Raw genomic sequence first — 144,179 nt, 5'->3', positions numbered from 1 at the left:
CTGGTACAAACCCAGCCTGGAAAGGGGAAACTAGCTTCTTGATGACTGTGGCTAACCTTTTTGCTAGAATTTTAGAGTATGTTTTGATGTCGCTGTTAACCAGCATGATTGCCTATTTAATCCCAATTCCATAGTGGGTTTACCTTTTTTAAGAAAAAACTATAATATTGGCATTTTTCCAGGAGTCTGGGGCAACCAGATCTAATTGTGCTCTGCGGAATACCTCCAACATAAGTGCCGAAAGCTGAGTCTTAAACTTTTTATAAAATTCCCCTGGAATTAAATCGGTGCCCGCAGCTTTCCCTGATGGAATGGAATCTATAGCTTCAGTTACTTCATCTATTGTTATTGGCTCATCTAGGCTGTCTTTCTCCTCAATAGATTACTGGTCCAGAATTTGCCCCCTTAAGTAATCCTCAATTTCTTGGTCCCCAGCCCTGTAATCCTCCGTATATAATCTTTGATAAAAATTCGAAATGCAGCGAGGATAGCATCAGACTTGCTAACCATGCCAACCACAGGATCTCTAATTTCCCTGACCAGGGTTTGAACCGTTTTCTCCCTAGTGCGTATAGCCAGCAAATGACCCACTCTCTCGCTATTCTCGTACACCCTGCTCCTCCAAGCCAAATATTTACCAGCTGACTTTTTGAGAAATATCTCAGTGATGGCAGATCTAGCAATAGTAATCTTTAATTGAGCTGCCTCCGACTCAACCCCTGCAGACAGTACCTCTATCAGCTCATCTTCTGCCTTACCCAAATTCTCATACAAGGTCTGCAACAAGATGTTATCCTTTGTTTGCGCCTCCCAGCCATACCTAGATGTTTCTCCTCTAACCCCTGCCTTTAATGTATCCCATACTGTACCTAAATTGGTACTCCCTAGATTCACTTCTGTAAACCTAGGGATACATTCCTCCAGTTGCTGAAAATACCTCTCTTCACTTAATAGATCCCTATTAAATGTCCACCGTGTCTGTAAGGGTTGGCACCCAATATCTAATTCGATGACCAAAGGGTTGTGGTCTGACATGGCTTTAGGAAATTTGCTTATCATACAGCCTTTTAAGAACTCATGATCCAATCTTGTGTGCACTTGATGTGGTGCAGAAAAATACATAAAACCAGAGTCAAACTCCTTTTGCGACGTCCCTACATCTACTAACCCATGAAGTGACTTAAGTTGGGACAATGATGTAAAAACTTTGGGTTTACGACCTTGATACATTATCCTAAGGGTGATGACCTGGCAGCTCATCTTGATATTCTGATCCCCGCATAAAACAAGAGGGAGAGGCCACCCCACAAGCTCAACCTTCAGCCAATCAAAAAGTACAGGGTCATCCAAGACTGAACCATACACTGAACAGAGAGTAAGTGTTTTGTTATCAAGGCAACGTTGCACAATTGCCCATTTTCCCATTTTATCTATGAGTGAGCGTGGAAAACTGCCCATTCCGTTTCTGGCCAATATCGCCATCCCTTTTGTACGAGTTTCTTCTGTCGTATTAGCAATAAATTGATAACCAGTCATCTCTAAAACCCTTTTCCTGCATCCTTCAATATGCAGCAATTACAAAACATATAACCACATCATACAAAAAATGCAGAACTCAAATACAAGATGTAAATCCTGTGCAACTATTCCTTCCTACCTCCCTTTGGTTTCTGCCTCCCCCTTACCCCCTCCCCATCCCCTTCAAAATGGCAAAAAAGGTCCAAAGACCCTTGCGATGCCTCCTGCATGTTGTCATGCCCCTAGCCACCTCCTACCAAAAAGATCAAGAGTATGAAGAAAAAGAAAAAACCCAAAAAGAAGAAAAAAGGATCAACAACAGCTTATTTGTTATCATTTACGAGTCTCAACCATAGCTCAATTCTTAGAGAGCTCCTGTATGTACTCCTGGGCCTGAACCTCTGACCAAAATGCTCTAGTTGAGCCCTTATATATAATCTTGAGTCTAGCTGGGTTCATTAAAAAAAACTTCACATCCTACGTTCTGGAATGGCGTAATTAACAGACGAAGTCTCCATCTCCTCTCCACCATTGCGTGACTAAATTCGGGCCGACAGAAAAAAGAGTGCCCCGCTGCCACCCTTCTTGTGTCAGGCTTGTCCTTTTCGAACATAGACTGTCGGAAGAGACAATTCCAAAAAATATAGGAATAGCTCTTGGTTTTTCATCTTGTCCTGGCATCTTCTTAAGCATCAAAGGATACCGGTGCACCCTTTGTACCTCTGACTCCCAGTTCCAATGAGCCAGTTCGGGGAAGGCCTCCTTGAGAAGCCTCAGTGTAAAGCCACGAATGTCATCCCCTTCTGCCGTTTCTGCAATCCCAATAGACGAAGATTGTTCCATCACTACCTATTTTCAAAGTCCTCCAGCTTCCTCAGGACATCAGACATCCTGGTCTCATTAGATGTGAAAAGTTTATGCGAGGTTTCCGCACTGGCCTCTAATTGTACAATTCGTTCTTCCAGTGCTGTGGTACTTTCTGAGATTTCTGTACAGGCCTTGTTAACTTTACGCACCGCACCCGGTAGCTTTTTAGCAGCCAGGTGGACCCTCTTGTGTTGCGGACGTGCCTCCGCCTGCATTTGTTTCAGTGTTGCATATATGAACTCCATTGATAGGTGTGAAGCCTGGGCCCTGTGGTATTGCTAGTTTCTACAACGGCTTCTGGATTCTCTGTTTTGTCTCTGAGCTCATCCTCCATTCCTCTCTCAAAACGGGAAGCGGAGTAATCCCATTTCAGCTGGCTTGACTGACTATTATCCGAAGTAAAGCCCTTGTCCTTATCGGACCCCCTGGAGTTCATCTTCTTCATGCGAATTGGGATGCGTTTTGGGTGTCATGCTACATGGGAGGGCTGCCACTATCCTCCTCAGTGAAGTCGTCATCTGTTCTATCCTTACCGTTATTGTTAGATAAATCTGATTCACCTGTCAATGAGTAGAATTTTTCACAGTCAGGTGTCCCTACAAATTTGCCATCTACCTGGGTGATATCTCCTTGACGCCCTTTAGAAGCTGGTGTATGAGAGAGTTCAGCTGAAGTTTGCAAAATGCCATTGTCATCCCCTTGCTGTGGAATGCTCTCATCTCGTAGCATCTTCTCATCTACGCCCTGTAAAGTGGTATCCAAATCATTCCTAGGTGTGAGGACAGGTCCGGCAGCTAAACTGTCTGATTCTTCTTCCCCTGGGAGTGTCTCTCTCAAGATAAGCACCCACCTGAATCTCCTGGCTCTCTGTTGTCGACGAGCAAACCCCAGTCTCCCCGAACCCTCTCCGAGCCACAGAAGTCTAAAGAAACTGTCACTCTGGAAGGCCTAGGGGGAAAGGAGGAATTGGAATGAGAGAGAGAAAGATATTGAGGGGCAGATTTATGATAACTGGCGCATCCCCAGACTTCTGCGATAGGGAATATATGGCAATATCAGAGAGTACTTACAATTCTTGACATTAAACAATGTTCAATAAAATAACTTGAACTTTATCATCATCAATACCTAATTAAACATCTGAATTGCAGGTAAGTTCTCTCTCAGTAGCTTTAAGTTTCTCATCAATTGTATCTCTTTTCTGCTGATTGCTTTCTGCAAAACAAACAAATAAAATAACATCCAAAGGGTTCGATTAGCAATGCAGGGACTGGAAACTACAACAATGACTCTAATAGAAGCTTGTTTTCTTTTGAGAGAATTGTGCTGTACCTAAATAATATTGAACACCGTGTTTTAAAATTCCAAACAAATGTCTTTCTTTGCTTAAATAACTCCTCGGTTTATTCGGAAGTCTTCATTGTAATTATGTCTTCATTATAAGAAGAGAAAATGACTTTGTTATGTTGATTTCAGTTCTTGAGCCTTTAATATGTTCCTTCTTGAATTGTCTTCTTCAAGAATATCTTTTATTAAACCAAAATGCCTTTTTTCACGAATTTCTTTTACTAAATAAAAATGCCTTCATGAAAGCTTAACCAAATATGTACTTACTGATAGATACCTTCTATCGGTTTCAGAGAAGTGTACTTCACCTTTGTCCTTTTTAAGTTTCGCCTGGCGTAGCACTGCGCAGCAGTGCTCGCGCAGGCGAAATCTTATGTTTACCAGTATGGGGCTTTGTCCCGCCTCTCTCTTCCATTGGCTAGCCATGGAATAATGGCATAAATGGAGGCTAGCCATTGGAAGGGAGATCTGTCCGTCATTGTCAGAGCAGATTCGTGGGCGTTCCGGCGATTCTTTCGCTCTCCGCCCCTTTGTGAACGTCATTGCGGCGGTGGGCAGTGTTTTTTTTTTTTTTTAAGGTTTGTTTTGGTCATTTCTCCGAAGATGGCGGCCGGGCAGTAGCATTTTAACTGTATTTCCGTTACTATGTTCTTATATTTTTCTTTCTGCTTGCTGTCTTCGTTCCCTTTCAGTACCTCTTTTTCCCTGGCCCCTTTCTCGTATAAACCAGACGTGCTTGTGTCAGCATTTTAAAAGTTATGATAGCGATGGCTCCCAGACAAGTTTCCCTCCCCGCTCAATTTGCAAGGTGGCAGAAAACACATGATCTCCAGATACAGAAGGGAGTTTTCTGTTCGCGCTTCGCCTTCTGAAGCCTGCACTCTGGTGCAAGAGCAGCCGTGTAAGAAAATCCATACATGCTCAGGAGACACTGCCCCATGCTGGCCTCGCCCAACATGTATGTATGCCCGACGCATGCATGACTGATCTCTGGTATACACAATCCAAAGGATCTCATCCTTGTGCCCGCGCTCATTGTATTTACCATTCTGATTACAGTCCTATGCACATGCTTGTGAGAAGCACGACCTACCATTTGTGGAAATGTGTTTTGAACCTCTCCTGCATGTGACCCGGCGTGTCACAAGGAAGATCGCCTGTGCCTTCCCCTATCAGCATTGTAAATAGTATTTGAATGTTGTACACGTGGTTACTGATAAACCAAGTTGCCCGGTACTATAGTTCAACGGCTCATGCACCTGCGGCACAGTGCGGTATCTGCTGTTGACCGGTTTGAAACAACACAAGCCGAGCCAGCATTTCATCTGCCAGATGCTGAGTATGGATGGCTAAGAGTGGTTTAAATCTGCGCAGAGCTGACCTCAGCCTTTCATCTGTTAGACTTTGAGTACTTTGAGGTTGCTAGTAGTGCGTACTGTGAGGTTGCTGGTAGTGCCACGTTTCCCAGAAGCAGCTAGTCCTTTGTGTTAAGTGCTGGTTGGTTAAAATTCCGATATGCCCAAAAAAGTGGTCCTGTGATGTGGTTTTTCTGTTCCTCCCATCTAAGCTCCGCCCGACCTTTACTTTAAAGGTTTTCCTTTGAGCTGTGCGGATTTCTCTATTTTAGCAGACGTTCGCTCAGATGGTGAAATGCGGTGCCCTAACACTCTGAGTGCAGTAAAGTTGTGCGTCCTCCATGTTTTGAGGGGGTCCCCGGATGTCTTTAGTCTTCGGGCATCGGTTTGCTGGGATCCTGCTGCCTTTGTGTCCGCCACAGGAAACCCCTGAGGGTGGGCCGTTGTCATGGAGACTAATCTGACGAGTGGGACAAAAGTCGAAAGCACATGCTGGGAACTCACGTGAACCCAAGAAGAAGTCACCATGTCAATGTCTATACTTCATGATGGTTGAAATACAAGAAGCGCCCACGCCCGAGGTACCGATGCTTGCTTGCGTTCACTGTAGACACGAGGAGAAAGCGATTGCAAGTGAAGCTAAAAAGCAGAAGATTTAGAGGTGAGAAGTAGGGCAGATGATTCAAAAACATGTCAAGGTATCAAAGAATGAATACTTCGCAAACAATGTGGCGGGGAATCAAAAGTACAGAGAACAGACGCTTGGCACAAAAAAGGCATCAAATCAAAGTGATGAATAATTCCTTCGGAAGTGGCTGAAAGGGACACGTACAAATATATGTAAAGTCTGTCTGAAAATCCACACACACATAGATGGGAAGTCTGTCTGAAAATCCAGTCTTCTGTCCTGTGCGAAGAAAGGAATCCAGGCCGATGGTGGGACGGCCAAACGAGGCACAGAGGCTGTGAACCGTGCCCCAGATTCTAGCCAAAGAGTTTCACAGTTCAGTGTTTTGGGACCTCTGACCTAACCAACTCCCTCGAAGAGGAAAGACTGAAAAACAAGCAAAGGTTTCCTGAAACACACCCACCCTCTGGAAGAGGCCATGCCATGGCCCACAGAAGCAAGCCCTGGGCTCCCTCACACTGTGAGCGGCCTAAGTTTTGCTGAGCACGCATGCACAGTTGCCTTAAACGGAGTGCAACTCAGTCCTAGGACCAGTACGCCACCGAGCCACGCCTTGAGTTGCATATGTTGCCATTGTTGTGCATATTACGTCGGTTTCCAAAAAAATGGATAATAAAAACACCTTCGAACGCTCAAGGCCAGTCCACCTGGTTTTGTCAATCCCTGTTGTACACTGCTTCCTAGTCACAAGACCCTGGAACTGACTGCTCCCAGTCCTGTGCTAATCATCATCTGTGCATCAAGGTTGATCCCGCATTTAAGGCTCGGCCCACCTTAAACTCGCAGAGTTTCACACTGCAGGGTTTTGTGAACTATGACGTAACTTGCAGCCCGGAAAAGGAAACACGTAAAGCATCCAAAGGTTTATCACAAAACATCCACCTGCTGAAAGACGTAGTCAATCGGTCCGGGTCAGACCTGTTGGGTTTTCCACTTTGCGTGCTGGACCCGCTAGTCCTGTATTTAAAATGGACAGCAGAAGTGAATGCCTTAAAGAAACAGGACTGATGTGTTTATCTGTAGAAGTAGGGCCCTTCATAGCGAGGGTTGCGGCAGCCAGGAAGCTGAGGAAGCCTCCTGCAGCTAGAGAAGCAAGAAATCGTCTCCTCCTCCCCCTTGTTTTCATCTCACCTCTATCCCACACAGACCGAGCCCTCCTCCCCCCCGCCCGGGCTCTCTGCCTTTGTCAAGGGTTCCCAGGGCTCACATTACTTTGGGGACCGCTCTTTCCCTCCCTGTCAGCATGGCATTGCCAAGCTGCTGGTGAACCCCCCCTGGCCTCCTCCCTGTGACGGACCCCCGCCCCTGAGTGGCGGGACGCCTGCCAGGCCTCTTGTGTCATCGGCACTGGCATGAATAGCGCCTTTCTTCCGTGCCGGGCTCCCACGGGCGCTGCCAGTGATAACGCGTCTCCAGCTGGAAGCGGGGCCTTTGTCCTGGGACCGTCCGGACACAAGTGTGTGAGGGATACTGGCGCACTGAGCAGGACAACTGCCTCGGCTAAGTGAACCTGGCGTCAGTGTTGTGCAGGCTCCTAGAATCACGTGGCGCACAAACTAACACACATGCAGACCAGCAGGGCACAATACAGGCACACGTGTAGACAAGCAGGGCACCCTACAGACACACAAGCAGGGCACCCTACAGGCAGACAAGCATGGCACCCTGCAGGCAGACAAGCAGGGCACCATACAGGCAGACAAGCAGGGCACCATACAGGCAGACAAGCTGGGCACCATACAGGCAGACAAGCAGGGCACCATACAGGCAGACAAGCAGGGAACCATACAGGCAGACAAGCAGGGCACCATACAGGCAGACCAGCAGGGCACCATACAGGCAGACCAGCAGGGCACCATACAGGTAGACAAGCAGGGCATCATACAGGCAGACAATCAGGGCACCAAACAGACAGACAAGCAGGGCACCATACAGGCAGGGTAGCCTCTGGTGCCACCTCTGCTATATCTTGCTGTGGCTCTGCACAGAAATAATGTCCCTCCTCTGGAGCTTCCAAACCAGCTGCCTCTTTGTCATCTGAAGTCTCTTTGGGAGCTTTGCAAAAAGGGTCAGACTGACGAGTGCATACTGCCTCATCCTGCTCTTACAAAAAGTGCAAACAAAGAAACCTCCTTCTAAAATACGTTGGTGTTACATGTGGCTGGAATATGTTAACACACCTCCCTAGATCATTCACGAAAGGATTGCAGAAGAGGAGCCATTCTGCATGGGGACTAGCTTCCTCCAGAGTCAGCTTTGTCAGTTTAGGGTCAATTGGCATGAGAATGGAACTATGCCTCTTTTGTGGAGATGGCGAAATTTGCATTCTCTAACCGACAGCCCATCGGGCCCACTTGCCAAGAATGTCCAGGTCAATATTAGAACCTCGTTCCTTTGCTTGAAAAGCCATTTCGAAAATTTCTTGAGTTAGCCAAAAAATCTGTTTGTCCTACTAGAACATCCAGCCACAGCAATTCCATTCATAGGATTGTGAGTGAACTTCTTCAAAACAGTTAACATATAAGGATCAACTTCTGGAGTCTCGCGACCATGCTGGCGAGAGAAGGCATTGGACTTTCTGCCCGCAGGCAACTATGTGCTTTCAAAATTCAAACATTTTCTGCAGTCAACCAACAAACATAGTTAGCCCTTTGTTGGTTTCACTTTGCGCCTTAACATATTTACTCTAAGAGTAGCCCTGAAAGGTAGAGGTGGGTACTCTTCTCCAAAAGGAGTCCCCACAAACCTTTTAGCTGCCTTGTGAAAGGCTTGAGGCTACCAATAGCACCATATTAACCGAATACTGTCGATAGTTATCAATTGCCTCCAAAAGGAAGATGAACAGGAGGTCCCAGATGGGGCAAAAAAAATATCAGCCCACAGCACCACCTAAAACTAAGCTGTGCGCAAGGAACACACATGCTAGCAGCTTGTAGGTAACCTGTAAATAAGTCAAAGATAATCCAACTACAAATCTAACTAAATTTGGAAAGTACATAAATACAATAAAAGCACAGCAAGCGGAAGTCTCTTATCTTGACTTTTTGAGCAGCAAAGAAAGACTCAGGCAAGATGGTGGCTTTCCTATTTGGTGACTGTGGTGGATGGTTATTAGTGGACTAGACTGCTTCTATCCTTTATATTCATGGGGTGTGTAGCTGTGTTAATCTTCTTTTCATTGGCTGCTGTTTTTGCTACAGTAAAGACAAGCATTTGCAATGCAATAGGTCTTGCATTAGGAAAGTTTGAGTTCTTGGTATTGTTAATGACAAATGTAGTATTTATGTGTTGGTTTTGAAAATAGCTAAATTAATAGCTTTGTCATTTACAATTCCAATAGTTTTAACTTTCGCAAATGTGACACCTATAGCATTTGTAATGCAATATGTGTTGTCTTTACGTGACTTAGATGTATTGATATTACAAATAACAATGGCTTTTCATTTTTCTTAATAATTAATACTTAAATAAAAGTTCTTGTAATTTATAATGGCAATAGCTTACATTTTTGTAAATAACTTTTGTGAAGATTATGTTCAGTGTATTTTATTCTGACGAAAATCCAAGAACAGAAGTTAAATATTAACATATTTTTGTGACATTTGTATTAAAGCTTGAAACATTGAGAGAACATATTAGAACCAGTTGTTGTTGAATGGTTGAATGATGCTGTGGTGGCGATGGGTGATGTTCTGGTGGCGACGAGTGATGCTGTGGCGTTCAGTGATGCTGTGGTAGCGCATATTGATGTTGTTGTGCCCCTGAGTGATGCTGTGGTGGTGCTGAGTCATGCTGTGGTGATGTGATAGATAGAGTGAGTGCGATAGATAGATAGAGGGAAGGCGATAGATAGAGGGAGGGCGATAGAGGGAGGGCGATCGATAGATAGAGTGAGTGAGTGAGTGCGATAGATAGATAGAGGGAGGGCGATAGAGGGAGGGCGATAGATAGAGTGTCGCTCTGTGTGTGTGGCTCTGTGTATGTGGGTGGCTCTGTGTATGTGTGTGGCTCCCTCTGTGTGTGTGGGTGCAAATGCAATAGGTCTCGCATTTGCGAGAGATTAAGCTATTGGCATTGTAAATGACAATGCCATTTATTTATCTGTTTTCAAAACCAACACATAAATAAAAATGTTGTCATTTACAATGCCAATAGCTATAACTTTTGCAAAGGCGAGACCGTTGCATTGTAAATGCTTGTTTTCTTTGTTTAGGTTTTTGGAGTCAGAGGGATAGCAGCTGAAATCCGATCCCTTCACATAATCTGCTGTCCGGATCACTGCAGGAGGTGCCTGGCTGTGCAGATCGGAGAACGCAGGAAAGGCAGGTCAAAGGGAAAAGCCGCCGAGGATCGAGGGACTGGGACGAATGAAGATACTGGTAAGCGCTGACTCACAGATGATGAGACTAAGCACGTTTCTTGTTGCGCAAGTGACTTAAATACTTTCCAGCACTCGCGCTGCTCTCTTGAACAAGCGCTCGTTTGCCTGAAGAGCTTGTAACACGTTTCCGCTGTTAACACATGGATTAATAATGAACATCTGTTTTAGAGGCAAACGTGTGTTTGTCTTCAGCCTTAACTGAAATACAATTGAGAGGATACATTACAAGCTGCACGTTGGAAGCAGCATAACTCTGTTACATGTTTTATGCGCAGTTATTACATGATGATGTCCTGAATATAATTAACCTCATCAGTATCAAATCATTTAGCCAAAACAGACATGAGATAAAGGAAGTAAATAATGATTTTATTAATCAGATGCCAGAATGATTTGTCCTAAATGAAATACATTCTAAGAAGTTGTAGCACGGGAGGAAACCTTGGGATTCATGACAGTCTCGTTTGTACTAAGAGGGATATTGCTTGACACCCCTCCCGTCAGAGCCGCTGTTTTACAACTGTCACTGTTCAATTTTGAAACAAAATTGCTTTTACCTTTAGATGAGTTCTTCTTTTTTATCAAAGCGCTTGAGAGCCCCCACCCGGCAAACATACCAGGTAATGTTGGCGGTTTGGGTCTAGTAACCCTCTCTCTCATCTGTTCCTTTGTTTTGTTCTCACCCCATTCCTCCTTGGACGGGCCATGCTTATTCAGATCGGCCTGTAGAGTGCTGCATGCTACCAGGCTTAGATTCAGGCTTCTCCTTTCTGTTGCATCACGCTGATTGTGGGATGTCCCTTTGGCCCCCCCAGTCATGCTGGTATCTTTCACCAGCGTTTTCCCTTTCGGCGGCATGCCGGCAGCAGCGGCAACAATGTTACGCTTCACAGCGGTGAACACAGATCCTCCTTTTGCTGAAACAATATATCACCGTCACCCTCTGCACTTCAGGAGCACCTCGCGTCTAGCAACGGGCGCTGCCGACAGAAAGAAGCTTAGAGCCCGCACTGTCAGGGCACCGACCTCCGTCAGTAACCTCATCAGCTTTCCGTCCCGAGCTTCAGGATTAATTAGGTAAGTTATGGCCCGTAAGATCCATAAATTACAACATCCTTCCTCTTCTCAGTCAGTATAGCGAAACTGCAGGGTATGAAAGGCAGCTTCCCGCAAAATTCAGGTAGCCGCCATATTGCCCCCAGCAGGAATTTCTCACAACACACTGATTTTCCAACATCACTATTTTTGGGAAATACTAGCATGCCTCAATACATTTTACTAAAAGATGCTGCAAAAAAATGGCACCTGTCATTTTACATAAGTTTACCAAAATGTTTTTTTCCTTCTTTCATTTTTTAATGTACATTTTATATTCAAAGCAAGAATCATTAATCTTGCTTTCAAGCTTCTCCAAATATTTGCATCTAATCAGAGAGCATTCTGGGAGAGGAGTTTACCTAACAGCTCGGGCGGTCGTCCTCGAATCTAGGGAACTGGGTTCGAGTCTCTGAAACGACGCTGAACATCCTGTGATTCTGGGCAAATCACTTAATCTCCCCGTGCCGAACATTAAAAAATACATAAATAAATGAATGTGTCCTCATGTAACGCAACTGGTGCTATGTAAATCGCTCTGATACCAAATTCGGGTTAAGTTTGCACTATATAAAACTCCATAAAATAAAAATAACATAAATAAATTCTGAGAGCATTATACATAGTCTCATATTGCTAAACTTTGAAACTGTTTATACACATTTGAATACTGAAACCACTGTCAGAAGTGCAGTCAGAACTTACATTTACTTAGAGCGCTCACCCTAATAATAAAGGCTGTCAATTAATGAACCATAAATACAAGTTTGAACAGCATTAGCATATGGACATAAATATTAACCTAACTGCAGGCAGTGCCCTTCCGTGATCCTTAATGTGGTACTGCAAACTGGCAGTCAAAGGGTTTGTGCTGCAGGGAATTGGGCCAACTTGTCCCAAGGACAAAATACACATCAAAACGTGTTGATCTTGGCCCCAAACAATATGTCCTGGCTGTCAGGCTATAGAAATGCCACACCCCTGGACCTAGGATGTTAGGAGCGGGCATCATGAAAGCCAGTATGGGCGGAATTCGCGGTCCGCAAATTTGCGCGAAATTGAATTTGCGATCCGCATAATCCACGTATTCATGCGAGTTTGCGGATTTTTTTTGTTTGCGTGTTCGCAGTGTTTTTTGCGTATTCGCGGGCCGTTTTCAGCGCACTGACCGCAGAGTTACCCATGCGGTCATACATGGGTGCGGCCATCTTGTGCGCATTGCGTATTTCCGTTTCCAGGCGCTATTGGCAAGCTCGCGTTGTGTGCGGCGCGCTATTATGAGTTTGCGCGTGTTTTTGCGTGCTCGTGGCGGAAATATCACGCAAACTTACCCACGCGGTCCTCAATGGGCGCGGCCATCTTGTTTTTCATTCATTGGTATTGTTCTGGGCATGCTTTTCCTATCCTCCCCTAATCTCTGCAACCCTTTGTTTCTTTGAACTTTTTTTTAATCTTTTTTACTCATTATCTATCCCTCTATTTTTCTACATCTATATTTTGTTTTTTTTAACTTTTCGTTACTTTTAAAGCTACTTTTTAAAGCCTCTTTTCTTTTCTTTTCTTTTTCCCTATTTTTTTTTCTTCAGCTGTCCAGGACCATGACAAAGGGAGCCGGGAAGAGTAAGGGGAAGGGTCCTGCACCCCACACCCGGCTCCCATGCGGGTGTTTGAGGGGGGTGCACTGGTGGCCAGGGAGATTTTCACTGCGGTGGAGGTGGCCGCCCTTATATATTTTTTTCTGCGCCACCTCCCTAAGACCGTGGCAGCAGGGGGCAGGCCCGGTCAAGGGTATGGCCTCCGGGAGCGTTGCCAGCGGTGGGCTAAGGTGTTGCGGGCCACGCGGAGGGAGTCGGGGGTCCGGCGCAGCTATGACCAAGCGACGCACCCGTGGGCCGACATCCCCGACCAGGAGCAGGACCTGCTCCCCCTGCTAGGCGTGGAGAACCCTGACCTTGGTGAGTAGCTATTTAATAACTACTTTGTATTCTTCTGCTCTGTGTTATATTGCTAATATATGTTTTTCCTCGAAGAGCAAGAATGCTGCCTATTCGATTACATTTCAGGTAAGATAGTGTTTAAATAGCTTCTGTGATTGCAGGTGCTCGCTTCCTCAGTGGCGTTGCTACTATGCTTACTTGTTTGCAACTTTGTGCTCATTTGGCCTGAATATGTATGAGTGTAGTACTTTACAGAACTGCGTAATGCAAGAAAGACTAGAGACTCAAGTCTAGTCCTTCCTTTGTACTCCTGCTGCCACTAAGAAGAAGAGATAGTGATGGATTGATAGGTTGAGTACATTATGACTTGTTATTAGTAGTAGGAAATTTTTTAGGGCTCTGCAATCATGATGACGGACTGTGTCTGTCACGTCGCGTGCTGCTGAGTGCTGGCAGTCGTAGTAGAACCTTTTTGTTGTTGGTTTAGTTAGTGATTTACATAACTTTCCAAGTAGACGGTCTGCGAATCCAGCAATACTGTACTAGTATTCTCCTAGTTGACCAGATCAGATAGGTCAAAACATGTAGTGCAATTGTTGCTAATTTGCTTCCACAAGATAATTTTAGATTGTGGTCAAAGAAATCAAATATTTCCAAAAAACAATCATCCATGTTTGTGTTTATTTCATGATCATCAGCACCTCCCAGGGGCAAGGCAGCAACATCCCAGACACCTGTGGAACAGAGTGGGCAGGAATGGTCCACTTCAGGCTCTTCTGCTGGCCCCAGTAAGTTGTTATGTTGATAATATAATTATAGTTCCCTAACATTTACAGCTCCTATTCATTCCAAACTGTTTCCTAATTCTATTTTTTACAAAATAGTCTTTGATCTTCTTGTAGACGGTTTCTACTTTCTTATCCTGCCTCTTAACCATCACTCTCTGTGCTACTACTATTTACTATTATTTATGAGTCAGTCTGTGTAGGTAGCTAAGCTTGCCCAGTCGGCAAACAGTGTTAAACAAAACTCTGATCCAGCAATAGCTCTAGAGACACTCAGTGTAGTCCTCTGGGTTCCCCTTGCTGTCTATTCCAGTCTTCTTAATGTTAGTGCTTTGACAATTTCCAACAACAAAATGTCAATGTCCACCAAGAATAAGCTAGTAGTTGGATTTTTGATTTGATAGTAGGACATACCATACCGCTAGTGTTTCAGGGACTATGCTGCACATACAGAAGTATGGACAAGAGAAATAGGACATTGTTGATGATAGGTACAGTTCGACTTTCCACATACCTCAGTCAGAAGTAACTGTGCGGGACTCGGGAGCCCTCACCTTGTTGGAACTTCAAGTCCTCCTGGTGGTGATGAGGAGTAGTTGGTTCAGTCTATAATTATAAAAATGTTGCACGTTAAAGAACAAGCATTCATCAGTTGTGCCAAAAAGAGTTGCATGTTATGGCTAAGCATATGAGTTAACACCCTCCCCAAAACCGTGACTTCTTTTCAGTCCCAATAATTTAAAATTGTTTAACATTTTCTCTTCCATTCCGAGTTGAAGTAGGGGGTGGTGTAAAATATGACATGTTTTTTCTAGGCATCACAACATCGGATGCAGCACTTGCCACCACCAGTGCCGAGGGACAGCAGCCCGGAGGGGTCCACTCAAGCGGCGGATGTGGCGGCGCCACCAGGAGGAGCTGCGGGGGATGGCTCAGCAGCGGCGGACGGTGGTAAATTATTATTATACTCCTTACTTATTGACATTTTAGAGTAGGCTCGCAAAGGAGTGTATGATGTACTGTACAGTAGACAGTACACTACTACAAGTACACGTACTGTTAAGAACAGTTAATGATTTAGAACTATATTTTTTTAGCCAATCACGGAGAAGACAGTCACCCTTGACTTATTAATGGCATTAGCGGTGGTAGTTCTCAAGTAAGAAATTGCCCCTCTATTTGACTTCAAATCAGCTGGGAAACTTTTATCGTGAAGCCAAGTCATATCAGATGAACTTGAGGGATGTGATGAACGAAAAGGGAAAGAACTTAGGGTCAATGGAAGGACGAGCAAGTCGTAACATTTATGACTAAAGAATGATACGTGTTTTTGAATGCAGGCAGAGGCGACTGATAGGAAGGAATCAGATGCATGGCTGCTTGAAACAAGTATGGTTGGAGGAGAAAGAAAAAATGACTGCATGTGTGGGTCAATCAGAAAATTAATGTGTGGTGTGCATTGCAATATATCATTTTGGTGAAACTCAAATGCAAGTCAAGACGGTGGTTTACCAAATAAAATGAAAAGGGTGGTATTTGGTTGTTGAGAAAAAGTAAAGTTGTTACAGTTGAGACATTAAGAAGAATGATAGACGTTTACTTTGGAAGCCTGGATGGTATCTTCTTCCTCATACATAGCAGAGGTGTATGTAGAGCAGACGCTCAGTGCATGAAGAGTGTTACTTTGTTCGAACAGCATGTCCGTGCCAGAGTAGCAAAGCAGGGGAAATCCAAATACTACAATTGTGATTGTTCGGAAACTCTCCCTTTCCCAAAGTAATAGTACAGTAGTTTACTTTGTAAGCACAGCATATATTGTGTATGTATTGTATAGTTGACAATTATATCAAGTCAAGTTCCTTCCTCCGGCAATTATGGTCACACACTCACTCCCTATGTTCATAATTTTCTTTCTGCTGTGTTAATCATGGGTGGACTATAGCTGTTGTTCACTCAATCTATCACAACAAAGCACCTAAAGTCATCCATCATATAAGCAAAGAGATCATGTGATCGGCTGGATACATGATCAGAAATGAATAATCTTCATTTTCCTTTTGTAGCACTGAAGGCCCAGGGGGGGCAGTGCGAAACATAAATTACATTGAGCAGTAGCCCTTGATGTAACCGAGTATGGCCAGTTCCACCCCTATACAAAAGTAAGAGCTCCCCTATCCCCACCTGCATGTACTGCTTAAAGTAATGCATGCAAGTCGGTGTCATCATGGCTTGAGTCTCTTTTTCTTGGTTGCAAGCTGACTGAGGTGGCATTATGCTGGCTACCACAAGTTCACGTACAAGTAATTTCTTTCGCAAAAGTAGAGAAAAAAAGAAGAATACTGGTGTACTCTCTGACTCTCTAACTATGTATTGAGTCCATAGTGCTGCCTGGTAGTATAATTCCTGAAACTCCCACTGTTACAGGCCTACAAAGATGGCGGAAAGATACATGCCAAAATGTTATACTGTGCTTGCAAATTGCTAGTGTTACTGTGAGACAACTTTCTTTTGAATTATTTTGTCTTATTGTTTTAGAGTATTGGTTACATTATTTTTCTTTCTTTCTTCATATAGATGCTCCCAAAAAGCTCACCAGAAGGGAGATGGCTGTCCGGGCCAGGGCCTGGAAGCTGGAGGCCATTCGGGTGGAATATTCCCGGCTGTGGGCTCGGGAACAGGAGGAGGGGGCGTCAACAACCTCCTCCAGCACTGCCCCCGTGTCCACCAGCCAGCAGCCAGCAGCCAGCAGCCTGCAGCACGGCGTTGTGCTCGGACAGCCCCCCGCCGCCGCTCAGCTGCAAGAACACCAGCAGCTGGCCCCCCCAGAGATTGGAAGGCCTAAGCCTAAGAGTGGACTACCTGGAGCGCAAGGTGGACGACCTTGAAAAACAGCTCCGGAACCTCCGCAAGGAGCGGCGGGACCACCTGTCCAGACACCGCCGGAAGTGACTGTGTCCCTGGCCCCTTTTTTAAAGACTGTTGGGGGGTGGGAATCGGGAGTTGGGGATTATTTGGGACTACTGGGCTATTTGAAATAGACAATTGTTTGGGGTAGGGAGGGGTGGGACTAGTTTATTTTTGTTAAGGGAAATATATCATTATTCATTTTACATACTTCAACATAGTGTACGCGTTGATCTTATTTTGTGGGGTTGTTGGTGGGGGTTACGGCACGTTTGGTTTCCTCAAATTTACCAGCATGAATTATCTAAAACGTCCAAAAAGGTTCAAAAGTGCCACTAACAGAGTTAGTGAATTCAATTGGCCTACTAGTACTTTACTAGTACTGCTGTCAGTCTCTCCTCCGAGGCCTAGCCTATTATTCTACCTCCCCAAAATGCTTATCTTACCTATGATGCGTGCGTGAGAATAGAGGTAGGCACAGCGCTGGCTGCATGGCAAATGGTGATTACACCATCCCGGACTGAAATTCCATTGTTGTGGTGTTAGTAGGAGTGGTACCACACTAGCAGTAGCAGCATATGAAAAACAAAGTAAAAAAATGAGACATTGAGTGACCTGAGAGGAGTATTAGAAGGAACAGTAGCCTAAGCAATGCTGAAGATAAGTATGGGGAAAAAAATAATTCTATGGATGATTATGGCTACAACAAGAACAGTGACACAGCAGGAGGATGATGTTGACGATGGATCCAATCTATGGTGGGCATGAAATTCAGAATTTATTTTAAAATACTCATTGTTGTTTTTTTCACCAGAATTACAATATCCTAGGATTCATCTAGCTGACTTAAAATTGATTTGAGGAGGTTGCTTGCACCTTATCCTCCCCAGCAAGTGTGTGGAATTATTGTTGTAATTTACTCACACCTCAATGAAAACCACACAGCCAGGGGGAAGAGGGTTAGGGTTTGAAACTTGGATGGGAATGGGGTTTGTGGGGAAAGTTTTGTGGAGAGAGGAAAAAAAACACAGCATGCACAAACAACAAATGAAGATAAACAAATCTTTGCCTACAAAGCTATCCATAAATCTTTTAAGGGACATAAAGGAAGTGCATGCACTACTGCATGCATGAAGTTGTTTGCTAAATGGATAGGTTACTGAAAAGTAAGTAGTACCTTCTACAATGTACTAACTATGAAGAAACAATGTGACAGTACAGGGCTGCAGTAATTACGCAATTTCACTTGCGTATCTGCCCTCAGAGAGAAGAACCACTGAGAACATTAAATTAGTTTAAAAAATAGCAGACAAAAGTATACAATGGCTGGAGGGATGAATTGAAGCAGAGAGCAAACCAATGCACAGAGTCACACTTATAGAAGTTCAGAGCAATAACATTACTTAAAAGATAAGTAGAAATGAAGATGGATACTGTAACTGTATATTGTTGTAGTTGTCCTGTTGAATTTGGGAAGTTGCATGCATCCAGCCATTCCTCTTTTTCTCGGTACTCCTCCATTCCATCTGATGCTCCGTCGATCAATGTTGGGGAACAGAAGACACTTTGTCCACTGCCTGCCTCGCGGATGCTGAATTGCGGGTCGCTAATTGTAAGCCTGAGTTCATCCTTTTTGCCATTGCACAGGGTAAAAGCCGGCCTGTAATTGTTGATGGAGGTGATATTAAAACACCACAGGAAAAAAAATATAAGGTACGCTGTGTAGTGCACATATAACACTTTCAGTTTCAGAGTTGATAGCATTACAATACATACAAGCATCATTTCGAAAGTGCGTACTCTGAGTCTCCTTTTCAAGGATAAATAAGTGTGGGCGAAATTTGCGGATCTTTCCCCTCAAGCTAGGTGTAAAGTGTAAACTGCGATTTTAGAACAAAATTAGACCTTCCCAGCAGTGCTCCCAGACCCCTCAACCCACCCCCAATCATCTAGAACCCCCCCAAGCAGCCCCCCAAAAACATGCAATACTACTACTAGGCCTAACTTTCAACCGTGCCAAAACGCTCTCTGCAACTAGGGCTAGGCCCAAACCCCCCTTTTCCACCATGGATTTTCTCCAAACCACTTGCATCCAATATTAGTCCTTCCCAGCATTGCCCCCAGACCCCTCAACCCACCCGCAAAAAAGTAGAACATACCCAAACAGGCCAAAAGCAAAAATTGAAAATGTCACACTTAGAAAATTTGAGGCCTACCTCAAAATCACTCCAAAAACACTCTGCAGCTAGGCCCTAACTCCCCTTTCCCACCATGGATTTTCTTCAAACCACTTGCAATCAAAATTAGACCATCCCAGCAGTGCTCCCAGACCCTTCGGACTACCCCCAAAACCTAGAACCCCCCCCAAACAGCCCCCCAAAAACATGCAAGTGAGCAAAAAAGGAAAAACTTTTTCACCATGGATTTTTTCCAAACCACTTGCATCCGATATTAGACCTTCCCAGCATTGCCCCCAGACCCCTCAACCCACCCGCAAAAAAGTAGAACACCCCCAAACAGGCCAAAAGCAAAAATGGAATATGTCACACTTAGAAAATTTGAGGCCTACCTCAAAATCACTCCAAACGCGCTCTGCAGCTAGGCCCTAACTCCCCTTTTCCACCATGGATTTTCTTCAAACCACTTGCAATCAAAATTTGACTTTCCCATCAGTGCTCCCAGACCCCCCTGCCCACCCCCAAAAATCTAGTACCCCCGAAAACAGCCCCCCAAAAACATGCAATACTGCTAGGCCTCAGTTTAAATTGTGCCAAAATGCTGTCTGCAGCTAGGCCCAAACCCCCCTTTTTCACCATGGATTTTTTGCAAACCACCTGCAATCAAAATTAGACTTTCCCAGCAGTGCTCCCAGACCCCCAACCCACCCCCAAAAACCTAGAACCCCCCCAAACAGCCCCCCAAAAACATGCAATACTGCTAGGCCTCAGTTTAAATTGTGCCAAAACGCTGTCTGCAGCAAGGCCCAAACCCCCCTTTTCCACCATGGATTTTCTTCAAACCGCTTGCAATCAAAAGTAGACTTTCCCAGCAGTGCTCCAAGAACCCCCGAACCACCCCCACAAATCTAGAACACCCCCAAACTGCCCCCCAAAAACATGCAATACTGGTATATCCAAATAATGGCAAATTGTTCTGTTCACAAAAAATTGCTGTTTTCAGCTTTCCACTACTTCGATCCTCTTGAAACTTACCTGGACACTTTTTCCAGCAATTCCCAAGAATCTCAGCAAGGCATAACAAAATCGAACCACTGCTCTCTTTGAAGAAATTGAAGAAGAAGAAGAAGAAGAAGGTGTACGACTAGTTTTTACTTTTCACCCAAACATACACGCCCGCAAAACACCAAAAAAGGCCAAAATTCTGCCAATTCTGGACCAAAGAACGCCAAACCCCCCTAAACCCTTGCCAACATCATTATGAACAAGCCTGCATCGGGCCCTGAGCCCGAGACTCAGCGGGAACCCTACCAACTTAAGCCCAAAAACCCTAGTAAATCGCACTGAACCCTAAACCCTAGATATGCTTTGTCTGTCTGTGTCAAAGAGCCTAGGTATGCTACATCAGGATGCTTCACTCAGTGGTGCCTGCCTTGACCGTCTGCATGGCCCTGCCGCAAGCATGGGCCAAAAATCCGTTCCGCTCAAGAATTTGCAAATTTTCGGTAATTTCACGAGATTCGCAAAAAACTAAAAGCAGCAAATTTCGCAAACATAACGAATGTTTGGCCCAAGCTTAAGACAGGGCCATGCAGACGGGTCAAGGCAGGCACCACTGAGTGAAGCAACCTGATGTAGCATACCTAGGCTCTTTGTCAGACAGACAAAGCATATCTAATTGTATGCAGCAAGCCACATAGCCCCAATTTTACATGAACTGCTGTCTGGAGTGGAGTGGACATAACAACAGCAGTACACTGCCTCGCCCTCGACCACTACATACCATGAATAGACAGACATGTAGTTCTGCTGTAGTAGTTGTTGTAGACTGGTTTACCTGTTTGCCACTCACGACTTGGCCATAGTTCTTCCGTAAACCGACGCTGATGATCCATCCATCCCAGTGAGTGACTGTAAAGAAAAAAGATATATTATTTAATCAATCATCATGGTATATTGGCAAGTGAGTCCACTCCAAGGACATTTTGCATATTGGAAAATGCAACATAGTGGCCCATGAAGTTGAAGTACAATTTGAATTAAACAAGGTAAAAAAAAACAGAGTAGTAGACATGAGTTACAATTACTGTGTAAAAGATTAAATAATAACTAAGACAAGACATATGATTCATTTCATGCACAAAAAACAAACAGCAATTGCTTTCATCAGAGCCAGACAGCCATTGCTGTCCACTGCATGCCATCTTCTCATTATTCATTACCTGTTCTACTTTTTGTCCGCATCTTCTTCGGATTGTGAGGGCCCACAGGGCAGCCTCTCCTGTCAATTTCAGAAGTAACTCTGTCAGCAATCAGCAAGCATGTAGTCAGTCAGTAATTTCAGTCCCACTTGAGGGGACTCGTCTATGAAGACAAAGACAAAGTTTCTTTATTCTTCGTAATCCATTCATCTGCCTTGAGGGAAATGGATAGGGGGAGTCTGGAGGAGGAGGATAGAGGAGCATGATTGAGTTGTGAACTTGTGAACCTCAGGAATGCAGACTGTGGCACCTTCAAATCAATAAAGAAAATAAGATGAAGACAGTGCTGCTGATGGACTTGTTGTGATTAGGTGATTAGAGTTTTTTTTGTGGTAAAAGTTGCAAAACAAAGAAAGACACACAGGAATAAAAGTGAATAAGGACGAAAAAAAGGAAGTCATTTTCAGGCCTCAGTGTCAGAGAAGTAGAGCTCGTCCTCAAACTCTATGAATTGAGACAGGAGTAGGTCAGCTAACAGAGAAGAACTTCTGTCACCTAAGTCGGTGTCCTCTTCTTCCTACGTGCATTCACGTACTTTGTAATCTGGTGGTATGAAGTGCTGATTCATCATGATCAGTGTTAACCTCTCCACATTTTTGGGCGAGAGGCGGGTCCTTATTGAAGTTACAATGGCACCAGCAGCACTGAAAACACGTTCAGAAGACATGCTTGCAAGTGGGCAAGACAAATAATTTAGAGCCAGGTTGGTGATCAGTGGCCATAGAGGCCTTTTCCTATACCAATACAGCAATGGGTTCTGATTAAGAAAGACCTCTGTTGGGTCATCCAGATAGGCCTGCACCATCGACAGGTTCTCCACGGTTGTTCCACTTTGCGTACCATCTGTGGCCTTTGCAGCACTGGAATGAGCAAACCCTTGATGAGTTAGCCAATCCGCTTCCGACAATATTATGGCTGGGCCTGGTGCAGGTGAAGATGATGATACGGTTGCTGGTGTCATTAACGGCTGTGAGGGAAAGTGACTCCCTTCGGCCACAGATTCAGAAGTAGAACTTGACGCCGGATGGCCTGCTGATTCAGTTGTACTTCTGCCGCATCCTTGAATTTTTACCCTCTCTTTTTCAAACCGAGTGGCTGACACAGCTAGCCTATGTTTGTACTTTAAAACATCTGCTTCATCAAAAGGAATGAATGCTTTGCTGACCACTGCCTTTTTGTACCATGGATCCAGAATAGTGGCACAAATGTAATGTTGTTCTGTATGTATGTTTTTAAGCCTTTCATTGGCAACTAGGTGGCTTAATAACCTCTCGGCCAACTGATATGCGGCTTGCTTTTCAGCATAATCTCGGAACATTGAAGACACCGCCTTCAGTTGGTGCTCTAGCATGACCAACAGTGGGAAAGCTTTGCCCAAAGAACAGTCCTCCCGGCTGACTTCACGCGTGAAGACCTCAAAAGGACGAAGCATGTCTGTCAGGCTTGCAACTACCTTCAATTCCTCCAACTCTAGCCTCATGTCTTTCATAGTAGAACTCAGTTTATAGACATAATCATTTATCACCCCCCACTGCTCAGACAGATGCTCAAGCATTTAAAAGGTTGAGTTCCAACGTGTTGCCACCTCCTCGATGAGTCCTTTGACTGGCAGTCTACGTTCATGTTGAATGCTCCTCAGCTCCTTCCGGGCCTTAAAAGAATGTCTGAAATGTGTGCAGATTCTTCGGCAGGTGGTCAGTAACTTGCTGACTGTGTTTTCTTTTTTCAAGAAATCTTGCACCACGATGTTAATACTGTGCGCCAAACACTGCACTCTGAAATAGTCACCTTGCTGCATGGCCTTAACTATCTTACTGCCATTATCCGTGGAAACATAACCAACTATGCGATTTCTTGGATGCAGCCATTCATAGACCTTCCTATTAAACTCCTCCAAAAGGTTAGGTGCAATATGAGTTTTCTCCATGACAAACATGGCTACTGTTGCACGTTTCCGACTAGCTTGAAAAATTGTGGCACTGTCAACACCTGCAGATACCTTGTCTCTAACCTCCGCAAAAGAGACCCAGTATGCAGTGATGCACATGTAATCAAGGACTTGGCAACTGGTCCACATGTCTGTTGTCAGGTGGATAGTGTGAACAGCACTCTTCTGCAAAGCTGCCCCAATCACCTCCAGCACATCTTGATGTAGTGCTGGAACCGCAACTCTGGCAAAATAGGACCGACTAGGAACCTTCCATTTAGGGCAGACTGTTGCCACAAATTCTAGAAAACCCACCCCTTCCACGAAAGAAAAAGGGAGAAGGCCCAGCGCTAACAGTTTAGCCAGCTTTGCGTTATACAGACGTGCCGTTGGGTGGTTGCATTCAAATGGCGCCTCTGACCAAAAACATTCTGCTAATGGTGGGTTGGACCGTTTTACATGATGATGATGATGACTTCTTCAAATCAGTTAGGCTCAGTGATGTACTTTTTCGCATTGGTGTCTCTCCCAGACTCTTAGTGTGCCTCATACATGTTGCAGGGGTAGAAGGTGTGGGCGCTACCACTGCAGTGCTGCTGCCAGGGGTACTGGATATACCAGAAAAAATGTCTGTCGCTTCTTGACTTCCTCCCTGCACGATCAGCACCTCGTCATCATCAGATGCAATATCAATGGATACATTTGGATTTGTTTTTCTTTTGGCTTCCTAGATCTTACGTAGGTGCGCCTCCCACTGGATAGTGTGGTGTTTTTTGAGATGACCTCTCTGGCCTGCGGTACTATAGTTGGTACCAAGCTTACCCCGACTAACTAATGTTTTACAAATCGAACAAACGACCATGTTTTCTGCATTTTGGCTAACAGTAAAGAAGTCCCAAACTGGGGACTGGAGATGTCTGCTGGTGGTGGAGGTGCTACTTTGAGTTTCAATGCCAGATGAAGTGGAGGATGGGCGTGGCTGAATTTGTTTCTGTTGTTCACTTACAGCACCACTACTTGAGCTAATGGAGGTCGAGCTGGATGGAGGTCCCTGCTGGCCCTTCTGCCTAAAAAATATGGAAGCTGTATGTCGTGTTGGTGTTGTAGTTAACTGCGTCGGTGGTGGTACTAGTGCCACGCCGCCCACATCCCGCTCAGCAGCCATTCGGGAAAGTGAAAATGTCTGTCTTCTGAATGCCCGCTGGGGCTGGAGTGACTACTGCGATGACTGAGTCGTCGTCAGACTGTTCATCAGCAGCAGAAGACACCACTTCTTGTTCGTCGTTATCACCCATACTGGAAGCCTTGCGGGAACCTTCCTTTTAGGCTTAGATACCTGTGTCGGCTCATGGCGTGCCTCACTCTCAGAGTGCATTGGTGGGTTCCAATCAAGGTCAAGGTCATCAGAATGAAGAGGGCTTGAAGAAGAACTTGTAGTAGTAGTAGTAGCCTTCCTTGACCTTTTTCTTGCTGGGGATCTGGAAGACAATGGATCATCATCAGGAGGAGTGGCTTCCTCGGATGATAACTCCGCTTGAATATCAATTTTCTGATGTGCCCCTACTTCTGGAGGAACAAGCGTTGTAGGCAGTTGTGCCGCTCCATGAACCTCTAGTTACACCTCTCCATGCGCCTCTACTTGCGCCTCATCACTGGTCGATGGTGATTCTGAAACTAAAGTGGCTGCCTCGGCAGCACTCATGGTCTTGGACCTAACTTGGCGTGGTGGCACTGAGCCCAATGAAGCGGAGGTGCTGCTTCCAGCTTGGACCCCGGCGGACACCGCTGCTGCTGCAGGCGTAGTTTTTTTTATCAAAAAAGGTGTCGGTGGGCCCATTAGTCTCCTTGGTAGGTGGTGTCACTTGCTTCTTCTGCTCCTTCTTACTTGCAGTGGCACTGGCAATTTTTTTCGCTGAGGCACTACAACCCCCTTTCTTTGGGCCCATCTTCTTCAGATGGCACAGCAGGCCGCAGTTGCACAAGTTGCAGAGTTGTCTTGTCTGTGGCCACACGTCACGTCACGTGACATTGTGCTGCACACACTGCTGCAGGACTTCTTCCTGGCACTGGTGGTTCTCTTGTGCACCTAAAAGCAATGGAAGCCAGAGGTACATCAGTTAAATACCCCAAAAAGTAAAAAAACACACAAAAATCACCACAATCCAATGCCATCCATGCCCTCAATAATGGGCAAATGGCTAAATGGCCAGGCCCTGCCTTGACCAGGCTTCAAAATGGCTCCCACCCAAATGGCCAGGCCCCAACACCACCACAAAAAGTCAAAAAACACACAAAAATCACCACAATCCAATGCCATCCATGCCCTCAATGAGGTTTAAACTCAAGACACCCCACAGAAAGACTTGGTCCATGCACCACTCACTACCCCTGGGCCTAATGGAAGAAAGCAAGGCAAACTCGGTGCAGGCCTGAGCACATTGCCTGGCTTCAAAATGGGCCCTTGACCCCCATCCACATGGCCAGGCCCTGCCTGGACCAGGCCTCAAAATGGTCCCCACCCACATGGCCAGGCCCCACACCACCCCAAAAAGTCGAGAAACACACACAAATCACCACAATCCAATGCCATCCATGCCCTCAATGATGTTTAAATTCAAGACACCCCACAGAAAGACTTGGTCCATGCACCACTCACTACCCAGGGCCTACTGGCTAGTGTGGCTTTACACGCACCCCAAAATTAAAAATAAAATTCACATGTAACAGTGAGCTATTCAATTCCATGACATAAATGATATTTAAGTTCAACAAAACTCACAGAAACAGTTGTATCATGCACCCATGACTAACCCTGGGTCTACTGCATACTGTGGCTACCCAAAATATACTTTTTTTTAAAGTTGTGAAAAAGTTTAACAATTGTAGTTGCAGCAACTGCAATGCCCCAAGCAAACAACACCAACTTACTTGTAAAATCTCAAATCCAAAAGTAATCCAAAAATGATCCAAACAAAAAGTCCTCAAATACAAATTTCCAGCAGCAGCCACAAAAAGTAATACTTCCAGCTCCAGATCCAAATGAAAAGTGACCAGGACATGAACAAAACACTGGGAGGAGCCTGCTGGACAGGAACAGGAAGTTGGAGACTCTGGGGCATTTCCTTCCCCCTTCCTTCCTGCAGCCAAATGTCAATCTGAGGAGTTATTCTGATCAAAATCATCATTTTCAGAAGATTTATGCTGCCTGCAGTGGATTTCTTGTGCAGAATTGCAATTTTTGCAATTTCGGGAAAGCGAGCTGTTCAAATCTCCCGCCGGAAGTCAGCTGCGCGCCACATCTACGTCTCCGGCATTGTTTACTCCCACAATGCATGATCGCGAGCCCTTATGACGTACTTGCGTTGTCAAACTCTCGCTGTGCAAGATGGCGGGCCGCGATGCCATAATCGCGGTCGAAAAACTCTTGCGTGATCACGCAGCAAGATCCAAAATGGCGCAGGACATGCAAACCGGGAGGAAAAACAACTCGGCGAACTCAGAATCATGGTAAGTCAATGTAGCACGCGCAATATTGTATTTTTCAAGCGCGACCTAGCAAAAAAATCCGCAGCTTGCGAATTTGCGGATTTTTGGACAAATTCACTCGATTCGCGGACCGCAAATTTACCAAAAATCCACAAATTTTGTGAACAAAACGGATTTTACGCCCATGCTTAGAAGCAAGGTATCCTTAGGCTTAAGTTGATGGGCAGGAAGTGGTGAGGATAGAGGGAAGATATCACTGACTTTCAGGGGGTGCAGTGCATACTGTTAACCTTAATTGTGGATTGCTTTTAGTGTGCAAATGCAGGAAACTTATGAAACTTATGAAATTGGAGGAGCAATATCATTTGTAGTTACAACAGCAAATTGTATGTAGGATGGAGGTTAAAGTGTGGGAATTTGTTTGGTTACTTAAGCAGTATATTTGTTTGCCTGTAAATCCATATTGCATGAGATTTAAAAGTATTGTACTGCATTTAATATATTATTATAGATATCACTACTAATAGTCAGTCTTCTTTTTTCTTTCCTCCATTCAGTAACAACAAATAAGAAGAGTCCCTGGATAAAAAGGCCAGCGTCCTCTGTCACCACCACCGCGTCAGAAAGCATTTCCTCTAGTGCCAGTCAGCCATGTATAATTATTTCTTTTCACTTCTTTTCTCCAATTAAAAATCTCATTATAGTAATGCAGTGTCACCTTACACCAGATTGTATTTTTCTTTTTTTGTATTTTCCTTATTGTCCTAAACATTAATTGTATCTACTTTAGCAAATATCTGTACAGCTCACACACCTCCTTGAAGTTCCTATTTATATTTCTTTCTGTTCTGTTTCTACACTCTACTTGCTCCTACTTTCTTTGTTTTTCACTTTTTACCCTTTTTTCTTAGTGTTGCATTATCAACCGCTTCTTTACTCCTTACACCTTTTTCCTCTCCATTCCCTTCTCCTTCCTTTAATTATTGTTTTCCTTGTCCTTTCCTAGCATTCCCACCATTATTAAAACTTATATTATTAAATTCAATGCTTGATTATTTGATTTTTAAAATATAGAAGTACATATTTTTAAGCAATTCTATTCTTTGGCTAGCAATATATTCAGATATTTTAGTTTTTGTTGTTGTTTCTATTACTTGTGAAAGACACTGAAGTTGGCACCGACATTACTAAATAAGTGCCTTGTTTTCTAGACCATGTTGAAGCAAATACTTAAGACGATCATGAGGAGGAGGAGGAGCAAGTGGCTGCCAGGATGAGTGATAAACCATGGTTCCACTCCCTTTTCAATAACTGCTACATTTGTTGATTTTTGTTAAGCTAATTACTTCCTTCCTTCCTCTTTGATAAGCCAGATCCCTAATCCTTTTTAAGTTATCTATTTTCATATCTTTCTGTCTCTGTCTCTCAGCCATTTAAATTCAGGTTAGAAGAACAGATGTGCTCATGTTGCCCTTGTCCAGTGCCCACCCTCTGCTCATAGCATATTTACCACTATCCACCCCATCGCATTCCGGTCGCTTGCCTTCAGGAAGCAATGCCAATTGGAAGGCTGTTAAGATCGCGTCCCAACTGGACGAGATTGGGAAATTGTGCAGCCCCAGAGTATCCTCCCGGGGAAGAGACACTCCTTCCGCTCTACCCCAGTTGAGTATAGAATGTGACCATGTCATTAGGGTGGCGGGTCACTTGATTTCCAGCATCTTGTGATGAGGCATTTAGCCACCACGAAGCCAAGAATCTAGCAGTAGCTCTGTGTTTCTTGTCTCTTTTGAATAAACCCAATATACAGAATCCCGTGAATTAGAAAGATATCTGTCAGTGCATTTGAACAAGTACCACGTCACTCCCTCCCAGTAGTGTTGCAGTTTGGGTCACGACCACAGCATATGTAAAATGTCAGCAACATGATGACTGCATTAGAGGGCAGCACACATCCTGTCTGTGAAAGTATTGATTAATTTTGCCCCAGGGTAAGGTATGCCCTATGTATTATATAATACAGAATTAATCAAAACCTGGCAATGCGGGGGACAAATGTAGGACTCGCCAGGATCATATCCCATTCCCTGGGTGTGCATGGACAATCTAAATCCATTCCCAGCGATTTCACAGGGATGCCAAATTCATTGCAGTCTGAATGCGGCGTTCTTCTGAAAACCACCAAGTAAGATGTCACCTCTCACCCTTGACATGAATGTACTGGAGTGAGATGTGTTTGTAGCTATCGTGTGATATCTCTCCAGTGGCGTTGCAATGTTTCTATCCAAGAGGCGTGACTATAGAAATGACCCAGTGGCATTACCTCCTCCTGTGCCTAAGGTATTGTAAGACATAAGTATACCATCCCGGTAGAGGTCACCTAAGGTATGAATGACCGCTGTATGCCAGGCTGTAAGTTCAGCTGGCAGCATCCTCCTGGTACCTCTAGGTGCAACTAATAATGGAATTGCTGGGGCATATGGCATAATATGGTTGGTGAGGGATAGACAGCAACAGAAGCAATCGTAGGCCACCTGTAATAGCAAAGGGAGAACCTTGAACATCCTGGTGCAGAGGTGAAACAGGTGGAGAGGAGTATCTAATGTATAAGGAGAACCATTCTCTGCTCTGTCCGACAAATGTAGCCCGCTACCCAATGGGTCACCCACTGTACCTGGGATGATAGTAATGTTCTAAACCGGGCACCGCAAATCCTCCCAGTAAATATAGCTTCACTACTGCCACTCTGCTGTGTGATGCGTTCCATATTAAATCTCTGAGCATGCACTCGATTGGACGAAGAAAGGAGGGGGGGGGGCAGGTACAGTGGTATATTAGTAAAATAATTCAAAGGTTGGGGAGCACCACCATTTTGATGAGTGCCACTCTTCCTGCCACTGAAAGAGCAAGTGTTTTCCAGAATGCTATCTGCGATGTCAGAGAGATGAACATCCTTGTAAGGTTGCCATCTAATAGGTTTTGATCAGAATAATAAATCTGGACACCCAGATATCGAAACATAGTCGGCTGCCAAGTATTTGGGACATAACAAACAATGAGTAGCAGATCTTGTTTACTGGGTACAAAGGGAAACAGGCATGATTTGTCCCAGTTAACACGCTAAGAGGTTAAGTATGTTAGGTATTTCATTCGGGACAGATCCAACATCTCGGATGTACAGTAAGAGATAATCCATGTATAATGGTATTGTGTGCGTGTCCACACCCAGTAGAATACCCCAGAGTCCTGCAGAGGCGTGTATGGGCTAAGGCTAATGGCTCGATGGCCAATGAGAAGACAAGGGGAGAGAGAGGGCAGCTTTGTCTGGTGCCCCTGCGTACTCGTATGGGCTTTGAGATTAAGCTGCCAGCCCGGACCCGTATGGTCGGTCTGTTGTATAAAAGCTTAACTTGTTGGATGAAATGAGATCCAATCCCATATCTCGGTAAGACATTAAAAAGGAATGACCACTCAATGGTGTTAAATGCTTTTTCCAAATCAAGTACTAAGCACCCAGATCGGGACCAAGTGTGGGGAGCATTTCGCATTGCGCGAAATAGTCCGCAAAGTTTGAAAGATGAGATGCGAGCCGGACCTCACCTGTTCTGATTCCCATGTATCAGTGGGGCCAACCTCTCAGCCAACACTCCAGGCAGAATACTATAACCTACATTTAATAGTGCCAGCAGATGATAAGACTCTATTTGGGTGAGGTCTCTGTGTGAGATCGCTTGATGGTGGAAATAGATGACAGCTTAAGAATTCTTGCAACTTGTGGGAAGAAGGTTAGAAAATTGATAATTGAAGGGGTAGGGAGAACTAGGGAAAACTTTAGAGACAAACACAGCCTTCAGCATTCCAAGAGCTTGACACATCTGTCATGGAAGTAAGATGACAATTAGGTTAAACTATTCAGACTTTACCAGCCAACAGACTCTCATGTTAGTTTTAGACAGTTAACTAGACTGAAATCCAAAATGGCAATGATACACACAGTTAAAAAATATTCGTGACACAAGTGAAGACAAATTATACTGTATGCAAATGGTGCAACTGCATTCTTCTTGCATTGTCATGGGTGCAGGAGTACACCACAGACCAGGACTGCCATGGAGGGTCCACCTCTTTTCTGAATGAAAGGTCTATAGAATGAGAAAGCAAAATGAAAATATTTGAAAGCAAGGAACCAGACTGTGGATCATATGTTACAATAAAATGATCTAAAGGCGAATCTAGTACCACTGAACCTAGGCAACTTGCTGCAAGTACCCCGAATGAAGCTCACCCATCATCAATGTCCACTACAACCAGTTTAGATTTGCCTCTCGCACCACTAGTCTGCATTACTAGAAATATCTCACCCCTTTCCAGTAAACAGGGGTAAGTCTGTTTGAGTACTCCTATTTCCAATGGACCTAAATAGATATTGGTTCTTCTGCATGCTGTTGATGAGAATTGTGAATTTTATTGCTTCCAAAAAGAGAGAGACCTGTTTAACAAAAATATTTAAAGAATTTTTGTCTTAGTTTGGTCTAGGTAAACAGAGGTTTTAAAAGAACCAAGAAATGCTGGGGGGCAAATTACCAAAATGCTAATAAAGTAACTCTGCATTCATCCTGAATCAATTCATCACCCAAACATGAAATAACTAGTTTACCTAAGCTAAGGCCATCACATCATCATTTAGCATTCATTGATGCAAATTACCTGTTTCAAGTGCAGTGTCCTTCTACCTATCTATGCTTCTCTTTGTTTATAATGGAAGAAACATACACAAGCTGTGTAGTTCAGTCCTTTGCACCTTCAGTTACAGCTGGGCATGGGAAAGCAGGGTTAGACATGGAGGGCAGGCATCTTGTTCTTTCAAGAAGTGGTTTGTCTGAAGGCATTCATTGCTGACTAAGGGCCATACGTATCATAGTTCTGTTTTGCGACTTCTAAATAGCGATTTTTAAGAAATCGCTATTTAGGAATCTCAAAACGGTATGCAAGAAAAAAATCGATTTTTTTTTGAGATTCCTTAATCTTCCTTATTTGCGAATTCGCAAGTTGCGAATTCGCAAATAAGGAATAATTTCCCATTCATTCTTATGGGCCAGGAGGCCCATAGGAATGATTGTGAAATGCATTTCATTTTGCGATTCGCAATTTGCTAATCGCAAAATGAGATTGATTTCAAGGGTGCAGGGGTGTCTCAAGGATACCCTGCTGCACCCCTGAAATCAGCATGTGTGTGCATATGGTACACATACATGCCCTATGGGCATGTATGTGCGTCACATGCCACATTGAAAAATGCCAATTTGTGCATTTTTACAAGAAATCGCAAATTACCACCAATTGAAAGTTGGTGGTAAATTGCGATTTCTTAATCTTAAATCGCTATAGAAAAATGCTTCATACATAGCATTTAAGGAATCTCAAAATTGCGATTCCTTAAATGCTATAGCAAAATAAGGAATCGCAAATTTACGCGATTCCTTATGATGCGATTTTTTAATACATATCAAAAAATGCAAAGCACCCTTTTGCGATTCGCAAAGGCTGGAATTCGCCGAATTCCGGCCTTTGCGAATCGAAAAAGGCTTGATACATATGGCCCTAAGATACCTACTCACTGCAAAGCCTACCATTGACTTTAAGGTTGAATTTGTTTTCTTTCATTGTCACCACTGAGTCACCATCTCCATAGCATCATCCGCCCTTATTATTTATTTGTGCTGCACACACTGGACCATTTACGCTTTTTACAGTAGCTCCACTCCAAATCTAAAAACAGAACTTCTTTCACTGTTTTTGATGGTTTTTGATAGCTGATAATTTTGTTTGATTATTTTTTAATTTGAAAAGTATAAATTATCCTCAGATTCATAGAGGTTATTTGCGGGTAATTACTCACCACACTTACCTCATTCACAGTTGTGACTTCTGGAGCCTTATCTTTTCTGGGTATACAATATTTATCCATTTTAACCATTGTCAGTCACTCAGTTTTCAGGAGAGACACTGGCCCTCTGACCATGGCACCTGTTCAAGCTGCACTGAAACACATGCTCCGAAAATACACTGGCTATAGTACATTCCAGAAAAGGTACTGCCAGCCTGATGAGTTCTGGCCACAGTTCTTTTTTCCCATGCCAATAGATCAATGAGCTTTGATCCACGTAAATTTTGTTGGATCCTCCAAACAGTATTATACCATCTTCTCATTGTTGTTTTGTCATTGCCTGTGCCTGTGTACTTGATTTAAGTCTTGCTACATCTATAATTCAACCCATTGCAGATGTTGAAAGTGAATATGTAGGTTTAGTAGCAGGCAATGGTGTTACAATGATGGGCGATGCTTCAGTTGCAACATGCTTCTTAATTCTGGAGCAACACCAAACTCTCCAGATGTTAAATACAGTACTTCAGTGTGGTTTTGAACTCCAATTTGCAATTGTTCATCTTCTAGGTCACCTGCTTTCCTAAAGATTCAGTTCTTGTAAATTGAGACATCCACTGCTTTTTTGTACCATGGATTGATGCAAATTACCTGTTTCAAGTGCAAAAAAACATCCTGCCCTGACAAAAACTGTCTAGCCTTTACTTAACACCCTTGAAGGAAACCCAGTGTGAAGTTATGCACATGTAGTCGTTGGCTTGAACACTGGCCCATAAGTCTTTCGTGAGGTAGAAGGACTGAGCAGCACTCTCCTTCACTGCATTGCCAACCAATTCGACCAAGTAATGGTGCAGCGCTGGAACAGCAACAGTGGAGATAAGGTCTGGCTTGGAAACCCTTCATTTTAACAAAGTGTGCCCCCAAAATTTCAGGAACCCCTGTCTGTCCACCAAAGCACAAAGCAGGAGGTCAAACACTAACATTCTGGTCAGCTTCCCATTGTGTATATAGACTAGATCTTGGGTTCAGTGGACTCCCTGCTGAGCATAGATTTGAAAGTGGGTTGTTGTGACTGTTATGTGACCTTAGCAGCAGGTAAGTTGCTTGGATGCTTTTGGGTGAGTATATCCCTCATTTCCTCTTGCCATGCAGAGTTTTCTGAGGGTGATGACTACAGACTATGAGCGACAGTCACAAGGCTGCTTCTCGTGACTTATTCTTCTTCACCACCACCACCCTTTATCAGTTCAACTTTGTCTCCTCTCTCACCAGCATCAATCTTTTTGAGATGCTCATCCCACACAATTATGGATTAGTCAGATGAGCCAGTTGGCCTCAATTAAGCACGGGCAAATTTTGCGAATTTGCGATCCACGAATTTGCGGATTTGCGAATTCGCGATCTGCAAAATTCGCGAATTTGTGCAAATTTGCGGATTTTTGTTTTTTTGCTGGTTCGCTGGGTTTTTCTCGTGTTTGCGGGGTTTTTTGCGTGTTCGCTGGGATTTTTGCGTCTTCGCGAGCCGCTTGCATAGCGAAGTTACCCATGTAGTCGTTTATGGGAGAGGGAGAGAGATATAGATAGATATATAGATAGATAGATAGATAGATAGATAGATAGATAGAGAGAAAGAGAGGGAAAGAGAGAGGGAGAGAGAGAACGAGAGAAAGAAAGAGAGGCTGGATCTCTGAAGGGCCAGATTCCTGAGTTGCCTCTACAGAACATACAGCTTTTTATTTTTAGCAAAATGCATATGAAAATTGTGCTGTAAAGGTCTCTTTTAGTTTAACCCCTCCTGACAACTCAAAATGGGTGTATTTGCCATCCTCTCCCTTTTTCCTGTTTTTCATATCTGTAAGTGCTTCCTGATGAGGTTTAATTCCTTGGACAGGTGCCTCGTTGCCTACTTGTAACTATTCTCTGACCCTGCTTCAAGGGTCAGAGCAGGGTCAGAGAATAGTTGCAAGTAGGCAACGAGGCGCCAGGAAGCAATTAGCAGCAGGTGTCCAAGTTGAAGTTAATTTGTTTGTAACCCTTTTGTAAAAGGTTACAAAGAAATTAGGTTCAACTTTTGCTCCTGCTACTGTAACCCTTGCTTGGCTGAAAATTCGTCCCCGCTGATTCGCGGATTTTACCGTGATTTCGCGAGATTCGCGGATCGCGAAATCGCAGAAAATCCGCAAATTCGCCCGCGAAACGGATTTTACGCCCACCCTTAGCCTCAATACTCTATTGCCCAGCTGGCTTACCCAGCTCATTGTTTTGCAGCACAGTGAGTATTCTGCTATGGGTTCCTTTTGCAATCTAAGTGTAAAGAAGTCCAAAATTTGCGAGGAGAACTTTCTTATCAAGCCCGTTCCTGAAAAACTTCAAGAGGTGGAGCTAGGCAGTTCTGGTTGCCTTTCTCTAAGGCAGGATGTGATTGCCGTGTGATGGTGGTGGTTACTGCATATTTTTGTCTTCTTGAAAAGATGGAAGCAGGTGGTGTTGCTGGTATTACAAGAGTCAGATCAGGTTGAATAAAGGTGATATGTACTTCTTCTATGCCACTCTCCATGCACACCATAACTTGTTTATCATCTTCCTTACTTCCAAGGCTTTAAGGAATCTTCTTTATGCATTGTCTCTTGTGGCTTGTCTTAATTGGCTTGAATACATTCCTGTCAACAACATCAAAAGGTCGAATTCGAGTAGATGGGGAGTGCTATTCCTTTTACTTGCAGGAGATCATGAAGCCGACCTTTCCTATGGAAGAGCAGGCACACCACATCTTTCTCATCAGCAAGCACAACTTTGTGCTCTGCTTCTACCTCCAGGAAAATCAGGTGTAGCAGACTGTGGTTGCTGTTGAGTTTCCCATGAAGTGTGTGCTTGCTGCTGTAACAATTCAATATCCGACTTACTGTTCTCAGCCATGGCTGCAGTCACTCAATCACTGAGATACATCTGTTTCAGTTTTGGTGATGCCGTTGTTAATGAAAATGTAATCCTAGTACCTGCTTCTTCCTGCCCATTGGAGCTTATAGCAGTTGTACCATATTACCAGAAAAAAGACGAAGGCTTGATGTTGTGGTGGTGCTGGCAACATTCACTTTCTTGGCAGGAATCTACTTCTCTAAGGCTATCTTCTTTACTACCTGCAGCGTGAGCAGAAGCACTTAGCAGAAAGGAGTCTCTGATCTCTGGTGTCAGCTCAGTCAGTCAGTAAGTATCCTCTTGTTCACCCGCAACAATAACAAATAAGGGAGAGTCAGACTTGGCAGTTCTTCTTAATACAATGCATGTCATAAAATGTGGCATAATCATCCTAATAATTACTATGAAAAATTGATCAATTAAAGTAATATAAAAATGTTTGGTGTCCCTACAAGGCTCAGGGAGCCTCTCCAGGAGGCAGGACAAAATCAAATAAGTTAAACACATTTGATATCTGGTATCCCTCAAGGAAATATGGGAGGCAGGCAACAAATTAATACATTAATTGAAGCCAACAACTGCACTGCACACTACTACAATCAGCCACAAGCACAAATAAATATATCAGGAGAGATAAAATAGGAAACATTCGTTTTTTTATTTTTTTAATGACATGGGATTTTTCAAATTTCAATGAGCCCAGAAAATGGAGTAAAATGATGAATATTCTGAAACATCCACTGAGTCAACATAAAGGTGGTCGTTCATCAAGTGGCATGGGTCAGCAAAGAAGAAGGAATGGAGAACATAGACAAAGTGGTGCCTATGACACTCACAAACTGGATTCACAAAATGAACTTTGCCACATAGCAAGCAAGTAAGGAGGAATAGAGAAAAAAGAAAAAATGCTCATCTATCTCATTTTTTCATACACAACACACACATGCTCTCTCTTTCCCCCCACAAAATGGCTGTTACGGCACACCAAGGCTTGGAAAACAAAAGGAACATTGTTGCCAAACTCCAATCAGAGTTCCTCAATTTCCCATCATCAACCACATTTTCAGAATCGCAAGGAAAGGATTGCACAAATATACACCAAAATAAGCCTATCTACGGACAGAGTACACCACCGGTAAAGCAGCAGCACTAAATTCAACAGTACAGAAAAATGTAAACAAAGAGAAAAATGTAAAATAAGCTTTCTAAATGCCCAAAACCCAAAAAACACAACACATAAATTACCCCTGTAAAATAGTTGTAAACGTGAAAAAAAAACAGTTGATCAACCACATCATAGTCAAGTCAAGTCAGAGGCATTTGTTCAGCGCACATATCACTATAGGGTCTCATTGCGCTAGCAAGGACTCTGTAGAGACTGACAGTCGGAAATGCAGAGTTATGGATGATCAAATAGCCAAGTTTTTAATTCCCTTCTAAAGGACTTGTGATCCGTGAGGGAGGTGGGGCAGTAGCATGTTCCAGAAAACAGGAGAAAGAAAGGAGAAAGATCAGCCACTGTTTCTGGCTTTACGGACTCTGCAAGGGGTGAGAAGACATTTAGAACTGGATCTGAGTGTCCTACTAGGCTGATATCGGACAAGTTTCTTTGCCAAGTAACCTGGCCCAGCTCCATAATTATTCTTATGCACTAGACAGAGTATTTTGAAGTGATAACTCTTCTTGATAGGGAGCCATTGGAGGGATCTCAGACTGGGCGCAGATGGAGCACTTATAGGGATGTTTAATATCAATCTGGCCGTGGTGTTTTGCAAGACTTGAAGCTTAGAATGGAGTTCTTAGTTTATGGAGGCCAACAGGGCATCGCCATAGTCAATGTGACTCATGATAATTCCCTGGACCAGCGGTTTCCTAGATTCAATGGGAATCTATCGAAAGATTTTGTGTATTTTACGCAATAAGCCTCAGCAAATACCAATTACCTGGTTAACATGGTTTTTCATTGACAACTGAGGGTCCATGATCATACAAAAACACACCCAACTAAAAAAAGTGGGCAAGCACACAAGGAAGAACAAAAGGAAATGCCTGGCTAAATGGGCCTGGGCTCCTGGAGCCACCCTGAGCCTGACCATCTACAGGCATATGCAGACAAAATAACACATCAAAGTGGCATGAATACAAGTCCATCCACAAGTATGTAGAATAATTGAAAAAATATATCTCTAGCACACAAGCAGTGAGAATGTGAAAAAAAGACATTCAAAATGTGTTCAAGACCTACAGCAGACTAGGCCCTAAGATGTAAAATTCACTACAGTCAAGACAAACATTTACAACAAAAAGGAAAATTAGGTAATGTTATTAATCCCAGACCTCCACTATACCAGCTGGACTCTCTCCTCGATGGTCGCTCCCTCTCGCTCCCTGCCTCACTTCCCCTACCACCTGGAAACACTCCTGCTAATTACTGCCAGACATCGCCTGCAGTTCTAGCGCCTCGACGCCGGACTAGCGCTCATTGCCTGTGTGGTATCGTTATTTAGGGCATATTACATTTTATTTTATTTTATTATAATAGCGCTGCATTGCCTGCCCTGTGTAATTTCGTTTTACTGTACAGCATATTTTACTTACATAGCGCTGCATTCACTGGGTTTTAGCTGTCCCCTTCTGTGTGTCCGTGCCCCAGTTTCACTTTCCCTCCCTCCATTTGTTGTGCTTGTGGCCCGTGTCTCCTCCCAGCCTCCCACCTGACCCTCCCACGCTCCGCCCCCTCCACTCTCCATTTATGTCAGATGTCCCAACGCGCAGCGTCCACGCGCTTCGGACACGCCGAAGGTGCGCCAAAGGTAAGCCCGTCTACGCCCGTCCGCGCCTGGACCGCGCCCAGCGCCAGACCCCTGCCCCTCGCGCTGCCCAGCCCCCCCGCGTTACCTACGATGCCGCCACCCTCCTAGCCCTGAACCCCGGTCGCGCCCCCAACTGCGTCCAAGCTGCTCCTGGACGCACCCATGGACCGTTCTCCTGCTTCTCCTGCAAATTTAGCGGCACCAACAACATCTCCGCTACGACCACACCACAGATTCCCGACCCCAACCACCTAGATTGCATCCTTCTCAACACCCGCTCGGTCCACAGACACGCCATTGACCTTTGGAACCTACTAGACACCATCTCTCCTGACGTCGCCTTCCTAACGGAAACATGGATGAACGCTTCCTCCGCCCCGGACATCGCCATCGCTATCCCTGATGACTATAAGATCACACGCAAGGACCGCACCGACCATACAGGAGGTGGAATCGCTATCGTCCATAAGAAAACAATCCGCATCTCAACCAGCTCTGATGCCAACCTCACCAACTCCGAACACCTTCACTTCCAGATCCACATCGACCCCAAGACCACACTCAGAGGCACCCTCCTCTACAGACCACCAGGACCACGCGCAAAATTCAGTGAAGACATCACGGACTTCATCACCCCACACGCGCTCCCCTCCAAAGACTACATCCTTCTGGGAGACCTCAACTTCCACCTTGAAAAGATCATCGACCGCAACACCGCCACCCTCTTAGACAACCTCGCCAACCTCGGACTTAAACAACTGGTCACTTCCCCCACCCACATCGCAGGTCACACTCTCGACCCCATCTTCACCTCCAGCAACCATGTCTCCTTCAGCCACACTACAGATCTCCTCTGGACTGACCACAGCTGCGTTCACTTCACCTACAACAAGCCGAAACCCATCATCCACCTCCAACCAACTCTACAAAGAAACTGGAACAAAATCACCACAGAGCAGATCTCCACATCACTCCTTCAAACCTCCCCAGCCCTCTCTTCTAACGCCAACGAAGCCGCCTCCAACCTCACCCTTTGGTTATCCAACACCGCCGACACCTTAGCACCACTGAAAAAACGTCAACACAAACATGGCAACAAGAAGGCCTCATGGTTCAACGATGATCTCAAGAAATCCAAGAAACTGTGCCGCTCCCTTGAAAAGGCCTGGAAAAAAGACCCATCCACCAGCAACAAGGACGCCTTCAAAAGCGCCATCCGTACTCACCACCAACTGATCCGAAAAGCCAAGAAAACAGCATTCAAAGATCGACTTGACAACAACGCCCACAACAGCAAGGAACTTTTCAACATCGTCAAGGAATTTTCCAACCCCTCGGCCAACTCCAACGACATCACCCCCTCTCAAACCCTCTGCGATTCCCTAGCCTCTTTTTTCCACAACAAGATTGCTGACATCCACAACAGCTTTAACAACCAACCCGGAGACCAACCCACCCTACCATCAACTGACCATCTTCCCCCCGTTAACACCCTTAACGCCTGGAACCCAATCTCCACTGAGGACACCATCCGCCTGATGAATTCCATCCACTCTGGATCCCCCACAGACCCATGCCCCCACCACATCTTCAACAAAGCTGACTCCGTCATAGCTCCGCACCTCCGAGACGTCATCAACTGCTCCCTCAACTCCGCTACCTTCCCAGAAGATTGGAAACACGCTGAACTCACCGCCCTTCTGAAAAAACCAACAGCAGACCCCACCGAACTCAAAAACTACCGCCCCATCTCGCTTCTTCCATTCCCGGCCAAAGTCATCGAAAAAGCTGTCAACAACCAGCTCGCCGCCTTCCTCGAAGCCAACAAATCACTCGACCCCTCACAATCCGGCTTCCGAGCCAAACACAGCACTGAGACCGCCCTCATCGCGGCAACAGACGACATTCGAACTCTACTGGACAATGGAGACACAGTCGCCCTCATCCTCCTCGACCTCTCTGCAGCCTTCGACACAGTCTGCCACAGCACCCTTTTACAACGCCTCAGAAACATCGGAATCCAAGGAAAGGCACTGGAATGGATCACCTCGTTCCTCACCGGAAGAACCCAGAGAGTCCGCCTCCCACCATTCAAGTCCGAGGCCTCTGAAATCATCTGCGGCGTACCACAAGGATCCTCACTCAGTCCCACCCTCTTCAACGTATACATGAGCCCCCTCGCGGCCATCGCCCGACAACACAACCTCAACATCATCTCTTACGCGGATGACACTCAACTGATCCTATCTCTCACCAAGGACCCCAGCACCGCTAAAACTAACCTACACGAAGGAATGAAAGAAGTCGCCGAATGGATGAAACAAAGCCGTCTGAAACTGAACTCAGACAAAACAGAAGTCCTCATCTTAGGTAAATCCCCCTCTGCATGGGACGACTCCTGGTGGCCGGAAGCCCTCGGAAATGCACCCATCCCGACAGACCACGCACGGAACCTTGGCGTCATCCTGGATTCTTCACTCTCAATGAACAGACAAGTCAGCGCCGTATCCTCTTCCTGCTTTAACATTCTTCGCATGCTCAGAAAAACATTTCGCTGGATCCCCTCCGAAACAAGGAAAACAGTCACCCACGCTCTAGTCACGAGCCGACTGGACTACGGAAACACCCTCTACGCAGGTACCACCGCTAAACTCCAGAAGAAACTACAACGAATCCAAAACGCCTCAGCCAGGCTCATATTAGACATCCCACGCAACGAACACATCTCTGGTCACCTTAAAGACCTCCACTGGCTACCCGTCAATAAGAGGATCACTTTCCGACTGCTTACCCACGCACACAAATCACTCTACGACATCGGACCAGATTGCCTCAACTCTCGACTGTCCTTCTACACCCCCTCCCGCCAACTTCGCTCTTCCAGCCAAGCCTTCGCCACTGTACCTCGCATCAACAAGACCACCATGGGAGGCAAATCCTTCTCATACCTGGCTGCCAAAACATGGAACTCACTCCCCGCTTACCTTCGCCTCACCCAGAATCACCTAGCGTTCAGAAAGCAGCTTAAAACGTGGATATTTGACAAATAATCCAACTCCCCTTCCTAAGCGCCTTGAAACCCTCTGGGTATGTAGTGCGCTATACAAATGTTTTGACTTGACTTGACTTGACTTCATTATCCAATAATCTCAAGTGGGCCTGTCTGCACTTGGCCTGGGCTGAAAATTCTGTTCCGCTCGCGGAATATGGGTAATGTTGCGTTTCGCTGAGAACGCAGAGTTGCCAAAAATTCGGCTATCTGCAGCTTTGCGGAATTTTTTGCTTGATCGTTCTTTCAAAATGCGTGTTCGCGAGATATTTCTCCCCGAGCACGCAACAGTGTTCTCGAACAGGAAAAAAGCATCCCAAACGGGCGGAACCAGCGATTCCGCATGTTCGCTGAACTTTTGCGTGCTCGCTGAGATTTTTTACCATTTCTTAGAGCTTTGCGTAGCGCGACTATGCAAATTCTGCCCACTCCTAGTCTGCACCCTACCTAACTTTGTCTCAACAACGAACACAACTAAGACTGCTTCCACTTCACCGCATACCACTCCACGGTCAGTCCTTTGACATGCTTACACTGCCATTCCACCTTCCAGTGCACTCTTGCAACCTCCAGCCACACCCACTCACACAGCACCACTTTGGACTCCACCACCCGCATCCACACTTCGCACAATGCCTCACCCATTTACCAACAAACACTTGCATGCATGCTCCTCAATACCCGCTCTCTCAACAAGCACACAACTGAGTTCTGGGACCTCATTCACTCCCACTCTCATGTACCATACCTCACCTTCCTCACTGAGACCTGGCTCAACATTTCATAAGCCCTTGACATCGCTGATGTCATCTCACCAGGATACAGGATCCAAGACCGAACCACAAAACCATGTAGTGGCTTCGCTAGCATTCACAGAGTCACCATCAAATGCACCACCACCAATGACCCAGAAGCTACTTTCTTATAACACATACATTTCAAGCTGGACAGACAGAGGACACAACCACCATCAGAGGGCTCCTTGAATACCACCCACTAGGATTCCAGAGCAACTTCAGCAAACTCCCCATTGACCTCGACATAAACTACAATGACTTCCTACTCCTAGGTACCTGAACTTCTATCTCAACGAGCCAACAGATTCCAACACCACAGACCTACTGGACAGGCTAACAAAACATTGGACTCACTCAGCTCATGAAAGGGCCCATGTATATAGCAGGATCCTCCCTGGACCCCATATTTTCCTCTAGTGACAAAATCAAGGTCCGCCACATATCTCCGTTCACTTGCACAAACCACTTCATCAAACACCAACATCTTGCCTGCACCCACCACGCTTAGGGAGAAGCTATGCACCCCGGCCGCAGCTCGAAGAAGGTGACAAAAGTCTCATGGCTCAACACTCTCCAGCTCCACCCCCTATCTTCTCCGACGACTCCAACAGAAACACAGACTATTTAAATAACTGTATCTCCACCAGCGCTAACATCCTCGCACACCTCATAAACGCCAACTGGAAGAGGACAAACAAATGCCCAAAGATAGTCCAAGAGGTGATGCAAACAGTCTGTAAGAAAATGGAGAACCTCACAAGAGCTCGTCACCAAGAAGGCCTACAAATCCTCATTCATGTGCTACCACCACAAACTGAAAGAGGCCAAGAAGAAAGCTCTGACCCAGAGAATTGAAGCCAGCAACAACAAATACAAAAACACTCTTCTACAATGTTAAGTAATTCAGTCATCCTGACTCTGGCAGCCACCTCCTACTCCATCAACCAGTCAAAACAAGCCTGCTTCCAACTCTCTGACTTCTTCCATGACAAGATATCTAAAAGCTACAGGAACTTCGATCTCCAACCACACCGCACCTCACCTCCGACCTCCACCACTAAGTTAACCCACTAAGGACTTCCCATTCACCGTGTGAACCCTGTTGACAGACAAAAACACAGTGGCGATAATGGCATCCATCCACTCAGGGGCCAAATGGACCCATGTCTCCACCACTTCTTCCTACTAGAGAGACCCACAATAAGCATGGCACTCACAACAATCCTCAATGCCTCCATTGCTACAGCCACTTTCCCGGATGCCTGGAAACATGCAGAGGTCACCCCGTTCCTCAAGAAACCCTCTTAGCCGCCCGATGTCCTCAACAACCACCAACACTTCTTCTTGCTCCACTTCTGAACCAAATTAATTGAGAAAGGCATCCACCATCATCTCTCCTATTACCCCGAACATCACCAACTCCAGGAAAGTCTGCAATCTGTTTTTCGCAGAAAACACAATACTGAGATGGCCCTCTTTACAGCTTCAGACGACATTCGCACTATACTAGATTGAGGCCACCCTGCTGCACTCATGCTCCTGGACATCCCCACCGCATTCGACACAGTATCCCACAACACACTCATCTCCAGGTCCGCATTCGGAGCATGGTGAACCTCAGGATTGGAACTCGTAAACTGCACAGATCCGAAATGTTGCCGATAAAAGGAGTTATCCGCTCCTTATGTGCATCGGTTACCTTTCCTGTGGCAGATTATACTTTTAAGTCTTTTGGATACCGCTTTGTTTTATTTTTTCAACCTGAAATTGGATCTTTAACTACGATATCACTGCAAGCTACGCGGGCCCTATGGGACCCTGGGACTAGCACATAGAAACCCGATCATCTGATTTCATTCTTATCCAACTGATGCATCTATAATAAAGTCGTGGGCCCTGCTGGGTCGGAATTATCACCGGTGGAGCGGCTTCCCAAGATACGCTTATTTCATTTTAGCCCTGAGGAGTCGCGTGACTCCTCACGCGCGACGAAACATATGTCGGCTGGTTTGTTTAAGAAAACATTAAAAACCACAATACTGACGGATTGTACAAGAAACAACTTGTTTTTTATTTAGGCTTTGTTTTGGAATGTACATGTGTCAATACCGACACTCATCTTTTACTATTATTTGTTGTGTGCATGGGTATCTAGTTGCAATTTTGTACTGTGTTGGTTGTCTCCATCACAAAATTGGGGGGTTATAGGGCGTATCCCCTCACCCTTTTGCACCACATCCAAACCTTTAGGTCCAAACAACTTGAGTCCACAGTCAGCAGAGCGCCCTTTCTCTTCCTGAACAAAAAACACCATTTCTCTAGACTCCACAAAACTGGATTCCTAGGACCAGCGATAGCCCCCTTCCTCACCTGAACATGGAATGGGTCAAGCTCCCTCCATTAAACTCAGAACCCAAGACCTCATCTGCGGAGTCCCGCAAGGTTCCTCACTCAGCCCCACTCTCTTCATTCTATACATGGCTCCTCTAGCAAGCATCATTCGGACCCATGGACTAAACAACTTCTCTTGCGCCGGAGACACCCTACTCATCCTATTCATCTCAGAAGACACCAAAAGTAATTGCAAAATGTGTATGACCAACATGGCCAACTGGATGAGAGACACCTCCCTCAAACTCAACGATTACAAAACAAAAGTACTGATATTCTCCAACAATAACTCACTCTGGGACTCCACCTGGTGGCCCATGTAACCAGGCTTCAGCCCCTCACCCTCCAACCACACCAGAAACCTTGGCATCATCCTGGATACCAACCTCTACATGGGACATCAAATCAATGCCGTCAACTCTTGCATGCTCAGAAAAATCATCAAATGGCTCTCTCCTGAAACCATCCAAAACTCCGCCGCTAGGCTAATCCTCAACCTTCCTCGCCGCACACATATCACACCTCACCTCCGAAAATTACACTAGATTCCTATTTAGAAATGGAAGATGCTCACCCACATTACATTACAAAAGTCATCCCTTTGGCAACAAAGCAAACATAATGAACTAAAAAGGAGCAAAAATAGTTTTGCCTGCCAACACAAACAGTATGCAAAGAACTGCACTCAACTTACTTGATTTTCTGAGAAAGGTACAGATTTCAAATACCAAGGGTGGGTGACTCATCATAGATTGCAGACAAGAAAAAGTGATGCTTTTCCTCCAAAATCCAAATTCAATATTCAACAAGGTCTGGGCTAAGAACAAGGAATAGTAATCAGGACAGGAAGATGAAGTTGATAATGTCACTTTCTCTGTGTAACCCAAAGGAAAAAAAAGTTATCTAAAAGTGTATTTCATACTCAAAATTGACCCAAACAGTCCACTAAGCCAAAAAAGATAATGAGCAATGACTTTTCAAGTTGTTTTATCGGTGCCCATGTTGAAGTAATACTGCTTGAGTTCGGGTCGATCATATTGTTTCTGTGCTCCCAAAAGAGGATGTTCCCCCAAACTGACATCACATTTATGCAATGGAAATGGTGTAATGTCCAGCCTTTTGTGGAATTTTTGCAAGGCAAAATTCCAGAGATTAAGCCACATTTCTGGCCGTAAATTAGACACACACATTTTTATTCACAAAAGGAATCATAAACCTGCACTTCTAAAAGTGCTGTTTGCTAGGAGTGCGAATTTATGATTTTCTCTTATTTCTTATTCATAACACTCAGCACCGTTATGTCAACCCCCATCCATACTACTATGTGAATTCTGTGATATTTTGAAGTATGTGAATTAATGCAAAAACGACAAATGAGAAACCATATTGGAGGAAACCAAATGATGGAAAAACAATTTTAAGGAAAGATATTTTTAAGGAAACATCTAAAATCCCACACTTGGGGGAGGATATTGGGTAATGAGGGTTTTATGAGTTCAGTGATGTGTGATGTTCAGGGGTTATCAAGGTTTAGGGATAGGTGGATTTAAGGGGGTGGTTTTTGTTAGAGATCAGGCATGGGTGGAGTTCAGGGTGTTGAGATTCTTTTAAGTTTTAGAGATGGGTGGAGTTTAGGGCTGTGAGTGCTTTTAAGTTTGTGGTATGTAAAGTGTTGGGGTTGTGAAGTGTTTTTAATGTTCTGGAATGGGTGGAATTTAGGGTGGTGTGTGGTGTTAAGTGTTCAGAGATAGGTTTAGTTTATATTTAGAATGACTTTTTATGGTTCAAGTCATGAGGGAATATAGGCGTGGTGAGGGGTTTTAGTGGTCTAGATTGGGATTTATTCAGGGGTCGTGACAGTTCTTTTTAGATTCCAGGGATGAGTATAGTTTAGGGGTGGAGTGCGGTTTTAAGGGATCAGGGATAGGTGGGGTTTATACATAGAAGGTTTTTAGGGTTCACGAATGAGTGGAGTTTTGGGGTAGTGAGGGCGTTTTAAGTAAAGAGATGGATAGAGTTTAGGAGTAGAAAGGGGTTAATGGGTTAATCGATGGGCGGAGTTTAGTGTTAGAAATGGATTTTAAGGATAGGGAGTGATGGGGTTTAGAGGTCAGTGATGATTGTAGTTTATGCATGTGGCTGTATTTTTAGGGGACATGGATGGATGGTGTTTAGAAGTGGAGATGTTTCCACGAAGTAAAAGCATCCGAAATAACTGTTTGACGAAGTAAAAGCTATAAATCTGAACTAATGTCCCCTCGCAAAAAGAATTGAAATAATTACTTTTCGAAAAAAATGCTTCTGCAAGTAAGACCTGCAACCATTTAAGTAACACCTTAAAAAGTAAGTGTGCAAATTCTAATTTAGTAAGAAAGAACTTCTATGAAATGGTATCCAGGAAATGGTAAATGCCATTCATCCTTAACATGTTCATTAAACCTTTTTGACTATATAGTTTCTCAGTAAATTGTTTTTCTATGACATCACACAGGTATCCCTTCCCCTGCACCCCCACCAAGTTTGGGAGTGATCTAAACTTCATTAATATTATTATTAGTAGTAGTAGTATTGTTATCTCTTCTTTCTGTTTCATTATCTACATTTATGTCTATATTGTAAAAGGCTCTGTACGTCATTTACCTTAAACCTGACTTGGATACATCAGCAGGACAGTGTGCGAGATCAGTGTGCCGGCACTAATGTGCAGGACACTGTCGTCGCTTAGTGCCAGCTACTTTGTCTGCCAAGCTCAAACAGAATGAAAACTGCCTGTAAAACTCACTCATGCCCAGAAATAGCGAGTCTGTTTCCCCGAGCTGCTTGCAGTGTGCAGAGCCCAGCCAGATGGGGAGGAGATGAGCTCCAAGGATACTGTTTGTGATTAAATGGCAACAAAACAGTGTGTTAAATAAACTGCATATAGAAAAGGGAGTAGATATCCAGAGGTATGTGGTGGTGAAAAACCTGTGTGACTGGAAGGCTCAGTGAAGAGGAGACAAGAGTAAGAGGGACAAAATATGACTGAAGGAGGAGACAAATGATGGATGAGGAGAAATAGTTTTGGTAAGGAGAGTATGGTACATGGCAAGGAAAGAAGGCAAGACCTGAGATGGGAAGAAGGGATGATTGATAGCGAAAGAAGAGGCATTAGTGACTGCAGATGATTATAGATGGTTAACCAGCAGCAATCCACTGAGTGGTGCACATGCCTTTTCTGGTGATTGCCCCTCTTTTCCTTTTGGTGCTCTTGTATGTTGATTCACCAAGATGCCTGAGATAGTGAAGTGTCCTCACACACTTAGCATCATAGTAAATAGCACCATTTGACCTTGGTGTCATGACAGATAGTGTCATCTAATAAGAATCAAGTTAACTTTCTTTTCATCACAAACACATCTCTTACATGGTGCAAAAGAGGCATACTGAAGAATTTGATAAGGATTTCTTTGAGAAGGGGGACCCCACACTTCCTCTCCATGAAACCTTGGCAGGTATATTGTTGTGACAAGCGTTCAAATAAATAGAAATCAAAAACAATGCGAAAACACCTTCTTTGAGATTGATTAGTAGAACACAACATAATTTGGTACACATTTTAGAAATGAGTACAAATAAAGGCCAAAGTTAGACAGTAACCCTGGGCGTAGTTCACGTAGTAGTGCTACCCGTAGCTACATGAAGTGCACTTTGCACTACGCGAGCTATGCGTAGCAATGCGAACTGCGTAGTGCACTGTGCAAAATGCAGCTCGCACTGATTGCACAGTGCCGGATGCTTGTCCGTGCTGTGCAATCAGTGCAAACTGCATCTTGCACAGTGCGAGCGGTCATTTTCTGCCGCTCGAGTAGATTTCTACTCGAGCAGCAGCTTTCTCAATGGGGACAGGTAGTTTCTAATTGTGAGCGGTCGCGAGCATACACGACCACTCGCAATGAGAAACCCGACCTCCCCGCGTTGAGAATCTTGCCAGGAGGTTTATTTTACAAGCTCGCGATCAGCATCTTGATGCTGCTGATCGCGAATGAGGAAAAAGTCTCGCTGGGATGTAATTTTGCTCGCTCGTGGTCGGCAACTTGACGTTGAGGACCAAGAGCAAGCAAAAAATGATCACTACACTATGCGTGTTTGCACTGTGCTAGTTGAAATTTGCGTAGTGTGAAGTAGCGCAAACTTTGCCCAGGGTTATTAGACAGACCTTTGCTGATCTGCAGCTGGATGGTACTAATTTACCATAGAGTGTACATTTCACCACATTTACATAGCTAAAATTAGGATTTCTAAAATACTGTTCAAAGTTCTGGTAAAAAAATTACATCCTACTCGGAGACCTAAACGTCCATCTGGAAGAGCACGTCGACCCCAACTCAAAAGCACTCATCGAAGGCTTTGGAAGCCTGGGCCTCTCCCAATGACACCAGACATCTCCTGAACACCATTTTCACCACCTTCGAAAGCATCAGTTTCAACAAGCCCTCATTAGTCTCCTAGATACATCACACTTGTCGAATTCAGCATCCCCTTCTCTGTCCAATGCACACACACCAGACCAGCTTGCTAACACTTTAACTGGAACACCGCTCTCAACAACCACCAACTTGAACACAGCAAAAGCCTCCCCAGAGCCATCAAGAATGTCAACAATTGGAATACATTATGCACTGCCTCACTGGCTCCTCTCACACACATCAATACAGCAAGACCTAGAGCCAAGAGCAGTTGGCAAACATAGGAGCTCATACCACATGAGACAGGACAATGCTGCCAGGAGCATGTTCAAACCCACCCTGAGTTGCTACCACTAAATTATCAGGACCACTAAACGTGGTGCACTACATCGATGGCAACGCCAACAGAAGCAAACAAATCTTCGCTGTTGAGTAGGGTGCCCCCAACTCAATTACATCCTCTCAAGACCTCTGCAACAGTCTTTCTCAATTTTTCAGCAACAAAATCACTGCCATTAACAGCAACTTCAACCTACAACCAGACCCAACATAACTCATCAAATGCATCATGCTCTTATCAAAGAACCAATGCTCATCACATGGTGCCTATCATCACCCCAGAAGTAACTGTCACCACTGTGAAGTCCATTTACTAAAGGGTACTATCAGACAACTCCCCCACCATCCTAATACAACCCATCAGCACCATGCTCACACCCATTCTGAATGTGTCTGACTCTTCTGCGATCTTCCCAGACACTTAGATCATGCCCATCAGCACCATGTTCACACCCATTCCGAACCTGTCTGCATCTTCTGCGATCTTCCCAGACAATTGGATCATGCATCTGTTCTCCTATTGCTGAAACAACCCTTTGCAGCCCCTTCAGTGTTCCCCACTTACAGACCAATCGCCTGCTATTATTTCCAGCCATGGTTAGAGAGAAAATCATCAATTGAATCCTCACTGAATACCTCAGCGACCACCAACTTATCACTACTGCTCAGTCTGGATTCAGACGTTGCCACAGCAGAGAAACTGCCTCCACTCTGCCACGAATGACAGCCACATAACTCTGGATGGAGGAGACACAGTGTTCCACTTACTCCTGGTCCTCTACATAGCGTTTGACATGGTCTCCCACCCCATCCTTATCCAAGGCTTACACCACATAGAAATCCAAGTATATGCATTCCAACAGATCTGCTTCATCCTGACTTGAAAGACCCAGTTATTCAGCCTGGCATCGTACACCTCAAATTCCTGTGACCTTATCTGTAACGTTCTGCAAGGATCCTCCCAGAGCCTGACCCTCTTCAATGCATACATGATTCCTCTAGCCAGCATCATCCACTCTCATGACATCAACGGCCTCTCCTACTCCGACAATATGCGACTCATTCTCTCTCACGGACAAGATGCACGGTGCCTAGATCAAGTTCAATTAGTAGATTATTGAAATCTCCCACTGGATGAAGACCAACTGTCTGAAACTGAACAATGACAAGACTGAAATCAAGATCTCCAGGTCAGGCACTTCACCGTGGGAATCCACCTGGTGGCCTACAGAAATTGGACTGACACTCCCCACTACCACCCAAGCCAAGAACCTAGGAGTCATCATCAACAGCAAACTCAACATGACCGTCCATGTCAACACCATCACCATGCATTCATAATCTGAAGGGACTGAAGAAGATTTTAAAATGACTCTCAATCAGCATTCGGGAAGCTGTCTTCTCAGAAGAAATCTGGACTACTGTAGTACCCTCTGTTCGGGCATCAATAAAAAGCTAACCAGAAGGCAGCAGATAATTCGGAACTTGGCGTCAGAATCAATTTAACCTCCAATGCTGCAGTCAGATCACACCTGACGGAGTGCCACTGGCTTCCCATACACAAATGAGCATCGCCAACTGGATGAAGGACACCTGCTAGAAGCTCAACATGGACAAAATGGAAATGCTGATCTTCGGCAACAACACCCTCCCTTGTAATGACTCCTGGTGGCCCTCAGAACTAGGACCATCACCCAAACTGATCGACCATGCCAGAAACTTTTGCATAATCCTGAACAGCAAACCAACCATGAAGTACCAGATACACGCTGTCAACTGTGCCCGCTTTCACACACTTTGCATGTTATGTAAAGTCTTCAAATGGCTCCCCCTGAACACCAGGAGTATAGTCACCCAGGCCCTGATCCCCTGTCGATTAGACTACAGCAACACACTGCACTAGGATAACCACACACCTACTGCAGAGACTAAAGACCATATAAACTCTTCTACCTGACTCTTTCGCAACCTCCTCAGATGGACCAATATCACCCCTACTTCAGAAAACTCCACTGGCTCCCCATTCAGGAGAGATGCCACTTTAAGCTGATGATTCTTGCCTGCAAAGCCCTGCACAATGAAGGACCAACCTACATCAACAATCGTGTGAATTTACATCACTCTACCAGACAACTATGCACCGCCTCCCACACCCGCCGCACTGATTAACCAGGATGAGGCATCGCCATTGTCCACTAGAAAGCCCTCCGACTGACCATGCTCTTAAACAACCCAATAACAACCATGGAACCTCTCCACTTCCAGATTCAGACCAACACTAAGATCTCCCACAGCAGCACCCTCATCTACATGCTCCCCAACCCCGCCTGCCGTTCACTGACACCATTGTAGACCTCATCGCACCCCAGGCTCTCGCATTTACTGAGAACATCCTACTTGAGGACTTCAACTTCCACCTAGACAACCCTGTTGATCCTAACTTCGCCTCCCTACTGGAGAACCGAACCAACATCGGACTCAAGCAGACAGTGACCACACCCACCCACACAGCGGGACATACCCTCGACCCTGTTTTCTCCTCCATTGGGAACATCACCTACAGCCACACCGCCAAGCTCCTCTGGATCGGCCATCACCTCATGAATCTCGCCTTCGCTATGCCCACTGTACACCACCGCCCTCATTGCCCTCCCGGCGCAGCTGCAACAAAGACCGCGAAGAACATCTCATTGATCTCCTTGGCACGACCACACGCCAACATAAACATACACCAACACTGCCGTATTACAAATACGGCAGTCAGAATATAAACCGGCCGGTCATTACGGCTGGCTTCCAATCAGCTCAAGGAGCCACTTGGCCTGTCGGAACCCAGCATAATCCCTTAAGAATGGAGTTTCCGCGATCGAGATTATGAGGTTGGTTTCCCAAAGGCTATTCATGTTGGGATTTCCAACATGAAAAGCCTGTCATAAAGCAACTTTGAGGGCCCTTAGCAGGCACCTTGCAACAGTGGCCTCCAGTTGGCGCCCTGTGGGGCACATATGGTGCCCCTTGTAAATCCCTGCACCGTGTGGTGTCTGCCACACTGTGCAGGGATTAACAACAACTCCCATTTCTTTATGGGAGCTTCTGCATGAACGGTTTCCAACCGCAGCACAAGCTCCCATAGAGAGATGGGAGTTTGCGACTGCACAATATGCAGTCGCATCCTAATACTGCGGTCGGGACCGCTGACCGGAGATTGGTCCGTCCCAATTCCTCAACGGTGTCACGTCCGCCCGAAATCATAGTAAGGCCCTAAGTTGAAGTTGGACTTTCTGCCATGCAGCTTGATCTCTTGTACGAGTAGAGAGGAAGTTCCCATGGAGAAATTGTCTCCCATTTTATCTCATCACCACTGAAAGCTGCCATTTAGCCCACAGTGACATGGCCAGGGTACCAATACACAGTGGCGGCCCAGCATGGCTCGCAGGTGGCGGGGGGAAGGGGAGAGAATGGCATGTTTGGGGGTTGTGCACAATGTACTTTGCCGCCAAGTTCCACGTCCCTGCTCCTGCTCTCCTCGTCTTGACTCGAGGAACAGGAAGCAAAGCCAGGCCCCCTTGACAAATCCCAATGCTGCAATGCAGCATTGTGATTGGTCTAAGTGTCCTGGTTGAACGCTTAGCCAGGCAATGTCGACCTGGGCATGTTCTCCACACAGGCTGTAATGCAGCCTGAATGGAGAACAGGGAAAGTGGGCATTGCTGTTTTGGCCAGCCCGAGAGGGCCGGACAAACAGTCATGTGCCCTTATGAGTAGGCAAACCACTCCTCCCCTGCTCTGCAGAGCAGCCCTGGACACCCACCCACCCACCCACCCGCAAAACTGCAAATAAACATAAAATGATAATAACTAAAAGTTATTATCATTTTATGTTTCCTTTATGTTTCACTGCTTAAAAGCAGTTGGGCAACGCTCCTCCGCCATAGAGGAGGATGTGCCACTGCCAATGCACCCCTATCTCCTGGTTGGGTAGTAAAAGACAACCTTACTTGGGGTGGGATGTGACCTGAGAGTTCTGCTCCCTTTGCTGCTGCTGCTCCTGCTGCCGCAGTGATAGATTTGCCCTTGCTTAGGGGTAGCATGAAATGCTGCAGAAGTATCTCTTTCCTACCCTACTCACGGGAGCAGGTCTGTTGGCAAGCAGGAGGTTTGGGAAATCATCCTCTCAACTGGGGAAAAAGGTGCCTGGTGGAGGTCTGTTCTGGAAAGATAGTGTAACTGAGTTACTCAAAATATGTGTTCCCACTGTCACAAGCTTCATTTTATCACCATTTTATGGCCGAGATACCCGCCACCCCCTCTCAACACAATCCCCAAAAGGAGTGAAACCGGAAACAGTTCTTGAAGTTTTTGGAAGTGGGATGGAGTGACCATCCCGGCCGTATTTATTAGAACAAAATTAAAACATTAAACGTTTCATGTTATGTACAATTTCATTACCATATTGCGATGTTTGGCTAACCTTAACAGATTCTCTAATACAGAGGTTCTCCTAGCCGAACTAGCAACCTACAAAACATTTCTTGACATATTGAAATTGTACAACCTAACGTTTAAGGGCCAACGGCAAGGTCATAACCGGTGTCAAGATCCCTAACCAGACTTACCCCTCCCACTTGGGATGGGCGACAGCACGGAGGCGTACCTCAAGTGCAACTACTACCAATTTCCCTTGACTTGACGGGGGCACCTAAAACTCGACGCCAGTTAAAGGTCGTTCGAATACTCGTGTGAGGTATCTAGAAGGTATCGTGGCCCTTATCCCAACCCCACACAACTTACCGCATCTGCCGTCGCAGATGTCACTGGCCCCGGGAAATTCCCCAGGAGGGGGCTGTAACCCCTCCTACAAAGGAAGGGGCCTTGACCGCCTTTCCTTTACTTCCGGCGACCCATCCTTAGAAGGGACCGCCTCCCCATTGAGGGGCCAATGGCCACCTCTCCCGAGCGCTCCCATCCGTGTTGGGTGACGCCCACTCATAGGGATCTACTAATTAGTGCTCACCGATCATGACCTTACCGCCTACCAAAATAAATACGACAGTGCAAATTAACCTAAGAATACATTGGCCACTATGACCGAAAGAGCATACATCAAAATTCAACACTAAACTGAATATCTTTAATGGCAAACATACTCAAAAACGACCATTCTTTATTAACTCAAAATCAACATGGCACTACGACCTGTAAACGAAAACAAAACAAAATTAATCAACTTTATTATACACAACTGGCTGTCTTCAGGGGCTGGTGGGTGGGTCAAAATTGGCTCTTCGTTCTGTCCCGAGCTCACGTGCAGCGAGGAGGTGCAGCTTCAGAGCACAAGAACAAGAGGATGTCTTCTGGTCTTGCGTCCCTTTTTATCCGTCTTCAGGGCGGGCGTATACCCGCCCCTGCCTGCCCCTGAGGGCGTGGCTGGCTGCGTCGGTGTCTAGGCCAGCCCACTCTAGGGCGGGAACGAGCGCGCCCCGGCTACGCCGCTTCGGGCATACCAGCTGAGACGCGCCTCCCGCCCAAAATGGCTTCCCGGGGGGATCGAGGCACTCGGCCATACGTTCGGGGGGACCGATTCGGTCGCCCCTTTCCATATGGCCGAGATACCCGCCACCCCCTCTCAACACAATCCCCAAAAGGAGTGAAACCGGAAACAGTTCTTGAAGTTTTTGGAAGTGGGATGGAGTGACCATCCCGGCCGTATTTATTAGAACAAAATTAAAACATTAAACGTTTCATGTTATGTACAATTTCATTACCATATTGCGATGTTTGGCTAACCTTAACAGATTCTCTAATACAGAGGTTCTCCTAGCCGAACTAGCAACCTACAAAACATTTCTTGACATATTGAAATTGTACAACCTAACGTTTAAGGGCCAACGGCAAGGTCATAACCGGTGTCAAGATCCCTAACCAGACTTACCCCTCCCACTTGGGATGGGCGACAGCACGGAGGCGTACCTCAAGTGCAACTACTACCAATTTCCCTTGACTTGACGGGGGCACCTAAAACTCGACGCCAGTTAAAGGTCGTTCGAATACTCGTGTGAGGTATCTAGAAGGTATCGTGGCCCTTATCCCAACCCCACACAACTTACCGCATCTGCCGTCGCAGATGTCACTGGCCCCGGGAAATTCCCCAGGAGGGGGCTGTAACCCCTCCTACAAAGGAAGGGGCCTTGACCGCCTTTCCTTTACTTCCGGCGACCCATCCTTAGAAGGGACCGCCTCCCCATTGAGGGGCCAATGGCCACCTCTCCCGAGCGCTCCCATCCGTGTTGGGTGACGCCCACTCATAGGGATCTACTAATTAGTGCTCACCGATCATGACCTTACCGCCACAGGCCCGGATAGTTGACCGGCTATCCGGGCCCCCCACAAAAACTCCTAGCTAAAGGTCACGTTCCAACGTTTTTAACCATGCTAAGAAGTCTCCTATGAGTAACTCATTTCCCACCCGAGACAAATGCACACCATCCCCCAGATACATACTGTCATCATTAATACAACCGTGCGAGATAGAATGCAATGTCCTGGAACGGAACAACCTACTCATTTTGTTATTAAGTTTCCTAACAGAATGGTTCAAAGCAGGGATCGAAATAGCCCCCCGCCACACTTTTCGTGGGATCATATGAGACCACGCAATTATGCACCCCGGAACTTTCCTCGCCAACCAACTTACAGTGGAAAGCATTGCCTCCAGGAGAAGTCGTCTACCGGTGGTGACCAAATCATTGCCCCCTAAATGTACTATGACTATAGACGGCGGTGACCTCATCCGCCCTAACAAACCCTCAAAGTATGCCTGAAACTGGTCAATACAGAGACCGCCCCTTCCGTAGAAGGACATCCTGTACCCGTATTCCCCAGCTACGTGAATCATGTCACCTGCTTCGAATACGTCTGCGGCACGCCTCACGTATGAGTGGCCCACGACCCACACCTCCTTTTTCACAGCCGGTGATGTCTGACCGCTGGCCCGGTGTTGGGTCGACTGCATAGTCCGCCCCGCCTCGAAGGCTTGCGTAACTGAAAACCAAACAAAAGACAAGAAGCGTGAGTACATTATTACAGCTTCACAACATGTGCAACCGCACATACCTCTTATAACAATTGGAGGACCAACGCCCCACTCGTTTTACTTGCTCCACATTAAGACCCCTGGCTGCAGCTTCAGTGGCAGCCCCTATCCGAAAGGAATGGGTCCCAAACTCACCCGGGTCCAAGCCCGCTGCGGTAATTGACATCGCGAGCACCCGCTGAAACTGAAACTTCGTCAGTGGGGTGGCGTCCGCGTGTCTCAACATTGTCCCCCCCCATGATGCCACCCTTCGTGCTAGGTAATCCTCTAAACACTTCGCCGGACACATGGAAGACCCTGGAATCCTGCGAATGACTATGCAGTCTCCCACCCCACTTTGATCGGTTTTTGACTTGACAAAGGATACCGTCATAGTCTCACCCCTGATCTGAACGTGTTCACGGCACAAACCCCCCGCCACATCCCGCTTGCTCCTTGCCACCAGCTCACTTATCCTCATAGCCCCGTGAAATGCAAGCGTAAAAGCGGCTCGGAACAAACAGGCCTCGAACTGAGACGAGCATATGTCGGGGAGTGTGGCCAGCAACTGGGCAACCTATCCAGACCTATCGGGCGCCTCTCATCTACTCTGCGACCCTCAAGGCGTTGCCACCCACGCAGCGCTTTCTGTACAGCAAAAGACGCTGTCGGGTCCTGGATATTATGAGCCCTGGCAACAAAGGAGATGGCAGCACGATGCCTCTGGGCTGTAGCCACCGACTTCCCAGCCTTACGCAAGGACATCAGAAAATGTACTACCCAATCCTCATGCCCCCAAAGTCCCCCTCTCTCAGTCCCCAAAAAGGCTAAATAAGCCCGAAACGCCCCTTCGTATGCCTTCCTCGTCCTTGGTGCTAGACTCTCTCCCACGAGGTAACGAAGTTCGGGGCACCGAGAGACCAGAGAGCTTCGGGAAAGGGTGCTGGCTCGGGGTCCGCTGAGGGAAGGAAACCCGAGAAAGCCTGCATTTGAAAACGAGACAGTGCATCAGCAGCCTGATTCATCACCCCCGGGACATGTTTTGCTCTGAATACCACGTTCAGTTGCATACACAGTAAGACAATTTCTTTAAGCAGCCTCAAAATCATTTTACAACGTGCTGCCTGACTATTGATGCATTCTACAACGGTCATATTGTCAGACCAAAATATGACAGAGTGATTTTTGAATCCATCGGGCCAGGATCTGAGGGCCACCAAAATGGGAAACAGCTCAAGGAAAGCAATATTACTCGTCAGCCCCTCTTCGTGCCACCATGTTGGCCACTTTTGTGCCGACCATTTTGTGCCGAAGATGGCGCCGAAACCCATGCTTCCCGCTGAATCCGTCCATAGACCAAGCTCTTCAGAGGACAAGGCCGGTTTGTTCCAGACGACTCGACCATTGAAATCCGCCAAAAATGCTAACCAAATACGCATGTCTTGGCGGACCTCGGCCGATAACCTCGTGCGATGGTGACCCTCCTTTAGGCCGACCATCGCCTGTGCAATCGAACGGGAGAAGGGGCGGGCCATCGGGATCACCCTTAAGGCAAAATTCAACTTCCCCACCAATTGCTGCAATTGATGCAGCGTAACTTTAGATGCAGTGATACACATTTGCAGGGCTGTCTTGAATTTCGATACCTTGGAAGCTGGTAAACGAAAACAACCCTCACTAGAGTCCAACTCGATCCCGAGGAACTCGAGGCAAGTCGTGGGACCCACAGTTTTACCTGGTGCCAACGGCACGCCAAATTGATTCATTAAAACACAAAATTCAGTCAAGGCCCGGGCACATTCATCATCCCCAGCGGCCCCAAGGAACAGAAAGTCATCGAGGTAATGCATCACATTCCGAAAACCTGTTTTCTTCGTGTAAACCCATTGTAGAAAACTACTGAATTTCTCGAAATAAGCACAAGATATCGAGCACCCCATCGGCATACACCTGTCCATGTAATACAAACCTTGAAACATGAATCCCAAAAAACGTTGGTCTTCCGGGTATACCGGGAGCAAACGGAACGCTGACTCGATATCTGATTTCGCCATCAGCGTCCCGGGCCCCAGGCGATTCAAAATGGCTACGGCCTCATCGAATGATGCGTACCGCACCGAACACATTTCTGGATTAATTGCATCGTTTACAGAAAGGCCATGAGGGGCTGATAAATTGTGAATCAATCGAAACTCACCCGGGTCCTTCTTGGGGACCACCCCTAAAGGAGAACAAACAAAGTTCGGTACCGGGGGGACAGGAAACGGGCCGGCAACCCGACCTCGGGTAACCTCTTTCCGGATCTTATCCTGTACTACAGTCGTATGCTGCAAGACGGAAAGTTGATTTTTGCACGTCCCGACACCCTGAAAGTTACCCACCGGGATGCGGAAACCATATGAAAAACCGTTTCGTAGCACCCCAGCAGAAGTACGATCTGGGTATTCGCTGAGCCAGGGAATCATCGCCAGGGTATCAATCGGGGTTGGTAAAGGCGCCCCTCGGACTATATTAGACCTGTTTAGCGCCTCCTCTACCCCCATTTTCACCCGATTTGGCTCTGCACGAGGACTCAGGATGGGGTGCCCCACAACCACTACATTCGTGTTTGAATTTACAAGATCCCGGGGGCCTAGTACATTTACTTCTGTTGAAATTGAAACAGAAACCCCTCTTCCCTGTATTGCCGGCGGGTCTCGGGTAATCGTCTGTACCCGTACCCGACCGAAAGGGTGTCCCCCCATTTTGGCGGGAGGACTCACCAACAGCACTCCCCACCAACGGCACTTTCAACATCCCCGACTCTTTCATCTTATTCCATGTTAAAGAATCGTAACAGTCCCAGGTTAAACTTTTGTTATGCTCCATCGCTTTCCTGAAAAGGTTGTCATAACAGAACCATTGGTTACCTTGGTGTGATGTCGAGTACCCCATAATTCGTGACTGATATACTGGAAATTCAGGGAGCAAATCAGGCCTACGTTCCCCCAAAATTGCCGTAAAAATTCCCCAAGCATTACCCCAGTTACCAATATTTTCATTCACTTTAAAGGCGGCCATTTTTGCGCGCCAAACACTCGGATGCATCAGATCCTTTTGACCCTTAACAGTTTCGACCTCATAGTGATCAACGAGCAGGGAGAAAATGTTAACGTATTCCCCCGCCCAAATCTTTTCCTTTATTGGCAAAGGAACATGTTGCCCCAATTTTTCTCTACGAGACGGTGTTGACTCATCCCTTGCAATCGGCAATGGCCGCTTACCTGCGCCGGATGCTGCTTCCGTCCCTCGTGGCTTGTCTATCGCCGCATCCGGCGCGGGCACCTTGGCTGTATCACGTTTCACGCGCAACTGCTTTATGAGTGCTTGCGCTTCGGTAGCCATGGCGCCCCCATTACCGTCCCCCAACCATGCTGCTAACTGTGCCGCCAACTCGGGAGGCATATCTTCGGCAGACGTCGGGGTGACTACCACGGGAATCGGATTCCCCTCATCCGGTACCGGGGCCGGTACCGGGGCTGGCGCCTCGAGCGGGGAACAGGGAACCGGGACGTCTCCCCCGACCGGCCCCCTTCTCGGCCTCTTTGGCTTCCCTCCGGCCGGTGGACGCCCCGATCCCTCCTCGCCGTCTCGCTCCGCCAACCGCTTCTTAATTTCGGACATGTCCTTCATGAGGGCCCGAACCAACTGGTCAGTCGACATTGTCTTCGCTCCTTTCTTGGGCATCTTTTCAGACGAAGTATCTAAAAGACAAAGAGAGAGATTAAAACGCTCAAAATTGGCTCTTCGTTCTGTCCCGAGCTCACGTGCAGCGAGGAGGTGCAGCTTCAGAGCACAAGAACAAGAGGATGTCTTCTGGTCTTGCGTCCCTTTTTATCCGTCTTCAGGGCGGGCGTATACCCGCCCCTGCCTGCCCCTGAGGGCGTGGCTGGCTGCGTCGGTGTCTAGGCCAGCCCACTCTAGGGCGGGAACGAGCGCGCCCCGGCTACGCCGCTTCGGGCATACCAGCTGAGACGCGCCTCCCGCCCAAAATGGCTTCCCGGGGGGATCGAGGCACTCGGCCATACGTTCGGGGGGACCGATTCGGTCGCCCCTTTCCATTAGTTTAACTCTGCAAATCTGGCAAGGTTTTAAAAACCTTTCCATTAATATGTCACACACCTCCAGTTGTCGTACATGAGATTAAGACATGATGTACAACACTTATTAAATGTTGTACCTTATAATATCCCTATGTGGGATCAGTGCTGATACTACCCCAGCCTATGTTTTGGTGAGAGTACTAAAAGTGATATGAGACTTCCTGACGAGTTTATTCTGGACTTGATTTGTTTTTGGCTGGTCCACTTCTAATTAACATTAAATAAAGACTTGGGGCATATTTCCAAGGGTTTTATCTCTGCTTTTTTGGCTTAAGAAGCAAAAAAAGCAGAGATAAAACTATCACCCTATTTACAAGAGGGTGATAACTTGCGTAATCGCATGTTAGCACCCTTTACCCAACGCCTCCCTTTGCATCTCTAATGAGATGCAAAGTGGGCGTCACTGGGCGTACCCCGGATGGACAACCTTACAAATATCGCTGATGTTCACATCGCAATATTTACAAGGCTGCCCCAGCATTTTAGCACACGTTAGTTTTTGGAGAAAACTGCTGTTTTCTCCAAAACCTAACATCTGCTAAAATGCAGACTTACCTATCCCTAACATTGGGGTGGATTATGCTGATACGACCGCAAGTTTATCGCCATTTTGCAGGGTACATCATTGGAAAATCAGTGATGTTCCCTGGAAAACAGTGATAACCTCCCTATCTCTGGAATTTTTATTGCCGTGGAGTAACGCGTTGTTAATAACGCTCTACCGGAGCGATACATTTCAGAGGTAGCCTGCGATAATAAAATTATCACTAAGCACAGCCAGCGATAATTATCGCTGGCCGTTGATAATATGCCCCTGGCTTCGTTTCCCCATTCCTCTCGAATAGAGAAAATATTAACGTCTTATCTCACAAATTTTACTGAATGAAAATAGTGGTGGTGACACCACTTCAGAGAGATGCATCTTCTGATAGGATACTCTGAACGTGCTTGTTGCACAGAGTTCCCAGCAACATTCATATTTTCTCTGATTTAAATATCAAAACAATTTATCCAACTACATATAAAAGTTGATATTCCCATTCAATAAAAATCTTCAGCAAGTTTCTATATTTAATCCAGCAAATAGACAAAAAAAATCAAGATGTGTCGCGCGACATACGTGTTTTAATTGGAAAGCTATCCTTTATCAAGGAATTGGGGGATAAATATTGGTACCCAGTCCTTGTATGATTATTTTAACGAATGACCAGACGAGACAACCAGTAACTTCACAAACTGCAAAATGAATTTCCATAATACACAAATTCTAATCCAAATAACACCTCACCCAAACTCACTTTCCAAGCTGAATTTTCTAGAAGCAAATCGCAATCCTAAACAAATGTATTCGAAGAGGTCCATTTTGCTGCACTGGACATGTTGAATATGAAATAAAAGATATTCTAATTTCAAATATTGGGTACAAATACTGGGTACGGTGACATCAGCCTCATTTTGAAAAGCAGTGGATAGTATTGGATGGCAATAATTATATTTTCCTGTTTATTTAGATGAGAGAATTTAGAAATCGTTCAGATTTTTAGCAGGGAAGTAACTTTGCCTGAATTTGAAATTAAACTTGAGGAAGATAAAACAAAAGTGAGTACTCCCTCTACATATAACGAATTGGGCAAGCAAGTGACTTGTTGGGATAAACTTAACACGATGGGCAATATTACCATGAATAACAAATACTGTATATGTAGCTCATTAATGGCTTGTGAAATTAGACGATGTATTTATTCCCTCAGGCAGGATAATGTGTTTTAAGTAGGAGGAGAAGTTTTTTGTTGTTTTAGCATTGATGACCTCAGCCTGTACCTTTTTCTTTTCTTAGTGGGAGCAGACCATAGAATGTGATTCAATGATAAAATACATCCCCTTGATTAATAACTAACCAATTATTGAGTTTTTAGTGTAATTTAGTGTACTATATACCTGTTTGTAAATACCACCAGAGGTCTCCACACTGTGAATAACAGGGGTTTGCATCTCTTCAGTTAAATGATTGAAAAAGAGGCCTTGGTGCTGAAGACGGAGGGGTCTGTTGGCTTATGCTGGAATGTCGAAACAACTGCTACTTGTTTACTTTTCTATTTGTTTTTGGAAATATCCCCCTACACCTTCCCATAGAACAAATCCAAGAATCTTGTGAAAGGCAAAAAATCTATTTTTGCCTGCTCATGTGGGGAAACAGCCACTACAACGTTGGGATCACATCGCAATACCCTTACAACACGGTTGTTACAACGACTGTGTTGTTACCATGCACTACCATTACTACGCAAGTCATTACATCAACTTGCAATAGATAGCATGCTAACATTAGAAATAGTATAATTTACTATTCCAACACCTTTCCTACTGTTACGTAGGGTGGAGTTGGAATAGTAAATTATACATTTCTAATGTCAGCACGCCATCTACTGCAAGTTTATGTAATGACTTGCGTAGTAATGGCTTTGCGTGGTAACAACTTGGTCGTTTGAACGACCGCATTGTTATGGCACGCATTGTGATGACTCGCGTTGTAACAAGTAATATTGTTGATGTGTAATGGAAGAGCAGGGGGCTATCAGGTAGCCGGACAAGGGGGCATATTATAAAGAATGGCGATAAAATTATCACTGTTTTAGCGGCAGGAAACTGCCGCTAAAACGGTAATAATGATCATGATAATATGTCCTTGCGAATTCCCATAGCAGCCCAGGTCTGTTGTTAACCTGGGCTGCTATGGGAATTCACAATGGCATATTATCAAGGCCATTATCGCCGTTTTAGCGGCGATAATTATATCGCTGTTCTTGATAATATGCCCCGAGATTTGCAAAAACAGAAAAGGGGCAAGTGGACAGGTGTTAAAGGAGTCGCACAGTAAAGAAGAGTGAAATGCAGGAGAAAGACAGCTAGGTAAAGGCATGAAGGGAAGGGTTAAGGAGGGGATGTTTTAAAATATGAGAAAAGAATAGATCATTTTCAAGTATAATCATTTCTAATTTATTATTTCAAAAACATTGAAATTCAAAGACGTATATTCAAAATATTTATATTGAGTCCATGAAAATAAAAGATGATAGAGAGAAATGTATGGTATGTTATGTTAATGGGTTTTATAAAGCGCACAGCTGCCCCAGCAAAGGGGCTTCCCCGCGCTGGCCGCGTGAGGGCATAGTGTACTACACTATGTATGTAAACAAAGCTATGGGCTAGTTCAAAACAATTCAGAGGAACTTGCACGGAAAGTGTTATAGAATGGTGGAAGAGGCAGTGAAAGCTCGAGCCAAATGCTTGGCTCTGGGCCAGCTTGACGTACTCATGTAAATTTGAGCCCAAAATGAGTCCAGCTTTCATAGGAGTCGATGTGACTCATTGCTACAGGTGCCCGTCATGGACCACAGGGAGACCAGGGGCCTCATTTATGGAAAGTGACGCATCGCTGCGTGAAAACAGCGATGCGTCACTTTTCATTGCGCCCTCCTTGCGACACCAATGATGCGTCATATTTACATTATGACGCATCATGTCGCAAGGAGTTACAGATACGTCAGTATTTCTGACGTATCTGTAAGCTCAAAAGTGACGCATTGATGGAGTGTGTCACAAAAGTGACGCAACTCCAGCAATGCGTCCTTTCACATGGGGCAAGCCCCATGTGAAAGGGCCTGCATCAGTCTTATGGCTGCTGTGAGGCAGGTGCAAGATTTTGACGCGACGGCGTCCTAAAAGTGATGCAGTGAAATCTCATCGATTTGACTGCGTCCCTTCTACGACCCTTCCTTGCGTCAATACGCCTCCCTTGCATACATTACACCTGGCGCAGGTATAATGTTGCGCAGGGGTTTACAAAGTGACGCATCTACCTAGATGCGTCACTTTGTAAATATGGCGCAACGAGGCGCATTTTTTACGCCACTGGTGCGTCACAAAAAGTGACACACCGGCAGCGTAAAAGTGATGCACAGCATCATAAATGAGGCCCATAGTGAGGCCACACCGATTTAGTATGTAAGGCTTAGAGCCAAGGTTTGTTTTAATGATGAGCACCTATTTCATTAAAGCAGACCTTACCACACTAATAAGTATCCAATCGTTCTTGGGGCACCATCCCGCCTGAAAATAAATATGCAGGAAAAAGACACGCTAAGTTATTGGCTACTCATGGTTTGCTAAGATCCCCCTTTTTCCTATGTCAGTTTTTCCTTGCAAACCAGCAGTCATTCGATGCAAGTGCCAATATTACTTGACAAGATCTAGTTGGATTTGAAGGTAAATGTGCCATTTTCAAGCGAGTTAAGTATTACACTCTTTGCCTCCTGACTTTGAAATTCGATTACATTTGGCAGTCGTTTTAACTCCTGCAAAAAATCCAAATTTTAACGTGAAAATCCACATACAAATAATTGTAAAGTAAATGTAATAATCGTATTATTGAAGATTAGCAGGAAGATGGTGTAAGAAAACGTAGCACTTTTGCAGACCATTCATCACATTGCTACAGGGCATAGGGAGCTGAAGCTAGAAATGTTAAGACGTGAAATTTATGTTATGAAATTTCATGTTATGGTACGAAATGTTATGAAATAAAATGCCATTTAAAGAAATGTCACCAAATGGACTGTTATGAAATTAAATGCTAAATTATGTTATGAAATGTCATGTTAGTCATGTTATGTTATGTAATGTTATAACATGTTATGAAATTAATTATCATGATATGAAATGCTATGTTTCATTATGTTATGAAATGTAATGTTATGAAATGTTACTTCATGATATGTTATAACATTTTAAATGATGTTTTCTTATGTAATACGATGATATATAATGTTATGAAATGGTAAATTATATTTTGTTATGTTATGTTTTGTAATAAGTCATGAAATGTTATGTTATGAATATTAAATGTTTGAAATCATATTCTATGTTACGAAATGTTTTGTTATAAAACGTTATGAAATGAAATTGTGTGTTATATCATCAAATGTTATAAAATGTTATGTTATTTTGTGTTATGTTGCTTTGTTATTTTATGTTATATTTACTTGTGTAGTGCACAACTCACCTGGGAGAGTATTCTGGTGCTGAAGTACGTGTTGTATGGGCTGACTAATGGCTGGGGGTAGGTGAAGAGCCAGGTCTTCACTTTCTTGTGAAATTCAAGAACTGAAGAGGTGTCTCTGATCTGCAGGTAGGTTATTCCAGGCTTTAGGAGAAAGGTATGAGAAAGCACGACCGCCGGTTGTTTTCATATTTTAGCCCATTTTACTGCTACTTTATGTATTTTATCACATTTGATTGCCACATTATGGGGCCGATCAGGATGGCGGACGGACTTGCGTCCGTCCGCCACCCTTGAGGAGGAGGGAACGTCCGCAGGGGCTGCGGCGTTCCCTCCGTCCTGATTAGGATGTGACCGCCAGGGTGGCGGTCACATCCTCATTATTTAACATTGCGGCGGGTGCAGCTTCAAGCTGCACCCGCCGCAATGTTAAAATAGCATGTGTTACATTTACATGCACAAAGCGGCAGGGACCGCACGGTGCCTGCCGCTTTGTGCACGCAAATGCAGGGGGGTACCATAGGTACCCCCCATGTGCACCCCCCACCCCCCCATTCACCCAGGGGGCCCGCAACGGGCCCCCAAAGTGAATGTCCGTATGCTTTTCCATGGCGGAAAAGCCGCCGTGGAAAAGCAGTTTTACACAAACATCATAATATGGCGGACGGTGTCTCATAGACACCGCCTGCCATGTTATAGCTTTTCCGCCGCGGTCGGAAGCCGACCGCGGCGGAAAAGCGGCGGACGGAATTCCAGACCCACCAGCCATCCTAATTTGGCGGTGGGTCTTTGGTGACTCCGCAGAGGATTTTCCGCCTCCTCCGGGCCGGAGGTGGCTTCCGCCGGCCCGGAGGAGGCGGAAAATCCTCCATCCTGATCGGCCCCTAAGTCTTCTGGAAGATTGGACTCAAACCTCTTGTCTCTCATGGTAGAGAACTTAGAGGTTGGTTCAATGGGAAGTTACTTTCCATTGGCTGAGGTATCTGCATGGGATTATTGGGTGAAATGTTCTATCCCATCCTCGCAACATAGTCTAGCAGCCTTTGGCTTGAGATACACAAACCTTCTTTCTAAGTCAGATACCTCTTGGACACCACCCATGTCTTTTGGCCTCTGTAATATGGAAACACATATCTGCATTTTATTCAGTGTCCTCAAGATATTCATTACAAGTAACAAATTAACATTCAGGCATAGAGGGCACGATTCCGATTCTGTAGAATTACCGTCCGTACGAATCGTATCCGGAGCCGTCTCCGTACGACTTGTACACACGCTGTACGACCCGACGAGTACGATCCAGGCCGGGGTATCAGGACGCGAGTCGTACGGTCCACGTCAGGTAAGGGCGATTCGTACAGAAAAGCGCACAATCACATACACACCGTACGGCGCGTACCCTCCATGATCGCAGGGGTTCGGCGCGTACCTAAAGGTACCTAAAGGTAGCAGAATCAGTGTTGGAATATCCCTTGCATTTTGATCCACAACAATTATTACAGCAGGACCCTGAGAGAAGGAAACAAGAAGTGACAATGAGCAGAACTTACCAACAAACCCTAAGAGGAACCAGGAATTCCAGAATGCTAGTGAAATGAACAGAGACCTTAAGTAGCTGTTATGGTGTAATGATTGCAATTGGGAAGATGTTACCAAGGTACCTAGAACATGTCCTGGGCAGTTGTTGTGTTTCTTATATTGGAACAAATCTTAAATACTGCAGGGCCTTACATCCCACTCAGAGCTGACATTTTGCTTCAAAACGTTTCAACATAAGTATATGGGGAATGCCACTTCCCCAGAGTTACAAAAAAAAAAGAAAAATACATGCTTTTTTGTCAATCTCTCTTGGTGGTCAAGTTCATTGAGAGATTATAAAGATGAAATAGTGTTAAAAGTTCCACACTACGGAAATGTCATACCTCAGCACTTTCAATGGAAGAAACATAGAGTTGTATGTATTTACATATTTCCTTTACATATTTCTGATGGTTTGGTCTGGGAGATGATCAAGAACCATTGTCTTTTCCTAAAGTTTATGCTCAAGAACTCCAAGCAATCCTTTGTCTTTGGGTTCACTGTAGTCTTGGTGGTTCAGCGACTAAATATCAAGGGACAGAATATCGACTGCCCAAAATATCAGCTCAATAATATTGAGGGACACAATATAGAATCCCTTTCTACAAACAGGTAGGTACTAAAATATTGAGTACAAAACATCAATAGTTAAAATAGAGTTATCTAAAATACCGAATTTTTAAATGTATTAAGAATAATATAAAAGTAATTAAATAATAAACACAATTAAATAAAACATAGTTACAATAATGTAAATAAGTATACATTGAAAAAATAATTAATGTAATGTAAAAAAACATACCTTTTTTTAAACATATATATTCAATTAATAATATTATACAATAATTATTAATCTTAATTATAAAATATTTAAAACATTAATAAAATATATTTACATATATATAAATAAACCTATTATCTAAATATAAAAATAAATATCATATAATAATTTAAATAATTAAAGTAATTCTTTTTATGTTAATTAGTAATTTACACTACATTAAATATAACAAAAATTAAAAACATTACATAGCTAAGGGAATAAAATTAGTATTCACACTCCAACAAGTGCAAAAGTAGAGAATTTGTTGGATAGTGGGAGGGTAAAAATTACTATTCCCACTCCAGAGAGTGCAACAGTAGGGAAAGCGTTGGACAGCGGGAGGGTAAAAATTACTATTCCCAAACCAGAGAGTGCAACAGTAGGGAAAGTAATGATATAATATTTAAATAATAATTACCAATTATCAATACCAGTTAAAAATGAATTACAATTAATTACCAATTACAAATTATTTAATACATAATTAATTATAAATACCAACACATATTATTTATAAAAAATAAATACTGATTAATAATTAATTAACAACCAAATAATTTTCAATACCAGTATGTAATGAGTAGGAAAAGAATTAACAATTAATTAATTAACAATACATTTTTTATCAATACACAAAAATAATTTCAATAATTATTTAATTACAATTACATCACTTCCCACCCTATTCCCCTATAACCCTATAACCCACAACCCACTCCAAATAATACATTAATACAATCAACATAATTATCGATTAAACAATTAATTAAAATGAATTACCAATTAATAAAAGATAATACCCAATTCATAATCAATTAACAATCAATTAATTATCGACACATATAAATATAAATAAATATTTACTTAATTACAATTAAATTACTTCCCACCGTATTCCCCTATAAACCCACAACCCACTACAGAACTAAAACGCAAAATTAAATTACAAATAATTCATAATTCATAAAAGTTACTATTTAATTTACTATAATTAAATTACTTCCCATCCTATTCCCCTATAAACCCACAACCTGCTACAGAATTACATTATGCAAAAATTAAATAACATAAAATTCATTACTTTAAAAAAAAGAAACATACATTACAAAAATAATATATAATTTTAACACATATACTAGCATACATAATACTAAAATAAAATTCGATATTATGGAACAATATTTCTAAATTCGATATTATAGAAAACTATATTTCTAAATTTGATATTATGAAAATCAATATTTATTGCCTCAAATTCGATATCCTATACAACTATATTTTGGGAATTCGATATTTTGACCTCTCTATATTTTTTATTCGATATTCTGGACAGTCGATATTCTAACTTCGATATTTTGGGTGTTTACCAGTCTTGGTACCTACAGGAAGAGGTATTTGGCCCCCACCTGAACTAAAATTACCCCTTGCCTTCTTCTTTGCCTTGGAGGTGATGGCTCGGATCCGCATGTTCCTGATTGAGGCCCAGTGCAGGAAATGAGGGGGATCCTACTAGATCTAATTTGCCAACATGGGAATATGTTCAGGGGCACCTGCCATTTGTCTGTTTTGTGTTAAAAACGGCATCATTCCGGATGAGTCATCAGCACCCTTTTTGTTCATCCAGGTTGGTAGATAGAGCTAGATGGAGCCTTGCACCTTGTTGCCAGTTCAATGCAGGGAAACAAAAGGCCCTCAGCTTGTTGTCACTTCACAGGCACTTAAGGGACAGACTGAGATCTGGATGATAGCTTTTGACTTTTCCAACTCATGCATGGAAGAGATAATCATCCCTTTAAGATTGCCACATATCTCTGTCTGCATGAGTAAATATACTAATAACCATTTACTGATCAGGTACTCCTTTACTTTACTTTATTGAATTTCTTTCATAGTGTTACGCAATTCAAAAGTATGGTGTCAGAGTGATTTGTATCCCAGAGATATTATACAGAGACCTATACATCATACAAATGTGTAAATTAATATACAGGAAATTGCACATACTACAGTGAGGGTTACAATTGGTAGCTGCCACATATCATCCGTAGTGGTAGGTGTTACTTGTTAAATGTTTTAGGTAGTGAAAAACCCAAAATCTGAAAAAGCTGTATAGGGGGTCTATCTAACTCAGTGATTGGGGTTGTCTTCACTAGTAAGTCATTATCATTACCCTAAGTAGGAAAGACCAGAAAAAGTTGAACCTTTGCAGTACCTGGAGCGTTGATTGCAAAAAGAATGCCCACAATGCACACTACAACTCTGAGAGACATGCCCATGGTGGGGCATCGTTCCAGGGGTAGATGGACGCCAGCTCTGGGTACGCTTCTGACAGATGTACAATGGGAACACTATTGTACGAGCACAAAAGAGGTCTCCATGAAAGGGAGACATAGACTATGCCATTGCAACTATCTCCTGTGGGTCTATTACACTCCAGACAGATTGCACAAATATGGGGGAGGGGCAGCGATGGATGTGAAAGATGTAACACTCCTGAAGCTGATTTTATGCATCTGGCATGGGACTATTAGGTGATCGCTGAATACTGGAGCCGGCTGTTCCAATCCTTAAACAACATTGAGGGCCTGACACTGCAGACTGAGGCCTGAGAACATTACTGGGTTATGCCAGACTAGTACCTAACCACAGGAGTTCATTGGACTGGCCCTGCTCTTGGGAAAGCATTGAGTTGCTATGGCATGGGTAGGGGACACCCCTTCCCCCACCGCAGACAAATGGTTTATGAACCTAGCGACTTCCAGCACAAACTCAGAACTATACTGTGCACTACCTACCTACTACCTGTAGGATTACGCCCTAGAGACACATGGGACCCACTGCGAACCTATCTTGCTGGACAGGTAAGAAATAAGAACAAGCATTTGCAAAGCAATAGGTCTCGCATTAGGAATGTTTGAGCTATTGGTATGGTAAATGACGCATTTTTTATTTATGTGTTGGTTTTGATAATAGAAAAATTAATAGCTTTGTCATTTACAATGCCAATAGTTTTAACTTTCGCAAATGTGATACCTATAGCATTTGTAATGCAATATGTGTTGTATTTACGTGACTTACATGTATTGATATTACAAATAAAAATGGCTTTTAATTTTTTTAAAAATAAATACTTAAATAAAAGTTATTGTAATTTATAATGGCAATAGCTTTTGTAAATAACTTTTGTGAAGATTATGTTCATTGTATTTTATTGTGACGAAAATCCAAGAACAGAAGTTATGTTAGTATGAATTTGTAGAGCGCACGTTCACCCAAGGGTTTCTTGGCGCTGTGTGCCGCTGGGGAACCCGTCCCGGCTTTCCCTGTGAGATGGTCTCTACTAGGCATCCCCAAGGTGAAGCCAGGCATCCCTGGCAGCGAGGGGGCCGTTGTGGAGATTAAGCAAGCTATTGCCCAGAGTTGCAGTGTGGGACCCATGGTTAGAGAAGCACCGAGGCGAGATTTATCGAGCCCGCTGACATTGGTTCCGTAGTGAAATATTAACATCTTTTTGTGACATTTGTAATAAAGCTTGAAACATTGAGAGAACATATTTGAACCAGTTGTTGAATGGTTGCACAGATTGATGTTGTGGTGGCGACAAATGATGCAGTGGCGTTCAGTGATGCTGTGGTAGCGCATAGTGATGTTGTGGTGCCTCTGAGTGATGCTGTGGTGGTCCTGAGTGATGCTGTGGGGATGCAATAGATAGATAGAGTGAGGGCGATAGATAGATAGATAGATAGATAGATAGATAGATAGATAGATAGATAGATAGATAGATAGATAGATAGATAGATAGATAGATAAGAGTGAGGGCGATAGATAGACAGATACATAGAGTGAGGGCGATCAATAGATAGATAGAGTGATAGCAATAGATAGAGTGAGTGCGATAGATAGACAGATAGAGTGAGGGCGATTGCTAGATAGACAGATAGATAAAGTGTATTTATGTTGTATTGAGAAGAGTGTAATTATGTGGCGTGTAATTATGTGGCACTGAGTGGTATTTGGAATGCCTGTTGCATTGAGTGCAGTGTAATTATGTGGCATGTAATTATGTGGCACTGAGCTTTGGATTTGTGACTACACACTGATATGGATATTCCATTGCAGTTTGCATTGTTATTTGAACCAACTGGTACTGAAGCAATATGCTGCTTGAATAACTAGTTGCAAAACGTCATTACTCCTGCAGCGAGGGAAGGATGAAATCCTCGTTGCTGGAAGTGTTGGCTTTCATTACTGAGAAAGTGCTGCTGATTTCCAACTTCAAACTGTTGCCCTCAGATGAGGTATTTATTGCCATTCACTACAATGTGTCCATATACAAAAGGGGGGACCTGCTATAGGTGTTCCCCGCACCCTCTTTGTCCACTTTGGCATCTACCTGGGGGAGGACCAGGTGGCCCACACGATGCCGGATATCCTGCCCCTGCTGTCTGAAGACCCGTCACTGCTGCAGAAGGTGGTGACCAACAAGCGGCTGGGGGTCCTGGCCAAGGCGGCCAGTGTGCGGGTGGACTCGGTGCACGACTTCGCCTACTTCGCCTCCTGGTCAACCACCTGGACCGGAGTTTCCCACAGGGGGCGTGCCCGCGGAGGAGGTGGCGCAGCAAGCCAAGCAGCTGGTGGGGGGCGTGGAGTACAGACTGCTGTTGAACAACTGCGGGCACTTTGAGACCCTCTGCAGGTATGGTAGCCCAACCAGCCTCCAGACCGAAAAGGTAACGCTATGTGTGACCCGCTTTTAGCATATTTGTAGGGGACTGCGTTACGAGAAAATAGTTGCATTGAAGCGCACTAAAATAGTGGCATTTGTCCAAAATCACACGTCATGGGATAGCTGGGATTAAACCGCAGGGTTTCTGAGAAAAAAAAGAAAGGCCAGCACTTTTCCTTCTAGATTGCACATATTTGGATCCTGCAGAAGTTGAGCAGGCCTTTCATTCACCCGAGTCGATCAATAACAAGGGTAGCTGTAATGCCCAATATTTACAGGTAGTCATAACGCTAAAATGAGGTGCCAACGGTTATGTACAAAGTCGACTTATATTGATATGCTAAACAGAGAATGTATCTTGAGTTTTCAGAACACGTTTTAGTGTGTATACTCTCTCTAGAGCTCTGGAGTTGTTTTCGTCTCATTTGGCGCTATCAAATTTCGTATACACAAAATAAAACAGTGGGACTATGGATGAATGGGTAGCATTCAAAATAGTTGTCTTCTAGTTAGATGGTAGTAGCTACGTCATCTTGAGAAACAAGTAGTTTTAACATTGCCACAACGTCCATGCATATCATTTTTTGTCTTTTTTGAAAGTATGCTCATTGTTGGGAGGTTCTCTTGTGAGTCTGGAGGAGCAACTCTTGGTGGCGCCCAGCCCAAGTGGCTTCTGGTGGTGGCACAGCGCCATGCTCTTCTTAAAACACGTTCAATAGGTGGTTGTTACCTGTGACACTAACAGTCCGTGAACTTTAGCTGCCTTTGATGAATCTTTAAGGACCAATTAATAATGGCGGCTACTCGGGTGCACAATGGGGGACAGGTCCTTCCGAATAGCACGTGCATGCTACAGATACCAGAGACGTCACCTCTAGGCACCACCCCAATAAAGCAATAAATTTGCCAGGCCATTTACCAGGCCTGAGGAGAAGCTGCATTTAAAAAAACAATACATTTGTGTGGATCTTTGGCAGATGTTGGGGCATTAGGCACGTGCGCACACACAAACAAACCAGGGATGTTTACACTCGTACCTCTTAAAATCCGCATTATCTTGTAACCTGTTCCCAAATGGCAATCATACCAAGTGTAGAGCCATTCAGAGTCCCAGCCTCGAGTTAAAAAACAAGCTCTCTGCTCCGCTGCTGCTTTATGTTTCGAGCGCGCCACAAAGAACAGAAACGGAAGAGTGCGGCTAAAGGAACAAACACACACCCCTTTGATGATGCAACGCCATTCCAAGGTCGTGTAGAAACATAGTGGAACATATTTTTCGTTAGACCGAAGGTGGTTATGGACTGACAGCAAAGAAAGACTGAGTGAATGAGCTGGCTCCTCTTAAAAACAAGCAATAGAAACAAAATTACAAATGCCGATCATACTGACATCGCGTCAGGCAACCTTCGTTGGGACGTGGACGGGGCCTGCAAAAGAAACAGGAAGGAACCACCGGGAGAATGTCGGGAACCCTGCAGGCTGAATGCTGAAGTCCTTGGCCCCATCAGAGGGACCGGGCGAAGACTGCATGGCACCAGAGGCAACATGGGGCTCCCAAGTGGTGAGGAGAGCCCTGCGGCGTGCCAGGAGACGGGCAAGGACCGAGCCGGTAAGTGAGAGCTTGCAGGCTGTTTGAAGACAAGTTGCTTGCACTGGCTGGGGGGGTGTGTGGGTGTGTGTGTGTGTGTGTGTGTGTGTGTGCGTGCGTGTGTGTGTGCGAGTGTGTGTGTGCCTGTGTATGCATGTGCGTGTGTGCGTGTGTGTGTGTGTTAGTTAAAATAATGCTATTGTATGAGGCTGACTTACCTCAGAAGCGGGACAGGAGATGTGCACAGCGTGTGGCTGAACGTGCGCGTGCAACTGCTGAAATCGGTGAAAGCTCGTGCCCATCTCCTGTCCCACTTCCAAGGCAATTCCCAAACAATAGAGCTCATAGGGGACAGCAGCGCTTCAGGCTGCTTACGCCAGCTCGACCTATCAATTTTTTCATGGTACAGTTGCGGTCAGTTCACAAGAGAGGTAGACGTAGAATATAGGTGACTAGTCAGTGATACAGGGTGCAACAGATGACATGCACACAGATAACTATGGATGTTTCCGGACTGCTTACCACTTTATTTCTATTGTAAAGCTTAAACAGTGCATGATTTTATATTCTGTTTTTGACATATTCCTTACTGTGTCTACTATAGCGATCGATATTTGGTATTATACTAATGTGTCACTAAATAAAGCTTCACAAAAAAGTCTCAGAAAAAAAACAACACGGTTCTAGCAGTTTGCATGCAGCTCCTTGATGCCGGTTCATAACTCACAGTGCTATCATTCGAAGGTTATAACTTATGACCCGAATTTAATCCAAGGATCTGGTACAAAGGCAGTATCCCACTGAGTTATCGACATGAAATACAATTCATTGACCTGCATATTGTACTTGAAAGTAGGTATATAAATAATCTATACTATTTTATGAGTCAAACCTCTGAATAGAGTGCATGTATATCTCTCCAGCAAGTGCGTTAACCACTAATGTTATCTTACTTTTGTTATGCCCTTGAAATTGCTCCGAACAGCAGGTGCCTTGACCCCATAAGATCGTTTGAAATGCAGTTTGGTTGTGACCAATTAAGTAAGCCGGATCAGGTTTACTGACACATTTGTTCCTGTTGAGAATAACTTGGAGCCAGAGTTTAAATAAGCATAAATGTAGAAGTTGACTGTCGTCCCCACTTGTGACTCTACCCCCTTTCTGTTGCGCACCTTGACTCCCAATTTATGGGATCCCAGTCTGGGATGATCAGGGCTGGGTAAGCCTTGGTGGGGTTTCATTTCCTGTGGGCGGATGCGTGTCAAGCCAACACAACGCTTCATCAAACTTGTGGAAGGATGTCCCCCATATGCAAGCTCCTTTCTTGGCACTTGTTCAAGGCTGTGAAACGGGCTTGCAGATGGGGATATAGGTGAAGGCCAAGAAAGTCCTCCCCTTTAGCGAAGGTCAGGGGTGAAACTGAAGTTGAGGGCCACAATCTTCCCTGGGCTTTGGGCATGGTTCTGGGAATTGCATTTGGGAGGGTTGGAGGGACAGATGCAGCTGGCTACCACAACATCTACGCCCCTGGTGCCAGAGCTGAGGGTCATAGTATTAAGGGAGGCCTTAAGACACCCATTCAGGGCACTCTAAGCCAAGAGGTTTCGTAAGAGGATGTGTGAAGCAGCATGAACACAGTTAAGAAAATGAAGAACGTAAAAGACAAAAAAATTGACCGGGCCTTATGCTCAATCTGTCTGTCCCGGAACTGAACATATTTTCTTAAGCATGACAACATGAGTTATATTACCTAAGTTATGTTTTATATGAGTTATGTGTACTTATAAGGAATGAGGTTAAAGACGGGCCGGTCATGGCATTTGCTGTCCCACCATTCCTAGTCAATCTTTATGGTCCACTGTGACCCTAATCTTCCCATTGCAAGAAGCAAAACGCACAATTGATATCAGGGATGCTTTTTGGGTTAAGGTATTAGCTAAGGGACTGTCTCTTCCTACCATTATGGTGCACTCATTCACCTCAGAAGACAATCTGACCTTTAAGGGGAGATTGTGTGGGTTACTCCTATTCTGACTGCTCCTGGGAGCCAGAAATCACGCTAGACACCCGGGGCCCCTTGAGCCCCTTGAGCCACCAGAGCATCACTTTTAGTCACACTTCGGTGGCGCAAACTAAAAAACATATTTATGAGGTCCCACACAGGGGTATCTTAATGAATTTGGGGGTTCTGGGCCAAACTTATTTTGGGGGCCTCTGTTTAGAACAGCTATGACTTTATGATCCAATTTCAGCTCTTTCATGCCCTCTTTGGCCAGTGCACAGCCAGACTCATCCATATTCTAAATATATTTGCATCTAATATTCAGGGATAGTGACATGTGTTTTTAGTATTGTACCACAGCAGTGGCTCACTAATGTTACTGCAAATAATCTCTGTGACACCCTCCCATACTCATAAATTATGTCCTGTTTTGATCTAAAAAAAATCTTTTTTTATGGATGAAAAATGTCTGTAAGAGACTCACACATCACCCACATTAAAATAAATGAAAGGAAAACAATATTTAAAAGAATCTGTTTAAGAATTATTCAAGGCCATCAGGGCAAGACTCTCTGCAGAACAAAGCTGGCACTATTAAGGGCCACCTAAAAGGCTGGGGTCCTTGGCCAGATCCCACTTTGCCCATGCATTAATGAGTCTCTGGTCCTGCAAATCCGCCTTGTGTGTCTTTAAATGTCCACAAAGATTTGAAGTAAGGCAAGGGAGAAAAAATCGCTATGTTGCCTTACTCTGTGCAATGAAGGAATTCTATGGGCGTTGAAGTGGATGATTCCACTCTACACACATGGATTTTGACATATTCCTTACTGTGTCTACTATAGCGATCGATATTTGGTATTATACTAATGTGTCACTAAATAAAGCTTCACAAAAAAGTCTCAGAAAAAAAACAACACGGTTCTAGCAGTTTGCATGCAGCTCCTTGATGCCGGTTCATAACTCACAGTGCTATCATTCGAAGGTTATAACTTATGATGTTCCCCCACATTTACAAAGCCTTGTACAACTGGGGATGCACCAACACCGTATGCCTATCCAGGAGAGGTGCAGAAGGAGGAATACCTTTATTCCTCCTCGTTGTTTCCCCTTTCCATGTGTTCTGCAGCAAACATGAAAAGAAGAAAAAGCCTCCAAAGATTTTTTTTGTCCACAAAAACAATCCCGCTAACAACATCGGCAACCTTATGCCACACTGCAAGGGGGCCTGCATTGGAGCTAGGCTGTGAAAATGGAGCCAGCGCAGGAGGAAAGGACAGGAATGCACTGTATTGTAAAAATATCGAGCACTCTTTTCCTTTCACTTTAATGAAGGGCAGCATAGCAAGGTGGCTTGCTACACTGCCCCACACCGAAACCCCATAAATGAGTCTCCAGGCATTCTATTTGTTAGAGAGCCTGCAAGAGGGCATGGTCCATCCTAGTGTAGTGCTGCACCGACAACCACATATACAGTTAGTATTTATGCCCCAGGTCTCAGAAATGAATTATGGGTATTGCCCTACATATATCAAAACTATAACAAAAATATCCTGTTTTCTTGGGGGCTAGTTGCAGTATTTCAATCTGTCTTCCGCAAGCACCTGTGATAGCCTACATATTTCAGACATTTCTGCAAACTAGAGACCCAGGGAAATACAAAGTTGTGTGGCTCAGATGGAGCCCATCACTTATTTCTACTCACAATGCCATACAAATTTCAAAGTATGAATAAAACAACTCAATTTTCCCACATAAATGTGAATGAAAACTCTGTAACTTCCAGTCAGTTCCAGAAGTCATACCATCCTGCATTCCCATACTTCTCCCAATACAAACAGTGCACACATGTTTAAGTGAATTATCGAACACGACAGGGATAAGTTAAGCATTTGACCCAGTGAAAACCCCATTGACTCAACTTGATGGAAGCCTCTGATGGAGACCGCCTTTCACTTCCTTCATTCACAAGTCTGTGTGATGACTGTAAATAGGAGGAATAGTGTTTAAACAAAGCAACAGATGTGTTATGACCTTTCAAGTCCTGCAAGCAGACCTTTCCAGGACCAGCGAGGGCGTCCAGTCAGCACAACACTGACAGATGTAGACACGGGCCCTAATCTTGCAAGATTTCACACAGTACTGGAGCCTGTGAATGGAGATTGCCTGCCTCTCGGTCTTCCACTCATGGTTCTTTTGATGACAGCAGTTAAGTGGAGTAGACGTACAGTGGTAATCCAAAATGTTGAGAAATTCAATAATAACAAATGTCCTACCCCATTGCCTTCCCACACTAGTCATGTGATAAAATGGTACCAGACTATATAGATGGACCTATGGAACAGGAACAAAAAGGCCTAACAGTGAAGCTAAATGAAGGGAGACAATAATGCTTGGGTAAGAAAGGCTTTCTGGTAGTGGTACCTGCCCATATTAGGCCCCAGCATCTGCAATCATACAGGGAAACCTACCATCCCCAAACATTTCTGAAAATTAAATACCCATGGGAGTCCATAGTGCTGTACATTGCATGGGCCACACCAGTTTACCTTACTCGGAGTGCCCTTCAGATCTCAAAGTTGTTTGACAAAAAGGGGATTTCCTCAGATTTCTGCCAATGTTTCAGAACCTGTCGCCATCATAAACAGTACACTATGTGGCATATTTACAAGGAGTTAACAACACCAGAACTGCACTTTTTCCGACGTTCTGGTGGCATTCAGTCCTTTGCCTTATTTACAAGGCTGTATTAAGCCATTTAAGGTGGTGTTACACCACTTAAGGTGGATTAACGCAGCCTTGAAGATAATGCCCCTATTCACACATCACTTAGCGTGAAAGGGTCTGGGTGTTGCCATAAGCGTTCCGCTGCAATACCCATTCTTTATGCTGCCCCATAATTGCAAGGTATCGGGCAGCGACAAAAATATCACCAGGGAATACCTGGTATTAAGCAGGCTTTAAGAGGAGAAATGTTTTATTTCTCCTCATATTTTGCTTTTTACATGCGTGCTGCATTCTACAGCACACCTAGAAACAGCAAATTGATTATTTAAATCTCAGAGTTAATGAGAAGTAAACATTAGGTATTGCATTTTTTTATTTGTTCTATAAACTAGGTTTTATTCAGTGTAGGAAGGACCAACACATGCGGAAGGGCTCTGCCCATTTAGATTTTAGATTTTAACTATAATACTTACGACCAATCTATCACTATTCTCACCTGATTTGATTATGTCTTTATATATTTCCACTTGCCATTTTAAAGTTAAATCAAGCCAAGTCACATAATTAATTAATTATAAAGTCAAGAAATATCAAAGCAAAATCTAATACTCAAACTAGGACAGTTATTCTGCACAGTGAACAGATCTCTTGATCTCAGAAATAATTTATCTGTCCTGTTGGTCAGCTTCCAAGCTTAATATTGGCCCTACTAAACACCTAAACTGTTTGGTCTTTAGCACTCATAATTCTTGAATTACCAGTGAGTTATTACATCTGAAACAGACGGGCCATCTATCTTTTCAACTCTAAATTTCTGAGTGGTAGGTACGCTGCAAGACATATTGAAGGGGCACTTTTCTTAATTTAGGAACTATTTAAAGTATATAAAGACCTTCTGCACTTTTTTTTCCTTCACAAAACTGCAGTTTGACTTAGAAAATCTTACTTGAGAAAGATTATCTACCCTTTACTTTGAATGAAACAGAATTGTTGACAAATTTCTTTTGAGATTTTTAAATTTTTTATCTGAAATCACCAAATGAAATTTTACTGGACGTACCTCAGTTGAAACATTCAGGATCTCAAGAAGATTTTCGGCTGCATTTATAAAGAAGACTACTCACTCTTTGGTATCATATATTGTTGGTTTAGACAAGGCCTTTTTTCACTGATGTTCATACAATCTCTTTTAAAACTTGGTATTATGCCTTCACTAGTCAAAAAAACGCAACCTTTGATTCTCTATTGGCGGCGAATCAATAGAAATTGAAAAACAGCCAAACCATCTTGATGCTAATCTGGTATTTCCTAGTTTTCATGCTGACTTTCTTCCATTACTAGGGACTAAAACTGTCTTCTCTGACACCCAAGGAGAAATGCTCTTGCTGTGCCTTAATGTTATTGAGTGTCCCTGACCCTAATAGATCTATTAACAGCATTAAATGCTGTAGACCAGAAGTTGCTGCGCAAAATGTTAAAGCCAGTTGTAGGGGTAAAGGGAAAAGCATTAGAGCTGAGTTATTGGTTTTTGGTAGCAAGGATATGCAGAATTAGGTAATTTATGTTCTGCCACTCGAGAGCTTTGCTGAGGTGTTCCACAAGGCTATACCATCTCCCCCTTATTATTGCATATCTATGTTTTTGTTGCACTCTTGATTGCTGCCTATGGTCATACCTACTAGGAAGATAGTCAGCTGCTAGTAGATTTGTATGGTGAATGTTTTGTTACCACTCTGTTGATAATCCAGAAATCCAGCAGTGGATAAATAGTAGCCAAGTTTGTCTTACTTTAATAAAGCAGACATTCTTTTGGGTTCCAAACCTATAATTATGGTCTCTGGCTGCCACATTTGACATGTTCTTATCTTTCAACTACCAGGTCTCTTCTGTTGTGAAAGCCATACATTTTCATTTCTATAGTGTCCCTTAAGTGACCGTTTGCTGAAAACCTCTCATTTGGTCATGTGGATTCAATCAGAAACAGTAATCCTGCAGTTTGAATCCAACAGGTGCTATGCGGGTTGCCAAAATTCCTTGAACTCACATCCAAGGTAATACTAAGAGAAATGCCAGACCCAGGGAAAGAGTAATGATATAAGATATAAGAGAGAGAAAAGAGACACATGATGTCAACACTCAACACTCTACATGGTCACAAAACTGGGCACGGTCTTCAACTGGTGGAGCATTGATATATAAAGAAAATGAACTTTTATCAATCTTTCTACAGCACCTGATTTATAATATGATGTATGGTACACCTTTCAACACACCCTGTATCTTCAACTCTCCACCAGTACATGACATGATATTTTTTCCCACATCTGAAACTCACTTTTAATCGATGCAATTATTGTGAAGAATGCATGGGTCCATAATTCCTTTCTCTAAACAGATCTTCTGTGTTTTTTGAACAAGCTTCTGTGATTCAATTATGGTTAAAGTAGTGGGTTCACAAACCCCAACATAATAAATGTACATTATTATTATAGAGATCATCTGACAACAAGCAACTACTTTCCCACTCAATGTCTTTTCTTTAATAACATTACAAATTTAAAAAGAGGTTATCAAAGTCGGTGAAGAAATGAAGTTCATATTTTTCCCTAGGTGAGAGTAAGTATTTTGTATTGCATAGTTAATAAAAACCATTCCAAACTAGAATAATAAAAGAATAATATTTGATAAGGTCAGTGATTAAGGTAAAATGAAGGTAGTAGTCTTGCTTTTAAAGGTTTTTGTCAATCATATCAGTTAACTTTCTATTACACTTAATTAATTCTAAACAGAATTATTATTTGCCAGGTTCATGAAGTTGGAATTGAGAAATTGTGGTTTGGTCAAGTATTTGTGGCAAACATACTGACAGCGTGTGCCATAAATGTAACAAGCCTGCAGCTTAACTGCACGTGCTGACCATTTAAGCACTGGATTACTACTTGCCTGAAGGATTTTATGTTCAGTTGCATGAAACTACATCATAAAACATTTTAATGAGCCACAATCAGGGCAGGACATGCACATATTACATGTAACATTGTTCCATTTTTTGTATCTACAACGCCAGACATTTTGGGTACTCAAAACCTTTCCCCAATTTTGTGTAAAATTCTTTGCTGTAAATGTTCCCAGTCTGTAATTCATAAGCTTGTTTTTTAAACTGGCTAAACAACAGACCCGTAGTTATGCTTGTTGTACACATTGTTCGTATTAATTATGTACCATTCAAACATGTGGTTTGCTTGAGAATTCATCCGTGCCCCCCATGTGTGAACAGATTTATAGATTTGTTTGTTCAGTTTTTTAAAGACATCGAGAGGATGAATGTTTCCTACAATGTAATCAACTGGAGCATGTCCAGTGAATTATTTAAAAGCTTTGCCTTTTGATGTTTGCAACTTGGTCTAGTCACTTCTGTTCAAATAAAATAGCTTAAAATAGCTTTTGGGGCATCTCACCTTTTCCTGCAAAGTTTGATAAAGGCCCCGTGTCAAGTATTTTTTTCCTTAGGTAGACCTAATTCTAAATGGATTTGGGGTTGGGAGGTATTTTTTCAAAGAAAAAATAAATATTCATATAAATTGCCTTGCATAATGCCCATTGTGTTAGCGTCATTCCCGCAAAAACTTCAGATTTATAACTCAATATTGGAAGGAATTCACTCTTTATAACCTGGAGTAGTCGATTGATTGAAGGGTTATGTAAGTAGCTTTTTAGGGCTTTGACAATGATCTTACTGTACACAAGGGTTACAATTAAAAATAGATGTCCATTGTTATTAAAACCCATTCTAATACAGCAGATCAAAGGTGCAAAGATTTTCACCATTCTTGATCTCTTTCAAAGTGCAAGGCAGCGATGATTGGAAAACAAAGTTTCATGGTCATGCTCTTATAACTCTGTTATGCTCTAGCTACCTTTCACATTTTTATATGAAATTTTGAAAGGTTTTTTGGATCTGTTCTGTGTATTTTCCTTAGATGACATCTTAATCTAGTCAGGTTCCCTGGAGATACATGTACAACAGGTAAAAACAGTATTGTAGAAATTAAGAGATCACCTTTTTCGGCTAAATATTATGTGTGTATTTCATACTACTACCGTGCAATTTTAGGGCTACATAAACAGCTCCCAATGTATTCACATGGACGGGAAGAAGGCTTAAGCAATAATCCAGTGACCAGAAATAACCTTTCTAAAATCTGTACAAAGATTTCTAAACTTTCCTAATTTTTATAGTAGATTAATACTGATTTTTTTCTGAAATTGAGTGTCTGATTATCAAACCTCTTCTCGAATGGGCCGCTTTTCTATGGTGTAGAGAATCTGATCAGGCATTTAATTTTTAAAACAACGTACTTTTGTGCACCTATGTTACAAAACCAAGACGTTGAGCAGCCATATATTGTTGAATTGGATGCTTTGGCCCATGCTAAGGGGGGAGATGGGGGATTTGTTGTATCCCATAAAAATCAAGTGTCTGGACTGGTGCAACCATCAGCCTATTTTTTCCCAAAGTCCTTCATAGCCGAATTCAAATGTAGCCTCACAGACTTGAAATGTTTGGTGATTAGAGGAACTTTTGAATAATGGAGGTATTATTTACTAAGAGTCAAACACACAGTAGAAGCAAACACTGATCACCGAAATCAATAGTTTAAATCAGCTAGAACATTTCCTCCAGCAGGTTTAGGCTGACCGCATTCTGGTTATGATTTTGTGATTATCTATAAACCAGGGTCTCACAGTGTTAGAGGGATGACTTATCCCAGCACAAACAACCTGAAAATGAAAATTAGGAATGTAATGATCCTCTATTGATTTAGCCATCTGAAAGGCCAAATAGTAATTCTATAGCTTTTATAAACGTGGAGGCATTTCTACAAAAATTAGGTACAGAGATGCACTCTGTAATAAAGAAGCATGCATCAGAGAAAAGGAAGGATGAGTTATTGTATCAAGGGGATACTTTGTGCTTGCCATCAGCTCAGATAACACAATTTGCAACATATTGGCTTCATGATTTTAAAAACAGCAGGCATCCCCTGGAGCAGCTAAAATATTATCAGACATCAAAAAGGTATTTTAATGGCTAATGCTGCAAATGTTAAACAATATGTTTGTACACATTCTATTTATGCTTAAATCTAGATGTCACGTACTAAACATGTCCGTCATTTTCAACCATTGCCTGCCTCTCATAAGCCTTGGCATTCTGTATTCATGGATTTTATAGCTGAGTTGCCTAAAGGGCAAAATTGTACAGTTATTCAAGTAAGTGTAGATTATTTGATGGGGCATTTCTTTATCTTTAGTGCCTTGCCCCCATTCTAGAGAGCTAGCACAAATCTTTGTGCACCATGTTATTCGTTTGCATGAAAGACCAGTTCTAATTATGGACAGGGGTTTTTAATTTTACTTTAAATTCTGGTCTGCATTGTGCAAAGAGTTAGATATGGAAGTACATATGTCTAGTTGTTACTATGCCAACACAGACAGAATGATCAAACCAATGTATTCAGCAATATCTCATGTAGATCATCGCAGTCTGGATGAAAGACAACTGCCTGTAGCTCAAAACGGAAAAATACCAAAGTGCTGATCTTTGGCAACCAGACCTCCATCTGGAACAAGATGCTAATTCAAACCACTGACACACGTCTACAAAGCCCTCGATAACCAAGGACCAGCATACATGAACCACCGCCTCAACTTCCAATAAACAGGAATATTTGCTCCTTCGCTTTCACCTGGCACAGACACCGCACATCCACCGTAACCGCAGCGGAGGACGCTCCTTCTCCCACCTCGCTACCAAGTCTTGGAATGCTCTCCCTCTCTGAACTACTCCCTCGCTGAGGGACTTATGGAAGAAACTCAATCCCTGGCTCTTCGACTAGCCAGCATCCTATCGCCTGGAAACCCTGACAGATAATAAGCTTTGCGCTACCAGTACCAAATGAATGATTGAATGAATACCTGAGTTACCAAGCTTTGTTAGGAGATCTGGAGTAAGATGTTGTGGTGAAGACAATAAACATATAACACCTCAGAACACTCTGTGACAGGGAATGACAATAGATTTGCCAATTTGATGGAGTAGCAGCCATAAAACACCAGGATCTTAAATTCACAGCCCTAGCTTCTCTTGACTTACCATTAGTAGACAATCTGGTGATCGAATTGGAATATGATTTTGCCCCTATGGTCTGTGTCCTACTCAATAGGCCACCCTAGAACATGCCACTGTTCCCACAGCCCTTGGGTGAACAGCTAGCATATCTAATTTATTTATTTATTTATTTATTAATGTGATTTATAGAGCGCGAACAATTGCCCGAGGGCGTCTCGGCGCTGTGGATGAAGCAGAGAGAGGGGAAAGAAGAGTAAGTGGTTTTACTGGCAGAATAGCCACGTCTTTCTTTTACGTCTGAAGATGGTCAGAGTGGGGGCAGCCCTTATGTCTGCGTCAAGGGAGTTCCATAGTTTGGCCGTTGACACCGTAAAGCTACAGTCACCCCATGTGACCGTCTTGGTGCGTGGGACCGTCATGATGGAAGCGTTCATGGATCGAAGTGATCGTTTTGGGACATGGAAGGTGAGGGATTTAGTAAGGAATCGGGGGCCTTGATTAGGTGTGGTTTTATATGCGATACAGAGGGCTTTAAACTTGATTCTGTTTTTCACAGCTAGCCAGTGGTATCTTTTGATGATGTGGGCGATCAGTTGGAATTTTGGAGTACCTGAGAGTAGTCTGGCCGCAGCGTTTTGGATGGACTGCAGCCTTTTAATGATTTTGTGTTGGGCATTGACCAGGAGTCCGTTGCAAAAGTCCACTGAGGATATGACAAATGAGTTGATCAGTGTTTTGCCAGACTCGGGGGGAGGAAAGGGAGAATCTTTTTTATGGTTTTAAGTTTAAAGAAAGAAGATGATACGATGGAGTTAACATGTGCCACGTAGGTGAGTTTGTCGTCTATGATGATTCCCAAATTTTCAACCTTGGTTACTGGGAGAGGTGGGGGACTTAGGCTGGAAGGCCACCAGGCGTTTGGCCAGGTGGGGGTGAGCTTGCCAAAAGTCATGACCTCTGTTTTGTTCGAATTTAACTCGAGGCAGTTGGCTGACATCCAATTGCTGATGGCTAGCATGCTGTGATGGAAATTGGCTGCTATTTTGTCACTGTTCTCTTTGATGGTAAGAACCAGTTGGGTGTCATCAGCATATGATGTTAGGCCCATTCCCCCAGTCCTTAATGACCCTGGCTAAGTCAGTAACGTAGATATTAAATAATGTTGGACCGAGGGATGAAACCTGAGGGACACCGCATGGTAGGGTCATTTGTGCTGATTGAAAAGTGCCCAACTGGACCGTCTGAGTACGGTGAGCAAGAAAAGAGGTCGGGAGGTCTTTAGCTTTGGCTTGGATACCTATGGCATTGACACGACCGATCAAGATGTTGTGATCGACCGTGTCAAATGCCGCTGTAAGGTCCAGTAAGAGGAGCACCGCTGCTCCGCCCTGGTCGAGAGTCGTTCTTATCTCATCGGTGGCTTTGATGAGCGCGGTCTCAGTACTGTGGTGTTTCCGAAAGCTGAATTGGCTGTCGTCTAGGAGGGAGTGTTTTTCAATGTATTGGGAGATTTGGGAGTTCATGAGTTTCTCTGCGATTTTGGCTGGGAATGGCAAGCCAGCAATCGGTCGATAGTTGCTGCAGTCATCTGTGTCGAGATGGGGTTTTTTCAGCAGGGGTTTGATGATCGTGTCCTTCCAAATAGTGGGATAGCTTCCAGTATTGAACATGGTGTTAATGATATTGGCAAGTTGGGGTGCTATAATGTCTGATATGGAAGGAGAATGGATGAGGGGCAGGGATCCTTGGCAGATCCTGATTTAATGCTGTTCATGATTTTGGCAACCTGCGTAGGGTTGGTGTTTTGAAATTGTCAGAAAGAGGGGTGATCTGTAGGTGTTACAGTGGGGTTGGATTTTATATTTGTTATTTCCGCAAATTTAGTGTATATGTTGTTTACTTGATCGAAGAAGAAAGTGGCCAGGTTGTTGCAGAGGGATTGGGTGGGTTTAGGAATTGATTGGGGGGGGCAAGTGTGATAGCTTGACTACTACTTGGTAGAGTTCCTTGTTGGAATTTTGAGCTTGCTCGATTTGGGAGGAGTAAAAATTGCTTTTAGCCTGGCAGATCGAGATTTTATATCGGGTAAGTTCTTTTTTGTAATTTTCCTTGTTTGAGGGAGTATGTTTTCCTCCAGTGTCTTTCTTTCTTTCGGCAGAGCTGTTTCTGTAGTCTCAGGGCCTCGGTGAATCAGTGTGCCGATGGGGCTCTGAGGTTCTTGGAGGTGGTTGTGGTAGGGACTAATTTGTTTAAGGCCAGGGTGAGCCAGGTGGAGTATTCTTCGGCTGCAATATCGGGATTTTGAGATAGGTCGGTCGTGGAAACGGACAGAAGGTCACGGAGTTGTTGGTAGTCAAGGTTTTTCCATGACCTGGTTGTCTTTGTGGTGCGAGTGGTGTTATCAAGGGGCGGAAAGGGGCTGGACGGGATTGTGAATATAACAGCGTGGTGATCAGTCCATCCTAGAGGGAGGATCTCGAGGATGTGTAAAGTTTTGTCATTGGTGAATATACCGTCTAATGTGTGCCCTGCTTCGTGTGTGGTACCTTCGACCAGTTGGTTTAGGCCCAGGGATTCTAGATCAGTAACAAGGGTTATTGTATCATTATTAGTGAGGTTTTCTAGCGGAAAGTTAAAGTCACCTAGGATGGTGGTGTTGTCAGTGGCGAGAGATGCCATTGTCTCTGTAAAGGTGGCTAGAAATTGAGTTTTGCTGCCTGGTGGTCGGTATAGGAGAACACCTTTAAATTGTTGGGATGGGCCTAATGCTACAGAGAACTGCAGAGCCTCACAGGTTGAAAGTGGTACAGAACTAATTGTTGTCTTAAACTTGGTCCGATGGATAATAGCTATTCCACCGCCTTTATTTGTCTGTCCTGCCTGAGGATGTTATAGCCTTCAGGGGTGGCTATCAGGAGGTCGGGTTCAGATGATGGGTTGGTCCAAGTTTCCATAAGGAATAATAGGTCTAATTTGTGAGTGCAGATTAGTTCAGCTATCTCGTCTCTGTGTTTACCTAGGGATCTAGTGTTTATCAGTGCAGCTTTAATGCGATTGCGAGTCAGAGCGGGGCCGGATAGTTTGTATGCTTGTATCTGTTGAGGGACTTCCATTCTGTAGTGACAGTGTGGGCAGGGATTGAGGTGATAGAGCGGGTCAGTGAGGTTGTAGTTGAAGTTGGGGCAGAAGGTTAGTAGACGTAGGTTAAGGAAGGCATTGCGATGATATAGAAGGGATGGGGCTGATTGGAGAAGACCAGGGGTAAACCATGCAATAATATTGTTGATTAGTGATTTTAATCACTGGGCCGACAAAACATCAGGTGGTCCCCACTCAGCTGGACTAACTGATTTACTCAATGGGCACAATCTCAATCAGCACATTACTGTCACTACACATATTAAAGGGCACATACTCGACCAGGCATGGTCAGCCAACCTGGCTATGACTAACCCGTGGTTACTCTATGCATATTGTCTGACCATCATTTAATTAAGTTTGTTATTAATGATCTCATCAGATCCAAAACACACTTTTTTGATGTTGGATCAGCTAGGAGTTGGAACACTATTAATAAAAGTCAATTCATTGAGACACTGACCAATACAGTTCCGCCTGCTCAATCTTCTATCAACCATAGTGAGAAATTTTTATCCGATTGGCTGTTGGCAGCTAGCAACAAACATGTCCCACTTAGGAGAGTACATCAAGCACGTCGGCCCGAGATGGTTTTCCTCTGATATAAAGAAATTAAATTTAGTTCTGCGACAAACCGAAAGGAGGTGGAGAAGTAAATATCTGCCTGATGACAAAAGCATCTACTTAGCTGCACTAGACTACGATGCTGTTCATCCGCGACTGGATGAACAGTAATCATCTGAAGTTAAATCTAGTCAAGACGGAAGTGATTTTAACAGGATGCCCATTGAACTCTTAAAGTCCCCTTTTCTCGCCTAAAGAGCTGGGACAGCCCCCTATCCCCTCTATCTCTGCCAAAACATTAGGGATCATAATTAATAGTGACCTCACAATGAAGACTCAAATTGGCTCTGTGATTTCACTGTGTTTTTCCCAGCTGAGACAAGTAAGGAAAATCAGTAGGTTCCCTACACAGGAAGCAAAAATTCAGGCAGTGCTTCCGATGGTGATATCCCATATAGGTTACGCCAAATCCCTATATTTTGGCATACCAGCTTATCTTATCAACTGACTTCAATTGGTGCAGAATCAGGCAGCAAGACTGAGTCTTCAGGAAAACAGGTGCCAACATGTCACTCCCCTTATGAGGAAGTTGCATTGGCTCCCCATAATTCAGAAATGCTCCTTTAAGGTGAGATGTATTATCTTTAAGTCCCTGAATGGTAGGAGTCCCAAATTTGTTGACAGTCTTATTGATAGGTACACTCCCACTTGCAATTTGTGATCTGCCCATATGTAATTTCTGACTTCACCTTCCTTCAAACTGAAGCGTTTCGGTGGAACAAGGTTTGCCATACTAGGTCCCAGATATTGGAATTAGCTGCCTCTAGAAATCAGATCTTGCACAGACCTCATGAGTTTTAGAAAGCTCCTAAAGACATGGTTATTTAGACAGGCATACAAGTAAAATAATTTGCAGAAATTACCGCCATTATAAAATGCGACAGGAGGAAGAAGAGTAAGGTCCTAACAGAGGCTTGGAGGATCATGTTGAAAATCCTTTGCACCAATGAAAAGAATGTATCCCCATCTTCATTGTGTACTGACCAGGACCGTATGTTATGTTATGTTATGTTATGTTATGTTAAAATGGGACTTTTATAGCGCAACGGCTACTCCAAAGGAGTGTCCCGGCGCTTTGAGCTCCAAACCATGAAAAAGAGCAAAAACACAACAGTAACACAAAAAGGGGGCACCCGGAGGGAAAATTATCCAGCAAACAACCAGGTTTTCAAATCTTTCCTGAAGACAAGCAGATTAGAGGTGTTTCGCAGGGACAGCGGAAGCGAGTTCCATAGCTTCGGAGCAAGGAAGCTGAAAGACCGGCCGCCTAGCCGAGCCTTTTTAATGCGTGGTACCCGGGCCAAGGCTAAGGTTTCTGACCTGAGGGCTCGTGCAGGTCGATAGAAGTCCAACCTCCTCTGAAGATACTTGGCGCCAGTGCCATGTAAGGCCTTATGGGCAAGAGTCATGGTCTTAAACAGTATCCTCTTCCGCACCGGAAGCCAGTGGAGGGATACAAGGAGATTAGAGGCACTAGTGCGGCGATGAAGGCCAAAGATGGCACGCGCAGCAGCGTTCTGAGTGATCTGCAGATGTTGGAGGAGATATTCAGGGAGGCCCAAATACAGAACATTGGCATAGTCCAATCTGGACCCTATGAGGGCCTGAACAGTGATCCTCCGATGTTGCTCCGAAAGAAGGGGGAAAAACTTGCGCAACATTCTGAGGATCCCAAAACAAGTTCCCGTAAGGGTAGAAACCTGGGATTTGAGCGAAAGCTCGTTATCAATTTTGACTCCCAGGTTCTTGGCCCACTTAGAGGACTGTGTGGGAGGGAACATGTCGGCAGGCCACCATCCTCGCCAGTCTGGTTCCGAGGGGCATCCGAAGAATAGTATTTCGGACTTGTCCGAGTTACACTTGAGGCTGTTTTGTGAAAACCAGCTAAAAACAGCCCCAAGGCACTCGCGGATCCCTTCGCCATCAAACTCTTCACCCTTACGACAGGTGAAGAGGAGCTGAGTGTCGTCAGCATAAGAGACGATCCGGGCCCCATAGGACTCCGCCAATGTCGCCAGAGGGGTCATCAAGATGTTAAAAAGAGTGGGGCTCAGGATAGAGCCCTGAGGCACTCCGACTCCCAATGGCGGCATCTCGGCGGATCCGGGTGGGACCCAGACCGTCTGGCGGCGGTTGGCCAAAAAGGAAGAAAACCAGTTGAGCACCGTCCCCCCTAGCCCGATGTCATGGAGCCTAGTGAGGAGATCCTCATGGGGGACGGTGTCAAACGCCGCCGACAGGTCTAGCATGACTAACAACACCCTGCCTCCCATGTCCAGCACCTCTCTAACGATCTCCGAGACTTCCAAGAGCGCCGTCTCGGTGCTTAAGTTGGAACGGAATCCCGATTGGGATTCATGGAGCAGATCATTAGACTCCAAAAAGTTGGACAGCACGCTGTGCACGTGCTTTTCCAAGATCTTGGTCAGTGCTGGAAGGAGCGAGATTGGTCTGTAGTTGGAGGGTGCCTCTGGATCAAGATTAGGTTTCTTGATCAGAGGGATGACCATGGCTTGCTTCCAGGTCTGAGGCAGAAAGCCCTCGCTCAAGGAAAGATTCAGGATGGGATTGGCAATAGGGTTTATGGCATCTGCCACTTTTGCCAGAAATTTTGCCGGGCAGGGATCTAATGGTGAGCCCGACTTGAGGTTCCTCATCAGGGTTAAAGATGTTGCAGCCGAGAGAGGAGGAAAATCAAGCAGAACTGGGCCCGGGGGAGAGAGAGACGCTGCCTCAATCGGCATCACAGACACATCATCTGGGTCTTTCTGCGGGAAAGAGACCTGGATTTGCCTAATTTTGGTGGTAAAAAAATTGGCAATGGTGTTGGCCCAGGTCTCTACCGAACACCAAAAAGATGCCTCTAACACCTATAATTTGAACCACATTTGCGGAAAAGTTGAGCACACCAATAGTCGTGATCAACAAGGTATTTTTATTTATACCGAACCAATCTGGGATTTAATCAAGTTTAAGCATGTTTTTACACATAAAGACACATAGATACAACAACTATTTACAATTTGAATATGAAATCCATTCAGGAAAAAAGGGGAATATAATCCTGATTCTAATAAGCAAAAAACATTTGTAAGCAAAAATATGTAATTATTCAAAGACAAGACAAAACCCATATGAACAAATTTACTTTGCCTTTTTCTTACTTCCCCCCTTTTTCCTTCATTACTACGCTTGCTTTAATCACCATTCACAACCCGAAATGTTTCACTGTATGTTACACATGTTCATATGGGTTTTGTCTTGTCTTTGAATAATTACATATTTTTGCTTACAAATGTTTTTTGCTTATTAGAATCAGGATTATATTCCCCTTTTTTCCTGAATGGATTTCATATTCAAATTGTAAATAGTTGTTGTATCTATGTGTCTTTATGTGTAAAAACATGCTTAAACTTGATTAAATCCCAGATTGGTTCGGTATAAATAAAAATACCTTGTTGATCACGACTATTGGTGTGCTCAACTTTTCCGCAAATGTGGTTCAAATTATAGGTGTTAGAGGCATCTTTTTGGTGTTCAGAATATAATAGGGTCCAGCCTCTTCACCTGTCCATTAGGGCCTGGCTCCTCTCTTTTTCCTCAGGTCTCTACCGGAGCACCCTGAGTAGAGATGGACCGGGGGCTAGTAAATTCACGCACGATTGAGAAGATCTCCTTACAGGAGTTCGCAGCATCGTCAATCCTTTTGGCAAGATACCGTTTCTTGCTCTGAAGGACAAGTTCATGGTATGACCTCATCGTTGTTTTATATCGTTGTTTGGCCTCGGGCTCATACTGGGCTCTCCACGCACGCTCTACCACTTTGCATTGCCTACGGGCAAGGGCTAGTTCCTCCGTATACCAGGGGGCAGACACCCGCCGAGCAGCGGACCTGGGTGGCTGTAAGGGAGCGAATTCATTTAGTCTGGCAAGAAGCCAGGATTGCAAGCTCTCCAGGTCTTTCTCCAGATCCCCAGTGCAGACCACAGGGTGATCAATCAGAGCATGTGTGAGCATATCTGAGGTCACCCGATGAAGTGTCCTATAGCTGCTGCCCTGCTGTCTCGTGGCGCTAGCGAGGGCGGCCGAGATAGAATGAATTTCGAAGTGGGCCAAAAAGTGATCAGACCACACGATTGGCAAAAGTGTAACATTCATGACAGGTATGGTGGAAAAAACCTGATCAAGTGTGTGGCCTTTATCGTGAGTTGGACCAGAAAGATAAGGGGAAAGACCCAAGGTAGATGCGATATCCAGCAATTTGATGGCATTTTGGTCGTTGTGGTCGTCCATATGGAAGTTGAAATCTCCCGCAAGTAGGCATTGCTCCGATCTCAGGACAAGGACCGACATGACCTGTTGAAGGTCATCAAGAAAGGAGCCCACAGGACCAGGGGGTCTATAAACAATCAAGCCCTTCAGTGCTTGTTGCGGCGATAAGGAGATGGTAAAGGCTAATGAATCAGCCCCTTCAATGGTGTGAGTATGCGTGACCGCGCACGGAAAGGAGTTCTTCACAACCAAGGCAACTCCTCCACCTCTGCCCTTGTCTCTATCCTGTCGGTGGATAGTGTAATCAGTGGGAATAGCAGCCACTATGTCCGGGTTGGAGGAGTCATTAAGCCATGTCTCGGTGAGCATCAGACAGGTGGGACTGGTAGTTGACAAGAGATCAAAGATCTCTTGAGTGTGGCGATGCAACGACCTCGTATTGAGGAGTAAACAGAGATGTTTTAAGCTGCTCTCCTTAACAGGGAGAGGGGAGGGGAGGGAGCGGACAGGGTGCCAAAGACACGCAGGGCACTTATGCTTACCCCTATATCGGCCAGGGAAAACTGACAGGCACGACACATTCCAATTGCGCAGCGAAAGAAGCTCCTGAGCGGTGTAAGAGAGCATAGTGGCCAGAGGTACCTGCCACGCCAAACGCCTCCGGGACGCTGACGGGCGCAGACGGGCAGGACTCTGGCACGACTCCGGCGCAGATCCGGCGCGGCCGCTGATCGCGTCCGCTGCGCGGAGGAGGGGGTGAGCTTTTTGTAGCGCTGCTAGAGCGCGAGGGTGGAAGTCCTACCCCCAAGATGGCGGCCAAAATGAGATCCCAGCCCTCGGCGTCAATACTCAGCCGAGGGCGGTCTCAGAGTCCCAGGCAAGGGAGGGGGGGGAAGCGAAGCGCTTACAAGCGCTGGGAGATGTTCAACCAGATGTCAGAAGACCTGCCAGCAGAAGGTGAAATTATAAAATCAGAGGGGCAGAACCCAGAGATTACAGGGTCCAAAGATGTGGAGCACCCGCTTTCATCAACTAAGTGAGGCACTTAATTCCCCCCTAAACAACGGTTTCAACCATCTCTGGACATCGGATGGTCAGGAGCGTCTGACGCTGTGGCCGCCGTTCCTACCGGTCGTAGCAACACAAGGTTTCTGGCGAAAATCTCACCCGGCGTTTTAACCTCAAGATGGCGCCTGAGAAGGAACGTACCTGCTTTTTGAATGACTCGAAGCAGATCTATGCAAACTTTTCCCGAACTACCTACCCCCTACCCCTCCCCGCTCTACTCCTCTCCACTTTCCTGCTACTGGCCTCTGCCCTCACCTGTCCTGGCCCTAATCCCCTCCCTCTTACCTGTGAATTTTCCCTCGTCATTGAGATCTAGCTATTTTGTCTGATGCCCAATGGAGCTACCTGTTTTAGCTATAGAGAAGACAGGTCAGGGATTCCCTCCTTGGACGTCACCTACCCAGTCGGTCTTTAGCCCGACTTCCTTTCATCTCTCCTGTCGTCTCTTCCGGCATCCTCCCTCTATTTATGTCTCTCCTTCTCTCCTCTCTCAATGTATTCAGATTGAACTATTTTGTCTGATGCCCGATGGAGCTACCTGGTTTAGCTATAGGGGAGATGAGCCGCGGACTCCCTCCTTGGTCGTCACCTACCAGGTCGGCCTTTAGACAGATGTAATTTTGTCTCTCCTTGTTGTCTCTTTCCCTAGCCTCTCTTTCTCACCTTCCCTGTCCCCTCCCCTCTACGCCCATTTTAATCCCTCGGCCAGAAAGAGCTGGCCGGGGATTACTGTGCGCCTTCCGAATGGCAGACAGGCTCTCTGAGTCCATCGTAAGACATTCGGAAGACTGATTTAGATTCACTTCCGACCGAGCCCATCGAAGTGGCTTGGTCAGAAGGGAACCCGAATCGGTGATTACGATGCAGGCAGGGAAGGCTCCGACGGTCAGAGCCCTTCCTGCCCGCATCATAATCAGGCCTTATATTGTTACTTGCAATAAAATTATTGGATTCTAGCACTTGGGTACAAGTGAAACCAAGCAAAGGGAATCTAATTTATTGGAAAATACATACACTGATGGTCTAAAGCAGGTGTGTTCCTGGTGACCCTGCTTTTTAATTTATATATTTAAATAACACAATCATAATAGCAAATATGCACTCCCTAGACTCAGCTTTCAATCAATTTCATATCTGCAATATGGAGATGATATTTTCTTATTAAGTAAAACTCCGATTGAGCTTCAGAGGCTAATCTCCACCATTTTTGTATATCTTAAAATAATTTAAAATAATTTATTAATTGCTTTATAATCTACTTATATTCATAGATAACTTCACTTTTCAAGAACAAAAAATAATTGAGGTGGCCTTATAAATCCATAAGCTAGATTTTCATGTATGTGCTTTCAAAGTTTTTAGTCTCTGGTTTAGTTAGTGTATACATTTGACTACATGGTATGAGCGCACCAGGTTCTAAATTAATATTAAAATAATAATTTCTGTGTGTGGGCAAGACATGCGTTTTTTACTAAATACATAATGGAAACTTTCATAAGAAGAAGACAAGGTTATCAGACAACCATTGACATAAGGTGTAACAATTGCTGCTTTCACCAGCTAGCAAACAACAGCTCACAAAATATTCCGAATTCAATGGTAATGTTCTTGTTTCCCAGTACCGGGATTATATTGTGTCAACCAAGGATGGAAAGGGGCGACCAATCGGTCCCCCCGAACGTATGGCAGAGTACCACGATCCCCCCGGGAAGCCATCTTGGGCGGGAGGCGAGTCTCGGCTGGTATGCCCGAAGCGGCGTAGCCGGGGCGCGCCTTTTCCCGCCCTCGAGTGGGTTGGCCTAGACACTGACGCGGCTGGCCACGCCCTTGGGGCAGGCAGGGGCGGGTTTACGCCCGCCCTGAAGACGGATAAAAGGAGAAACAAGACCAGAAGGCATCCTCTTGTTCCTGTGCTCTGAAGCTGCACCTCCTTGCTGCACGTGAGCTCGAGACGGAACGAAGAGCCAATTTTGAGCGTTGTAATCGTTCTTGTTTGTTTTTCAGATACTCTGTTGGAGAATGCCGAGGAAGGCGGGAAAGCGAATGACTACCGACCAGATGCTGCGTGTTCTCATGAAAGAGGTGACCGACCTAAAGAGGCGAATGGATAAAGACGAGGAAGGGGGGCCGAAACGTCCTTTGGCGGGAGCAGCCCCGGAAGGGAAAGGCAAGAGGCCCAGGAGGGGAGCAGCTGGGGGAGACATCCCGAGTCCCAGTGTCCCGCTCGAAGCACCCAGTCCCGTGCCGGAGGAGGGGAATCCGATTCCCGTTGTGGTCACCCCCGTGTCCGGGGAAGATATGCCGCCCGAGCTGGCGGCACAATTAGCAGCGTGGTTGGGTAAAAGTAGTGAGGGCGCCACGGCTGTCGACGCGCAGGTGTTGATGAAGCAATTGCGTGAAACTGAGAAGCAGCGACGGTATCCACGCCGGCTGCAGCTGCAGAGAAGCCACGGGGGACGGTTTCAGTCGCAGAGACAGCGTCCGGTGCAGGTAAGCGGCCATTGCCGATTGCGAGGGAGGAGTCGGCACCCTCTCGAAGGGAGAAGTTGGGCCAGCATGTCCCTTTAGCGATTAAAGAAAAGATATGGGCAGGGGAGTATGTAAACATCTTCTCGTTGCTTACTGATCATTATGAGATGGAACATGTTAAAGGTCAGAAGGACCTCATGCATCCGAGTGTTTGGCGCGCAAAGATGGCCGCCTTTAAGGTAAATGAGAACATTGGCAATTGGGGCAAGGCGTGGGGGGTTTTCACATCGATCTTGGGTGAACGAAGGCCCGAATTGCTACCCGAATTGCCGATTTATCAGTCACGAATTATGGGGTACTCTGTATCACACGAGGGTAATCATTGGTTCTGCTATGATAATATTTTCAGAAAAGCAAAAGAACATGATAAAAACTTAACTTGGGATTGTTATGATTCTGTGTCCTGGTCCAAAATGAAGGATACCGGTATGTTGAAATTGCCATTGGTGGGGAGTAACGTGGGCGAATCCTCCCGTCAGTATGCGGGGACGCCTTTTTTTTCGATCAGGTACGAGTACCGACAATCACTCGAGGCCTACCGGCAATGCAGGTAAAAAGGGGGTTTGTTGGAACTTTAACAGGGGCAAATGTACTAGGCCCCAGGGGTCGTGCAAATTTAGACACGAATGTAGTGGGTGTGGGCAATCATCCCATCCTGAGTCCACGGGCAGAGCCAAAACGGGTGATAACGGGGGTAGAGGAGGTGCCAAACAGGTCTAACATAGTCCGAGGGGCGCCTTTACCTACCCCGATTGATACCTTGGCAATGATTCCATGGCTCAGCGAATACCCGGATCGTGCCTCCGCTGGGGTGGTGCGGGATGGGTTTTCATATGGTTTCCGCATCCCAGTGGGGGACTTTCAGGGTGTAGAAAAATGCAAAAATCAGCTGTCGGTCTTGCAACATACGACCGTGGTACAGGAAAAGATCCGGAAGGAGGTGACTCGAGGTCGAGTCGCCGGTCCGTTTAGTGTACCCCCGGTTGCTAACTTTGTTTGTTCTCCTTTAGGGGTGGTCCCCAAGAAGGACCCGGGTGAGTTTCGGCTGATACATAACTTATCAGCCCCACGTGGTCTTTCCGTAAACGAAGCGATAGACCCGGAAATGTGTTCGGTGCGGTACGCATCCTTCGATGAGGCCGTAGCCATTTTGAATCGCCTGGGGCCCGGTGCGCTGATGGCAAAATCTGATATCGAGTCAGCGTTCCGGTTGCTCCCGGTACACCCAGACGATCAGCGTCTCCTGGGATTCATGTTTCAGGGTCAATATGACATGGATAGGTGTATGCCGATGGGATGCTCTATATTTTGTGCCTATTTCGAGAAATTCAGTAGTTTCCTACAATGGGTCTTCACAAAGAAGACGGGTTTTCAAAATGTTATGCATTATCTAGATGATTTTTTGTTCCTGGGGGCAGCTGGGGATCCGGAATGTGGACAGGCTTTGGCCGCGTTTTGTGTTTTAATGAATCAGTTTGGCGTGCCACTGGCACCAGGTAAGACTGTGGGTCCTTCGACTTGCCTCGAGTTTCTGGGGATCGAGTTAGACTCCGGAGAAGGGTGTTTCCGTTTACCAGGTGATAAAGTGTTAAAATTCAGGGAATCCCTGCAAATGTGTATGAGCGAAGCTAAGGTTAAGCTGCATCAATTACAGCAGTTGGTGGGACAGTTGAATTTTGCCCTAAGAGTTATACCAATGGCCCGCCCTTTTTCCCGTTCGATCGCTCAAGCCATGGTCGGACTGAAAGAGGGCCATCATCGCACAAGGCTCTCGGCAGAGGTCCGCCAGGACATGCGCATTTGGTTGGCATTTCTGGCGGATTTCAATGGTCGGGTCGTCTGGAACAAACCGGCCGTGTCCTCTGAGGAGCTGGGGCTGTGGACAGATTCGGCAGGGAGCATAGGTTTTGGTGCCATTTTCGGCACTCGATGGTCTGCACAAAAATGGCCGGCATGGTGGCATGACAGTGGACTGACAAGTAACATTGCTTTCCTGGAACTTTTCCCCATTTTGGTGGCCCTGAGAACGTGGCCCGATGGGTTCAGAGATCACTCTGTGGTATTTTGGTCTGACAATATGACCGTGGTTGAGTGTATCAATAGCCAGGCAGCACGATGCAAATGGATTTTGAGACTGCTTAAAGAAATCGTATTACTGTGTATGCAATTGAATGTGCTATTCAAAGCAAGACATGTCCCGGGGGTTATGAACCAGGCGGCTGATGCCCTTTCTCGTTTTCGCATGCAGGCCTTCTGGGGTTTTCTTCCCACAGCGGACCCGGAGCCGGCACCCTTTCCCGAAGCTCTCTGGTCTCTCGGTGCCCCGAACTTCGTAACCTCGTGGGAGAGAGTTTAGCACCCAGGACGAGGAAGGCATATGAAGGGGCGTTCCGGTCCTATTTAGCCTTTTTGGGGACTGCTAGTGAGGAGCTTTGGGGCCAGGAGGAATGGGTAGTTAACTTTCTGATGTCTTTACATCTGGCCGGGAAATCGGTGGCCACGGCCCAGAGGCATCGGGCTGCCATTTCCTTTGTTGCTAGGGCTCATGGGATCCAGGACCCGACAGCGTCTTTCGTTGTGCAAAAAGCGCTACGCGGGTGGCAACGCCTTGAGGGTCGCAGAGTAGATGAGAGGCGCCCGATAGGTTTGGATAGGTTGGCCCAGTTATTAGCCAGACTCCCTACAACATGTTCATCTCACTTTGAGACGGTATTATTCCGAGCCGCTTTTACGCTGGCATTTCATGGGGCGATGCGGGTAAGCGAATTAGTGGCGAGGAACAAGCAGGATGTTACGGGAGGGCTGTGCGCTGAGCACGTTCAAATCAGAGGGGAGACAATGACTGTCTCGTTTGTAAGGTCCAAGACCGATCAGTGAGGGATGGGCGACTGCATAATTATTCGCAGGATTCCCGGGTCGTCCATGTGCCCAGTGAAGGGTTTAGAGGATTATTTAACACGAAGGGTGGCATCATGGGGGGGGACCTTGTTGAGACACGCGGACGCCACCCCACTGACAAGGTTTCAGTTTCAGCGGGTGCTTGCGATGTCGATTACAGCTGCGGGTTTGAACCCGGGCGAGTTTGGGACCCATTCCTTTCGGATAGGGGCTGCTACAGAGGCTACAGCCAGGGGTCTGAACGTCGAACAAGTTAAACGTGTGGGGCGTTGGTCCTCCAATTGTTATAAAAGGTATGTGCGTCTGCACATGTTGTGAAGCTGTAACGATGTACTCACGCTTCTTGTTTTGTTTGGTTTTCAGTTACGCAAGCCTACGAGGCGGGGCGGACTATGCAGTCGACCCGACACCGGGACAGCGGTCAGACATCACCGGCTGTGAAAAAGGAGGTGTGGGTCGTGGGCCACTCATACGTGAGGCGTGCCGCAGACGTATTCAAAGCAGGTGACATGATGCACGTGGCCGGGGAATACGGGTACAGTGTGTCCTTCTACGGAAAGGGCGGTCTCTGTATTGACCAGTTTCAATTATTTTTCGAGGGTTTGCTAGGGCGGACGAGGTCACCGCCGTCTGTAGTCATAGTACATCTTGGGGGCAATGATTTGGTCACCACTGGTAGACGACTTCTCCTGGAGGCGATGCTTTCCACTGTAAGTTGGTTAGCGAGGAGAGTTCCAGGGTGCACAATTGCGTGGTCCCATATGATTCCACGAAAAGTGTGGCGGGGGGCTTTTTCTGTTTCTGCTTTAAATCACTCTGTGAGAAAAATTAATAACAAAGTGAGTAGGTTGTTCCGGTCCGATGCATTGCATTCTATTTCACATGGGTGTATTAATAATGACAGTATGTATTTGGGGGACGGTGTTCATTTGTCTCGGGTGGGGAATGAGTTACTCATAGGAGACTTCATAGCTTGGCTAAAGACGTTAAAACATGACCTTTAGATAGGAGTGGTGGGGGGTCCGGATAGCCGGTCAACTATCCGGACCTGTGGCGGTAAGGTCATGATCGGTGAGCACTAATTGGAAGATCCCTATGAGTGGGCGTTACCCATTACGGATGGGGGCGCTCGGGGGAGGTGGCCATTGGCCCCTCAACGGGGAGGCGGTCCCTTCTAAGGATGGGTCGCCGAAAGGAAAGGGAAGGCGGTCAAGGCCCCTTCATGGGTAGGAGGGGTTACAGCCCCCTCCTGGTGAATTTCCCGGGGCCAGGACGTCTGCGACGGCAGATGTGGTAAGTTGTGTGGGGTGGTCTACGCTACCTTCTAGATACCTCACACGAGCCTCGTACGACCTTTAAGTGGCGTCGAGTTTTATTGGGGCCCCCGTCAAGTCAAGGGAAATTGGTAGTTGCACTTGAGGTATGCCTCTGTGCCGCCCCTCACAAGGGAGGGGGATATGTCTGGGTTAGGGATCTTGACACCGGTTACGATCTTGCCGTTGGCCCTTAAACGTTAGGATGTACAATTTTGAAAATTTCAAGTAAATGTTTTATAGGATGTTAGTTCGGCTAGGAGAACCTTTGTATTAGAGGATATGTTAAGGTTAGCCAAACATCGCAATGTGGTAATGAAATTGTACATAATATGAAACTGTTGATTTAATGTTTTAATTTTGTTTCATATTTTTAATAAATACGGCCGGGAGGGTCACTCCCTCCCGTCTTCCAAAAACTTCAGAACTGTTTCCGGTTTCCCATCCTTGGGGATTGTGTTGAGAGGGGGTGGCGGGTATCTCAGCCATATGGAAAGGGGCGACCAATCGGTCCCCCCGAACGTATGGCAGAGTACCACGATCCCCCCGGGAAGCCATCTTGGGCGGGAGGCGAGTCTCGGCTGGTATGCCCGAAGCGGCGTAGCCGGGGCGCGCCTTTTCCCGCCCTCGAGTGGGTTGGCCTAGACACTGACGCGGCTGGCCACGCCCTTGGGGCAGGCAGGGGCGGGTTTACGCCCGCCCTGAAGACGGATAAAAGGAGAAACAAGACCAGAAGGCATCCTCTTGTTCCTGTGCTCTGAAGCTGCACCTCCTCGCTGCACGTGAGCTCGAGACGGAACGAAGAGCCAATTTTGACCCACCCACCAGCCCCTGAGGACAGCGAGTGGTTTTAATAAAGTTTGATGGATAACTCTGATTTTCGTTTACAGGTTGTGGTATTATCGTGATGATTTTGAGTATGCAATAAAGAATGGTCGATTTGTGTTATGTTTTGCAAATAAAGTAATTATGCTTTTAGTGTTCATCAGTACGCATGCGTTGAATAAAATTGTTGTTGCTATTGTTGGTTATATGTTGTCATTTAGTTTTTAGTTAGCATTGTCGTATTTATTTTGGTCGGGCGGTAAGGTCATGATCGGTGAGCACTAATTGGAAGATCCCTATGAGTGGGCGTTACCCATTACGGATGGGGGCGCTCGGGGGAGGTGGCCATTGGCCCCTCAACGGGGAGGCGGTCCCTTCTAAGGATGGGTCGCCGAAAGGAAAGGGAAGGCGGTCAAGGCCCCTTCATGGGTAGGAGGGGTTACAGCCCCCTCCTGGTGAATTTCCCGGGGCCAGGACGTCTGCGACGGCAGATGTGGTAAGTTGTGTGGGGTGTGGGGGGGGGTCTACGCTACCTTCTAGATACCTCACACGAGCCTCGTACGACCTTTAAGTGGCGTCGAGTTTTATTGGGGCCCCCGTCAAGTCAAGGGAAATTGGTAGTTGCACTTGAGGTATGCCTCCGTGCCGCCCCTCACAAGGGAGGGGGATATGTCTGGGTTAGGGATCTTGACACCGGTTACGATCTTGCCGTTGGCCCTTAAACGTTAGGATGTACAATTTCGAAAATTTCAAGTAAATGTTTTATAGGATGTTAGTTCGGCTAGGAGAACCTTTGTATTAGAGGATATGTTAAGGTTAGCCAAACATCGCAATGTGGTAATGAAATTGTACATAATATGAAACTGTTGATTTAATGTTTTAATTTTGTTTCATATTTTTAATAAATACGGCCGGGAGGGTCACTCCCTCCCGTCTTCCAAAAACTTCAGAACTGTTTCCGGTTTCCCATCCTTGGGGATTGTGTTGAGAGGGGGTGGCGGGTATCTCAGCCATATTGCCTATGCATCAATCAAATAGAAATAGTTTTTCCTGGATCCCAAACAAATCAAGGAAACCTTATACATATGTAAACATACAGGACAGGAAGAAACTTTAGGATCATCAACTAATTTGCCTTCCTCAGGAACTATTTTCTTAATACTGGTATCTGTGTGAACTGAGCAAGCATATGATTTCAAGAGGCCCGTAAATCTAAAAATCCTTACATAATCGTTTGCTGTCCATGTGACAAAATAATTTTCATTGCAATAATCAGGTGAGCGACTGATGACAGCATGGTATTTACTACCAAATTTGGAACTGCCTTTATTTTTCACTCAGCGAGGCAGCTCCGTTCATTGTCAAGGAATCCAGTTCTCTGCCTGTTGAACTTTTTCTAAATGTGACATTACTGATGCTTGACTCTTTTGAATATTCAGGATTAATTTGACAGTCTTTAACAAATTGCCCAGAACTACCACAATATTAGTCTGATGTTTTCATATGTCTGCTTTCTCGTTCTGCTTTTGAAAGAGGACCTTTTACACTACCTAAATGAATAGGTTCAGGAGCTTCTAAGATTCTGTTCTCTTCTAATCTTGCACGTACAACACTTTATTTTTCTCCGAACAGCATTCACCCAATCAATGATCTAATTGCAGCAAACTATGAGATCAATATGTTTATGCCCCACCTGTCTCCCTCTTTTTCTTTTTCTTTACTTATACTATGGAAGTCTCTCAAATATTTCTGGTTGGGATCTAACCATCCTGATTTGATTTAATATATAAAAGAAGATGAAGAGCTACAAGTAGATGCTATATATAGTCTGTTGTACCTCTCTTCCAAATCGATTACTGTTGGTGTATGCATAATGTAATGGCAAAATAGCAGTTCATGCCTTCATAATGGTTGAGCTTGTTTTCTAGTACTGTTTGAATAGGATAATTTATTTGGTATACGTTTAAATTCTGCCACAAATATATTCGTTTTCATCTCTTAAATAGCTTTTATTTTTAATTAACTTTTGAAAACATTTCCATCACGTTTTCCAAAATGAAAAGTTAAATTTTATCTTCAGCCTCACATTGCAGTTTTGCTGTCTTGATTACAGCATGCTTAATCAGAATATGTATCATATTAAATTAGGTATCTTTATAAATGTGTTCCCATTCATCGATCGTCATTTAAATCTTAAATAGTTTACATATGTTTTCCTCTTGGAATAAGCTTAACATCCATAGAATATTTCAAGCCTTTGATTTTCCATTACTTGGATGGTTCTTCACTTATTCTTTCTAATTTTAGAGACAAGTCTCTCAATCAGAGAGATATTTTAATTTGTTCAGTTCCAATTCTATGTCAGGATGGGAGGCTCAGATTATTCTAATCTCCTCCATATTTAATTGCTCAGCAGCCTTCACAACACATTATAATAAAAGACTAAATATCCCATGAGTCTTTGTAAAATCCAGAAAACAACCATAGAGGTAGTCCCATATAAACAACATCGAGGAACAGCACGTCCTCTTTCTTTGCTGCTCAGTAGCCAGATACATGCTTTTCCTTAATCTTGTTTATGTGGTACTATTGTGAGGTAGCTTAACTCATGACTTCACTTCCAAAGCTTTATTCACAGGTTCTTGTCCACGACTAGAGAGGTACGGATACAGTTCTGACCTGGTATTGTTGGGTAGTCAGAGTAGCTACCATTGACTTTGTGGCTGGAAGCTACCAGCCGGGGGTCCTTGGCCGCTGTGGCAGGATTAATTTACTTGTGGCTTTGTACACTCCATCAAAGAGTCAACTGCAGCCACACAATAAAGAATTTTTTGTCGCACAGGTGAAAGCGCAGTTGTAGACACTGCCGATCGGACCTCGGGGCGAGGTTTCTCCGGAGGCGCTCTACCTGTCCTCATCAGCTGATGAGAGTGACGTGCGGTGCACCATAGTTCCTAATAGTGGGTTTGGCGCATGTGCGCCATAACGAGGAGGGAGGAGAGGGAGGAGGTCGTCCACTCTTCATTCCTTGCATCCTTCGGTCCGCGTCAGGAGAATATGACAGTTTCCCTTCGGGAGGAAGCAGACTGCCATTCCAGTGCGTGCCTGAAGCGAAACCAAGTTGTGTACGTTTTCAGTGCTAGTCTAAGTTATCTTCTTTGTTCTGTGGCTCCAGTGCAGCAGTTTAACCACGGAGCAGTAGTCATCAAACAAGCCTTGGCCCATCCAACTAAGTTGCTGTGTCTTTCTTCCTGAGTTTGTCTGGTGCTCAATTTATCATTCTTCCCAGTGCACCTGTAAAACATGGCAGGTGAGTTTGACACTCGGGAGCCTGTGAAGGAAGAACATTCACTGTTACCCATCCACGTGGAAATGGTGGATGTGATTGATGCATTCCTGGAGAGGGTGGTCTCCTCCGCTTTAGAACCCTTGAGCTGCCACGTCATTGACCTCACTGTCCAGCGCAGTGTTGTATCCCCATCTGAAGAGGGCTGGAGGAACTCCTGTGTGGTGCAAAAGGGTCCTCAATGGGCAAAGGCAAAGTTAAGGCACCAGCCAACGCTCCTAAGACCGCCCCCTCTTCAGACGCCTTTAAGAGACTATGCTAGGCCGTTCTTAAGAGACGTATAGATAAGCTTGAGGTGCAAGAGGATTCCAAGCCGGGAGTTTCCCCCAAGTATGATTCCTGCCCCCAAGGAGGAGCAGATGACTATTCTGGGGAAGACACTGATAACCCAGAAGGGGACTCAGATGATGAGCTAGGTCCAAGCAGACCCTGGAGACTGGGATGTTGCACCAAGAAGCCCGGGCTGGATGCTACTCAGAACCTGGATTCAGTTGATATCTCGGGTATGCTTAACCTGGAAGACATATATCATACCCGCTCAGCGGATTGGATACTAGCCTCCATTGTGACATCCTAAGTAGGAAACTGATGGACCAAAATATCAGTGTCCGGCTAAAGGCGGAATGTCCCCGTCCATCCCTGACAAATAAAGTGTTGAGTAAATGTAGAATTCAAAAGGCAGGCAGTAATTATTATAAAAATGGTAAACGTATTTGTAGAAGTCCAGCACAGCACAACTTGTAAGCAAACATGCTCCAGAGAACTGAACTGGAACCCAGAACTCTTAACATAACATAACAAGCCAAAGCAGGCAGAGTGTTCTAAACAGAATGAGGAAAATAAAAGGAGTAGTTAAAGAGATAGCATACAAAAGTAATGAGGATATAACACAACCATAGAGATCGATGCCAGAATGACAATGTTCATCACTAAGTTCATCAAAGACCCTTAGAAGGGTCTGGACCGTTCCTGGTGGTCCTGCCAAGACACAAAACCAACAGGATCACTCACACCTTGATCATACAGAGAACCAACAAGATACCTCACACCTCACACCTTGATCATCCAGAGAGCCACGAATATCCCTCACACCTTGATCATCCAGAGAACCAACAAGATCCCTCACACTTTGATCATTCAGAGAACCAAAAACATCCCTCACACCTTGATCATCCAGATAACCAACAAGATCCCTCCCACCTTGATCATCCAGAGAACCAACAAGACACCTCACACCTTGATCATCCAGAGAACCAAAAATATCCCTCACACCTTGATCATCCAGAGAACCAACAAGATCCCTAACACCTTGATCATCCAGAGAACCAACAAGATCCCTCACACCTTGATCATACACAGAACCAACAGGACCACTCACACCTTGATCATCCAGAGAACCAACAAGTTACCTCACACCTTGATCATCCAGAGAGCCATGAATATCCCTCACACCTTGATCATCCAGAGAACCAACAAGATCCCTAACCCCTTGATCATCCAGAGAACCAGCAAGATCCCTCACTCCTTGATCATACACAGAACCAACAGGATCACTCACACCTTGATCATACAGAGAAGCATGTTTCAGATTTGTAATGACTTGACAGGCATAACTAGAGTTTTGTTGAATGGCTATCCATCTTTTGAGCTCTGTGAACAGTTAAAAAATGTATATATTTAGGTAAGGTTGCAACTATTAGAAGTAATACAGAATTATGCCCTTTCACCCTGACCTATATGCCTAAAGAGCGGGTGTTTTCCAGTGTTAGCTCCCACCCTGTTCTAATAGTTATAGAAGTCACAAGACTAATGGAGATGGTGAAGTCTGGTTTACCAAGTGATTCTGGTCCATTGGCTGCCTTTCCTCATATAACTCCGGTGATTGCACAGCCACTCTGCTCTCTTCTAAATGAATCCTTATAGAAGCAATGGTTCCCTCCAATTTTAAAGGAGGCAACTAACATACTTCTACTGAAAAAACAGGACTGGACCCTGCCACCCTCAAAAACTTTCGACCCATATTACCTTAAATGGCCAATGTGTTAGAAAAGCAAGTGTTGCAAGGGTTTTGTAAACGCATGTAACCTTACTACTTTTTTAATTGAGATGCAGAATGATTTTCAGTCAACTCCTGGCACAGTCAGTCCTGGTCTCAGATTTGGATGACCTCATGTTGGACCTAAAATTAAGGCATGTCAGTGCGCTGCTTCTGTTGCATTTCAGTTGGACATTTGATACAGTTGATCATGTGAATTACATGTACCATGTAAAGGAGATACGACACTACAGAGGCTTCAGCCTTTCTTGGCCAACCAATCTCAGATGGTAATGCTTGCTTCATTTGTCTCGTAAAGAGTGCATGTGCCCTCTGGGGCACAACAAGGCTCCTCATTATCACACCATTTATTTAACATTTGTGTGAGGTTGCTGCCAAATGCCTTAGCAGAGCTAGGAGTCAAAGGGGCTCATTACGATGACGGGCGGGCCTGAGTCCACCTACCATCGTCGCGGTGTTTGGGACCGCCCGCCATACATGCAACGGTCCCACCACTGTTATTAGGAGGCGCCCGCCAATATGGCGGGAGCATCCAGGGCCTTTAACATTACGGACAGCAGCACCGTACACAATGTTAAAATGGCATGCACTGCATTTCTCTGCACAACGTGGCAGGCATCACGTGGTGCCTGCCACTCAGTGCACGCAGTGCAGCACCAGCTCCCCCCACAACAAGAGGGGCCCGCTACAGGCCCCAGGATCCGTTTCCGCCTCTCTTTTTGCAGTGGGATGACAGGCGGAAAGGCATATCCTAATCCCTACAGCGCCGCAATGCTGACCTATCTTTTGGTTTCACAAGGCGGGCGAAATACCGACCGTCTTGCGGAACCGTGGTGGACGGTCTTTGCGTCCACCACGCTTCCCTGAGATTTCCCACGCCATCATAATCTGCCAGGGGGAAAACTGCTGTCAGATGGCGGAAGGACCGCCACTGCAGGCCCGGCGGTGGTGGTCCTTCCTCTATCATAATGACCTCCAAAGTCTTTTTGTACTGATATGATACTCAGATCTTGCGGCTGGAAAATAAATCTGTTGCTCCTACTGATGGTAAATTCCAACACAATATGCGATTCATTTGAAATTGGGAGGGAAGCTCAACGCAGAGAAAACTATGTCCATCTCTTAAATAGCTGCTGCCATTTCTGGATGGATGCTTACTGGCTAGAGCTGGGACCAAACACAGCTGACAAAAGGGTGGGGATTACAATAGACTCCAGATCACTTAGGCTGAGCTGGTGTCATCAACGGTGCACAGACAGAATATCGAGTTTTAAATGTCGACATACACAAATATCAAGTTGGAAATATGGTGATGCGGAAATATCGACAGCAAGAATATCTTGGTCAAGAATATCAACTTGGAAGTAAGAAATATTGTTTTTGAAAATATTGAAGTTCTTAATATCGTTTGCAAGAATAAAGTTGTTTAAAATATCGATATTTTAATTAGTGTTATGTATTTTAGTATGTATTTTAACCCTTTAACCACAGCGGAAATTCTGCAGCGGTGTGGGTGATTTATGGCGTGGGCGTGGTTCGAACGGCCCCCGGCCGTCCTCCGCACACGCCCACCGTGACGTCAAACGGCCGGCGGATGTCCGACACACGCAAGGGGTTCAAAGTATGTGAACAATTTTTTGTATAAGTATTGCTTTTGTTTTTTAATATATGTGTTATAGTTCTCAATTTTATTTTAATAAAATGGTTTGTTTTTTAGTCCTGTAGTGGGTTGTGGCTTCATAGGGGAATTGAGTGGGAAGTAATTTAATTATAATAAATACAATTTTATTTTTATTTATTAGTATTTATTAAAGTTAGATTATATAGTGTTAATTGTGGGAATGGATTTATTATTAATTAATTAGTACTTGGCTGTTAATTATTATTAATCAATTAATTGGTAATGATGTTAATTGTGTCATTTTTTTAGGAGCGTGTTGTGGGTTTATAAGGGAATAGGGTGGGAAGTAATTTAATTATAATACATATATTAATATTTGTTTATTTATTAATATTTATTTAATTTACATTTTATAGTGGAAATTGTGGGAATACATTGATTATTAATTATTATTAATTGGTTACTAATTATTATTATTAAATAATTGGTAAATATGTTAATTGTGTCATTTTTTAGGAGTAGGTTGTTGGTTTATAGGGGAATAGGGTGGTAAGTAATTTAATTATAATAACTTTAATATTATTTTAGTATTTATTAATATTTATGTAATTTATATTTTATAGTGTTAATTGTGAGAGTTAATTTAGTATTATTTATTTATTAATGTATTGTTAATTATTAATAATTAATTAATTGGTAATTAATTATGTTAATTGTGTTCTGTTTTTTATCAGAGGGTGGTGGGGTTTTTAGGGGAATAGGGTAGGAAGAAATGTATTTATAATTAATTAATAATTATGTGTTAATTAATTCCAATTAATTAAAATATAAATATGGCAGTAGTGTAATGAATTTTATAGGGTTTATAGTGGTAAAGTGTGGGAAGTAATATACAGTTAATTATTAAGTTGTTGTTAATTGATATTAATTTATTAATGTTAAATTAGTTATGGAAATTGAGTAATGATTTTTAGGTGTGCAATGTGGTGGAACGTTATTTATGTTTAATTAATAAATAGTTAGTAGATCATTAATATTAATTCATCAATTCATAAATATTTATGGTAATTTTTTATTTTTATTTTGTGTGGGGGTTTCGGTTTTATAGCGGGTAGTTTGCAGAGTAGATTAATTTTTATCTGTTTTAATTTGTTTTTTCATTAATTATATTTATTTAAATGATATCTTAATTATGGAGGTACATTTTGTTTTAAATTTAAATGTGTGTTCTGAATTGTTTGGAGTTATAGGGTAGGAAACAAAAGGTTACATTTATATAATAATTAATGTTTTTGATTATAAATGATTTCTATTCAAAATAGTTATTTGTTTGTGAATTATTTTTACATTTAAAAAAATCTTTCTACTGATTTGTTAGATCTTTTTAACATTATAATGTTTTTATCTTTCATAATTAAATATTTTTATATATGTTTTCTTTTTTGTTTTTTTTAAATTATTTTTTGTTGTAGTTGATATTTTGTTTGTTTTTAATTTTGACTGCAATGGGAATATTCATTTTTACCCCTCTGCTATCCAACACTTTCCCTACTGTTGCATTCACTGGAGTGGGAATAGTCATTTTTACTCATCCGCAATCCAACACTTTCCCTACTGTTCCACTCACTGGGGTGGGACTAGTATTTTTTACCCCTTCACTATCTAGCATTTTCCCTACTGTTGCACTCACTGGAGTAGGAATAGTTATTTTTACCTCTGCGCTATCCAACATGTTCCCTACTGTTGCACTCAATGGAGTGCAAAATTTAAGTTTAAAGACTTAAATATTTTAATATTTTAACATTTAATGTAATATGATTTAATTAGATTTTATGTTGTAGGTGTATATATATATATATACATATATTTCTCTCCACAAGCGCCGGTAAACATGTCAGGCTGTCAGAGGGCGGTCCCACCATGAAACGCGTCGTGAGACCTTTTCCGTCTGCTTGAATAAAAATACCATCACGGAAGCTTTGGGTGTCCTGCATTTCTTCTTGACTACGGAGAAACTTTGGATATATATATATACATATACATATATATATATATATATATATATATATATATATATATATATATATATATATATATATATATATATAATTCCTGGATTCCGCTCTTCCTCCACTCGGAACAAATTGGAATGAACACCAAAATGTGCTGTTTTCAGTCATTTATTTTAAGGACGCAAGTCTCGCCACAACGCGTTTCAGCCCACCACAGGCCTTGATCACATGACAATGGATACGTGTCACCACCGTGTTTTTAAAGTGGTAAGTGCTCAAGAAATAAGAAACACATGTGCAAACATAGCCATAGACATAGAAGACATATTTACATTCACGATGTCGTTTTTTAGATCATTGCAGGTAATACCTCCATCATACAATGTTATTGCGTGTGATTTTGTCTGTTACTAGAGGAAAGACAATATATGTAAGAGATCTATACATAAAAGATCTATGTGTAAAAACGTCTGGTAAATACCAATTAAAATACGAACATCATTTTAAAAGTTTAGATGTTGGAGAACACGTTTCAGAGATAATCTCATCATGTAAAAACCATACACACCGTTATTTGCAATACACCAAATAACGAACTGTATTCATATACAGAAAGTTATGTCCCTCTTGTTATAAATATAACAGTGAAAATGTGGATAGCTGCACAGCTATGTTTGGTTTGAAAAGATTAATATGTGTAAGTTCACAGTTCAACAGTTTGTGAGGTTTGCTGCCCGGGAGGCGTCTCTTGTCAAGGACGTCCAGTAAACATCAAAATAGTGCTTCCAATGGATATTGGAAGCATCCCCTGGGGCTCCGCTCTGAGATAATTCAGATTAGTTCAAAAGAAAATTCATGCAAGATTTTGTTTGAGAGAAGTTTTATTTTATGTTCATAAGTTCAAGTTATAGACCATTGTCCGTTCGATTATAAAGTTCATTGAGTAAGATCAAAGTCAAAACAACACGTTTTCAAGTCCGATGCATTTCGGCTGATTTGCCCTTCATCTGGGACAACGGCTAGAAGCAAGACAGAAAATACTATTCAAATCGCTGTACATCATACAATCTATTTCACTAAGCAAATACATTTCACATCATGTATAAAATAAAAATAAAAGATGTGCCCAAAAACGTTGTGCTCTCCCCTAATGTGCGTGCATGCAGAACTTAGTGAGAATCGTCATAACTCACGTGTTGTCCGTATCTAGTCTACTTGCTTGAACGTTGGTTACAATACGGAACTCCTAACGGAAAAAGACTTAACCATGATAGGTTATAAACGTAGTTAGTGTACGCGAAGCGTCTCTTGTGTTTTCAAGCACGTTGTCGGTTTCGCATCTGGCGCGAAGCAGTCTGAAATCGACAGCTACTCACGTCAGATATAAGATACCTACATGGTTCCTGTTTAATGTATGAAGCAACATGATTGGTTGAAGTTCCGATCATGTGATCTGGAGTCCACCAATCAACTGTGGATGTTACGGTGCATATGGCTGGCAAAACAAATGTATGTTTGTATCAATAAAGTTACATTATACAGAAATGTTTTCGAAACACATGTGGCAATTGAGTTAAACCAAATGAAAAACAAGGTTGATGAAATACAATGTGCAGATCGGCCACCAATAAATACCAACAGGAGAAAAGGTTAAATCAATTTTTGTGGATGAGTCATTTTACAAATAGCATGCAAATTCAATGCGGTCATTAGGACCGTTCGGTTTGCTGGATTTAAGTAAGTAAATCCAATGATTCTCTCTTTGTAATAGAAAGCGGTTATTATCTCTGCCTTCTATTTTCTCAATAGTTTCAAGTACCACGTATTGAAGTTGAGAAATATTGTGGTTAGCTTCAGAAAAGTGAGTCGCTACTGATGATTTAATGTTCCTGGTTCTTATGTTTGACTTGTGTTCATTAAGTCTGATTTTTATTTTGCGTTTGGTCTTTCCGACGTATACCTTGCCACATGGGCATTTGAGCATAAATATCAAGTTAGAAGTGTCACAGGTCGCATTGACTTTCAATTTGATTTTGTAGCCCTTCCTTAGATGAAGTATTTGATTTCCTCTTATGATATTGTTGCAGTTACCGCATTGTAGACAGGGACGAGTTCCACGATATTGTTTGGGATCATCGGTAGTGTTTTTCAGCATTTCTCCAAAATTTTTGTTTCTGGTAAAAGCAAAAATGGGAGGGTTATCGAAGGCCTGTTTGAAGTCTGGTTCTGCCTTTAGGATATTCCAGTGACTTCTAATGATTTTCTTGAAGTTGAAACTCGCGGTGGAGTATTTAGACACCACTGTCATTCTGTCCTGCTGAGGTTTGTGTCTAATGGTAAGTAAATCTGTTCTTCGCAAATTCTGTACTTTATTCTCTGCTTCTTTAATTAGGGTCTCTGGATAGCCTCTTACAGGAAATCTTTCACCCATTTCTCTGATGGTTATTTTTGCTTTAGCTGAGTTTGATGTGATGCGTTTCGCCCGCATCAATTGAGATAGCGGTAGGTGTCTTTTCAAAGGTTCTTAATGGAAACTTAGATAGTGAAGGGTGTTGTTCCTGTCAGTGTTTTTATGAAACATTTCAGTTTAAATTTTGCCTTCTAGTAAATTCACTCGAACGTCTAGGAAAGTGATGGACTCTGTAGAAATTTCCCAAGTGAATTGGATCCTCTCTTCTTTCTTGTTTAGTTCCATTAATGCATGTTCTAATGAATCACTTGAGTTCTTCCATGGAATGAAAATGTCATCAATGTAACATACAAACATCTTGAGATTGTCTGTCCAGCGTGGATCTGTCAAAATGTGTTGTGTTTCATATGATTTCATGAAGAGATTCGCGTATACCAGTGCTGCACTGTTGCCCATGCTAGTTCCAATAAGTTGCTGGTACCAGGTGTTGTCGTACTTGAAGTAGCTATGGTATAAAATGAAAACGGTCAGTTCCATGAGAAAAGTTTGTAATTGTGGATCATAGTCAGTTGTAAGTATGGCTTCTTCCATAGCTTCAATGCCCAATCCATGCGGGATCGACGTGTATAGTGATTTGACGTCAGCTGTGCAGAGTACCAATTGTTCTTGATCATAGAGTTCCAGAGCATTTAACTTTGATAAGAAATCAGTGGTGTCACGAATATATGTTACCATGCTTTGTACCATAGGTTGCATTAGTCGATCAATAAACTGGCCAATCGGTTCGTGTAAGCTGTTTCTTGTTGAAACAATTGGGCGTAGGGGAGGATCAAGCAAGTTCTTGTGTATTTTTGGCATCATGTAAAATGAGGGACTCTTTGGGTATGTTGTCGTTAGAAATTTACTCGTTCTCTCATTAATTGTGCCCTCATTTTTAGCTTTATTGACAAGATCTGTAAGTTTCGCAAGATATTCATTGGTGGGATTGTACTGAAGAAGTGCGTAAGTGTTGTTGTCGCTAATGTGTTCTTGAATTTTTCGTTTGTTCATGGTGGCGTTCATGATGAGTAAACCGCCACCCTTGTCGGCTTTGGTGCATACAATATCCTTGTTGGTTGATAGTCTTTTTAGGATACCAAGATCCTTGTTGGTGACATTGTTGTGATGTTTCTTTTGGCAGTTGATTTTTGAAAGATCCTTTCTGACCAGTGTTTCAAAAAGGTCGAGTGGCTTATGGCTCATAGGAGCCATGAAGGTACTTTTGGGTCTTAGGCCTCTGAGTTGGTCTGGTTCTCGTGTCGTGGGTTTTGTCGAATGGACAATGGTCTATGACTTGAACTTATGAACATAAAATAAGACTTCTCTCAAACAAAATCTTGCACGAATTTTCTTTTGAACTAATCTGAATTATCTCAGAGCGGAGCGCCAGGGGATGCTTCCAATATCCATTGGAAGCACTATTTTGATAAATATAACAGTAACAATGTAATTTCTATGTTCTGAATTATTGAGTCCTCTTCTATGGCCAATTAAGTACTAGTGTGATAGTATATGTGCAAAGTGCAAATAAAGACATTAATCAGGTTTTCTTAGCGGGAACAAAGGCCAGGGCTGGAACACAGTGTTGAGCATCCTACAAAAGCACCACAGATAATGCAAATAAAGCTGGATTGTGGTACTTATATTGAAAACAAACTACAAGCAACCAACCAAAAGAAACAAGCATTGGCGAGGCCAATAGGTCTTGCCCACAAGATCTATTGGCAGGAAACATCCTTTACCTGCAGTCTCAACAACTACCATCCTTTACAATGCATTCACTGCGATGTTACCACACATTAATTTCAATGGCTTGCTGTAGGGGGCTCGTTGTAAGACTAGTGTGGGATTTTTAGGTCCAACACCTTTCTTATTGTTCTGTAGACTGGACTTGCAATAGTAGTTTATACTATTCCAGAGTCCAGCGCCCCCTAAAGCAAGTTGTTGTAATGACTTGCATGGTAAAGAAGCACATCGTAAGGTCACAGTCAGGCTAGTGATTGCATTGTAAAGGCATGCAGGGTAAATGCCAGGGGTTCCGTCATGCAACTCTTATTGAATTTGCCAATGTTTTTTAGCCATGCTGTTCGGAATCTTCTGTGCAACATGGTTAAAAGAAAGAAAAAGATGCAATGATGTGGCCGCCGCGTCATCTTGTTGGAGCCAGTATGCGTTGAACACGCATGTGTAACACAAGGACAAAGGTTTATTTTTTTTATTAACTGAACAGAGGTGGATTAGTAAATACAAAAAAAGTTGTGTGAAAGCACTCTTTTGAAACATAGCACAAAAGTGCATTTTCAAATAAAAAAAGACTGTTAAGCAGATGAACACCGCAGCAGGCTGGGGAGTGGGTTGAGAGTGAAGCAACACTACTGGCAAAGGGAAAGCAATATGAGGAAGAGAAGATGAGCAAAAGCCCAATATGAGTTTCGGGGGGGAAGAAGCAAATGGGCAAGAGAGCACAACTCGGGTGCAGGTGTGGGCAAAGAAGTGCATGGTCACAGGGGGTATAAAAGCCTAATGTGAGAGACAGCTGGAAAACACATGCACTCCCATGAAGAGCTTATACAACTAGAAAAAAATGTTGCCCTAAAAGTGAGCAGAGGAAGCATATGCGTCAATCAAAGATGTGGTAAAAAGGTTATGCTCCAGGAGAGGGGCAAATACATGACGGACAGGCTGCAACAAGTAACGCCATCCAATAAAAAGCTAGAAAACAGGAATGACAGCAAAGCCAACAAGTGGTAATCAATTGGTGTGTCGCAAACCCCTGACTGCTCTTGGTAAACTAAAGATATGTCTCTTGCAGCCAGACAGCTTATGCTGACTGGTAGGCTTGACCTAATAACAGAAACTCCCATCCACACACATAAGACCCCCATGTAGATCTTTCAAGATGTAACTTTCACATAAACATACATAAATCACTTCCAAACTTAGGGACTGATTATGATGGGGGTCAGAAGGGCCTACATGGTCCAGTCGGAGTATGGAAAGACCGATGCGGTCACGTCAGAAGCAGTCAGGACCGCCATATTATAATGGGCACTGATAGGCAGTTTTCCGACCGACACAGTCCTTCCGACTCCAACAGGAAAGACCGACTGCGCCAGTGTCGGTAGGGGCCAATGGAGGTAGACAGCCAGGCAGAAAGCCTCTCTGACCGCCCACCCTATTATGATGTTCCTATCAGACCATCAGACTGAGGCGGTTAAGCCGGCACATCAGAGTTGGTGGAAACAGAGGGACAGATGGCACAAACGCAACTCCACGCACATCTCTACTTCCGTGGATGACTTGGATTCTGCACTACAAGTCCTACTGCTGATATACCAGGTCCATTACTATGAAATCCGATGCCGTTGGGACCCACCACTCCTGCCGTATATTAAATCACTGGCTTGGATGGAGCTGAAAGCTTTTCAACCTCATCAGTCAGAATTGATGTCTTTGCGACGGACGGGGTCAGATTTGTCAGGGTTGGCTTCGCAGAATCCAGATGCGACAAGAATATGGTCCACCTCCTGATATCACCAATACCCCAGTATAATACACAGGGTGTTCGAGGGATCAGGCGAGGGAAAAAAGGTGAGGGAAGGAGGCAGCAGGGAATAGGACCTGAAACAAGTAAAGACAAAATATATAAACAGTGCATACAGTCAGCTACACTCCAAGGATCTTGCTAGGAATAGTTGCCTATATATATGTACTTTATGCAACATGTGGTGTCTCTCTGAAGAACAGGCTATCTTCCAATTATATGGTACTCCAAATGTAGCATCTAAAACACAGAACTCACACTGATTAATGCTCTGTACTGCAGACACAAACGATCCAACATGGTTATCATACTCTCACACATACCCAGTTTGGTAGTAGTCAACCAAGGCAATAACTATCACTCCTGGGGGGTTTTGGTAGGGTGAGATTCAATAAGGTTCCTTCCTTCCCTTGCCAGACAAAAGATGAGTTAAACAAAATCATAACCCTTTGAACTCATTATTTCCATAAGCTCAATAAGGGTAGTTGTAGAGGATAGTATATTCAAATTCATATACAAAGTCTTGAACTAGTAGTCGTCCACTGATTTCAGTTATGTGCAAAGTTTTCATAAACAGCAACGTGTGGCATCCTGATACCACTACGTTCCACTAAGCAATAAAAAAGGAGTAGATATACACGGTAACCTGTGGCAATAGATACCACTAGGCTCCGCAGTATTACTGTGTGCACACAGAACATACACAGTAACGTTTAGTCCCTTGTTACCACCACGCTCCGCTATGTGAAGAGAAAACCAAGAAGAGAAATATACGGCAGTGTGTAGCTCCTTGTTACCACCACGTTCCGCTATTAGAAGAAACACAAAAGAAAGATTCTGCACGGTGACGCCTGGTGATCCCAACCACTGCGTTCCGCGCAACTAGATTCCACAACAATGCTCGTAGGATTCCAGACCAAAGAACTCAGTCGAATCTCTAAGGGCAAAGGGTGCCGGTGCGAACAATCATCCCACAATTCCTGACTAATGTACGATACAAGGCCAGGTCAACGCGACAGCCATCGCGGTACTCACGGAACCGCAGGAGAACGCTGAGCAAGAAAGGAGCAGGTCCCCACTCCGGCCGCCGGAACGTCCTCACTCCTTCAGCCAAACCCCGGCAAAAAACAACAAACAGAATTACGCACGCCGACGCCCGTTCCGTGGCGTCTGAAGTACTTCCTCCGCCCCATTGCAAGACGGGAGTTGTAGTTTGTCTGCAAGGTAGGCGCTGTCATGGAACAATTCTGACAAGATTTACCAGTGCATGTATCGTCATAGGGCCGTCCCCAGCGGTTGGATTTCACCCTTTACCACGCTGGTTGGATGGCTTTTCCGACCGACATCATAATCAGGCCCTCAGTATTCATAAAAAGGTTCTGCTAACCTCACACAAACACCTTGAAACAGGCACAATTGATTGATGGTAATCTCAGGTCGGCTAGAAAGGACGCCCAGATAACAAAAAAATGCCCTACATTGCCATAATAATTTGTAGTAAATGCAATGCAAAAGGCAATTGTTCTTTACATTCCCTATTTGTCTTAACCGCATCGCTGCGGCGGTTATTTATCCGCTACGCTGCTTTTTTCTAAAAGCCGCGTTAGATCACAAGCTCAGCTCGTCATCCGCACACGACCACCGTGGCTGATGACGAGCTGAGCTCGTCATCAGCATCGAAGGGGTTAAATAGGCCTGACTTTTAGACATAATGTCACATATGTGAGTGGCAGGCACAACAACTTCATACCAGGGAGATATTGGTGAATATTTAATCTTTAGGCTGTTCTTATTGTTTCAGTTTCAGTTCTTTTTCTCATTCTTTTTGCTGTGTTGTGTTATTTTTATTCTGAGCTGCAGGTGGAAAGCGCCGGGACACTCTTTTCGAGTAGCCGTGCGCTATACAAGAACACTGTAACATAACATAACATAACATAACATAACAATATATGTGGAGAATGATTATGTGCAAACTATGCTGCTGGCCGAGGGAGGCTGCTTTTTACAGTCAGTATACAAAATACATAACGGGTACCCTTTGTAAGTGAAACGCATTCTATCACTTTCAATACTTTTTTGAAGTTTTCCAGAATTAGCAGGCTGTGATTCATATGGAAATTGCTGTCCGCTCTAATCATACATTCAGCTAAACTAATTTCCTTATTTTTGATTCTGCTTCAAGGAAGGCGTGTATGGGCATCCAGGCTTTCGGTTCACTCCACAGGTGTCCGCCAATGTTCTACCTTTTGCAAAATATCCGTTTTAGGCAGTGTGAAACATTGACTCACTGACATTGTGAGCATTGCATTCTTAATCTCCTTAGAAGCTGACATTTACGCAGCTGCGCGCGCTAATCAGACGTTACCCTACAGCAGCTAAGGTCATCATAGGTAAAAGTGAAAGGCAAAAAAGCAGAATTCAGAAAGGCATTAAACTAACACAGAGACATAACAACTAAGTATGTGCGAAGACCGAGCTGGAGAATACATGAAGCTTGAGAATTTGTCATTCATATATCAGTGGGCTCCTGTATCTTAATGTTGCGGTATTTGCTTTTGCAGCCCTAATGTTCTATAGGAGAAAGTGCTTGATCCATATTTGCCCAGGACACCCATTGGCAAAGGCAGCCATGAGACCCTATAAGCTGCAAAAATGTATGGCTTCACCCACCTACTGATGGTAGAAGTCAAGGCTGCCTAGCTTTTTACCCAAACATGACTGCCAGGGACTGAAAGTTGATAAAAGATTATGTGCGTTCCAAGTAGATCAAGGGTGTTCATTGGTTGTCCTGGGGATGCCAAGTGACCTCTTCGGGAGATGATGGGTGCTGGAAAAAGTGCACATGAACTATATCCTGTTTCATGTGGAAATAGGATAACCGAAAAGCCTAATCACCCTGCTCAGGAGGCCATTCAACGGCCATCTGTTATCAGTATCCAAGGTTCACCCTGAGCCGTACGAGGTTGTTGTGTGCAAAAGCAAAACTTTGTACAACAAAAGAAAAAGACGCAGAAACCAGAGGCTCTAAAGGACTCCTGGAGGTCCTGGTGGACCAAGGGAAGCTTGCACAAAGGTAATGAAGGATTAAAAATGTGCCTGGAATGCTTACATCCATTAATCAGACACCAAAAATGGGTTGAAGTCATTGCACGCAGACCTTTAAAAGCGCACCAACTAATGTTGGGAGAACCAAGTATAAGAGGCCACAGTGGATGGCCGCCAACTCTCGAGTATGACAGCTGCCACTTCTCTGGAGTGACCCAGTTATTGGAGAGATAACCATTGAGATAACTTATGAGCTAACCAATGAACTTCCAAGATATGAAAGGAAGGTGGACAAGGACCACTGGGGAAAGCCGAGCAGGAAGGAGGAAGGGACCAAAAAACACAAATGCAAAGTCATGATGTCTGAGGCTTAAAAGAAGTGATGAGGACTGCCTTTCTCTAATTCTTCTTGATCACCATAAGGAAGGTGGGAAACTCAAAAGATACTTGCAGTTTATACAAAGACTACAGGAAGGGCTGGGTGCCTCCCCCTCCTTGTCCCCTGACAATGAGTCCTCAGACAAATTCAGAGGAGAAGAGGATTTAACTGGAAAAAAAGTATAGCTGAGGAACTCAGAGATGCTACACTAAAGACCTCAGACTGGAGATGAAAGCCCAGAGAGGGTGGGAGTACCTGTCTCAAGTGATATTCTGTGACCCCAGCCAGATAAGGAGACATCAAGGAGAGCAGAGTGGCCTCTCCTCATAACCCCATGGAGTGGGCACATTCGCCTGACACCGGCACCTCGTCAAACCCTGCCCATTAATATGCATCCTTGTGAATTGATGCTCCAAATGGACCAGAATAGTCTGATCTTGGAAAAGGGGAGTAAAAGGCTGCAGGGCTGGGACACAGCCAACAGTCCCCTCCTATTTCTTCTCAAATGTACTGCTTTGTCTCAAAGCGAAGAACTCCTGAACCATTTGGTCTACCAGCATTGCCCGTCACTGGCATCGGTAGTGGCCACTTTGAGAAAGGGAGTGGCATGGAACAATCCAAGATCTTGTGTAGGGTACACCAAGGAAGGACTGTGGATGTGGCAGGCATGAACCTCTAAATCTGAAGCAAAGTCTATGATGAAAGAGACTGTAGGATGTCCAGGCAGCCCAATGGAAAACCCTTCCATGCAGAAGCTCACCATGATGAAGTGCCAGTCCGCAACAATCTGAAGGGACACTATCCTGATGGCACAGGTGGACCAAATCTGTTCAATCCATTCAAGTCCAGGATAGTCAAGACATCTCGAGATGGCTTCACACCCACAGAGCCTTTGTGAGTTCCAATGGTGCAGGGCACCATGGCCACGTCCCCCGTAACCAGCAGGGAAGAGTGCCACACTGTCAGGTAACTGCTAGTGAGGGAGTCTGATAACCCACCCCACTCCCTGGTAGTAGCCTCGATGCCTACAATAGATGTGAGCCAATGGAGTAGGTGTTTCCCAGGAAGAAGGGGGAATGGATAAGGCACCAAGGTTTCTTCACAGTGTACTGGTATTTAGAGGTAGGTTTGTAGCAGGACAGAGTAACTGAATAACATCAAGTATATGGTCTTGTATTTTTCTATCAGAAGATTACCATCAATGAGTAGGTATGACCACTATTAAGATCCCGCTTGAAATGCAATACACCTTGTAAGAATATGTACCAGCATTGTTTCATCAGGGCACGTTGGACCTAAGGCAGCAGTAGACAGGAAGCTGCTGGAAGCTGGTAAGGAGGAGATTCATACTGTGAATATCTTTGAATCTGGAGGTAAATGGCTGGAGACAACAATTGAAAGGAAAACTGGGAGCAGGGAGCAACCATAACACTCCAGAACTAAACATGTGTGAACCGAAGAGAGAAGAAAAAAAACTAAAAAATGAGAGGATACAAGGTCAGTGGCAAACATGGACAACACACTCCACCCAATGTGAATGTGTTATGGTTGCCAGGTGCAACCATATCACAACTGCTAGTTGATCTAATTAGTAAATGACAGAAGCCTTCCTAATTAAAGGAAGCCCCTGAGGATCTTGAAGGTCAGATCTTTTGAAGAAATCAATGATAAAACTTGAAACTAGTCAAGGGTTATGGACGAGAGTAGCTGGTTTCCAAGACCATTTATAAAGAGCATTTCTCTTTCAGTCCACAACATATTGTAACTGCCCTCGATCTGTCTAGATACGACAGTAGCCCATCCCTGAAACTGAGGGGTATCATCAACTTCATAGGAGACAAGTAGAACACTGGATGAATGTGCCAATGATGAAGATCTAAAGCTGGAGGTACCTAGCCCTGCTGATCTGCTTATACCATGGCTATTGAATACAAAATCACTGAAGCAGTGGGAAACTAAGTACATGCAACCAAGTCTGAGAGCATTAGTGAGTGAAAACCCAAAGGAACAAAAAAAGGACAGTCTCCCAGGAAGGAATGCAAATTCAGCAGTCAAGAGCCATATTAACCAATGTCTTTGTTAATTCATAGCATGGCAGCGCAGATATTTCTCCACTGTCTGATTCAGAATTCTGGTTACTCTGGAGTAATAGATATTAGATTTGTAATTTGCTGTACTCAATTTTTGTAACATCACTGTCCAAAAGTTGGATACAAATTGGGAAACTCTGTCTGTGACATCAGATGTGCGTAAAGCTGTAAACTATGTAAGTGGATTCCTGAACCTTCTGAAAGATGGTACCCTAGGAATGACTCCTTTACACCATTAGCATGTACCATGCTCATAGATACCACATGAAGAGGTAGAGGTTATTTTTTCTTCCAAAAGGCCGCCAGGGTAGTTTTTCTAATACTCACGCAGTTCAGCAGTATTATTCGGGTGTCTTTTGGTGTTGTAGGATAGCAGGCCTAAGGCCTAATATTTTGGAGGAGATGTCAGCCTGAGGTGGGTATCCCAGCAACATCTCCGACCGGCTCGCCGCAGATTGTGACATTGTTAGTCATCGATATTTCTCCCAAGAATTCTAGCCCAGGGTGCCCTTTAAGGGTATATTTTGGGGAAATAGGATACAGAACAAAGTTATGCAGTGAGCTGATTCGGCTTCAGGAGATCAATACCCGAATTCAACAACATAAATCTAGAATAAAACGAGAAAGTACCGAATGCACCATTGGTACAGCATTGGCAATCAAAAAAACACATGGAAGCCGACCTAAGATGGACTGTGATAGCTAAGGTTGAGCAAGATAAGAGAGGAGGAGATCTGGAGGCCAAGTTATCGCGTTATGAGGCAATGATGATTGTCAAATTTAATTCGGCATTTGAAGGATTGAATGAAATTTCCGAATGTATAAACTGTCCTAGAGGTGGACATATGTCAAAATCGGAGATTCTAAAGGTGGTCAGAAAACATGATTTCTGGATAATACAAGGCTCAGTAACATGCATAACAATACTGGAAACTGACCTGTAAAATGCAAAAACCAACAACGCGCATTAACTCATTACACACCCCCAGCCATCATAACCTATCTACTGTATAACCCGTTCCAAGATGGCGCTGCCACTATCAAGAATACACACGAGTGTAATAGAGAATTTGTTAATCAAAACATCAAATATTATTGGAGACACATGTTAATATAAAAGAAGAAACAGTAATGTTTTGCTTTTAATGCAATTCAAATCAGATTGCACACTAAAAGATGGCGCCACCCGGAAATATACAATATAACACAACTGGATGTGCGCGTAGCAGTACGAGTGATCGCGATCAAGCAGACCCCCAGGAGCCGGCTTTCCCGAATGACAGTCCACAAATAAGGTAAAAGGATAATGAGACACTTGTGGGTCCCACATGCAATCCCGTCCACATTTGTTTTATAAAAGAACGACTCGACATTGCAATTTCGATCGCATTTTAAAACGAACACATGTCTTGTCATTGCAGGACACCAGTCGCAAACTCAAGCCGGCTTGCAACAATGATTTCTCGCAACTAAGGTAATTTGATCACGTTAGTGAACCCTGGCTCAGCATGTCCGTTTACAATCAATTTTGTCCATTACATTAGAGTAAAACATGACCCTTGGTTTTACAGAGACAGCATTGAAAATAAACAACCCTCCGACATCTCTTGAAACTAAGAACCATAATAGGTAAGAACTGAATATAAAACGGTTCTCACGGCTGGTTAGCCCAACAGACAACAATTGGATCTAACTCTGATCTCATTATTAAATTACAGGGAAATGGTGTGAACCCCAAGACACACCGGTGGGTAAGAATTCTCCACCTCGAATACATGTCCCAGAAATAGAGCCTTTTGTATAGCTCGGCTGAGCTTTTTGTTTTAATGTCATTTAGGTGGTCCCGCGCCGTGGGCTTGAGGACTGGTACAAATTGATTTGTTGAACAGAATTGGAGGTAAGAAGCGTAGTGGTTGTTGAACCGCAAAGTAATTTCTAATATGATTCAGAACACACACCTAACATAGGTCTCCCCCTTTTTTCACTTCACAGTGTGGTCCTGACGAGAACTCGACACTAAGAAGAGTTCGAAACGCGTAAACTAAGAACCATAATAGGGAAATGGTGTGAACCCCAAGACACACTGGTGGTCCCGCGCCGTGGGCTTGAGGACTGGTACAAATTGATTTGTTGAACTGAATTGGAGTGTGGTCCTGACGAGAACTCGACACTAAGAAGAGTTCGAAACACGTAGACCTTGTGTTTTTCTTGCCATAAGAACATCAAATAACAGATTAGATTGATGTGAAAGAGACAAAAAGGTGGTATTTATAATCTATGGCAATACATATGAAACAGTGGATTCTGAATAATTGTAAATACTGATGGTTTAATGTTGAGTATGTATGAGAGTGTTTGAGTATGATTCACAAGTGAGTGTATGTGTGAGAGTTGGAAGGGGAACGTTTTAATATATTGAATGTTTTACATATATTGTATGTCACACGTTTTTTTGAAAATGGAAAATTTGTTTAAAAATGATCAAAAAATCCAAATGAAGTAAAAAGTTAAATAAAACTAAGGATTTATTCAAGAGATTCAGATCCCCTCACTTTTGTTTCCGTCAACTGTGAGTTGATAAATTGATGGTGAATTTTGAACAGCAGCATTGGCGTTTTTCTATTTTGGTATTATATAATGCTGTGGCTTGGCTTTGCTGCTTGGGAGCCCATACCCTGTGGTGTTTATTTCCATTAAGTTTGAAGCCCGTTACCTCTTCATAATCTCGAAGCTGAGTGAATAGTTGCTATCGGGAAGTAGCCAGCAATGTTAATGGCAATATATTATCAGCAAACCAGGGACATTTTAAGGATTTTGAGGGCCCTGGGCCAAACGTATTTTAGGGGCCCCTGTTGGATCAGCTTTGAATTTCTGATCCACTTTCAGCTCTTTTATGCACTGTCAGTGTACAGGCACACTTTTCCAAATTCTAAATGTGTTTACATCTGATATACAGGGATAGAGTTGTGTGTTTTAAATATTGCAACACAGCAACAGCTCACTAATAATACTGCAAATATTCTCTGTGACACCCTCCGATTTCTCATATGTGAGGTCCTATTTTGATCTAAAATGAACTTTTTTTACGGACTTTGCATAAAACAATCACATTTTCCTGCAAAATGTCTGTAATAGATTCTCACACATCACCCACATTAAAAATAAATTAAAGGACAACTGTATTTAAAACCATCTGTTTAAGAATTATTCAAAGTCATCAGGGCAAGACTCTCTGCAGAACAGAGCTGGCTCTATGAGGGGGCCCCCCTGAGAGGCTGGGGCCCCAGGGCCAGAGCCCACTTTGCCCATGCCTGAAAAACGTCTCTGCAGCAAACAGTGTCATTTTGTTGTCATCGTTAGAAGAGAGTATGTTCCATCTGCTCTCATTTCTGCTACAAAGAGCTGAAGATATTACTCAAAGCTACAATGGGTAGGGCCAGTCCTGTTGTGTAGGGCGTAACGAAATTTGAGCCCCCTTGCAAAGTACAGGGAGAATCCCACTGGCCCAAGTCAGTTGCTCGTGTTTGGCAGCCCACCACCCATGCCCAGTGCTTGAGGGGCCCCCCTGGAGCTGGGGGCCCCCGCACCACAGGGCCTGCGTACGTAATGTTTCGTCACTTCTGTGGTGTGTCTCTTTTTAAGGGAAAAGTATGCAAGTATCACCCATTCACTTCAACAAATGGGAAACTGGTATCCCGCCATCACCATTAGGATAAAAGTTTGACCAAACCCAAAGTATTGCAAGGTCTTTACCAATAAACTGCAGTCACCACTAGAAAGCTCCATTCACCCTGTCAAAGGCTTTTTCTGCACTGTGAGAGCCTAATACCGCTGGAACTGCCTGTACGAGCAGGTTCCTCGCATCACTGCAGACCTAATTTGTGCCCGCTCAGCTCACATCTCAGCTGCTTGCATTACTGCTGATTTATTTTGGCTCCCGCTCTGCTCGCACTACTGCCGCTTTACTCTGTGCGTGATTGTTTGATTGTAGTAGCGCTATTGTGCCCGCTCTGCTCACATCTCAGCTGCTCGCATTAGTGCAGAGTTAACTTGGCTCCCGCTCTGCTCGCACTACTGCCGCTTTACTTTGTGCGTGACTGTTGATTGAAGTAGCGCTCTGCTCGCACTACTGCCATTTCCACGTGTGCCAGAGTGTTGTATAATTTTCGCCTTGTGCCTTTAAACTGTGGAATCGATTTTGGCTTGATTGTGCTGGCGCCATTGCCCTTTCCCTAGCCTAACTCAGGTTGTGCCCTAATCTGTTTGTGTTAGACTCTTGGCTCGCAGCCATTTTGTTGTTTGTTGTTTAACCCCCAGCCCAGTTCCCCACCACGCTCCCGCCTCCAAGCTGCCCCGCCCTTGCCCCTCCCCTGCCCTCCCCTCCATCCACTTATGACAGATGCTTTTGCGTGCAGCGTTCACGTGCAGCAATCGCGCCCCAGTCGTGCCGAAGGTGCGCCAAAGGGAAGCCCGTCTGCGCCCATCCTCGCCTGGACCGCGCCCAGCGCCTGTCCCCCTGGTCCCCGCCGCTCCCAACCCACTAGAGTCACATATGATGCCGCAACTCTCCTCGCCCTCAATCCCGGACGCCCACCACAATGCTGCGAAGCCACCCCAGGACGTACCCACGGACCTTTCGCCTGCCTCTCCTGCAACTTCAACCGCTCCAGGACCCTCACCAAATCCAATCCCTCCACACACAGCTCCGCCTCTAACCGCCTGAAGTGCATCTTGCTCAACACCCGCTCGGTCCACAGACACGCAACGGAACTCTGGGACCTACTCAACACTACGTCACCAGACATCGCCTTCCTTACAGAAACATGGATGAACACATCATCAGCACCCGACATCGCCATAGCCATACCGGACGCTTACAAGATTACCCGTAAAGACCGCACCAATCAAACAGGAGGAGGCATCGCCATCATCCACAAGAACACCATCAAAATCACGACCAGCTCCGAGGATAATCTTGCAACCGCCGAATATCTCCACTTTCAGATCCACACCGACCCTAGGCATCCTCATCTACAGGCCTCCAGGTACCTGCAGCCAATTCAGCGATGACATCACCGACTTCGTCTGCCCACATGCCCTCGCCTCCGAGAACTACATTCTTCTAGGAGACTTCAACTACCACCTTGAAAACAAACACGACAGCAACACCACCACCCTTCTGGACAACCTGGCCAATCTCGGACTCAAACAACTTGTTGACACCCCCACCCATGTAGCCGGACACACGCTCGACCCTATCTTCACCTCCAGCAAGCACATCTCCTTTGATCGCACCACAGCTCTCCACTGGACGGACCACAGCTGTGTTCCCTTTAGCTACAAAACCACCCTGACCCACAACCGCTCACAACCCATTCCTCTGAGAAACTGGAACAAAATCACCTCCGACCAACTCCTCACATCACTCAACCAAAACCCTCCCACCCTCTCATTGGACCCAAACCAAGCGGCCACCAATCTCAAGCAATGGATCACCCACAGTGCTGACGAATTAGCACCCCTGAAAAAACACCAGATCAAATCAGCCAGCAAAAAGACTCCCTGGTTCAATGATGACCTTAAAAAATCCAAGAAGCTATGCCGCACCCTGGAGAAAACATGGAGAAAAAACCCAACTACCGACAACATGTCCGCCCTCAAGGCTGCCACCCACAAACACCACCAACTGATTCGATCCGCTAAGAAATCAGCATTCAAGGATCGTCTCGACAACAACACTCACAACAGCAAGGAACTTTTCAACATCGTCAAAGAATTCACCAACCCCACCGCAGCATCTAACGACATCACTCCCTCCCAAGACCTCTGCGATGCGCTATCCTCCTTCTTCTACAACAAAATTGCCGACATCCACAACAGCTTCGAGAATACTCCCAGCTTTCAACCCTCCCCACCCCCCTCAGATCCTTCTCCGCCAACTAACAACCTCACCGCATGGAACCCAGTCACCACTAAAGACACCATCCGCCTAATGAACTCCATCCACTCCGGCTCGCCAACCGACCCCTGCCCCCACCACATCTTCAACAAAGCGAACTCCATCATCGCACCCCATCTCCGTGATGTCATCAACTGCTCGTTCAACTTTGCCACCTTTCCAGAAAGCTGGAAACACGCCGAACTCAGCGCCCTTCTGAAGAAACCCACAGCAGACCCCTCTGAACTTAAAAACTACCGACCCATATCCCTGCTCCCATTACCGGCCAAAGTCATCGAGAAAGCCGTCAACAACCAGCTCGCCGCCTTCCTTGAATCCAACAACTCCCTCGATCCATCTCAATCCGGATTTCGAGCCAAACACAGCACCGAAACCGCCCTCATTGCAGCAACAGACGACATCCGATCACTACTGGACAACAGTGAAACTGTGGCCCTCATCCTACTCGACCTCTCCGCCGCTTTCGACACAGTCTGCCATAGCACCCTCATACAGCGCCTCAGCAACATCGGAATACAAGGAAAAGCCTTGGACTGGATCACCTCATTCCTCGCTGGGAGAACTCAAAGAGTCCGACTTCCCCCATTCAAATCTGAGGCCACTGAAGTCATCTGTGGAGTACCTCAAGGATCATCACTCAGTCCCACCCTCTTCAACGTGTACATGAGTCCACTCGCCTCCATCGCGCGTCAACACAACCTTAACATCATCTCTTACGCCGACGACACCCAGCTAATCCTGTCCCTCACCAAAGACCCTAACACTGCCAAAACCAATCTCCACGAAGGCATGAAAGAAGTAGCCGAATGGATGAAACATAGCTGTCTAAAACTCAACTCAGACAAAACGGAGGTGCTCATCCTAGGATCTTCCCCCTCTGCCTGGGACGACTCCTGGTGGCCTTCCGCCCTGGGCACAGCACCCGCACCCACAGACCATGCACGTAACCTTGGCTTCATCCTAGACTCCTCTCTCTCGATGTCCAGACAAGTCAACGCAGTCTCATCATCCTGCTTCAACGTACTTCGCATTCTCAAAAAGATCTTCCGTTGGATCCCCCTCGAGACAAAAAAGACTGTCACCCACGCACTGGTCACGAGTCGACTGGATTATGGTAACACACTATACGCCGGAATCACAGCAAAATTATAGAAAAAACTCCAACGCATCCAAAACGCATCAGCGAGACTCATATTAGACATCCCTCGCCAAGATCACATCACCGGACACCTAAAAGACCTCCACTGGCTTCCCGTCAACAAAAGAATTACATTCCGTCTTCTCACCCACGCTCACAAAGCCCTCTACAATCTTGGACCCGAATGCCTCAACACTCGACTGTCTTTCTACCAACCCACCCGCCAACTAAGATCGTCCAATCAAGCCCTCACCGCTGTCCCGCGCATTCGAAACTCCACCATGGGTGGCAGATCCTTCTCCTTCCTTGCTGCCAAGACCTGGAACTCACTCCCCACTCACCTCCGCCTTACCCAGAACCACATCTCCTTCAGAAAAGAACTTAAAACATGGCTATTCGACAAATAATGGACCCCTTACCCAAGCGCCTTGAGACCCTCCGGGTGAGCAGTGCACTATACAAATACCCAAACTTGAACTTGAACTTATGTCTGTTTGCCCTGTGTAAAACCTCATTTTTCTAAATTGATAAGTATTGGGCACAGACAGACAGACAGACAGACAGACAGATAGACAGACAAAACCTCTAGTATTTTGGGTACAGTTTAGCTTCTATGTGTGCAGTGAGCAGACATGAGGTGCCTTGCGTCACAACTTTCCCTTGTTTTATGATTAGCGAGTTATGAGCTTCACCATCGACTGGGATACCGTCCAATTTTGCCCGAAAGACTTGAAAAGGTTGGTCAGATTAAGGGCGAAAATATCAGAGACAGTTATGAAAAAAAAAGCAATGTAGCCTTCAGGGGCTGCGGCTTGTGCAGTGATTCAATGGCGGATAGCGTATCCTCTTCTAACATAGAAGCCTCAAAGGCTTTTCTTTGATCTGAAATGAGCCATGGTATGGGGCTGACTGAAAGTCTTCTTCCTGCTTCATCTCCTGCGAGAAGCCTTGGCAATAAGATTCATATAGAAGTCTCTAAATGCTTACAATTTGAAAGGCGCAGACCAGATGCTGCTGGTTGTCCGGTTGGTAATGTTATATTGCAATATTGTTATGTTCCTGACTATGCCTGAGCTGCCTTGCCAAGTGTGTGCCCACTTTACTGTCCAGGCGATATGTGCTCTTTTTAAGTCTCAAATGGGGAAAGTCCTGCCCTATGTTTGTCTATAGCGTTTAGTTTTTCTTTCAAAGGCATTATCTTCATCTGTTGCAGTCTAGAGAGATTTACTTTGTTTTCTTCTTTAGCAAGGTCTTCACTGAGCAGAGCAAATTCTCCCTAGATTTGATTGTTAGGGAGCATTCAAGTGACCACAAATAAAAGTGTCGGAGCCATGTACAAAGGGTGATCATGAAGATTGTTGCACTGTGCGCTCTGCGGAGAGGCCACAGAATTGGGTGAGCATGTATTCCGACCCCCTTTGTGACCCACTGATGTTGCTCAAGATAGAATTCCTTAGAAAAAACAGAAGACAAGAGGCGTTTGGCAAAACAGGAACAGTTTGCTTAATTAAACAGTTTGGCTGGGAGAACAGTTACGGGCACAAGTTCTGAGAACTGTCTCAATTTACATTTGTTTTGTATCCTTCTTATACATAAATTACAAAAGGTAAAAAAAGTTTCCAGCGTACCTTATCTGTGGAGGAATGTTAGTTGTTGGCTTTGAAGTCATAAATTAACGGTCAAATGGTTACTACAGCTGGGTCTCAGCCTTACGTGGACACAGTGTAGCCCGTGGTGAACATGTCCAGATGTCTGGCATGGGCAGCGCGTGATCACTACATGTGCTATGTCCTGATTGGCTATGTGTTCCTATCTCATGTGGCATCTGACTTTATTGTGTTTTTAGTAGCACATGTACCCCTTCCGGCCATGTGTTCTTTATTGGGTCTATCTCCCCAACCATTGTGATATCACTGCACCTATCTGTGGAATTGATCAAGAGTTTCGTGTCCGAATGTTTGCCTTCCAGTTACGCACCATTCCACCTGTGACTCATCATTCAGTATTCTCGGGCCTAGATTGCAGGGCCTGCCTGACTGCATACTTACATGTTGAGGTGGAGTTCGGAACTGACGATTCTGTTAATAAGGTGAAAGTTAATTTCTATTGAGAAATGCATTGATTTCCATGTTAACACCAACTCTGAGAAAGACACCCTGAGTTTGGCCTAAACTTCACAGCTCTCCGCCGTGGCCCACCCAACACCGGAGGTTTCTTCACTTGGGTGGGGGAGCGTCGCCCCGACGCCCGATGTGAGCCTCACAGGAACAATAAAATGGTAATGAAATGATTTCATTGGCCTTTAATTTTTCCAACATGTGCTCTCACCGTACTGCAGCAGACCAGGTGTGTCCTCTGCTGGACCAGAGCAGTGACTGGATGGATGCTCCAAAGTCCACATGTAACATTGGCCGGCTTTACGCTGGCCAAATGACATGCGCACTTTGAAGCTCTCCACATAGCTGTCTTGTACAGCTGTGTGGAGACCAAGCACAGGTGTAAAGAGCCTGAAAGATCATCCAGCCTATCCTGGTGCTGTTCTCACAGCATGAGAGCAGCGCTAGGATGGGTTAAGGGAGTTGGCTGTGCCCATGCTGGATTGGAGAAGATCGGAAAGAGCGAGGACGAGCAAGCCAGGTAAGTAATTTTTTCTCCTGGCCTCTACTTCTATCTCTCTCCAACTCCACTCAGTGGTTTGCCTCCCCCCCCATACCCATAGCTGGCAACCGCCCCTGTCACCACAACCTAAACCCACTCATCTACATAGGCGCACATTTTTTCACACTATTCACTATATATGGGTTACAGGATGTATGAAAAACTACAGGAACACACCATCCTGGAAAAAGCAAATAATTTTAGGAAATGCAAGAGTAAGTAAAATATAAATATAGATAGGAATTACATTGCTGTTCCAATGTTGAGCGGGCAGTGTCTGTTTTTCACTGTCTGTGGCTGCCGTTGCTGTTGGGGTACGAGGTGGGTTAGGGCATTTACAGATGTAGTTCCTGCCCCACCACCCCCAGTCTCCCCAGCAATACCATTAGTAATTTCTCCATGCCAGTTAGGATACCAATGCTCCAACCTCTGAAAACTCTTTGTATGCATCCAATCCAATGTGTCAACACAACTAGTACCCTGCGGTGTGTTGTTAAGGAAGTAATCAGTGATATGCTGTTTTACCTCTGGACTTAGATTTGGGCCTCTTACTACTGGATAGAAAATCCCTTGCTCCTTTTGATTTGTTCTGACATTCCTTGGCAATGATAGCTCTATGGGAGCATGGGTTGACAAAGCCACCAGATGGTTTGCTTTCTTGCATTGTTCTTTAGTATGTATTCTTGTGTAAGACCTTTGACAGTATGAAAAGAAGGTATCACCAATTTGCTCTACATTCTTTTATCTTCGTGGGTCTCTGAGGCCTATATTTTTATAGTACTTTTAAGTTTCTTTGAACAAGCTCCCGAGTTAGATGGTGTTTTCCCTTCCCTGTCTATTAAAGGGTCCCACACCACATTGGAATCCCTGGCAACTACTAGGTCTCCCAATACAAAGTCCCCTAAAGCATTTAGAAAAAAAGATAAGAAAGAAATCATAAATACTGTCTGGGGCATAAACTGTGGCTATGGTGGCCTGACGCCTCACAAGAATATGGGGATCAGGACATATCTATCATCCCTTTACACCTTTTTGTCTTTGGCAAAAAACCAATTTATATTTGGAAGAATAGGGTTAATCTGTCATGGTTAGTCTTTACAGAAGGTCAAAATGCAAGAGGGAAGGATGGAAATTGTCCCGAAGGCCAGGGCTGATGACTTTGGAACCTGGGGATCCAGGTTTGAATTCCCAGACTCATTGCTTTTGAGTCTGAGCAAATCACATAATCTCCTGTCTGCAAAAAATTATTTGTGTAATCCCTGCGTGGTGTGCACATCTTATAAATCATCTCCCACCCTCCTCTAATTGTAATGTACAGCACAGCAATGCATTGCTTTCTGGTTATGCTCTCTCTCTATATATATATATATATCTACATATATCTATCACACATCTATCTATCTATCTAACTATCTATCTATCTATCTATCTATCTATCTACACATACAGAGTATAATTTGCATTAAAGGCAATCTTCTTCCTCTGTTCTAAGAAATCCATGCAAAGTTATTGTATCATAATGCCTTTTTCCAGAGCAGGTGCCATAGTTTTGGTTCTTTTATTGGGCATATTAAGCCCCTCCCCAAATCATCACCCCCCTGGGCCCTTCTCCTCCTCCATGTCTCCCGCCACTCTTGCTGTAACCAGATGAGGCACCTCATAAGGTGAAGAAGGTAAAGGACTCAGTATGACCCATAGATGATTATTGAGTTACTATGATCTTTGGCAACATGACTTAGAGTTACCCTGAAAGTTTAAGCAGTGTCCTTGATAATCCTCATTTTTTAGCATTGATTTACTTTTCCTCCAGGCTCTGAGATGTATGTCCTCCTGTAGGAACCTCTGGTCTATTTTGTATTTTGTACGTCCCCTTCATCATCCAGAAGCTGAACGTCCAAGAGATATGCAGCTTGGTGCCTATCAGTATAATGATGAGTTTTATCATACCCATCAAATGTAATGCCAAATGGGTAGATACATTGATACTCTTTTAAATCTTTCCAATGTTTGTTGAAGCTCTTGGAAGCTGTTTGGACTATTTTTCTGGGCAGCCTTCAAGATTTGCTCTTTCATCTTGAAGCTGTGAAGCTTAGTCGGGTTATCCCTGGACATTTGCAATTCCCCAACTTTCCTGGGGCCTACTCTTTGCTCCTCTCAATTGTTAATTCTGCCTGTGGATCTTTAAGCACTTGGGAAAAGAGATCAATAAGAAAAGTTTCAAGATCCAATTCCTCTGCTAGGCCTTTGATGTGTACAATGCATGATCTGTTTTCCAAATCTTCACACTTCTTTATCACTGCGTCTACTTAAGCTTTGAGCTGAGAACTTTCTACCATCAAGGTAGTGCTTCTCTCTTTCATGTTTTCCTAATTTTACTCCATTTCCAATAGCCTACAGTGGCGGCGTCAATACTGAGATAGTTGACTTTGGAGCTTTGAAATCGTTTCAAAGTTTTTTAAAAGTCCACCCCAAGTTCTTCTCTAACTTCAATTTTAAAATAAGAGAGGTTTAGTGGGAACCATATTTTGGATCACTAAGCGGTAAAGGATGAGTGGCGCCATACCCCATATGGCATGTAAGAGGCAAAAAGTTGATTACACACTTTTGGTCATGTTTCCTAGATGGCATGATATGCTTTTAGTGTCATATCATTTAAGATTGCCATCTTGTAGTCCCTGATCCCTCACCCTAATCAGCCTGTGGGCACCCACTCTTTCTCTCAAGTAAGTATGACAGTAGGGTCTTAGCATAGTGAGATCACCAGCAAAGGGATAGAGTTTACTGCATAGACAGCTCAGTCTCTCTGTGACATCCAATAATCTCCCCAATGGGGGTGCACATACAATACTACGATTTTGCATGCAGTAGTTACGGTGTATTTTAAGCCCTAGTCTTTGGACTTTAGTTTGTCATGCACCAATGGGGTCTGAGTGTCCATCATGCGCCATTCATGCATAGGCCCATGGTAAAGCCCACTTTAATGGTCCACGAGGGGGAGCACTCACCACAGCTCTGTCTGCTCCCAGGCTGCCAATGACAACTCACTGATTGGTGATCTTGCTCAGGGTAGGTGGGGTACTGCACGGATGTATGACGTTAGCACGCATACTATTACCACGCATACCTTTACAACGCGGTATTTACAACGAATACCGTTACAACGCATAGCGCTTTGAGGTGCTGGATAGTGGTAAGTATAATTTTATATTCCAACTCCAGTCCCCGTGGACACTAGGGAAGGTGTTGGATATAAAATTAAACGTATTCCCTATCCTAGAGCGCCCCCCAGGGCAATGCGTTGTAATGGTATGCGTGGTAATGCCTGCGTTGTAATGGTAGTGCGTTGTAACAAATGCGTGCTAAACGTTGTATACCGTACTGCACCAGCAAGCCCCAGGACGCTGCAGCCCTCACAAATCAATTTACCTCATGGAAAACCTCTGATAGCTATTCTTTTGCCATACTCCAGTGGCCACATTACCAGGTGGGATCAGCCTTGCCACAACAATGTTGTTGCGAAAAGGCCGTCTACTTCTTTCCTGTAAGGGCCCCTCAGGTAAGGGAGGCATATCTCTCTGTCGCTGTGCAGTGAGGATGGTCCATATTCCTGCTTGCATTCATTAGATTCAATCAAGACCCCAATTTGTCCTGAACTGAATGCATCTAAGAAGCTCTCTTACCAGTCCAAACACCCTTATAACACATTTTTAACATAGTTGTGAACATCAAATGGCCATCATAAATGTCCTTTGTACCAGCTCAAGATGTTTTACTTCTTCAAAATGTCATGCAACACGGATATCATTTCACCACTGAAAAATGTGTTCCCTAATATCCTCTCTAGCTACATACAGTTTCCCTCTGTAATACTGCAGTCCATCCACTTCTGTTTGCTGTTGCGGCCCTTACTGAATCCATGTCATGTACAATCATGTGCAGTGCATCAAAGCTATTTTCAGTTTTGACAAAAGATTATCAATGTTCTACACTGTGACTCAGTGCACAAATATGTGGTGCCTCTGGAGTTATGTGACCTTGGTCATTTCTTCTGAAAAGACCTTTGCTTTTCCTGTGTCCTTTTGCTGTCTGTAAGTGATATTATATTAGAAATGCAAAAGGAGTAGCATGTAGCTAGTATGCCAAGCATTGGTGCACTTTACAGACTTACAAAATTACATATTTTTTTGATTTGACACTGCAGTCAATGTTGACATTGCTCCTTCCAAATAATGGTTATCGTGTGAGAATGCCTCCTTAATTGCCAACATGTCTCGACCACAGATGAATTAGTCATATTCAGTGGAGGAAAGAGTGTGAGAGGAGAAACCAAAACTTCTCTCAAGGTTGCGAATTCAGATAAAACGGTATTTAGTGAAAATTGGTTTCTAAAACAAAAGGTAAATTGAGATTATGGCCATTCCCTCAGACCAGATATCATATGTGAATCCACTCTGATACTTTTGTCAGTACTGCTCAAAAATGAAACTGAAGAGGTTTCAAAAGTATACTTTTCTAATTTGACATACAGTACATGGGATTGTAAGAGACAAACATGTTTCTCAATTCTTACTGAGTTTTTCTAAAAATAATTAAGATGTTACACAAATAGATGATGATGTAAGCATCTAAGAGGTAATGATCGATGTATACGAAATCTTGACATCTGTGGTGCAATGCAACAGGAATGTCCAAGTATTTGTAATTATCAAAATGAATATTAAAGTTTGTGTTCTAGTCGTCCTTGCTTTTCTCTTGACTAAATTGACAGCACTTCTTAGATCTGGCCAATTTGATATTATTGAATTATATGTTTAATGATTGGGGATCCATTTTACTAGTAATGGCACTCAACTCTGTATAGTCCACTCACATTCACAATTATGTATGGGTACACAAAATGGGACCCCTAGTCAGTGATGAGGAGTGTTATAGGAAGCCCATGTCAAGATTTTCCTTGAGCTATTCTCTTAAGATTACCCTTTACAATAGTCAACAGACTGATTTATCTGTAAGGAATTTCAGCATCATGTACTAGGTCAATAGAACAATCAAACTCGGTAGGCGGGGTAAAACTTTACTCCTTTTTCATTGAAAACATCGCTAAATCGGAAGCAAGATGGCGGCCGCTACTGCAACCGTGTGAGGAGCTGTGTGGTATTCTGCCCGAGGTCCGACCGGCCCATTGTCCATTGCTGCTGTTTTTTTCCGCCCCTCTCTGAGCGGAATTCTCTCTCGCTTCGTTGCTGCTCTGTGTTCGATATACTTTGGCTTGCTTGGTTCTGCTCGGTGACGTGTTTTGGGGATGGCGTGCCTCTCTCTGTGGAACCTAGCTCAGCGGTGGCCGGAGACCGGAGTTACTGTGCTGTAGAGAGCCGACGAAAGTTTTGGAGAGTCCCAGTCTGCTGTGAAAGGTGGAGGGCTTGAGAGAGCGGAGGCGCGCGTAGAAGGAGGACGATGGTCCGCTGTTGCTCGGTTTGGAGAACTGCCAGGCTGAGAGGTAGCAGCGGGGGCCGTGGAAAGAGACGAGCCGATGTGGATACAACCTTCCTATTTTCCCGGCTTCCTTGGTTTGGAGAACTGCCGGGCTGCGAGGTAGCAGCTGGGATTGTTGAAAGAGGCGAGCCGAAGTGGATACATTGTTGCTCTCTTCCCAGCGTCTGCGGTAGTCGAGCAGGTTTGCTCTTTATATTTTCATTGAAAGATACAATCATTCGGGACATTATCAAATAACATTTGGTTGGGTTGTGGAATTGACTGATATCGAGATGAACTATTCCCATACACCACCAACATTTATTGATTAACTTACGCTGGTCAGCATAAGGGCACTTAATACAGTTACTTGTTGCATATGTATTATTTTTTTTAGCCCTGTAACATCCTACGTGATAATTATGGCCCCTAAAGGCAGGGGGGCAAGAACAAAAGCTATTAAATACTAACCCAGTTATTGCAGCTAATGCTAATCCCACGCTTAACAGCAAGGAAAATACTGCAGAAACGCCAGTGACAGAGCCTGACTCGCTTAGTAGAGCCATTCCTGAGACCCGAGCACGTCAGCAGAATGAGGTTATTAAGGAGCCAGTGATACCTGACTTATTTAGAAAAAAGAACATTACTACCTCATCTAAGGGCACCACCCAGACACCTCGAGGTCCCAATAAAGGAAATGTGCAAGGAGCCGCTGATCCCTCTGGTGCTGTATCTAAAAACCGGGGTGCCAATCTTTTACTGACCCCTACAGACTCCATCATGTTTACAACTGGGGACGGAGGTCTCCCCCCCTTGACAAAGGCACTGACAAAGACTTAGCAGAACTATGTGGGAATTTAGAGTCTCGCCACGGACCAATGAAGGAGGCACTAGAGGGAAAAATGGAGTAGTGTCTACTATAAATGATTCAGAATCAATTGAATCTGGGGGCCAATTTTACTCCATGTCGGATATCTCGATAGGATCTGATGTCGAGACTGGTGAGGAGGTGATTAATGAAGGTCATTCGTTCTCTAAAGACTGGGCTGACAATGATAATCAAACCTCTGAGGAAGAATTTTCTGGTCCAGATCATCTGGGGATAGGAGGAACGCCTAACACTGTTCGTAGGGTTGCAGAGGTGCAGAACCCCCCTGTAGGAGACAATCCAGGGGAAATAGATCAACCTCAGTGGGAAGGGGCTGGAGCGACATCTGAAACCCAGGCTGAACTCCCGGAATTCTTGGAGGGAGATGAGATCACACTAAAATCTATTTACAATCTGCAATCCTCGATGTATAGATTAATCATGGCGCATAGAGAGGAGACCAAGGCAGAAGGGCTCCGTACCCAAGGAGCTGTTCGTAAACTGCAGAACGTTGTTCGTCGTTTAGCCAAATCCAGCAATGAAACCATTTCAAGAGTACCGGAGACCGAGGTTCGGATTTCTGGTATGGAAGATGAACTCTCCACACAGAAAAAAGTCAATTAAGGATTTGGAGAATACCAGACAAGACATTGACTGGAAATTGACCGACCTGGAAAACCGCGCGCGGCGCAATAATTTGCGCTTATTGGGGATTGCTGAATAGGGAAGAGACACCCGTCATTTTGTTGTTGACTTGTTTTCGGATGCTTTTCCAGACCTCCAAGGTTGGATCTGGAACAAAGAAATTATAAGAGCTCATCGCTTTACTTTCAATCAAAAGCGTGATCAGGGGGGGTGAGAATAAAAACCCAAGACCTATTCTTATTTGTTTACAAAACTACTTGCTTCGTGAGATCCTGTACGATTTGGCCAGACCTTCAAAGACTAGAAAGGGCTTGGGGCATGAGTTCTTCGTACGGCCTGATTTTTGCCTGGTAACAGTACAGCAACGCTGGAGGCTTAAACAGCTAATGGCACCAATTCAGTCTAAGGGGGGGCAAGTATTTTTACTAAACCCTGCGAAACTCAAGGTGGTGTACAAGGGGAAAACCATTTTTTTGTGTCTGAGGTTAAAGCACAGCAATTCTTAGATGCAATGCAGTAGGGACAGGATAAGTGCTATATACCTTCTTCATTTTTTCTGTGTTTTTGTGGTTTTCTCTTTTAGGATTGTCAGGGGTAAGGTGTAGGATGGGTCTGGCTGGCTCGGGTAGAATCACATAGTCTATACTCACTTTCCATCAATGAGGGCAGTTGCCCTTAAGCTTCCGGTGGTGGGGTTTTGGGAGGAGGGTGGGTTTGGTGGGGGGATCACAGGGGAGGGGGGTGGGAAAGGGTGCAAGGAAGTACAGCTGACAAATGCTCAGTTTTGGGTTTTTGTTTTTTTACGATCTTTGTGTGCTGGGTGGTAAATTTGGAAATCTTCTGTTATTGCAAATGTAACCTTAATTGCAGAATTGTATTAATATATGAAAATGGCTAAATTCTCAATTTGCTCTATCAATGTTTGTGGTTTAAATGACAAAAGAAAAAGGGGTATAACTGCTCAGTTGTTTAAAGCTATGCGGGCAGATCTAATATGTATACAAGAGATTCATGTTTCTTGGACGAATAGAGGATGGCTTAAGGATCTTGGATTGGAGGTTGTGGGGTGCTCTCGTCAAAGTTCTACGACAAGGGGGGTGGCTATTTTAAAGAGGTTTGGGTTGGGGGAAGTTAAGAGAGTTAAAGAAGATCAACTGGGACAATGGGTTATTGCCGAGCTTAAACTTGGGGGTTTGACCACCACTATTTGTTCAGTTTACGCATCTACTGTTGATGACACTACAGTGATGCATCAACTAAGTGTGGAGCTAGCTTTATGGCCACCTCGGTTAATACTATGTGGGGACTTCAACCTTCATTTGGATGAAATATTTGATATTTGTGGAAATGTTGCATATGCAGGGAGAAAAAAGAATGTATTTAAGGCAGTTAAGGGGATTGTTCAAGAATATCGATTGATAGATGTGGGGTATGAGAGAAGGGGGGAACTGATGGTTGCACTTTCTTTTCTGTCCCCCATCAAAGACACATTGCTAGGACTTTATTTAACAAATTTGCTCAAATGGAATATAGGGTGTTACCCAAAATTATATCGGATCACAATCCTATTAATCTTAGTTTTGACTTAAATATTTCATTCAGCCCCCGGGTGTGGTAAGCTCCTGTTTGACGCATCGTATGTTGACCATATGAATATCTGGATTCCTGTTTTTTTTATCAATAACAGGGGATCCGCTTTGGCAGAGGAAGTTTGGGACACTTTCAAGTGTGGGGTTCGCGGAGAAACTCTGAGTTACTCAATAAGAAAACAGAGAGAGACTCGGAACAAGGAGGAAGTAGAGATGAATAAATTGCGATTGTTAGAGATTCATCTCATGCAGGCTTGCAATAGGGGCCAAGTTACAGATAAAATTATTACGGAGCTATTGGCTCAAAAGGTTAAGATCCATCAAGGGTTTGCCTCGAAATTTGCTCAGCAACTTGCAGCTTTCCGAACGGAGGTTTATGAAGTAGGAGAAAACTCAGGAAAATATCTAGCCAAGAGGGCGAGGCAGAAAGCTGTGTTTGCCAGTATTGATAAGATTAATAACACTGCAGGGGTTACTGTTAACAACACAGCTGATACACTTAAAGTATTTTGTGACTTCTATTCAAAGTTATATGCTGAGGATGTGTACGGAGACTGTACAGATCGGATAAATCAATTTATTGAACTGGCTTTGAATGGTACTTTATCTACTTATGAGAGGGAGAAGTTGGATCTGCCTATTACCTGGGAGGAGATTGAGCTGTCATTGTTATCTTTAGCCTCAGGAAAAGCTGCAGGCCCGGGCGCTATCCCCCTAAAGTTTTTTTAAGCATTTTCGTGGTATCCTAAGATTAGAACTGGAGGATCTATTTTTAAGAGCACAACAAGGTATTGCTCCTCGGTCATGGAACGATTCTATAATAACTGTGGGGCATATTATCAAGGGGGTTTATCTCCGCTTTTTTGGCTTTAAAAGCCAAGAAAGCGGAGATAAAATTATCTCCCTATTACCTAGCTGTCGCTAACAGCAGTTAGCGACAGCTAGTAGGAGATAGCGACCATCTTGGGCCCCACTTTGCATGTCAGTGATATTTATCACTAATGATATGCAAAGTGGGCGTGCCAAGATGTTAGCGACTGGAAACAGTCGCTAACATTGCTGTCTCCTATTACCAACTTTTGGAGATATTCGCTCTAAGCACGAATATCTCCAAAAGCTAACACCTGCCCTGAGCAGTTCTTAGCCATGTTATCCAATGGAAGGTGGATAACATGGCTAAGAGCATTAGCTCGGTAATGTATGAATATCGCTAACTTTTCAACGATATTTATGCATTGCGGCGATTTTTATCGCATTTGCGATAAACCTTGGTAATACCAAGGTTTATTTGCGGTAAAAATCGACGCAGCTCAGCGGTAAATTTTTGTCTCTAACCAAGCAATAGCGATAATTATCGCTATTGCTTGGTAATATGCCCCTGTGTTTCTTAAAAAGGGCAAACCTCCTCTTCTACCATCATCTTTCCATCCTATTTCACTCATAAATGGCGATAGTAAATTTTTTTCAAAAATCCTTGCTTCACGATTATCTAATATTATTTCTCCGTTAGTTTCTAAATATCAACATGGTTTTATGCCTGCCCGCAACACTGCGGATCACATTCGACGGGTGATCACGCTTCTTGATTGGTCCCAGGCAACCCGGTCTAATGTTGGACTCGTATTTTTAGATGCTGAAAAAGCCTTTGACCAGGTTGCCTGGGGCTATTTGTGGGAAGTGTTGGTCAGTATGGGATTGGGCTCAGGCTTTATAACGGCACTAAAAACTATGTATATCGCTCCCAAAGCCTGTATTCGAATCAACGGCCAACTTTCCCCTTTTTTTTCAATCACTAGGGGCACCCGTCAAAGATGCCCCTGCTCACCTTTACTTTTTGCACTTTATATTGACCCCCTAATTAACCGTTTTATTTTGGAACAAAAGATTAGTCCTATTTATTTAGCTAACACCAATTATCGAGCATTGGCTTACGTCAATGACATTGTGATAACCACTACCGATGTCCAGACTGCTCTTCCGGCAGTTAAGGAGCTTGCTAAACAATTTGGGTCATTCTCCGGTTATAAACTTAATTTTGAGAAAACGCAGATCTTAAGTTCCGGAGATAATCCACCCTCGAATATCTCTACTACCTCAGAGATTACATATCTAAATATTAAAATATCATTGCCCACAGAGAAAATACCTGAACTTAATATCAACCCCGTGATAGTTCAAATCAATACTATGTTACAGCGTCTAGACCACTTACATCTATCTTTGTATGGTAGACTCAACATTTTAAAAATGCTGATCCTACCAAAAGTGCTGTATATGTATCGCACTATACCGTTGGAATTCCATTCCTCCTGTTTTAAAAATTTAGAGAGGACTACCTCTAGGTTTTTGTGGGGCTATAAACGCAATCGGAAAGCTCTTAAAAAAATTATACTGAGTAAGGAATGTGGGGGATGGAATGTTCCTTATTTTTTATTTTATTATTTAGCAACCACACTCCAATTTATTAGTCCTCTTATAATTGGAGATAGAGTGAATATGCCTGCATGCCAAACTCCAACTATTTTTGAAATGATTATGGGCGAGAAGGTGAAAGGTAGTTTTCTTAAGGTTGTTGAGCCTAGTTACCATAAGAAACCAAGTATAAGACTCTGAAGGCAGCTTTCGGAGCTTGGCAAAAAGTACGGAAGCACTTGGGCGTACCTAAATTAAATTTCTATACCCCTTTAGTTTCACCCGGTCTTCTGCCAGCTATTTTTTGTGACTTAACGGTTTATAGGAGGGAGCAGAAAGGAATACGATATCTGGGCGACCTATTTATTAATGGTCAAATTGCCTCATTTCAGGAATTAGAGAATACATTTTCTTTGGTAAGAAATGACTTTTTAAAATTGCTTCAGATCCGTAGTTTTTTACAGAGTTACCCATTCACTACTTCAGTTAGAATGATAAGAATTCCTTTGCTGGAACTTTTGCAGAAAAAAGCCCCCATAGGCTCTCTTTATTTAAGTATGATTCAAGAATGTGGGGACGACATGGAACAGTGTCAGTTGAAATGGGCTAATAAATTAGGTATCCCCGCTATTGATGTTTTGTTTTCTGTTAAGTGTGCTTCAGAATGTTTAATTACAGGGATGATGAAATCTCAGCATTTCATGTGTATACATGACCTCTATTACACCCCAAGTAAGGTTGTTAAGTGGAGCACAACTATTGGAACGAATTGCAGTCGCTGTGGGCTTCACACAGCTAATGATTTGCACACGTTTTTCTACTGCCCTAAACTTAGGATTTTTTTTCAACAAATTGAAAGTTTTCTTGCTGCTGTCCTTAACTGTGATATTACGGTAACCACCAAGATGGTGTTACTGGGTATGGATTCCCCTATCTCTAGGTCAAAGTCAGTAACTTACATTTTATTTATTTGTATGGCAGTAGCCAGAGCTTGTATTACTAGGGAATGGATTAACTCAG

The 144,179-nt window shown here is 44.2% G+C and overlaps 1 pseudogene; it reads left to right on the top strand.

Moving 5' to 3' along the window:
• Window positions 1-72,247: 72,247 nt before the first annotated feature.
• Window positions 72,248-72,793, top strand: LOC147729824 (lecithin retinol acyltransferase pseudogene; annotated as a pseudogene).
• Window positions 72,794-144,179: the final 71,386 nt, after the last annotated feature.

The sequence above is a fragment of the Lissotriton vulgaris genome, chromosome 2_1 (genome assembly GCF_964263255.1).
Source record: "Lissotriton vulgaris chromosome 2_1, aLisVul1.2, whole genome shotgun sequence".
Lineage (NCBI taxonomy): Eukaryota > Metazoa > Chordata > Amphibia > Caudata > Salamandridae > Lissotriton > Lissotriton vulgaris.
This window is presented reverse-complemented; position numbering and strand designations above follow the sequence as displayed.